The sequence below is a fragment of the Lytechinus pictus genome, chromosome 7 (genome assembly GCF_037042905.1).
Source record: "Lytechinus pictus isolate F3 Inbred chromosome 7, Lp3.0, whole genome shotgun sequence".
NCBI lineage: Eukaryota > Metazoa > Echinodermata > Echinoidea > Temnopleuroida > Toxopneustidae > Lytechinus > Lytechinus pictus.
The window spans coordinates 35,098,122-35,220,017 of NC_087251.1; the positions used below are offsets into that span (position 1 = coordinate 35,098,122).

The following is a 121,896-nucleotide window of genomic DNA, read 5'->3' on the forward strand; positions in this document are numbered from 1 at the left end:
CCTGGTGTCCGACTTCCATGAAGAAGGGAGTCAAACACAACAATGCCAACCAACCACCCATGCTTTAATATCATATACATGTCATCAGCAAATCTCACTTGTTATCAATTACCCAAACACTGCTCATATGTTTTAATCGCCGTGCCTGATGGATATACGGCTGTATTATATCAGTCAAGGTCACCATGTGATCATCCCCAACATGCTATCAAGGCGTCTCCGTGTGGGTAACAGACGTGTAAAGCGTGACAGTTGAACATGAGGTGGTAAATTTAAACCAACTAAATCATATAAGCGCTTGATTCTTTGCATTTATTTCACCACAAAGCCCTGTCACCGATTTTGGACTTCAAACATCACCACGGTGACGGTATTTGTTTATCTCGAATCAAATGCTCTTCCCATATAACTGCTATTGAATTTCACAGAAAAAATGGAATATATTTCAATCCTCATCTTTGCGATATAGTTTTTTTTTTAAGGTAGCAAGTTCGTACATTCCAACAGAAATAGTTGTTATTGCAAATGATTAGTATGATTATTCTAATGTGATATAATATTAATACCACAATATTTGAAATGTTTGATTAGAATGTGAGCGCGTCCTCCTCGAATTGCGATTCTTGGTATCAAGAGGTCTATGTCTTTTAAGATTAGTTCCAGAATATGTCCATCATATTCGTATAGCGTGGGTCTTTATATTTCTAGTTATATGAATGTTTGTATTACAAATCAGGCTGTACCGAATTACTAATGACAGTGATTAATGAAACACGATTAGTAAATGATGTGCGAGTCAGACGAGCGCCTCCCTACTCAAAAAGACCTTGACAATGTGACTTGGTATCTTCCGGCATAAGGGGAAGAGGAGGGGGCAGTATACGGCCCCATTTAATCAATCCAATGCGTGACATTCTTGTGAGTCATTCATAATATTTTCTGAATGACACGAGAATTGATCCAATTTGTTTTTCAAATGATTCGAACTGTTCTTGTAACAGTGTAACATCAAACATGTCCAAGATGGCACGCACACTGGGCACGAGTGAAAGCCTACACTGAATAGAATATACTAGGAAAACAGGGTAGTTTTAAAAACAAATATATTCTTTGTTTGTTTTGGAATGAAGAATACAAATCACACAAACGAATAAGGATTTGGTTTGGGTTGTTTTCTTTTTGCTTTTCAATATTTCTTTCGACTCTGACTTCGTATGAAATTTATATAGTGAATTGATGTCAAGTGATGATTCGGTAGACTTGTCTTTGATTACGAAACTAAATCCTTGAAATCATGTTGAAGAAGTCAGCTATGTGTGCAGGTTGTGTGTTTGTGGGTTGTGTGGCGGGTGTGTCTTTGAATCTTATGTGCGCGTGTGTTGAACAAGTCAGGTAGGAATTTGTATGTGTGCAGGGTGTGCGTTTGTGGGTTGTGTGAGCGGATGTGTCTTTGAATCTTGTGTGCGCGTATGTTGAACAAGTCAGGTAGGAATTTGTATGTGTACAGGGTGTGCGTTTGTGGGTTGTGTGAGCGGGTGTGTCTTTGAATCTTGTGTGCGCGTGTGTTGAACAAGTCAGGTAGGAATTTGTATGTGTGCAGGGTGTGCGTTTGTGGGTTGTGTGAGCGGGTGTGTCTTTGAATCTTGTGTGCGCGTGTGTTGAACAAGTCAGGTAGGAATTTGTATGTGTGCAGGGTGTGCGTTTGTGGGTTGTGTGAGCGGGTGTGTCTTTGAATCTTATGTGCGCGTGTGTTGAACAAGTCAGGTAGGAATTTGTATGTGTGCAGGGTGTGCGTTTGTGGGTTGTGTGAGCGGGTGTGTCTTTGAATCTTGTGTGCGCGTGTGTTGAACAAGTCAGGTAGGAATTTGTATGTGTACAGGGTGTGCGTTTGTGGGTTGTGTGAGCGGGTGTGTCTTTGAATCTTGTGTGCGCGTGTGTTGAACAAGTCAGGTAGGAATTTGTATGTGTGCAGGGTGTGCGTTTGTGGGTTGTGTGAGCGGGTGTGTCTTTGAATCTTATGTGCGCGTGTGTTGAACAAGTCAGGTAGGAATTTGTATGTGTACAGGGTGTGCGTTTGTGGGTTGTGTGAGCGGGTGTGTCTTTGAATCTTGTGTGCGCGTGTGTTGAACAAGTCAGGTAGGAATTTGTATGTGTGCAGGGTGTGCGTTTGTGGGTTGTGTGAGCGGGTGTGTCTTTGAATCTTGTGTGCGCGTGTGTTGAACAAGTCAGGTAGGAATTTGTATGTGTGCAGGGTGTGCGTTTGTGGGTTGTGTGAGCGGGTGTGTCTTTGAATCTTGTGTGCGCGTGTGTTGAACAAGTCAGGTAGGAATTTGTATGTGTGCAGGGTGTGCGTTTGTGGGTTGTGTGGCGGATGTGCCTTTGAATCTTGTGTGTGGGGGTGGGTGAGGGTGAGTGTGTGTGTGTATTGGTTCCAGAGATACACTTATTACTTCACATCTCAATGAAGCAAATTGGTTTTACTGCTAGATGAAGTCTTGTGATATTGCCATCATAGTCATGATGGTTCAGAGCTGAATTTACGTGACAGCTATAGATCTTTGATAAATGGCCAAATTTACTTCTCAAAGTAAAATGTGAAAATGTGTAAAAGGTGAATTTGCAATTCCTTCATTTTCATTCGACTGTTTCTCTTTAATCCCATACACAATCAAATTTGTAGGGGGAACCTCTTGCTATCCACGAATATCCCTGTGGTTATTACATCGTCACGCTGTATGGCCTTTCGTAACATTTGGCACGAAATTCAAGAAGGGCATAGCCAGAAACCTATCATTACCTCTGCCTCCTGGCTTTCAAGATGTCCATGATGATATATGAAATTATTATAAAATAATGGTTAGAATCATTCCCTGTTCGTAATAATGATGTCTACGACTCTATGTTACCCCATCGTTTCAGCTATGCAAACATAAAAATAGTTTGCAGTCAGTCAACAGTTGGGTTTACAAAGTGATATTCTCATCATTTCCCCCTTTTTTGTTATAGATAGTATTGGGGCCAGGATGATTCGCAACAAATTAACGACGAACGTGCATTGTGTGAAAGGCAAAGTGCCAATTCAAAAACATAATGCCCTATTGAAATAACTGGAGGGGTTTACGCGTCCTTTCGAGAATCTAAGCTAATTTGCATAATCTTTGGTCGTTCACGTAATAAAATTGACTGATTGATATCGGCATTCACCGTCCACTGTCTATCACAAATGTTTAAATGTCTATTTTGTCTTTTGCACAAAGTTTAACCTTTTCATTCGATAAAACATGTTCTTTGATTCAACTCAAATCGATGCTCAAGTTTGATATCCATAATGGGGAAAGATCTTATTGCGTCTTTTTATAGTTCACATGACCAGTATACAGCCATAATCATAAATCAAAGAGCATCATTGTTTAGCGTATAGGGAACATATGAAAGTAAAGATATCAACCTCATTTGAACGATGAGGGCTTGTCTTAGATTTAGGATATCGATTTAAAGAATGGGAAGGATTTTTTTTTCATTGTCAATTTTCTTTGTGACTTCGTTTTCATACTGAAGACAATACAAAATTGACCCCTTTTAAAATTACATCCTATTTCACTTCTCTTTTCAGAGGGGACATTTATCGCTCATGACATTTTTAAAAGATTTTAATGAATGTGGGGCGCCAGACAACCTATGTGAAAAAAATAGTTGCGAAAACTTTCGTTGTGTAGTCATTGTGTTTGAATTGATCAGTGTTGATGTTAAAATGACACATTTATTATGACGTATTAAGCATGAAATATACCCTCATTTCTTAGCTATAAATTATGACAGACTACATACATGTGATTTATGGCAATGTCGCTGGTGTTGTAAAAACATATACATAAACGCAGAGATTATTGCCAATAGAAATAAAGGATGCCTTGTGATGATGGAGGAGGAAGGTGAGAAGGACACGAGTCAAAGAGGAAAGGGAGTTAGAGAGGGAGAAGAGGAGGTAGAGATGTCTGGAGAGAGGGGGATGGTGAAGATAGAAGGGGCGGGGCTCCAGAATCCTCAGTATGAGGAAAAGTACTTTATATGAAATACACCCCCAAAAAAAGAGTAAGCGAGGGAAAGTTAGAGAAGGAAAACAAAAACGACACATAGACATTCACACCCACACCCAAACATACGCACACAAAAACCCACACCCATCCAACCACACTCACATCAGCCACATAATATGTCATTATGTAAATATATGGGCAGACAGTTGAATTGAAAAACGAGAGAAACAGAGACAGACAGACATAGAGAAAGAGAGAGAGAGAGAGAGAGAAATAGGAAAAAATAAGATATTTTCGAACCATAAGTTATGTTCAGTGTCATGATACTTTTGTTTTCAATGAAGACACATGATGGTATTTCTAGTGGGTCACAAAATATACCCAAATAAACAACTTTCATGGGCTGTCCATTGAGCTATCAGTAGCTCCGTGGGCTGTCGATCAAAACATATACGCGAATCCCCCCCCCCCCCCACTGAAGAATTAAGCTATATCATAAACTAATGCTGTGTGAAGTTTCATGAAAATAAGGCAAAATTAGAGGTTATGAGGTTCGTCACTACTTAATTTCAACAACGTTAAAAAAATTATTTATATTCTTAAACAAAAAATCACAGAAATTCTCACATAATTACGGTGATAGATAAATATTAAAACGAGGAATTCCAGGTATTGAAACCCATTGCATCAGGTGAATTGTAGTATACAACACCTTCCTAATAAGGATATAAATATATCGTGTTTTGAACGTTAACTACGTCCGTTTTCAAAGTTGTTATCATCCATTGACGGGTACAAGGAAACAGATGAGAATAAAAAAAATATTAGGAAATGGGAGCCAGCTGAGCTACAATAAAAACATCCTATAGGAAGCAAATTATCATAAAGGAAGCCAGCCGGGTATACACATTATATCCGATTTTTTTATGAACAGACAAGAGCCCCCTAACAAAGAGGATTGCATTCGATTGCTCATTTTATTTTGCATGCTCCTATTGTTTAGGTTACCTGCTTATAACCAATCAAAATTTGTTTGGAATTATTTTGCAATTGCAATTTTAAGTTTAGCATGTTAACGACATATGTATATATGTTTTTTTTAAGATCCTTTACCTTGATGTATTTTGTATTTAATATTGTTAATATGGATTAAAAAACAAACCACCTCCCGGAAAAAAAAGAAAGATGCTCTTGGCAAAGCTCTTGACCACGGCGAGTCTTCCTCTGCTTTGGGGCGTGAAGTCAGCATTTACCAGGCCATTGAAATCACCGCTATCTTCTCCAAGGGAATACACATTCCCATTCCCCCAATCTGATAAATTACATTTTAAACTTTTACACCGAGCCTGCATTACCTATATTCCATCGTGTCCATTGTTTAGGTAGGTGCATATGCGTTGTGGTTTCCCGAGGTAATTTGATTAGTATTTTTGTTTTGGTAAAAATAAAAAAATAAGCAAAGAAAGCTTTCCAGAGTTTTTCAATCTTGGACGATGCTATCCTTGACCATCTCTCTACTTCAAAGATGGAACCGATAGGTCTAATTCAGCCAATGGTAATGCTTTTTGAGTGTCTCGTTTGGAACTGGCCGCCTTTTTAGAGTGTAGTGTGGTTTGACTCGAGTATAACATTTCTATGACGTCATGGCTGTGTCATGTGATGGTTGGAACGAGCCAATCAGGTTGCTCGCCGAGTTTAAGGCATGGTGAATGTCACGGCAGGTCTGCTTAGTAATTCAACTCAAATCGATGTTCCAGTTTAGTATTGGTCATTTTGGCCGAAGGCTCTGACGTCGCTATGGTTGGAAAGAAGTGTTTACCTAAAATGCGGGTAAGGATATGGTCATCATATATGTTAAGGCGAGGAATAGGCCCGCAGAATGAACAAGTGGAAGAGCTGTGGTGTATTGGTTCTGACTCTTGCCTTGTAAACAGAGGGTCATGTGTTCGAATCCCACCGCAGTCTAGCGTCCTTTGGCAAGGCGTTAATCCAAGCTTTGCCACTCTCGACCCAGGTGCTAAATGGGTACCCGGTATGATGCGAAAGTTATTGTATGCTTGAATTTACCAGCGCCATTATGAGGCTGCAATGAATGCAAGGAACACTCCCCAGGGAGTGGAAATAGTGCACTTTTTTATGCGGGATTGAAATGAATCCAATGACCGGGGTAATAATATGCTGTAAAGCGCTTTGAGCCGTTATTGAAAAAACGCTATATAAAACTATTATTATTATTATTATTTATTATTATTATTATGATTATATTATATTATTATAAACTTGAATAAAAGCAGGGTAAAATACAGGTATTCGAGATTGTGATATTTTTATAGAGACCAATTAAAACTTTTTTGTTTGAATTTCCTCACTGTATTGCACAGAGGCATAGCCAAATGTTTCACTATTTTATGATTTTTATGGTTTGTGTTCTGGGGTATGAACACAAAGAGTTGAATGGGTATGACACGGTTTATCAACTCTCCAATGCAATAAGTTAAAAAAATACAATTGATGAAATTTGCCATAATCTGATCACATCAGGATTCTTTCTGAAGCACGGTGGTATCTTCAATACAGAAGACGAGAGTCTAGCACAGGCCTGGTCAAGCATGTGCGTTTTTGCGACATCACCTCGATTACGCGTAATTCGTTGTGAAACAAGACTAAGCAGTGGTCTATGTCACTGGAACCTATTAATAGATTGAGTTTAAATTCAATTTATTACCATTTCACGGGTGGGAAAATAGTGTAATTGTACCCGACTCCCCACGTGAACCTACCTGCCAGATGTCAGTAGTCTACTGACAAATATCAACCCAGATTGATAATAGGGAAGGTTGGACGATGCCATGCAGGACGGAGATGGAACTGGAACATGGCATTTTATAACATTCATGGGACTGTAGTCAAAGGAGCTATTCATGTCAAAAGTCTCCATACTGATTCAATAAAACGTTTTACACACCCACACAGGGAGGTCAGTGACATGAAGGAACAAACACGTTCCTCTTGATCAGGGTGGTAGTATGTTTGAATCCAGCCGATTGTTGCGATTGACTTGACAGCTAACTCGTCCAGGTTTAGGCATTATCTGGCGCCTTCTCCCTAAAACGCTATTTACAGTCACATCAACGATACCCATTTCAAACCGATTGATGGTACGCCATCGGAAATAATGTGGTTATAGCTTATTCAGTCTGGAGTCGTTTTCCCTGGTGGGACTGTGACAATAAGCACACAATGTTTCTACATCAGACACTGTACCTGATGCAGAGATCATCGCATCTTAGTCTTACTGAGGGAATGTATCGGAGGGGTATCATGAAAAGTCCACGGAATCTGAGTCAATTAAATTGTTTTTAAAATCCCCTAAACTGCATTTAAAAAATACGAAGAAATGTCTTATAGTTGTTGGAAACACAAATATATTTCCAACTTAATTAATAATGCCCAGAAAGCGTCCATAAATAATAATTATAGTGATAAAAACAATGAAAATATCAATATTAACAGCATTTACATAATTTTGTATAAGAGCTTCATGTATGACACCATTAAAAAACGAAGAATGAAATTGAATTTCAAGAATTATCAGTGTCCAATTTGAATCAGACCACTTTATCCTTTGCATGAATCCTAATTCATCGCCTGTATGTATGTGTTGACATTGTTTGATTATGATATTGATTATCTGCGTGATCTAGTTACAGAAAATATCAAATTCATGTTATTACAGTTGTCAAACGAGCAGGTGAGCTCACCCTTTAAGCACATTGCGTTTGACATTCAGACGTTCGGACGTTGTTGATTTAACAAGTCATGTTGATAAAGAATGATGTCATCAAAATGAGCAATTTGTTAAGGTAACAAACACAGCGATGCCTCGAGTATAAACATTGATCAGCAAGATTGACAGTATAATGTGCCAATGATTGTCAGGAGCTCATTATCACTCCCTCCAAACACGACATATCCCGTTCACATCTGATTCGACAAACCATAGTAGGTCCATGGACAAACCGACCGCTGATAGTAGGCCATTCGAAATAACGTAATAGCTTTGATCGGTCTGGAGTCGGTTTTGTTAGCCTGAGAGTAGCACAAAAATGTCGAACTTTAGTTTGATTTCACAATGGAAAACATCTGATGTTGAAAATGAAAAGTTGTTACAGGGTATTTACTCATCTCCAAACAATTGCAAAACATTGATGAAAACGTTTTCACTTTAGAGTATTTTGATGTGTCAGTTGTATGAAAGCCTTACAGTGTTACAATTTATAATAATTACATAAATTTAAACTTAACACAATACATTTGTTTCTGAATTAAAAGAAACATAAAATCAAATGACGGTGAAACTATTAGCTAAATTAGATTCCCCCTGTCTTCGTGGTCTTTGCAAAATTACATTCAAACTTATTTAACGGCGTAAGGGTATGTAGCTCATAAAATTAAGACAAATCTAAGTCGCGCGAGAAAAAAGAAATGCTTGATGATACTGTCATTTTCCCTCTACTTTGGACACTGTCAACCATGACTTATCTTTTACCAGATCTGTCAAACTTCTAGTGAACTAGAAATCGGAAACGAATCCGCATGATATAAGTATGTTACTTGTCCCATTTCATTAAATTTTCGGAACTTAACTAGGATGCAGGGGTATCGCCCCAAGAGGGGCAGTTTGTCACCAAGATACTCCCCTCCCTTCTTCCTAAAATAAATCGTTATCTCCGTGGATTTGGCGGGAAAACGTGAACATTAGCATGGCTGCTGTTCTGCAACTCCTGGCCATGATCTTCAAAAAAGGGCACCAACTGTGGCAACGGATTATCTGTTATTCTGTTGATTTGGGTTCCGAAAATGGCGTGTCGGAAATTGCTCTCTCTTCGGAAGAGAGAACTAGGTTCCGCAGGGCGATGAGTGACGGCACTTAATTGCAGACCGATGTGAACCTATTTTTCAAAGCTTTCTTGGTTTTTAAGTAACACCTAAAAGGGATCATTTTAGTTGAATACTCACTCATGTTCCAATACGAAAATTGCTGGTATCGAGGGTACACGTGAAAAGGAAGGATATTGAGAAAAGATGTTTCAACGAAGTTTGTGATAAGGGAGATGACGAAGACGTGGAATAAGGGCGAGGATGTGACGAAAGAAATACAGAAAAAGAAAGCGAGGGGGAGATCAGCCAGAGTTGAAAAAAAGTTTAGAAAGTTATTACAATGTAATATACACACACTTTTTGATATTCAAATCCCAATTTTTACAAGTTGAGTTGACGAGAGTGGATGTGATAGGGTCGATAGGAGGGAATTGAATAATGATAACGTGTGGGATATTATGGGGGACAAAAGTGAAGGGTAAAGAGGGCCGTGGTGGGGATGGAACGAGGAGGGGGATGGGGGTAAAGACGAGCAGAAGGATGAGGAGGAACAGGAGCAGGAATGGGAGCAGGAGGAGGAGGAGGGGGAGGCGGAGAGGAGGGAAAGAGGGAGAGAGCAAATGAAAGTAATTTCAAAGAGATAACAAGAATGGGATATAAAGAAGAGATCAAAATATAAAACTCGATCAATGCCGAATGGTGGTTAAAATTGAAATTAGTTGCCTAATATGTCATGATAAACTAACTGGAAAAATTAAACAAAAATATAAACAAATTTGCAGTGCATGATATAGCAAACCTCCTTTGTCAATATCACAGTAATGTCATTTTGGTAATCATTTTGTTCTTTTTTCTCCTCAGGCCCAACGTTTGCAAGTCTACATGCTGTCCAGGCTGGCAACTGAATGCATATACAGGAAGATGCACAATACGTAAGTTTGTAGTAGTTCTTATTTTTATATTCTTGTAAAAAATAAGTGGTACATTGCTTCATGCAGCAAATAATTGACTCGGTCTTTGCAAACATGGTGTCACAGGACTTTGGTTTATTTAGGAAATAAATAACATGTCATTCATTCATTCGTAGTTTGCATTAGTTCTAACTAATATGCCAACCAGATATTCCCATTTCAATTATTGCCTGTGATCATGCGCGGCGATTTCATGAGTTTTTCGCTTCGGCGGGGGGGGGGGGGGGGGGGGGTTAAAGATTAATATATGATAATTTTCCCAACTTAAAAAAAGATTTAAATTTCATATGCTTAAACTGGCTGTTGGTCAGTGGTGAACTCTTGAATTAACGGGAAAAAACCCCAAACATTATTAAGCGCGCAAAAATGCGATGGCCTCTGAACTTCACGTTGGCTAACCTTTAATCACCACGAATGTTTTGTATAAAGCACGGACTCGGTTAGCTTTAAGATAGATTTTGTTCCTCCAAATAAGTCCTCACCACACATCTATATTTTGCCTTCTTCCGATCCAACCCGTCATTGATATGCTGTTCCAAGCAACTTCCCGATCCCGTAGGTGATCCATTTCTTAAAGACTTTAAACCCATGAGGGACACTCTGTTCATTCTTAGGTAAATCTCCCTCGAGTTGACTAAGTCAGATGTCTCACCTGCATCAAGCAGAAATCCGCCTTCTTTTGGAAAGTTTTTACCACGATGATGGATGGACGGTTAGCACATAGAGTCAGTGGAATTTGTATTTGGTTGGGAAGAGAACTTGGTGTTTAAATCAACTCCTTGAAGTTGAATGTCTTCGTTAGGGAATTTGTGAAATTTAGTTGTTAACTTGTTGTTGTACAATATGCATAATCATTTAAAGTATAGTAGGTTTATATGCACGGTGCTATGAGATCTTAATATTTATAGGGCGGCTCAATAATACTTGGATTGATTTTATGTCTGAGTGAGTGTGCGCGCACATATCATGTGTGAGATTTATCTTGGGTGTGGGTGAGAATGGGTGTGTGTACTTATGTGTAAATGCCAATACGTTGGATTGTTAATAGTGCATTCATTGAACACATAGTACGCACTGAATGTATTGAACATGCCCGTCAATTGCCAATGTACAGCTGGGGGGGGGGGGGGGGCTTTGTAGAAAACGGGTGAACCGGAACAGCAGTTTCGTCCTAAGTTTCACAGCCGACGAAATATTGCACATGTGGTGTCTGTCCAGAGTTCGGGACAAAACTGCTATTCATCAATTTTCGACAAAGACTTCTTGGTAGCACTTTGTCATGAAGGGCATTTGACAATACATTTTCTATGTTGTTGAAAGCGTTCTGTATTGTGATGTGAAATCTGCCTACTTGATCAATACGAACCTTTGGATAATCTTTAGAGTCCAATGTCAGATGTTCGCCAAGATAAAGCTGATATTGCCGATGTGAATTGCTCCTGAGATGAATCGTAATCAATCCAATCCTAAGACCAGAAGTACTGAGTGTGTCTGTCAGATGGAAGAAATTTGCGTCTTTAATTTCATAGCGTTATCTCTAGGGCTCGCGTGCCAGACATAACCCCCTAATCTCTAGTGTCTATTTGAGATCAAAACGTCTTGGTCTAAAATCCTGGTCTAGCTTGACCTTTTCTGGTTTAACTCTATCGTACGGTGTCCTCATCTGGGTGTTTTATGTCTTAGATGCACATCCTTGTAGATAAGATATCGGCACTTAGTGTAGAGATACCTTTCTAAAAGATCTTACCGCTCTCTCTATTAAGAGTTTCTTCAAAGCCTTTTTTAGATGTACAGTGTATATATATATAGAGAGAGTACTTCCATTAGGGAATACAAAAGTGTTGTCACATTTATGATTAAAATTTCATGTGAAATAAGCACCACATTTTTATGTTTTCATGTGAAGAGAAAATGTTTTCATACAGTTGACGATATTCTTATGAAATGATTTGAATTATTTAGCAAGGCACAGAGAAAACAACAACACTGAATTATTAATTTGTATTAGATTGAAACAATACAGGGACGACCATAATTATTTGAATAGGATGCGGGGTTTAAAAAAACTATAATTGTTCTCTTTCCCGGGGTATTCCGGCAGTTTAGTCAGATGGCCCATTGGAAAAAAGAAACGTTTGGAGATTAAACACACCTTATATTATCAAACGCAACTTGATCAAATCCAATCACATCCTCATCCAATCAGATAGGCTTAATAATTGGGGGTTCTGTTTAATTTTTTGAGTTGCATTTGATTGCACTTGAAGAGGCTCCTGTAGGCCTACTGATTGTTTTTTTTTTAATCTTTAAGAAAGAACTGATTAAAATATTAAAGCAATATCCGAAATGATAAAACCAAAGAGGTAAAAAAGTTTCTCAAAGGAATCATCAAATCGAGATCAAAATAAAAGTTTGAATGATTGTCATGATTGTGGATGGATGATGTTTGCGAAGGAGGCGATTCGAGTATAATCGCGTAATCGCGTTTGGATCGAAGGCAATTTAAAAGAACCGGTGAAGATTAGAAGGAAGAGATGCCGGAGCAGGTGACGATGATATTGTTTTACAAAGTGAATCTCACCATATTCATCATATCCATTTATGTCTGTTCCCATGCAGTTGCAGAAAGAGTTGAATTTGATCGCATCTCATAAAATCAAGCACAAGTCCTGAATAAGTGTCTTTGATTGGCACAAATTTTAGTTGCGTCTGATTTTTTTTATTTGATCGTAACTTGGGCAATTTAGCAATCACTTCGCAGACGCTTTCTATAACGCTGATAATCATTTGTCAGAAACCCTTCATAAGAAAGCAGCCTTTGTCGAAAATCGTTGAATCAAAACAGCAGTATCGTCCTGGGCTCTGGACAAACGACATATCTGCAATATTTTGTCCGGTCCAAATCTTAAGACGATGTGCTGTCCCGGTCAACCAACTTTCGACGATGACCTCTAATCTGTCCATTGTGATTTGACGGGCATTTTCACTAGATTCTCAACGTTCAAAAAGCGTCTGCGAAGTGGATGCTAAAATACGTTACACTCTCTTCAACGGGCTCCTGGAAAAAAGGCGATGATTTCTTAAAAAAGGTCGATGGCACGGTTTCCACCATGTTTGTTAGCATCATAATTTTTTTTAAAATATATTTTTAGCAAGAAGGCATTAGGTCTTTACCTTATACAACGCCATATAACGACCTCCTTGCAGGCTATTTCTGTGATAATGCACAGTAAGTTGTTTGCTCATTATGAGATCAGTGTGGGTGAGGAGGGATGTTTTCGTTCCAAAGATATTAATTTCTGGAGAAAAGGGACAATAAATGCGTGGAACATAGCGATTAGGTATATTCATCTCCTTTTCATCAAACTTAAAGTGAAGAAAATCTGCAATAGTTTTGATATATGGTCGATTATATTATTTTGACAACTTGGATAGGGTGTACTCGGAATGGTGGTAGGCGTGGATCTATTTAGTCATCCAAAGGGGTGGAATAAATTTAAAACTTAAGTTTTGTTTGAAAGATTACTACCGTGGGATGTACTGCTTATCTAAAATGAAATGTGGAATGTTTTCATCAGGGAATTAAAATGCAGAGAGTGCAATATAATTAAAAGAAATAAAAAACATGACTTAGATTTTTGATTAATTATTTCATGAAGTTTTGAAACTTTGATAATTCATTATGTCTACTTTAACATGTCAAAGTTAAATAATGATGATAATAAGCTGTTTGAGAAGATTTAAAACAGAAGACAAGCATGGAAATTAAACCTGGTGCATTAAAATAGAGATTACAGCAAGTAGTATGAGGGGAGGTGACACGAAAGGGGAAACAAACAACTGTTGCTTTCATACAAAGGGTTAATGAAAAAGGGAATAATTTTTACTTTCTTTTCTTGTAAATTTCATTAATTAGTACAGGAAGACCAGATAATTCAAACAAATTTTCAAAATGCTACCCAACTGTGATATTTAGTAGTCAGTTGCATCGAACAAACCAGTTGAGTCTTTCATTTTTAGACCTCTCCCCGCTTCCTTTCATACTCCCTCTTGCATCCACTGGGTAGCTTGTGATGTAGTTACAGTAATTATTTACATGCATATACCTTCCAAATGGCGTAATGGAATAGAGAGTATTAGCCGGCCAATCAGTGTTTATTGTATACCAGTCACTCTAACTGTGTTCAAGTCTTATGCTACCGTCACACCGACGAAAGAGACTCCGAATCGATCAATGATATGCCATATGGTAATAACGTAATAACTTTGATCGGTCTGGAATCGGTTTCGCCGTTGTGACTGGGGCATAAGACCTCTGTCATGATGTCCAGGGTTCAATGTTCTTGACACCATCAGCAAGGGATATCAAATGTTTGTTGTAATGGTATCCATGTGCTTACCGTTCAAATAAAAACTGAGGCTTGTTATAGTGAGCAAATGTGTCCATACATCTCAGGCACGCTCTGTCAGTGGGATCAAGAGGTTAAATGCAGTATCTCTCGAATTGCAACTTTATTAGGACAGATATCCCTTCGAAAGTAAACTTATTGCTTCCCGGGTGTATTTCCAGAGATATAACGACATTGCACAAGCCCTACAATCGAGCACGGTGATTATTGACATTGTCAAGGTTTGGTTTCAGACGTTGAGACTCTATATGAACCTTCAAAATGGAATTAGGTATTAAAGTCCTCGTATTTCGTGGAATTATTTTTTTCACACGTGTGTGTATATCAGATATGATTACTTTTACATCTGGAACCGACCTTTAATGACATCAGGCGAAGACGTCACCAGAGCTCGAATCTCGAACCTCTGCACCTAGTTTAACCTTCTCCGGTAGTTTGGATTATAGGCGCACACCACAACACCTAAATCCCCCATTCTCTCTATATATATATTGCACAAAATAATGCACAGTAAACACTAGTATATAACCCATCCGCAAAACAACAGCAACAACTTAGCAACGTGAAAAGACTCGAGGTTCAAGTGCGGCAAATACAAATAAAGAAAGCAAAATGGAGCAGTTTGTAATAATTATTGATCTGTATATTTCGCAAAGTGCCGTCACTTGTTGAAAGATAAGAACATTCCCAGCGGGTCGACTCTAAACCATCTGTTTGACATACTGCACACTTGCAGTCTTTCCATTCATCAAGTTTGTTGTATAGAAACTAATACACATGGTTTTGGTTTCATGTTGCCCCTGATGTTCCAACAAAAGGAGCCGAACTTGGTTTTGGACGACAAAAACTGCATGATCTTCTTCCCAATGAATATCGTTTGTCTAAAATAGAGTGGCATTATTCATGTGCACTGTCTTGGCCATTGATTAGACGGACTGTTTAGTTTTGAAGAAGTTATGAATCATTATTCATCAGTGTGTATGGATTTCCTAAACAAAATATCATTCGCTGTGGCCCCCAAAGAAAATTAAAAACAACGGACAAAAATAGAATTATTGGCATAAGATATTGATTTGTCCCTTGGCCCGTGTTTTGACTAGAGGGTCATTATGAGGGGTATGATTTACAGAATGCACATGATGTATATGTAATCCATCACATGGTTCTTTTACATGAATGGGAAAGCCGAAAGGCCTATAGTATTTAGCCGACGGAATTAATTAAGATTGTATGTCCTCTAAGGACCAACACATTTTAGTCCCTTGTTTTGTATCCTTTTGGTTACCATGTCTACTAGCAGCTAGTCTGTTTCTCATCGTTTACCGAACCTGGTCTATCAAATTGGTCTAATCGCCATTTTTTCCAGTCATCACTTGATCTAACTGTCATTTAGTCTAATGGCCAAACGGTCTTATTTCTATTTCATTTACTTGTTATTTTGGACTTTGTCAAATGCGCGATAGCTCAGTCGGTAGAGCGGGGGTTTCGGGATCCCGGTGACCCGGGTTCAATTCCCACTCGGTGCGCTAGTGCCCTTTGATGAGGCATTAACCCTCATTGTCAGACCCCTCGGAAAGGACCTTAAGCCGTCGGTCCTCTCGTTGCTTGCTTACGAGCATTCATGCTTTCTTAGCAATGAGGTAAAAAAAATCACCACCATTTACCATTAACCAAATTCTGTTCTAAACCAAGTGGACATGAGACGAAATGGTACATGCGCTAAATGGCATTTAGAACAAATTGATAGTAGACGAACTTGCTGTAGACGAAGTTTAGACCAAATTTAATGTAGACTTAGTAGGTGTAGACCAAGTGGCAATTTACCAGTCCCCAGACTGTTTCTCGTACAGTTTTCAGGATTCAATGAGCCAAAACATAAGTAATAACAATGACAATGACCATGATTAAACAATGATAATTTATTTCAATTCTTCTCATTTTTTAGCCATATGTCAGCCACCTTGCCAAAATGGAGGTCGATGTCTCCGACCAGGCACTTGCGTTTGCCCGACCGGCTTCGCAGGAACCTACTGCCAGTATCAGGCCTATGTCCGAACAGGATCGGGTTCTTCAAGCACCCTCCATGCCAGTTCGTCGGGGTCCGTTAGACCAGGAACCGGTAGCTACAGTAGGATAACTTCGAGTACGTCGACCAGACCCGTCGCTGGAAGCAGTACTGCCACCTTCAGCATCAGACCTGGGTCCTCTTCAAGTTCAAGGACGTATATTTCAAGAGTTAGACCAGGAACAGCCACTTCTGGATCCAGGACTTACGCTGTTACGTATACGACGGGTGCTCGAGGTAAGATCTTACAAGTGAGAGTAACAGGCCTACCAAAATGTCATTGTACGTTTACGGACGTATATGGATTCATTATTTGAGAAGATGTTCTTTTATCCACAATCATGAAAAATTCACCGTTGCTTAGTAAAATTTCGCTTGCGAGGCTACAAACCTTCCATTATCTGAAAAGATAAATGTGAATTTTCAAATGATCCGTTATAGCCTAGCTATAATACGTTTTTTGGTCAAGATGATTTGTAAAATGAGGCACAGACATATTGGAAGCGATCCCAACATGTAGGAAGTATGAACACATAGATATAAATCAGCTCGTTTCTGAAATCCTAAAAGGAAAAGTGATGCATCTCATAAACGATTTTTTTTCTCTGGAGCCCATGGAGGCCCCTGATAACATCTTCATCTTTGGAGTGTGCAATCGAGATATGAATACCAGCCTCTCGTTCCCTTGGTTTTTGGCGGGTTATTCATGACGATGTCGTCTGCTTCAAATTACAGAAGTTCATATTAAGTTGATGAACCTTCTGCTTTAACTAATCCACACGTTTTCCAATTAGATTACAATGTCCGTCGTATCAAATTGTATATTTCCTTCTTGATTTGCCGAGTAATTTGGACAATACACAGATTACCATGGTCACAGAAATAGAGGTATCTGATAAAGATTATCTTAGATAGGATCAAGTCAATCCGATATCCAGTGTGCAAAAAATAAATCACGAAACATATGTAGAAACACTTTGGTTTCCACGAAGTAATATTGCAAAAATAAGTTAAGAATTCAAAGTTATTGCTGATCTTGCGAAATGCCCTTTATTAGACGATTGGGTAAAGTGTCGAATGTTATTATTTCTTTTATTATGATAAAACAGCTTTGTTTATAAAATATTTCCTCTGGTCTTGATAAACATTACAAATGTTAGACTTTGTCGTCTTTCGACGAGTATACATGTATACTGAATAAGCGACGTTATCAAATGTTTGATGAGTTATATGATGTAAGAGAAAGTCGAACTTTACATTTAATCTAGAAGACTGGTCTTTCCAGTAAACATTCGAGGTATCAAAATGGAAATTATATTATATTATACGAAAAAGAACCAGACCGTTTTACTAGGAAGTTATTTGGACGTGTTTCATTATATTATGAGGTAAAAGGTCTTGCATTTGAAATCATTGACAAATAGTTTCATTGCTTTCATCATTAGCAGTTTAAGGGCTTTTCGAAGGGCTTCAGTATCCGAACTTGAATATCGTCATTGCGATGGGTTTCATTACTTGAAATTAAATCAATTGATTAAGAATAATTTCTAATTATGAGGTTGGTAGAGGTTTCACGATGGCATGATTACAGCAAATTAAATGACTGCTTTAGGTCAAGGTTTTTGGCGCCAAACCGTGAGTACGAAAATACTCTTCTTTATTTGTTAAAGCCTAGGCCATTTTTGGGCCGAGTCAAGGATTTCAGAGGTGAAAGCATCCGATTTGGAAGATGGTAATCTTGATCGCGCTAACTAGATGAGAGAAAGTAATTGAAGACCAGTAACCAGATGTAACCTAACAATCTGTAGACTTAAATGTCATACTCCATTTTATGTAGCAAGAGTCGACGACCTTTTTATGGGAAAAAAGGTTTTACTGACAGTGATTTTAAAAAATGCTGCGCCATATTTTCAAAGCTAATCCTGAATTTGGTCTAGTACGAAAAAGAACCAGACCGTGTTCCTAGGAAGTTAATTGTACTTGTTTCATGCGTTATTTCATTTCTGATTCATGAACTATGTAGATATTCCATGCACGGAACTAAATCTTCCTAAACAGTTATGCAATTTTTCTCATTACACCGCCAGATTGTTTGCCGTCAGATATGAGTGTGTCCAATGATATTCACACTGTGTTTACAGTTTGGAAGACAATGTGAACATAATTTATATTCACCTTCGCATGAAATTATGAAATTATCTTCACCCTGTTGAATTTGAAAATGTTAGCAGTGTGAATCATATGTTCACTTTGCGAATACACTGTGAATACACTGAGAACACACTGTGAATATACGGCGAATACACTGACCACACTGTGAATACACTGTGAATACATTGTCAACACACTGTGAATGCACTGCGAATACACTGACCACATTGTGAACACACTGTGAACACACTATGAACACGATGTGAATATACTGTCAACACACTGTGAATACATTGTGAACACACTGTGAATATACTGTGAACACTCTGCGAATACCTGACCGCACTGTGAACACATGGTGAACACATTATGAGCACACTGTGAATACTCTTTAAATACACTGTCAACACACTGTGAATACTGTGCGAATACACTGTCCGCACTGTGAATACACTGGAAATACATTGGCCACACTTTGAACACACTGTGAATACACTGTAGATACACTGAAGACACTGTGAATACACTGTGAATACACTGTGAACACACTGTGAACACTCTGTGAATACACTGAAGACACTGTGAATACATTGTGAACACACTGTGAGCATACAGTGAATACATTGTGAACACACTATGAACACGCTGTGAATATGCTGTCAACACACTGTGAATACACTGTGAACACACTGTGAATACTCTGCGAATACACTGACCGCACTGTGAATACACTGGAAATACATTGGCCACACTTTGAACACACTGTGAATACACTGTAGATACACTGAAGACACTGTGAATACACTGTGAATACACTGTGAACACACTGTGAACACTCTGTGAATACACTGAAGACACTGTGAATACATTGTGAACACACTGTGAGCATACAGTGAATACATTGTGAATACAATGTGAACACACTGTGTTCTTTCCTGTAGGGATGATAATATAATTTTCTTGAAACGCAATTGAGAAATAAACAAAAAGTAAGAATGAATACCTAATTATTGATATTTTTCAGTTTGAAACGAAATATGGCAATCGTTAGACATGTTAGATGTGTTCTTCTATCAGATCACGTCCGGTTTCTTTCCATTTCATTCACTCTTATTCCAAACGACCAAAAGACGAGCAATTTCTCCCCCGAGAATGAAGATAGACCAGAAAATAGAGAGCAGGATATAAATGGAGTTGTCGTTGAGCACAAAAGTCATATATCACTGAGTGCTTTGGGACTTGCCAATTGATCTCGATTTCCTGCAAGGGTCATGTTTTAACATAACCTTTACATGTTAAATGTTAAAAACAATCCCGTTCTGATTTTGATTGGTTCTTTCCATGATGATGAATTGCTTCTTTATTTTAAATAAATGCAAATGGTATGCGATTCTATTTATTGTTTAATCTCATTTCCTTTCTTTCTTAAGTCATTCCTTTATTACGCGTTTTTAAAGAAATTTGAAAAGGAATAGAATATAATGCCTTGTTTTTACATGTCTTTTTCACGTTTTCCTTCATATAAGATAAGCCCTATATGTATTAACTTAAAAGACCGCCGATTGCGCTGTTTGACTTGCTTTGTCAGTAGCATTTGAATCACATCTCTTACTTTCGGATTATACAACTGCTTTATGCGTGTCCCATCCCCTTTAGGAAAAAAAATGAATTTGCAAATTTTGAATTTCTCCCATTTACGGAATTCGAGATGCAGGACCCTATTGCATGGAACACCTCCATGCATGGAATGAACTAAACATTTATAGTATTAGACATCTCCAACAAAATACAGTCCACCTCCTGTTAGAATTATGAAATTTTAAAGTAAGATCATGAATCATATGTAGGGATAACCATAGCAATTATATTTCCCACGCAACGTTGCAACAAATAAACCGATTGTGGAAAGATAAATGATATATGAAGTTTTCGTGCATCATTTTCTAAATTCTAGGTATGTTGATAGTTCTGTCGGTTTATGTACAGGCTATAAGACAAACTTGATACTGGGGTAAAGTTCACTTGGGAAGTCTAGCTCGGTAGTGCCTAAAAACTATCCCTTGCAAAATAAAAAAATTTTCCAATAAACACCTGAACATAAATGTTTTCAGTAAACCCGAATTGTGTATCTTCCACTGAAAGCTAGAAATCATCAATTGAATGATATCAAGAATCCCGATCTGGAATCATCTAACCTTCTTTCCAGGAAAGAGCGTCGTTCTACTACTATGATATCATTGTTATGGCACCCTTGATTCATAAACATAAGGATCAGGACACCAAGGAAGAATTGGGCCGTGTTTCATGGAAAGATATATTCAATGGTTAATTCAATTTTTTGTTTTGAACACAAACAAAGTGGTAAAATCTGACTGGCTCGGAGGCTTTCTTCTACGTGAATATCTTAGATCGCGTTTCTTATCATTGATGTATTTTATGAACCAGGCGCCTGTATTTTCCGTATATAAGGGTTGTTAACCGACTTAGCCACTCCATGTTCGGAAATGGTTGGTTTTACTTTAATTCCACCAATATTCCGGTTCTACATCGGTAATTTAAGTCACATTATTATAAGCATAGTTTCACGATTCTTCCCCTGTTACAGGCACCGAATCTGTCAATTTTCCGCCACCTGTTTGGCAGAGAGGTCGTTGTTCCGTCTGACACCAAGATCCCTTTTTTTTCTTGGTTTTGCTCTCCTTTTCTATAACCCTGATACCCCAATATCATTTTCTATTTGGAACCAAGTTCAAGATGGGTTGAAGAGGACGTTGTGAAGTTTCAACTTTTATTGAAGTGTAATTGATTGCCTCCGAGGAGGATGAAAGCCAACCATAATATTGAGTGTGGCATGTCTGTTGGTGTTGAGGTTTTCCTAGACAATATTTCCTGAAGCATGTAGAATCCTATCGAAACAGAAATATTTGAAAAAGGATGAAATTGGGCTTTAAAATCGAGAGAATTTGTTGATAAGACCCTCTAACTGTTTTCAGGATTTACCTGTCTTTGACTGAATTGAGAAAGCTCTTGATTTCTAGTAAATAAAAAAGTCACCCTTTTCACGAAACCATGCGCTTGAAAGAGTTCTGTCTGGAAGCAGGAGTTTGAAATCACGTAAAACACAAAGATATTTAATCTTGCTCATCTTGCTCATCTTGCAAATTTTAGATTTGCTAGGGCAGGTCACGTTTTTAAAGACGCCTTCCTTTTTAAAGTAGATATATCGAATTCAAGATTGGTGATGTGAACCCTTTTCACTTCCGTAACTGCACACCATCTTTGCTTCTTCCTTGACTTAACGTAGGGTAAGTCATCTCATCGTTATCTTCATCTTTTATGACATAAAGAGTTTATTGTTTGTGAAATTACACTCATTGGTGCAAAACGGATATTGACATCAAAGCGGCTTCAAGACAAATGATGGCAGATGGCGTGGTTAAAATATATAATTCTTAGGTTTCCTGTATCTCATGTTCAACATGGGATTAAAAACGTAAGACAAACCAGAATGAAACAACTTTTATCTGTTATTATCAAGCACTTGATAATAATGAAGGCCACCATTTCTTTGAACACATAAACTGATTGTTAGTACCTCACTGTTAAACTAGGGCTTTTTCATATACATAACAAGATCCCATTGAAAGGTTTATCCATCTAAATTGGTTTACGTAGATATTCATTTTCGTTCATTCATATCTCTCAATGAATTTAGGGCCTACCAAATAATAATTGTGTACATTCTATATTTTGATCAGTTTTGACGTACGTCGGTAAGACAAAATTGGTAATTTCTTTCCACCAAAGGTATTATTGTGTTGCTAAAGTAGCTATGGATAAAATATTTCACTTCATTCTTATTGTGCATACTCGTTTATTAACTTGGATATTTCAAGCCGAAGAAAAGAAAGCACTCGTATCGCTATGTACAAATTATTCAGTATAGTGATTCAGTGTAGAGAATAAAGACTTTGATGAGCCGTCATCGAGGAATCATCATATATCTTTTCAAGCTTTGTGTCCTTATTCTCACCTTTCATTGATTGAAATAGGTGTGAATTAAGAAAGAAGCACAAACCAGGCTTCTTTTGTCGTCGATTACATCTGCTTTTCTATCTATTCCTCTCGGCTTCCGCGTTGAAGGTCATAACCGTAGAAAGGAGGGGGAAAAGCTGAGTAAACGGTTTAATTGTCATAGAAGAACGGTTCCAACGTTAAAGGTCTGGTCAAAAGGCTTATTTGCAATCATTTAGGATTTCGAACGAAGGAGACTCTTAAATATTGCCTTAAGAACATGTAGATCAAAATTTACAAGTGAATCGGAAATTGTATTGTTTAAAATTGTTTTGAGAGTTCTGGGATGAGTCGAGAAGATTAGCATGAATGTTACTTTAAAAATTGCTTGGCGATGCTCCCTCGATCTGTAAGCCCTCAAAATTGTGATTGTTGGCGCTCATACTTTTTAATTACCCCCCCCCCATATCGACTTGAGCAAGTTTGCTATATATTTCGTTCTTCGTTTCACTTTAATTAGTATAAAGAGTAAACTCTCGGAATGTTTTCGTTTGTTCTGATAAATGGCCCATTCTTGCTTATGTTAAACATAGGTTTGTCCTTTATTTACTCCCTGAGGAGCTTCGATAATTAGTTAACCACTTAATACCCAGGGCTTAAAACTTTCATGGCCTCTTATTTTCACCTATTACTTTAGTCTACCAAAGATACTCTCTTGTCGACCATGAAACAAATCTGTCTATGAATGAAATTAATAGGAGATGTCCTTTAAGACTGTTTTGATCAGAATTGGAAATATGGGTGACCAGATTAGGAAGGTTTAGCCCCGATTTAACATATTTAAATGATCAGATTAGAAATTCGGGATATTCTGCGAATGAGCACAAGATCCGATGCAATTGAATAAACACAAATGGAATAAAAGCATCCGGGTATACCTGGTCATACTATTATATTGATACACGGTTGGTCCAGATGGAATTGATTTGAAGGACATTGGGATATACAATATATTTCTTATGCGACAAGAATTTCCTTTATCCATATAATAGGTAAAAGAGTTTATGGGGTTTTGCACTGAATTCAGGGTGAATTTGGAATGAAAAAGGTCTATATACGCCCTTTTTCATTTACTTTAGAGAGTTTCTGTTTAAAATTATTCTAAAATGGGCGAAAATACACATTTTCACCTAAAGTTGTAAATGTGTTTTCTAAAAAGTGAATATTTTCAGTTTTTATTTCAAATTAACAGTCCAAATCACAGAGGCAGTAAAATATTGAGCAAATGGATCGTAAGCTTCATATTTTAAGTGATTTGTATATATATTTTTTTAATATGAACGCCTAAAAGTTTATGAAACATTACGAATTAAGGTGGAAAATTAGTTGGGAAACCAACGGATGTTTTGGATCGAATATATGAAGTACGTAGACAGAATCGTAATTATTCATCAGAATTTGCAGGAAAGGAATTTACGTTAAAGAGGTTCATTCTCTTTCTAAACGTAGTGACATCCGTGAACGCTACAAATTCCCTTGATTTTTAAAGATTTTTCTCGAAATTGTTCACTGCGTCTTCTTGAGTTTGGCTTTAAAAAGGAAGTTGAAGCAGGATGTAGAGGAGAGACTTGGGGTGCTGGCAGTTCACTCACATTCGACATCTTCAGGTGAGGAAAGGGGGTTAAGCTTTGATCCATATATCAAACCTATCAGTCTATCGCAGCCCGCATCTTCCTGCTGTGATGAAAGTACAAGGGCAAGGATTTTACCCCTATCCAAAACGAATCATTACCAATCAAGATATATGCCTTATTGATGGATTAAACTACATGTATACATTGTTTTGCAGAAATTGTTTTGAAAGTTTGGATATCAAGTGTGTTGCCTTCAGTTTGGGTTTCATACATCTCAATGGAAATATTTTCGAATATCTCCAGCCTCAAAACCACCATGCTTAGAGAGCATTAAAAAGTATATTATAGAATGTTTTTGGTTGCTAAAGACATGCCATTATTGTCTCGATTTTCTTTGTGCAATTCCGGTAAATTTGCAAAAAAAAAAAGAGTCTTCAAATTTATCATTCTTTGAAATAATTGACGGGATGTTCAATTATCATTTTCTTACGAGTAACATTTTAGATGACTCAGAGTTTTTTTTTTTTGATGAGAGAATGGGCATTGCTTGCCAGATTGCCAATAATGTATTAGCTTACATCACAAAACCTGACATGGCGCCCGCCTCGTCAAGCTTCTCGTGCTGGTGCATGAGGTCAAAGAAGATGATCAAAATAGTAACCGTTTTTTAAGACTGTAATACAGGGCAGTGACAGGCTATTTGCGACACTGTCCATGTGGAACTTCTTAAAATGTTCCATATTCGAAAGTTAAATCTAATAATAAATTTCAAGGTTAGGATATTTTGCATCATTGCAGTGGATGTGTCTGTCAGATCTTCCAGGCAGGTGTCTCCATTCGGCTCAACGGCGCGGCGTCCAACTTCGACGCGAGCCGTGTCCCGCCGTTTGCTGCCCCCGCTCCATTTCAATCCCATATGCATTTAGATGTAATTTGTAGATATTTGAGGGCATCAACAAAACTTTGTGAACGTCGAGGTTAATGTCCTGTACCTTAGCTTGTACTTGCGCCCGAGAACCAGACTTTCATCCGAAGTGCATCTCTTCCAGGGAGTCTTGGGGTTTTTCCAAAATGCCACGATCCTTCTTTCATTCTCCTCTATTTCGTGTCATCCTTGAGCTGTGGCTGCAGTGATTGAGTCTATTAATATTTGCCAATGCAGACTTCTCCAATCATTTATGAAGGCTTTCCACATGTTACATCCTGTGCCAGAATGGGGTATAGGAGGATCTAACAAATTTTGTCCAACGATAATTCATATGAAGATGAAACGAAAAAAAAAAGAGAGAGACAGAATTGTAATAATCTTCATATTAGCTTGTCTCGCTGTTTGACCAATGGCAACTTTCTGTAAATTGAAAATCTCCATGGTTTCGTTACATGTTATGAGCAATATGTGTATGGGGCTGGAGTGGAATGTGTGGAGAGAGAGGGAGAGGGAGGGAGGGGGCAATATGTAGTTTTGATATGGATGCAAATAGAAGAAATTTTACCTTCTATTTGTTCTTATCTCTTTATTATCTCTCTTTTGTATTAGGCAAAGGTTTTAGTTTTCAGATAATGCAATGAATTCATATGTTCTATTTATATTCTCAAACTGCACTAGCTCAATCAAAGAGAGAATACAAATATATGTATCTTCATCGACTCGACTCTATCATTAGCGTGATAAGTCTCAAGGATACAATGGATATTGAGTGTTCCCAGGAAACCCTTTTCTGAGATTTCAGGAGAAGTGTTATTTCATATACACTCAACCCTGTAATCTTTATATCTATTCTTTAATGATTGTGCTCCATTCAGACCATCAGTTAAAGTAGGATTTCTTTAGGGATTCACCAAGGCGTTTCATTAAAGCATTCAACGCCAATAAAACAGCAAGATGCCTACTAAAAGCTTTTGTTCGTCATACCTTTCAGAATATTTCAGCGTTTACCGTTATTCTTTGTAGAAGTCGTTTTCAATACATCTTCTTTTATCGGTCTTCCTTTCGCTAATGCATGCTCACCCACGCAAACATTTCAAGGAAGCCTTTAAAAGTGACCACAGGTCAATCATATATCTTGAAATGGGTGGTCAATTAACCTAAAATTGCGAAGTCCAATTTTCGATTTTATCCTTTCTTTTGTCTCTTGGGAGGAATATGAATTAACAATTCTTTGAATACGTTTGCCTTTTGCATAATAGATGGGTTGAAAATGAAATAATCGTCCTCAAAAGATAATTAAATTACCTAGTATTGACATGTCGTCACCCTGCAGCGCAGTGAGTACAATGACATCGCATTTTTATAGATTAGTTCCTTTCAAAAACAATAACGTTCTCATTGCCTTCTCAGTGTCCTTGACAGAACATGGAATTCAGTTGTAATGTAGCCAATTGTTCTTCATGGAAACCAAGCCCGAATTAACTTTCGTAAAAGAACATTTGGCAATATATATAAATTCGAAGAAATCAATAACCGTTCAACTCGATTTAGTTTGTAATGTTATCATTAATCCGCTCAGCGCATTACCTTATGCAGTACAGGTATGTCGTCACCTATTTCAAGTAGTTATCTTATGCAGTTAGGATTGCATGGCACGGTGCTTTCGCTAATGTCGCAAATCCATGATCGTACATCCTATACGGGCTAACTGGATCCCTATAAAACCTTGGTAGATAGTAGCAAAATGTAGACTTACCTACCTAAGCAGCTTAAAAAAAGGCTCCTTGTTTATTTTTAAGACGAAAGTGCTCCAGTGGCTTCGAACCAGGGACCTGATGGTAAAGTCAGCACAAAATAATTTTCTAGGTCCTCGTATTCTAATCTTTTAATGGGTTCATTGTACTTTAAAAAAATAAAGATGCCATGATCATGATGATCTTGAATACATTTTCTTTAGCGGATTGAGCTTAGTCATAAAACAAACCAAATCAAGTTTCAGATTCTATGACGGGGATTTCCCGTTTTGACAACGTCCCTGGGCATTTGCTTCCAGAGGTCGGATAACTATCATTGAAAAAATACGATCGTCTTAGATTTTTTTTTCGGGGTGGGGGGGAGGGGGGGGGTTGAAGCGTTTTAAATCGACTCGACTATTATAGTCTGCCTAACTATTCCACATGTCTTACTATGTATATACTATATCTATGTTTCCAGGGTTAATGTCATGATTGAGCTTCTCATTTACATGATTTAACTAACCTCCCATTAACCACTTCTCTTCTTTTATCAACTCTCACTAATCACTTGTATTTCTTCCATTTTGCCAAACTCCTTTATTTCTTTCACTGGTGGGAAGAACACGGTGTTCACAGTGTGTTCACATAGTGGAATATATCAAGATGTGATTCTCACCGTTAAAATGCCTTTATTAAACAGGTTGAAGATGCTTATTTTTCACACTGTGGACACACTGTGAGACTCACCTTTCCAGCCGAGATACTTTAAATGAAAGCCCAAACTGAATGTTTAATTTCGTACAAACGGGAGCAAACGTTATGCTTGACCTCTAGTTTTGTTCATGATTGTACAAACTCTGACGTCATCACGGTCAAGAGGGGAGTCTGCTTCGACGAAATTCTAAAGATGGACCCACCTCAAACTCCCAGGACACTCAGAGTAATTTTATTTCTCACTCTTATCGAATTCGATGCCGTTCCTCGGGTCAATTACTGTGCCTTATTCTAATGAGGTCATTACAGGTGATTAGAACCATAAATGGTAAGACTTGTCTGGTCCCGATTATTGCGGATTAGTATTTTCAAGCATGCTCTCTTTGGGATGACACACCATTTCCCGCCCCTTTTCCGCCTTCTTCATCCCTCTTCAAGTTCTAGATAGGAGACCCGTGACAACATCCAGGTACAAGTCAATGCCCTTGAAGACACCACTGGGATTTCCAACCAATGAAGTGTATTAACAGAATTCACTTCTGCAGGATCCTGCAAAACGAGACAAAATATGCGCTAGGTCATCTTTGTGCGCTCCTGAACGGAAAGACTCGTCACAATTTAATCCTATGAAATACTATATCTGTACATACTTCACCGAAGCAGATTTTAATTGATTCAGGAATTCGATAAAATTTGCTGGAAATGAACGAAGGATTAATCTCAGACAAAGAACAATTTATTGTAATCAAATTGGTAAATTGGACTACTCAGTCAAGACTTTGAAAGGGTTCTTTTTGGAGATATTATTTCAAATCTCAATTTTAGGTCATTAACTTGTTAATTAGTGTTCGTATTTTTTTGAATTGCACTCAGATAATCTGTCACCACATACTAGTAATTATTCCTGATGTATTCCTCGAATTCTCTGAGCATTGAGTTGTTTTGAGATGCCACTTCTTTTTAAAATTCTTTCCAAAATACCATCCACCATTTCCTTTGCAACTGCAGTTTGTCTTTCATATCTCAGCTCTTGCAAACTCTTCATCATCTTGACCATCACCTGAGCGCTTTGCCTGTTGAACTCTTTACATCCAACAGCCAGTAGGCCACATTGACAGGGCGAGAGTTCCTTCCAAACCTTCCAGGCCAGTCTTTCTCTCGTTCACTGCTCTCCTTACCAGGCAGCTCCCGCCCTACTTCCCCTGATACCTTCATCATCCCAAATCCCTATACACCATTTTAAAATCACTTAACATTTATCTCTCTGATACCACCCTCCATCCGCTATTAATTTTAATCTTCCAATGACGTCATGGAAATGCCTTTGTAATCCATGCGTGTTACTTCTAAAGCATGAAGGATTTTTCTTGCATGTATTTTTAACTTTCATAAATCATAATGTCTTGTTGACAATTTATTAAAATATTTCGTTGGAGAGATACTCGGAAAAAGATTAGATATGCTGTCAAAAAAATTGATTGTTTGGTTTGGTTTGCAGATGAATCGCATTGGTCAGTCTCCGCGGAAATTAAAATAAAGAGTCACTTTTGACGGTTTGCACCATACATGTACATGTTTTTACCCAGATTTTGTGACTTAAAATAACAAGACCTTTGAAATAAATTCATTTCATCTTTGAAATGAGGGGAAATATATTAGTCATTTTCTCTAATACTATGGCAACTTTATTGTAGGACACGGTACGGTGGGGTGGGAGGGGGGTTAAGAAATAAGATAGAAAGCAAGAAAAGGCTATATTGGAGTGAACGTCAGATAATAAGTGATAGGATTTCGGGGGGAAAATGCGGCAGGGGGGGGGGTCACTTAATTCACCATGCCTGAATGCATAAAAACTAAAAGGTTTAGTTAATAGACAATGTTAGTTTTTCTCGTGTTTATTATGGTGCTAGTCTCAAGGTTACAATCTATCTCCCTATAAGATTGAACTTTTAAAGGTCAAGTCCACCTCAAAAAAAAAAGTTGATTTAAATCGATAGAAGAAAATCAGACAAGAATAATGCTGAAAATTCTATCAAAATCTGATGGAAAATAAGAAAGTTATGACATTTTAAAATTTTCTTATTTTTCACAAAATATATGCGAAATTTAGTCACATGCAAATGTGAGAATCGATGATGTCCCTCACTCATTATTTCTTTCGTTTTTTATTGTTTGAATTATACAATATTTCAATTTTTACAGATTTGACAATAAGGACAAACTTGACTGAACCATTACATGTTAAACAATAGTAATTCCACATGTTCAGGGATAAATAAACCTTTGTTTCACAGGACAATGGGAAGAAAATTAGGATATTTCATATAATAAAATACAAGAGAAATAGTGCGTGATGTAATCAGTTCCCTCATTTGCATACCGACAGGGATGTGCACATAACTGTTGTGATATTAAGCGAAACTTAAAACTGTCATAACTTTCTTATTTTACATCCGATTTTGATAAGATTTTCAGTGTTTTCCTCGTTGGATTTTTCTCTTTTTATTCAAATCAACTCTGTGTTGGAGTGGACTTGTCCTTTAAGTGAGGCTGACATTAGATGTTACCTTCTAGAATGCCATTCTTTCTTTTTTATTTGTTATTTCCATCACTTCTTTTTTATTTATTTTTTTGTTATATTACTAATCTTATTGGTAATGGTTGATGAAATATATTTTCAGAAATAGCTTTAAAAGCGGACATACTGATTTATTTCGAATTACACTCATCGGAGTAAAATTGAATTAATGAACAGAGCGCCAAAATGAAACAATGTGTACTACAACTGAAAGAGATCCTGGACGCTAAATTTTCCTGCAGTAGAAGTGATTTTCTACCACAGCTTTTATTCATTGAAATCCATTGGAGTCAGACGAAGTCCATTACACAAGATCCAGAAGATTATTTACCCATATCAAAAGATGATTAATTAGAACACAGAAATCAGCCATATTGGATCAAAATCAATTCAAGTCACCCAATCGTGTTTTACAAATGTGGTCGGTATAATAATTTAGATTAATTAAAATTATTTTCTTGTTTTAATCTATATTGTCCGAAAATCTCTTCTTCTTCTACCCTCACATTTGCTATCAAAGAGAATTGGTTTTTTATTCGATAGCTTACGTCATTGGTCAAAAGTTGTGACTGCTTAAATGAAGATGCGAGCATTGGCTCTGTATTAAAGCTAGAGATATTGGCGCATTTAGTCATTACTTTTTTAATCGGTAACGAATAAATATGTTTCTTTTTAAAATTTCAAATTGAAATTACAAAATTAAAATTCAGAAATGAAAATAAAATTGTAAGAAAGGGGGGGGGGGGGGATAAGGCGAGTGGGACATGCGTGTTAGACAATGAGACACTGATTTTGTTACTTGCTTTTTTCCAGAGTTCATGACGTTTTTTTTAAGCAATCAAACACTGAATATAATTTCCCAATACAGAATAATTGAAAGGAAAATCGAATTCTTTGTGGGTTGGAGTTGCATGTGACCCTTCGACCAAGCCACACATAAATATAGATGCTGCTACTGGCAAATAGTAGGATCAAATGGATTGAACTATGACAAAAGCCTACCACACAATACCCTTGAAGTCACATAAACTCAGGAAATTACACATTCTTGGTAATAGCTTTACACAATGTCAACTATGTGACTTATTTACTTTGACCTGTTAGCAATGTGAGACTTGGTGTCCCCGGCCCCTCGACGAGCGACCCTTTCCTATGTCGTACTTTTATTTGTCTATGTTTAATGATGTTAACTTGCCTTTAAAGAAATTCCTCGATTCAGCATGATTCCTCAACACCAGAATACATCTCAATTTAATCTTGCTCCTATAAATTTCACCCATGATCTTGATGTAAATATTACATATCCCACCTGTTAAGGGGAAAGACCTTGTTCAGAAGACAGCCTTTTGGGAGCTGTCATACCATTTCTAGCAACAGTAGCTTGCTCCGTCTGCAAATTGGCCATGTTTACAGTCTCGAGCAATTATGACGCATGTGTCATGATAAGTGTAAATCTCTTTAATACTTTAGGTATCTCTTTCATCTTGTTAATGTTAATCAATGAAGCTGTCATCGTTATGATTGATTGGAGCATATGAGATTTTGGATCGTTGTAATGCAAGGGATCTTTTCGTGCACTGTGAGAGGCTTAATGAGAATGAAATGATGGAATTCTCGTCCTTTGTCTTTTATTTGAGTGAATCCAAACCATGTCTCCAAAGATCGTATAGGCCTAAAAGAATCTCTGATCTATTAGAACTGCAAATTAGGTTTAATACAGGCTGCTTTTATGTAACATGACTGTATTCATTGATGCATTGTTTGTTTATTTTCTGACTATTTTATTCTTTGGAATGTTTGGAAATAGATATTTGTAATTCTTTTTTTTTCTCTTATTTTTTTGTTCATTATTCAAAATAAAGAGAAAAATGAATAGTTATCTACTCGATTATCTCACGAAAGTTCATTTAAGTATTATTTTGAACTGAATTAAACCTTTACATTTTTGAAAAAAAATTATTTAACGTTCTTTCTTTTATCCCCGAAATTTCGTCAATACATTTTTCTTTTATTAGAAAGTAACATTAAATGAATTTATTTCATTGCAGGTAACGTAGTATCAACGAACGGTCAGCGACCCTACACGTCATCGCACCTATCGCCTTCATCATCGGGGTCGTCGTCGTACTCGACAGGCGCTGTTAGTCTGCCGTCGTCCCACACCCTGGCACGTTTCACCATGAGGGGTCCGTGCTTCCGACGAGTGAGCTCCTCGCATTGTATGGCTCCATTGAGTGACGTCACTACCCTCCACGATGATTGCTGCTCTTCCGTTGGGCAGGGGTGGGGTAATGGATGTTACGCCTGTCCGCAGATGTTAGGTAAGACTTTGATCAGGGTACACTCTTTAAAAAAAATGGCCAAAGTAAGCATAATGTTGGTGAATGTGTCCGTCCGACAAAAAATTGTCAAAACCAACCATCTACCAGACAGAATATTGCTTGATATCGATCATTTTTATCGGTCGGACACACGTTCCAATAAATTAGTTACTTTGACAAATCCCTTTCAAGAGTGAAATTTAAACTAGAAAAACATATTAAACCCAATAACAAGAGAAACAAAGAGTTATGGTGATTTTAGTTGATATGTTGACTTTTTTTCTGTTTAATTCTGCTTTGGCAATAACATGACTGCGATTGTAAAGATAACGTATAAGTTCGCCAAAACTCGGCTGAGTTGAAGTAGGAGGCTGTGGCCAGGGAGGGTAAAAAAAAAATGGAGTGACACCCCTGTGTAAAAAGATAACCAATTTCGGAAAGAAATAATAGACATATGGTGTTTTGGGGTTTGCATTATTTCTTTTTATCATTGAAATTAAACATTATTACACCAAACTGGCAGAAAGGTGAATATTTTGTTGTTCACAGCTTTTGTGGTATAAATGGGATTTCGTAATCTTATCGTGATTTTATGGATACCTCCATCGTCAATTCTTCACCCTTGATAATAAGGCATTCTATATAGCTTCCATTATTGGTATGAAAACAAATCGGATTACCAAAAACAGGAAGAGGGGATAGGGCTGGGGGTAACGGTGGTCTCCTGTAATTTACCAATGACACGAATGAGTCCACTCCATCGACACTCTTAAATTTAATGTCAAAGTCTTTGCGATGTTTAAAAACAGAACTGGACGAAAAAAAACGAAACTTTGATATACTGTTGGATACGCTCATGTGAGATTATCAAGTCATGACATAAAGACCACCCGCTTAATGAGAGATTGGTTGACAAATCTTCATTGACATATTAAACCCCTTTCAACCTGTCATGAAGTGTTTGTCAAATGATAAAACAAGCGTGTCGCACGCCGAAGAAAAACCTGTCTGAAACAGATGAAAGGAAGAACATTAAAGCACATGAATAACGTTTGTTAAATTGAAGATAGTTTTATGGATGATCTATACGCTTCATCAGCTGATGATTAAGACATTTGATTTTTACTGTTTAACTGGATAATTGGAACCTACAATCAGGGGCGTTGTGAGGCAAATTTTTTGAGGGGACCAAACGTTTCTTATCGGGCAGCAAGCGAAGTGAGCGAGCAAAATATTGACCTCTTTTCTCCCTTTCTTTTCTTGGTCGCGAATTTTTTTGCGGGTCCATGGCCCCCAACTCCCGTACGCCAGTGCCTTCGGTCAAGTTAAGCTGATTTAATAATAAATACCATAATGCCGAATGCATATCAATATTTACGAAACGTTATATATAATATCATAATCTTGCAGAATATTTATTCAAACTATTAAAACAATATGAAAAAAAATATATATATATTTTTTCAAATCCACCTCGTATTATTTGCTCGAAATAAAATACAATAAAAATGCACAGGGGTTAACGAACGCATAAGTTTCATGGCCGAATTTCTACTATGTCATATCCAAAATATCAAGCGACGTCTCTTTCATTCTTTACACTTTTTTTTCACATTTTAACAAACTAGTAAGTAGTTTAGTCAGGTGACATAGCTGAAAGCTACACAAAGCCCTATAATTGTCCAGCATTTTTGTGCTTCGTACTAGCATTATAATAGCTTTTTTTCTTTTGTTGCCCGTATATCGAAATTTGGAGAGATTTTGTGTTTTGACCCTTACGGGCAACGGCATATTTATAAACACTTCCATATTATCGTTTCTCGGTGAAAGGGAAGTGGGAATTTATCATACGGCCGACAGATTGTCGTACCTTTTGTCATAATCCATATAACTCCATGTAACCAATTGTGTTTGTATTTCTTTATCAAAGAATGTGTGAACTCGGTCAAAATTGTCACATTAAATCCTTCCAAATGCCTCACAAACATTTTGAAAGCCTGTAGGGTTCAACTTATCAAAACGGTTGCCTGTACGCTGTCTCCAAACAATATTCTGCTTCCATGCTGGTGCGTTTTTAGTCTAATATTTTCTCCTATTTGACATCTCCCTTGAAGCTGCAAGGGTTATCCCAAAAATAAATGCCCCTTGTTCCAAAAATATTTTAATCGATAATTGCACACTCGAATCTGTATCGAATTTGATCTTAGCCAATCAAATCGAGGGATTCCAGTAGCTTATAACACTATCACTTGCTATAATGATGTAACAAGATATGTGAATGAGAGCCCCTGGATTCCAGTTACAGGCAATGTAATCTCGATCATGGGTGAATTTTTCACATTTGATATTTGTTTCTCTCTTTTTTTAAATCAAGATATGAAAAAATATTAATCAGCCATAATGATGTGTTTTTCTAGTGTGATTTAGGCATTTGATTAATGTTTACATTGTTGCATGTAGCCTCGGGACTTTCAGCAGTAGATGTGAAAACATTTATAAGCTATCTTATGCAATTATAATGATTGCATCAATTTATATTACGTAATTATTGCCTGCTTACGAGGGCAAAAGTAAAAAGTATCACCCAAAGTAGTCTTGATATATAGACCTACTGTTTTTCCCCAAGACTGAAGGTCGAGGGAAAAACAATCGGCTTCTTATCTCAAGATAAATGGAAGGAAACAATTATTACTATTGCCCGAATAAAAATGTTTGTTTTATACACCATTTTTTTTTAGCAGGGCGATAGTAAAAATTATTTCTCTGCTCAAATCATGCCATTCGGTAAATAAAGAAAAATATGATGTGGAATGAATTCTGTAATGTACTTCATTCAGATTTGGTTTTTTCTTTGCATATTTCTTTGAAAATGATATCACTTATTGATCTCATTCGAGCGAATGAATGAAACGGCGCTGTCTCACTGAAGGTGATAAACGATAAATTTTCCGTGTTTTTTTTTTTTTGCGAATCCGATTATTAGATGCATTCAGCAGTATTCTATCGTGTATGTTCTATGCTGATACAGATATGTATTTGGAGAATTGCTTACAAGATTTTTTATGTTATGTGTCATGCAATAAACCGATAGATTCTATGCATTTTCGGTCCGTGTAAAATTATGTTATCAAAACAACTAGAATTTAAACTGACACAAAACAGAAAAGTTAACTAAAGATAATAAAGAAAATAATACGAAGTTCCCTGGATAATTTGATTTGACTACGAATTTTTTTTAAAATCACCACTTTTATATCCCTGTTTATATCCTATTCATGGATTGACGTGGCTTGTCGCCGTTTTCCCTTGCTCGCTAGGGATACCCTGTATCTAGCAACGAAATGGGTATTTTTCAAAACATTCAGATTAAGATCATGTTGAATCGAACAATACATTATGTTTTAATGCGATTGTTATTTGTTCACATTTCATGGGGTGTTCGTTGTCGGTGAGACTATGACGTCAAATAAGTTGTTGATTTGATTTTGGTTCTCCCAACAGGGCAGGAACTGCATTGTCCCCGTGGATTCAAGAAATCACCGGATACTGGAAAGTGTATCGGTAAGTTCATCAAGACATCTCCTTAAGGTTCTGAACTCCCTCTTTAAGTAATTAATATCGGTACTACCGTAGTACTTCAAACGTATTTTTATTTTAGGTAAATAAGGATATTCATTTTCTTTCTTATAAATATCTCGTTGCCATATTCGTGCAATCCGTTACCAACGCCGCGATTGGCTATTCGTAGCTGTTCACGAGCAAACATTTTGAACCGTCCAAATTTTGTCTTCGGTCAATACGATCGCCACGACTGATGTTATACGATGTGCCACGATCACTACGATTACTCTACGATTAAGAACACGGTTTCATGACGCAAATCGTGTCCTTGGCAACTAGTTATAAACGTTAACACATTTAACGATGTAGTTTGATAACCATCGTAGACTCGCTAGTATGGGTTAGAATCGCTTAATCAATCGAATCAATATACCTCTGGAAGAATATCGATTATGCTTGATACAGTTTTAGTGCACGAAACTTTGGTTGAAGTAAGTGGAAATAAAATAAGTAGGAAACAGCTTTTCAACGAATGTAACGTAGTAGTAAAAGAGTTGTAGAGTTTGTAGGAATCCACGTCTATGTCATTTTATGATATAAAGTTATTTTCATGTTTTCAACATCTGGCATGGTGACACAGTGGTAGAGCATCTACCTCATGAACGGAGGACCCATGGGTTCGATCCCCGGCAAAGTCATGCCAAAGAAATTGAAACTGTCTTCAAGCTCAGCATAGGGCCCGCTTGAAGAGCCGTGTACTAACCAAAATGACTAACATCGGTTAATAAAATGTTTTATTATAACACCCCTTCTCATTTTTTTTATAGATGTGGATGAATGCACTGCATTTGACAACATCTGCATGCACGGTACTTGTCTGAACTCACAGGGTAGCTACAGGTGTCGTTGTGATGAGGGCTACATGTCGGATACATCAGGAACACAGTGTGTAGGTGAGTACTGCACTTTGAGCTTGTGGATATAGCATTGGTGTGGCAACTATAGCCAACGGACAGTATTTGCAATTTTTCTTACCACCATGTGGTGTATTGGTATTGTGTCAGACACGCAGGTGTGTACTGCACTTGTGGTTGTGGATACTGCAAAAACTGCAAGGCCGTAGATGCAGGGAGTTAACTCCCTGGTAGATGAAACGACTTGGGTAAAGTTTGTCGAATGCTCATTTTCCCGTTGGCTGTTAATTCACATATATTGGCTTCATACAGGGGCCATGCTGTTCCAGATAGCAGCGGCTTATAACTAGTGATGTAGGCCAATTTAGGCCTACATGATTTTTATTAGGTGCTATTAGGTGTTAAGCGACTGTGGTTACTCCCCTTTCAGTGCAATTTTCGTTGTGTAAAATACATACCACCAGTCCCTCGGTGGTCTTTTAATGGCGTATGTAATGTAGGATAATCCAGGTTTAAGATAAGAGGCGTGTCAGAACCGTCTCTTGCAAATCTTGATGATACAATTCAGACATTTCGGACCACATTAACTTACAATGCTTTATTGCAGGATTAACGGAGACCATTTAACTTTTAGTACCTATCTCACAATCTACCTATTCATCCGTATACACTTTCCAATAAACGGAAAAGTAGATGTCGGCGATGATTTACCCTCTTTTATCTATTCACCGTCTTCTATCGTTCTGTATAATTATTATTCTCGTTTTTAAATAAGCACATTCCTCTTCTTTTAAACATTATATTTTGTTAGGCCTACATGAAGTAAAAAAACCATGTCCCTCTTCAGGCTCTTGAACGCCACAATTGTCTATTATTGCTACGTGCGAAATTATATGAAATGGTAAGGGGTTTGCTAAACGTTAAAGGCCTCGCAACCTTTTCAAATCATGAGACGCAGTCCTTGAAATAAGCAGTCTTTTTTAACGCATTCACTTGATGATCAAAACAAGATTTTCCCTCTCTTAAAGAGGTGTTTATGCGGTAAGTACTTTCTATATCCACCATTTAAGGAGATGTTTTTAACAAAAATCCCTGGCAGAAAACGATAAAAACTGTTTGGCGTTCTTGGTTTGTTTCAATCGATAGCGATCGTTTTTACTGTTTTTACATATTTTAGAGTAATATTGGTGAGGTCTATACGCTAGAACTTGGAAATACACTAGTGAATTGATGAGGGACATGCGAAGTTTTGACGTGTGTCTCGTATTTATTTTTCAACAAACTGTTATTATCGCCAAGAATAATTATGTCAATTACGTATTGGTGAGGCATCGAGGCGTTTCGTGTTTCGTGTCTTTACGGACCACCTTGTTTATGAGATAACTTGTGTGTGGTCTTAATGGCGGCACGTACCTTTATTCTTGTATTTTCTTCTTTTGTTATCTAGCGTGCTTTTATATAGATGAATCATTAGTGTGTCAAAAACATAGTGGAAATAATTTTTGACGAAAGACACTTTGTGTACGTGCAAATTCTTGTTCTTGAGTGCGTTATGTGCAAAAACGATATAAAACATTTGAGGATTCTTCATTGTTAATATCTTATGTCCTGATTATCCCTCTCCTCTTCTTCTTAACTTTCTTTCTTTCTTTTTTCCTTTTTCTTTCTTATTCTTCTTCATCTTCTTCTTCTACTTCTTGTAACGTCGTCGTCATCGTCATCATCTTCTTATTCTTATTATTATTATTCGTCTTCTTCGTTTCCCTTTTCCATTTTCTTCTCCTTGTTTTTATTTTTAAATTATTCTTCAACTTCTCTACCAATACTATACCATCTTTGGAGAGGACCTTAAGCCGTCGGTCCTCTGGTTGCTTGCTTACAAGCATTCATGCTTTCTTAGCAATCAGGTAAAAAATCACCACCAATCACCAATTTTTGCTTTATCCTCGATGTTAATGACTATAAGCTTTCTTTCCATTTCATCTACATTCTTCCCTAATAGACTGATACACATGTAGGAGAAGGCGGAAATTATTACATGAGAAGAGGAAAATTGACCACCATCCGAAGCAAAATGTAACCCCCCGCAGAAAACTCTCTTTGGAACACGATTACGAAATAATTGTAATTATAGTCATTATAGTGACAACAGGAGTACTAGTAGGAAAATTAACTGTCATCCGAAGCAAATTGTAAAAGAAAAACCCGCAGAAAACCTTCTTTGGAGCACAATGATTATGAAATGAATGTAATTGTAATCATTATACACTGTTATAGTGACAGCAGAAGTATAGTAGGAAAATTAACCATCATCCGAAGCAATATGTAAAAAAAACACCGCAGAAAACCTTCGTTGGAACACAATGATTACGAAATAAATGTGTTTCATATTCATTATAGTGACAGAAGGAGTACTAATACGAAAATTTACCATCATCCGAAGCAAAATGTAGAAAAAAAAAACCCGCAGAAAACCCTCTTTGGAACACAATGATTGCGAAATAAATATGTTTTTATATTCATTACGGTGAAAGCAGGAGTATAACAGGAGTAAAACTTTCTGTTGTTATTAGTGATTTTGATTTATTTTTACTATTATGTATTGCATTTTTTCTTTCTCATTGATTATTATGTTCATTTTGTTGACTATTTTGATGTAATATTGTTTTGTTATGTTTTTAATTCTATTGATACAGGGCCCCTTGGTCGAGCAGTTTTTGTAACTGAAAGGGCTACCCTGTTAGAATAAAACGACAAATAAATAAATAAATACAAAAATAAATAGATGAATAAATAGATAAATGAATAAATAAATAAATAAATAATATGTTTGTTATTGATCTCAAACTGAAAAACGTATTGATTTCAGATTATGGTTTATGATTTTCCTTCCCTGTTTATACTTAAAAAAGCGTGAATTTAAAAAGTTATTTTCTTGTACCCATCTTCACATTTTTTTTATTCACCCAGACTTCGTTGAATATGTCATCGAGGAATATTGTGACTCTCAGTGGCATTCCTTCAAGTACGATAATGTTTATTGTTTTGCGGATATTTTTTTTTGGTGCCGTACCTCACGTAGTTTCCCTTCTGATATTGCGATAACATGAATTCACTTTCAACAGGTTTATATAGGTATAAAGGTAGGGAGTAAAAATGAGAAGAGGAAGGGAGAGAGAGGCAAACAGACAGTGAGGATAAGGAGATAAATGGGGAGATGGAGGGAGCCTGAGAGAGAAAGAGAGGGGGGAGGGGGGCATAGACGAGATCATTTCTAATCCGGCATTCGAAGCATTCTATTCAATGCGAATTAATCTTTAGTTTATTTTAGCAATCACATGATATTGCTCATTTGATATAGCTTTGAATCTAGGATGGTCTGAATATCTAAAGTAATTCCATGTTTTATGAACATGTAGGCCTACTGGAGCAGAACTCGTCTTCATTTCTTTCTGTGATATCGGACGATATCACATCTTTCAGTAAGCACTTTAGCGTTAATCTCATCCCGTGTATACCTAGCACTGATTGTGTGTTTGTTTTTCAAACACCTAGAGAAATGGGACTTCTTATCCGTCGTCGTTGCCTCACATATCAACACCCCACCCTGTAGTGCGTGCTTGACCTCTTGAAGTGACCCGAATCCGGCATCTCTCTTCAAGCGCGATATCCAATCGTGTCCAGCGAGTGTGACCGTCAGCGGTTGCATGTTTACGCTTCGATGTGTGCCACGCCCATCCATATTTTTGCCATTGGAAATGGGGAGGGGCTCATTTTGTGAACAGACATACTAGTGAATCTTGCATGGAGTGCAGTAGCGTAATGATTTATTATCTTTCAGGGGGGCAGACATGCTGTATGGGACAATATTTGTTAAAATCGGCGAGCGACCGAAGCGAAAAAATGACCATCTTGATACGAAAATATAATTTTGTGATTGATTTCAAGGCCATATTTCACCCTCTTTCCTTTCTTTTTTCTCTCTCCATTTTTTTTGTTCGTGATACTTTTTTCTTGGGGGGGGGGGGGGGTGTGTTGCACCCACAAATGTAATAACGCCCACAAATGTAATAACGCCCACAAATGTAATAACACTTTACCCACAAATGTAATAACGCCCACAAATGTAATAACACTTTACCCACAAATGTAATAATTTCACCCACAAATGTAATAATGCACTTTACCCACAAATGTAATAATTTTTGATCGCCCACAAATGTAATAATGACTTTACCCACAAATGTAATAAATTTGAAGGGATTTTTGGCGAATCCGTTCTAAACTAAAATCTTATAGTAATGCCTTCATAAAGCACAAATGTGCAAAGTCTTTTTTCCAGACCCGGTTAATAAGACATTATAGTACAAGTCCAAAGTCTTTTTCCAAACCCGGTTGTTTCAAAATTAAAATATACATCCAAAGTCTTTCTTCCAGACCCACTTGTTACAAAAATTACAATATAAGTCCAAAGTCTTTTTTTCAGACCCGGTTGTTTCAATAATTAAAATATAAGTCCAAAGTGTTTTTTCAGACCCGGTTGTTTAAAAAATTATAATATATGTCCAAAGTCTTTTTTTCCAGACCCGGTTGTTTCAAAAATAATAACATAAGTCCAAAGTCTTTTTTTTAGACCCGGTTGTTTAAAAAATTATTATAAGTCCAAAGTCTTTTTCCAGACCCGGTTGTTTCAAAAATTATAATATATGTCCAAAGTCTTTTTTTCCAGACCCGGTTGTTTCAAAAATAATAATATAAGTCCAAAGTCTTTTTCCAGACCCGGTTGTTTCAAAAATTATAATATATGTCCAAAGTCTTTTTTTCCAGACCCGGTTGTTTCAAAAATAATAATATAAGTCCAAAGTCTTTTTTCCAGACCCGGTTGTTTCCAAAATTATAATATAAGTCCAAAGTCTTTTTTTCAGACCTGGTTGTTTCAAAAATCTTAATATAAGTCCAAACTAAGATACAATAATGATATTCCAGTGGGGAAAAAAATGAGAATCGAGCTTAGTCTTTTCTCCAGACCTAGTTAATTAAAACTGGTGGAATTAATGTCTTTGTTGTTCTTTCAACTTATATGGCATATATTGTGAATATATGCGCTAAGAGTAAATTGAGAATCAAGCATAGTCTTTTCTCCAGACCCAGTTACTTAAAATTAAAACTAAACCCTATAGCACTGCGTTTATATAGCACAAAAGTGCAGTCTTTTTTCCAGACCTGGATAATTAAACAATTACAATACAAGTCCAAAGTCTTTTTTCCAGACCCGGTTGTAAAAAAAATTATAATATAAGTCCAAGTCTTTTTCCAGACCCGGTTGTTTCAAAAATAATAATATAAGTCCAAAGTCTTTTTCCAGACCCGGTTGTTTCAAAAATTATAATATATGTCCAAAGTCTTTTTTTCCAGACCCGGTTGTTTCAAAAATAATAATATAAGTCCAAAGTCTTTTTTCCAGACCCGGTTGTTTCAAAAATTATAATATAAGTCCAAAGTCTTTTTTTCAGACCTGGTTGTTTCAAAAATTATAATATAAGTCCAAAGTCTTTTTTTCAGACCTGGTTGTTTCAAAAATCTTAATATAAGTCGAAACTAAGATACAATAATGATATTCCAGTGGGAAAAAAAATTAGAATCGAGCTTAGTCTTTTCTCCAGACCTAGTTAATTAAAACTGGTGGAATTAATGTCTTTGTTGTTCTTTCAACTTATATGGCATATATTGTGAATATATGCGCTAAGAGTAAATTGAGAATCAAGCATAGTCTTTTCTCCAGACCCGGTTACTTAAAATTAAAACTAAACCCTATAGCACTGCGTTCATATAGCACAAAAGTGCAGTCTTTTTTCCAGACCTGGATAATTAAACAATTACAATACAAGTCCAAAGTCTTTTTTCCAGACCCGGTTGTTTAAAAAATGTTAATATAAGTCCAAAGTCTTTTTCCAGACCTGTTTATTTCAAAAATTTTAATATAAGTCCATACTAAGATACGATAATGATATTCCAGTGGAATAAAAAATGAGAATCGAGCTTAGTCTTTTCTCCAGACCCAGTTAATTAAAACTAGTGGAATTAATGTCTTTGTTGTTGTTTTAACTTATACGGCGTATATTGTGAATATATGCGCTAAGGGTAAATTGAGAATCAAGCGTACTCTTTCCTCCAGACCCGGCTATTCAAAAAATGAATTAAAAAACTCCAAATCTAAGACCAATTTTCCAAAGTTTCACCCAGTAAAAAAATATGTCTTTACCCCACACCCATTTTTTTTTTAATAATACTACGACCAGGGCCGAAAATTTCTCCCAAAAGGTAGGGGGACAAGGGTCTGGAAAATTTGACAAGCAAAAAAAAAAAAAGGGTTATCACCCGAAAGTAAGGTCATCTCGTCCTAAAATACATGTTTTATTTCGATTTTGAATGATGAATTTCTTACCATCATAGAAGACCAGAAATAGTAGGGGGAACATTTGATAGTGTGTCCCCCTACTATTTTGAGTAGGGGGGACACGTCCCCCTGTCCCCCTGGGATTTCCGCCCATGACTACGACCCCTACAAAACATTGTAATAATGCATGGGTTAAGCAAACCTCCTTTCTCCAGACTTGGTTATTATTTAAAAAAAATAAAATAGTTTTTACAAATATTCTAAAACGAATACCCAATAATAAAATTACTGTGGAATAACATGAAGGCCGACTGTCGAAGATCGACTTTCCTCCAGACACAATTATTTCAAGAATAAAAAATCAATAAAACCCAACCCCCAACAACGAATCTGAGAACCAACAATCCTCCAAATTAAGACCATGCATGTAGAAAAGCACATGTTTAGAGCGTTGTCTTTATTCCAGACCCAGTAATTTAAAATTGATTTTAACAATCTTAAAAACAGAAGACTTTGTCATATTCTTATTCTTGTGGAATAACACGAGTATTATGCTTAGTCTTTCGTCTAGACTCGGCTCCTCAAAGCCTGATTTAGAGATTAGAGATCGTAGAGGTTGGACGTGTTTTGCAGGTGCTCTGACATTTTGTGCGATTTTGCCGTGTTTCGAGACATTTTGTGAAAACGATTTATATGGTTGCATCAGGGACGGAATAGTGAATATCAAGGATATACTCGTTTTTCGATTGGATAACTTATTTGGATGTTATCGAACGTTTTTTGCTTGAAATTTTGATCATTTTGGAAAGGAAGGTGTCAAAAAACTTCTAAAAATAACATCATTTACGCGTCATTGCCTAGCAACGCACCTTACTTACGCACCTAGCTGACACGCGCTGTTATCTCTACGAAACCTGAAACATTACGTAACAATACAAACTGGGCCTACTGATGCCAGCGCCACCGAAGAAATCTAAGCAGCAAGCTGCTAATGAAGGAGATGATCTCCTTGATGTAATAAAGAACTTAAGAGATGAAGTTTCGATGCTTTCCAGCTCTATGAATAATAAATTCTCGGTTCTGGAATCTGCCATCAGTGATGTACGAGGAGGCCAGCAAGACATCGTTAGGTCTCTCTCTTTCTTGGAAGAAAAGTACGAAGAGATGAAAGTAACAACGGAGCGACTTGAGAGAGAGAATAAGGGACTACAGAATGAGAACCAGGCACTTAAGAAAAGGGTAGATGTCCTTGATCGTCAAGTTCAGGACCTCGACCAGTATCATAGGAGGCAAAACCTTGAGATCGCTGGGATTCCAGAAGAGAAGCAGGAGAACCCAGCAGATGTAGCATTGATCATCTCCAAAAGGATCGACCCAGATATCACCGCTGGCGACATCGATATTGCACACCGCCTCGGAGCACCGAAACCGTCTGCCAAGCACCCAAGACCAATAATTGTCAGGTTTACCAATCGAAGGGCTAGGAATGCTGTCTATGATGGTAGGAAGCATCTACGGGGCACAACTTCTGCGGATCTTGGAATCAACCTTCGCAGCACTTTGAAGATCTTCGTCAACGAGAACCTCGTCGGTGCAACAAGAGAGCTGCTAGGACTCGCCAATGGAGCTAGAAAAAATGCTGGGTACAAGTTCTTATGGACTTACAATGGAAAAATATATGTCAGGAAGGACGAGAAATCAGCTCCTGTCATCATATTCTCGAAAGAAGATATTTCGAAGCTGAAATAACTGTAAATATGTAATGTCTTTATTTTTTCTTTTACGTAATACTTATGAACGTAATGGATACTACACTTATCAACAGAATTTCGCTTAATGATAACGAAGAACTTGACCCATTTCAAATAACAACAGCATCACTTTCTCCTGAAAATTTTTCCTCGACAAAAGCTTTTTCTCAGCCATTCTCCATTTCGCACGTGAATGTGAGATCTTTGAATCGCAATTTTGAAATGTTGAAAGAAGTATATGAAGATGAATTGAAATCATTTTTTGATATAGTCGCATTATCAGAAGTTTGGAATGTTAAAGACGTAAATCATTTTTTAATGCCAGGGTATAATCTTGAATTACAATGTAGAAATACTACAAGAGGAGGAGGAGTTGGTGCTTATATTCATTCAGGACTTAATTACAAACGAATGCCTAATTTGTCCTTGCACAATGCTGAATCATTATGGCTGAAAATTCTCATTCAGGATGTGAGTATCATATTTGGGGTAATTTATAGAAAACCAGACAGTAACTTTGAAGAATTTAGTCTTGATCTCAACGAGCAATTGCATAACTTGAATCTAGACAGAAACCATTGCATTATTGTAGGAGATTTCAATATAAATCTTTTATCTCCAACTGAAAGTTGTCGTGATTTTATTCACATGACAGAATGTTATGGCTTACGTCAGTTGATAACAAGTCCAACAAGAATAACAAGTTCTAGCATATCTCTCATTGACCATTTTTATACTAATATATATGCCTATCCTATTCAAGCAGGGTGTATTGAAGTAGATATTTCTGACCATCTCCCAGTTTACTCCGTTTTTAAGAACTTCAAGTGTGTTAAACAAAGAAAAAATAGTGTAACACGGAGAAACTTTCATAATTTTTCAATAGATTCATTTTGTAATGATCTACATGTTACTACTAATTTTTGGGAAAGCGTTTTAGAATGTATGGATCCTAATGAAGCTTATAATATTTTCCAAAGACAGTTCTTATTTGTTTGTAATAAACATGCTCCTATTGAGACAAAATGTGTTAAACAGAAAAAGAAAAATAAACCCTGGATAACACGGTGTATTAAGCGTTCAATATCGACAAAGCACAGACTTTTTTCTCAAGTTATAAAATCAAATTATAATAAAGATTGTTTGAGTAAATATAAAAAATACAGAAATCAGTTAACAGCCGTCTTAAGGAAAGCAAAGCAAATGCATTATGAACATAAGTTTGAGGCAGACAAAAAAGATTCAAAGAAAACTTGGAATCATATCAATGAACTTTTGAATAAAAATAGTGGCTCGAATCTGAATTCAAAAATTAACAAATTAGTTGTTAACCAAGAAAATGAACCTTCCGAAATTACTTCATCTATTGATATAGCAAATTCACTCAACAATTATTTCTCTACTATTGGGAAAAATCTAGCTGAGAAAATTGAGCAGCCAAATGTTAATTACCGAGAGTTCATGGGTCCATACATTAGTCAAACATTTTTCTTCCTGCCAATAACAAGTTCAGAAGTTAAAGAAATGTTATACACTCTTGATCAATCTAAAGCAAGTGGCTATGATGACATATCAGTTCGACTGTTGAAATATGCTATGAATTGCATTAGCAAACCTCTTTCGCATATATTCAATCTATCATTTACCACAGGCATTTTTCCAGATAAATTAAAAGTTGCAAGAGTTATACCAGTTTTCAAAAAGGGAGATAAAGAATTACCTGGAAATTATAGACCAATATCGATTTTACCCGCGATTAGCAAAATATTTGAAAAACTAGTGAATGTACGATTGATGAAATTCATAGAAAAGAATGAAATATTGTATAAACACCAATATGGTTTTAGAAATGGATACAGTACGAAACTTTCCCTGATAAATCTGATTAATCAAATTACAAGATATACCGATGAAGGAAAGGTGACAGTAGGAATATTCATCGATTTTGCTAAAGCTTTTGATACAATTAATCATTCTATTCTCATTAAGAAACTAGAACACTATGGCATTCGTGGTAAGGCAGTAGAATGGTTTAATGATTATTTACGAAACAGAAAGCAATTTGTTAATTATGATGGTGTAAATTCCGAATACAGGTCGATTTCATGCGGTATTCCACAAGGATCCGTTTTGGGTCCTACTATGTTCTTGTTGTATATAAACGATCTGGCAAACTCATCAAATTATTTCAATTTCCGTCTTTTTGCGGATGACTCAAATTTATTTCATACTTTCAATTGTGATGAACAACATATTGATTTATCAGAAATTAGTCTCAATTTAAACAATATAATAGCATGGTGCAATGCCAACAAATTGACAATCAATGTTACGAAAACTAAATATATGTTGTTTAAAAATAGACGAAAAAATATTATGATATCAGGACAATTGTCACTGAAAGGAACTTTATTAGAGTGTGTTGAATCAACATTATTTCTTGGTATATGTATCGACAAAAACCTTACATGGAAGAAACAGGTTGACATTGTCTGCAATGTGCTAAGCAAAAAAATTGGAATACTTTATAGATTGAGGAATTATGTAACAAAGAGAATCTTAGTTATGTTATACAACTCATTTATTTTACCACATATAACGTATGGTCTGGAAGTATGGGGTGGGACGTGCAAAACAACCCTGAACCCTATATTATTACTTCAAAAACGAATAGCTAGAATAATGACGTTCAACCATCATACTTATCACTCTGCTCCTTTATTTTATGATCTAAATATTCTCGATATTTTCAAACAATACCAATATTTGATAGGAGTATTTATGCACGATTTAATTAATAATCGGTTGCCGCATAGTTTTATTGATTATTTTTCATTTATAAACCATCCTTACAATACAAGAAATAGAGAAAAGCGAAATGTTAATCTTGACAAAAATAATACCAATTTGGGAAAACAATCAATTTCATTTTCTGGTCCTACTTTATGGAATCTTCTGCCAAGTAATGTTAGAAACACCCCCAGTCGTAAGATATTTAGCAAATCGTTAAAATTAATGCTACTGGAAGATTATAATTAATTAGGTATGGTAAAATACTGCCTGAAAACAAATAATTCTATATAAAGATTTTGTGAATAATTACGATATTTTTTTCTTGTAAATAGTGTAAATATGTTCATTGAAAATGATCGAAATTTTCTGCAACAGTATAAGTAGAATTAGTATTGATTTTGATGTACAATATTGAGATTTAGTTAGAATCGGTTATAATGTTATTAGTTGATGATTTAAGCAATGAAGCCTGTGGCATTTTTAATTATAATTTTGCGTTTTATATCAATCTTCCCAAACAAACCCCCCTCCCACGCTTTAGAACATCCATGTTTAATGATTTCATATAATTGAATGATTTCGTTTTTCTCCCAAAATAATCTTCCTCGCCCGATGGAAACACACTCAGGAACATTCATGTTTGTCGATTACAAGGTTATATTCCTTGCGCATGTTCTGCTGTTTGCATACGAAAATAGTCCGATGAAAACCCCTCTTTGCCCATTCTAAAGTATAATTGCTGCTTGTTTTTAACCTTACTGGACAATACGCTTCCCGCATTGGTTAAAATACTGCCCAAAATTGGTAGGACACATAATTACCCTCGTGCTGGTTAAAATTATACCCAATCTTTTTTTGAAAGCCAAACCCCTATATCCCATTAAAAATGATCCCAGGCACGCTTACTCTTCCTATATAGGGTTGAACTTGAATACGAATATTCCACCCATGCACTTAAATACGTCATCAAGACTTAAGGGATTCATTCATTCAATTTCGTTTGGATTACAAGAAAATGGCCATCGGCCTATTATTGATTAGTTAGACAAAGCCCCACATCACAATGCTACTATATATAGCTGTCGCTGTTATCACAAGTAATCTGAGACCCTGCCTCTGCCTTTATTCGTCCTCCCCATCACTTAAGCCTTCATTAGATAAAACTGACATCATTAATGAAGCAATCGATATTGACGTAATACGTGAAAACCATGTTTGGGAAGTTCGAGTTGGTCAAGGTCAGGGATCGGTTAATGCTGCTTTTATAAACAAGTTTTATATTTTCAGCACCATTTTGTTTTATCGTGAGGACGTGCAATTAATTATACTGAAGGATAAGGATTCATGGAAAAATGCAAGTGTCCCGTTCTGTTCTTCCGGGAAAATGTCCGTTCCAAGTTCACAGTTTTCAGGTAATTCAATTAAAACTCAGTCAAAGCTACGGAGGCGGGGCATTATTTTTAAAACAAATTCATTTATTTGTTTTCGTACACATCAGTTATCTGATAGTCGCTTCTTTTAATTTTCGTGTTTGATTGGGAACGGCGAATGGCGGAAATTATCAATTTACAACTAAACCAGACTGGCCGTGAGCGAGGGAGCTTGTGTTCCCGATAACAGATATCATGCAGGGAACGAAATATATTATCAAGTATATTTGTAGGTTTCCATTATATACTCTCTCTGATCATCTCTACAGCTAGAAAATGATAACATCTCTTTCGTATGAAGTTTCGCAAATATTGTATATCGGGCGTTTCATTATATCAGGGAATTGAGAGTAGAATGTGGTCTCGGGCAATTTTTAGTTCGAATTCTTCATTATTCTTCAGTTGCCATCCATGAGCTATAGCGTGCAGGGTCGGGGAGGGGGGTGGGATGGGTGCCCCCGGCAAAATTTTGATGACTTTTTAGGGGTACTTGTCAGAAATATTTGGAGGGATGTTTCGGAAAATGACGGCGACCTTTTACTCATATATACTTTCCTTCATTATCAGAAGAAAAAAATGTGGCTCCCTTTCAGATATACCCATGCATCCATGTCTCCCCTCTTAGTTCAATACACGTCAGCTGAATCGAAATTAAAGAAATATAAAAACCTACAAATGGATGTGTCAGTGGGTGGGAGATATACAAAGTATTAGAATAAGACAAAATTGGGTACATTGTGCAGAAGAAAATGTAGATCGAGGTCGAGAGAAAATAGAAGATGGATTGAATGGATTGAATGGATTGAATATAGCGTACAGACAGGAGCTATACCATTCAAACCAGTGGCATAATGAGCAAAAATATTTTAGGTGGCAAATAATGGCATATGGGAAAAAAAGTCGCGAGCGGGTAAATTTGTTTTGGTCATTTTGAAAGGAAAATCAAGATTTTGACATAATATTCCAAAAAATGATATCATATTTCACCCGTTCTCTTCTTTTTTTTCTTCCTTTCTCCTTTTTTATTTTTATTTTATTTAATCTGTTGATTTATTTCCACTGTTATTTATTGATAGATTGATTTATCTATTTATTTGTTTATTTATTTATTTATTTGTTTATTTATTTATTTATTCAGTCATTAACTTATTTATTTATTATTGATTGATTTATTCATTCATTCATTTGTATTTTGTCATTATTATCATTTGGGGGAGGTGGTCAAGTGCCCCATGCACCCAATCTTTACGCCCGTGATAACTAAACAAAATAAAAATCAGACTTTCTCGCCGTGTTAATAATAGGTGATGGTCAAACTCGATCCGATCGGACCTCTTTTTATTTATCTCTCGCTCTCATGGCGTCCTCTTCTAATTCTATCTTTATTACCAAGTCAAAGGCCAATGCCATTTTAATAGAGGGATGGCTACCCCCAGATGTTTCTCATTATCTTCCAATTATCCGTCAATATTTAGATTGACTTATGAACACGTACATCCATAGAGTTGTCAAATATGCGGAATATTTTTAATGCGTTGTCAAGTGCTGCGGAGCACGTTCAGAGAAGTGAGATATAGGACGGTAATCTCTTTAATTTTTTAGATTAAACGATGGAATCAAAGCAGGGTAGTTATAACAAACATGTGAAACTTGTATTTAGAGGAAATTCGAGCTCTTTATGTTGTTATTTTAGTTGCTAATAGGTCCTTCTATTTTATTTTGATACCAAATTAACCATCAAGAATTTCCCGTGTTAAACTTCACCAAAAACTCAAAACTTCTAATGAGGTACCTTGGATGTTGTCTTGTTAAATCTTGCGATGACGCATGGCACCACCCTATAAATGCAAAGGACTGCCAAACTTGAAGAATTATCTCACATATACCGGCATGGATTGAAATTGGAGGGGACACCTTTGTACTGGTTCCTGTCTTTTCTAAGTTCAATAACTATTTTACATCTACCAACTCCTGTCTCCATCTCTTATCAAGGCTGTCTGCCCCTTACACTATCGAACAAGTTCCCGTCACGATACCCACGTCACCCCCTGAAACGCATTTTTCTTAAGCTCTCGACTGTGTTCTATAAAAAAATTCTTAACTTGCTTCATGTCATATCTCACAATCCTTTGAAACGCCAGAAGCAATCGATGCTCAATAAACATGACAGTAGACAATCGCTTGTGTAAAGAAGAAAAATAAAGTGAAAAAGACACTGTCCTTGTTACACGTGCGTTATGTCGCAGCTACACAAACAAAACCCACCCCAGACCGATCAAAAGCTAATATTATTTTCAGTGACATCCCATTGTCCGGTTTTTAAGTTAGTTCCATTGGTGTGACTGTGACATTATGACGTAGTAATTATTACAAGGCAAGAAGTATTTCATCACTTGGGAGGCAGGCAAACCCATTTTCTTCTTCCTTCAAACATGTTCGTAGCCGGCGGCGAACTATATGAGATGTGACCCCCGGAGAGAGAGATGCGCATCATTCAAGGTAGAGTTACGGTGTAGTTCCGTCGTTTTCCTCTGGGTGAATTGCCATGTCTGGCAATTTGGTTCTAAACAAAATAGTTTGGCTGGTTTCGAGCAGGATGCACTTCTTGTAGTCACATTTGTGTTTGGATCATCAACCCCGCATAAAACCCATTTATTTGTCCTTGAAGTACGGTACTTTTTTAGGTATCTGGTAGCCTGTTTTTTTCACAGGACATGTGAAAATAAACCATTGTTAAGACGTAGCTTGGCACTTCTTCTTTCATCCGACAATTAGCAAAGTAACAGTCCAACACCTGTGCGTCTCAGCCAATCAAAAGCAAGGAAAGTTATCTGAGCTGACAACTGATCAAAACACATCGATGAAAGGCTTCCCAGGTCCTCCATAAGACTTCGGTCCTTTTGCTGCTTACCACCAAACAGTGTACCCTAGCAGCATGGACCCTACTAAGAATGTGTAATTTGTTATCCTCAGTCCTGGCTCTATTTTTTCTTGTTGTCCGTCCTTCGACCTTTTACTTAGAGACTCCAAATACGTATAAGATCATCGGTAAATTTATATGCATACCTGCATCAAATTTTAATCAATCCATCAAACGACTCTTTAGTTATAGCGAGAACGGACGGACGCCGGGACAGAAGTCGAAGGTTACGTAGGTCATGCGGGTATTGGAGTCACAAGGGCTAAGACCAATGGTCAGGGTGGTAATAGTGGCCGTTCTTTACGTATGGGGTGTGGGTCACCTGACAAATCTCTATGAAAAACCTACTAGTTTTGAAAAATGACTTCATCATTGGTCTTCGGTTAGTCCAGAACATACAGGTGGAATACCGAAGGTATTATGTAGGTATGAAGACAGCATTGTCTGACCAAACATGACTCAAAGGGAATAGTTTTCAGTTGATCCTGTCGCTCCTCGGTCCAATTGTTTTCACGTTGGAGTGAAAGTATACAGTTACACCGACAAGACCGGCTCCAGGCCGACCAAATGCACTACATTTATTTCCAGTGACATACCGTCGGTCGATCTGGAGCCGGCCTCGTTTGTTTTTCTGTAGCATCAAGGTCTACTGCCGGATCAATCATCTGTACAGGTCGATGACGTGTACATGGATTCTTGGTTATATTTTTCGACCATGATGCGGGTTTGCAGACGTCATTAGATTTCTAAATACCACTCCATCGACTGCAGGAGAATAAAACAAGAAGACAAATTCCCGACTAATGATGATATCATCAAATGAAACTATCATCCCGACTCGCGAGGGTATTCTCATTTCCTTGCCAGACTGCGTGGAGATGCTTGTCAAGGAAGACGTTCGAACACCGTGGGGGTAACACGGTGTCTCTCCTACAGCGAGGATGTGTATAATGTTAACAACAAACTCGACTGGGACGGATTTAGGACTTAAGACTTGAGGTGGGGGAGGGGGGCATGGGCAATTTTTTGACCCAAAAAAGAAGAAAAGAAAAAAGGCCATCAGTTCAAAATCGATGACTAATCTATTTTTAAAAAATTACAAAAAAATAAAAATAAAATAAATAAAGATTGTACGTGACATACGGATAATAGCACAGTTGGCATTCCATACTCATGTGCAGTTTTTATTGCATGATTATCCTATTTAAATTTTTAAAATGGCCAAAAGTGTTTCGAAACATGAAATTCTAACTTTTCGTACATTGTCCTCCTATAGTCCCCAATAAAAAAAAATTTTTGCATGCGATTGTAGAAACCTTTGCGTTTCATTGAATACAACTATCTGCAACCCTTCGATTTTTAGAAGAGTGAATGACTGTTTAAATCATTTTCTTAGATGTGGGAATAGAAATGGCTTGCTGTTATTTTCTTTGCAAGGATTCTCCCTACTGTTGTTTCCACCATGTCCACGCCCTTCTTAATAACCTACATGCCCCACCTCTATACCGATAGCACATTTTTCTCTCATGTTCCTTTTCCCTCTTGTAAGTCCATGGTAATGACCCTTGTTTTAGGATGACGTGTAATTGGAGGGAGTAAGACAGAATGAGGTGTGAACATAGTGATTAGTAACACTGTGAATCAGCTCCCTCGTTCGCTTCCGTTCAAATCAGAATCAACTCGCCAGGTCGGTGGCTTTTAAAGGGACTTTCGCTACGATTGATATCAATATTGGGAATTGGCATGTTACTTTATTGAATACATATGGAATACTTGAGGCGAAATTCCGACTCTTTATTTTTTACTTTTTGTGGAGGTGGGGGGGGGGGGGGCGCAGCAAAACGCTGCGAGAGGGAAAGAGAGTGTAGTAGGGGATGGAGCGAGATTGGAGGATGACGGACGAAGGAGAGGTTGTGTGGAGTGTTTGTGTGTAGACAAAGAGAATATATATCGGGACCCGTTTTTTTGTAAAACTTGTTATAGTAACATTGGCAATAACAGTTAAAAGCTATACTGAAATCCTGCGATCTGATTATTACATAAATTAGAGAGAGAGAGAGAGAGAGAGAGAGAAAGAGAAGGAGTTTGGATAGAGAGAGAGTGTGGAAGATTGAAGAGAGGAAAGAGAAGCCGTAGGGAATGCATCTCCTATCACAAATCATCAACCACGCAACGATTTTGAAAGTGGGGTCGATGACCATGCAATTTTTACGTTTTTAAACATTGTTTAAAAAAAAGTGTGTGTGTGCGTGTGTGTGTGTCTGTATAGGGGGAGGGGTGTCAGTAGGTTCCGCGACCCCTGCAAGTGGTCACATCATGTTCAGATTCTGGATTTGAGTTTTAGAGAATTTCATCAACTTTTTTCGGCTGACAAATAATGTCTCGTATCTGAAAACTTTCCTTGATTTTTGATTGGTCACGTGACAGGTGTTACTCTGGTAACTGTCAAGGTGAAATATCTAATGAGTCTTTATGAAACGCCCCCAGAAATTACACACGTAATGTGTACTGCAAACTTCGTCTCTTATACATGGAAATATTATTTTGGCTATCAACGTGTGGCGTTGAGAAAACATGTTTCCATATTTTTTGCGGCATTTTTTGGAACCATCTGATCTAGAAGATACTAATAGGGCAAAACGATTATTTGAATGTGGTGAAAGACTTGTCTCTATTGTCTACAGACCACCCCTCTTGACTTCACCAAATTGATATAATTGAATTTTTAAATTATTATTATTAGTTGAGGTCTAAAAGGATAAGAGGGAAATGCACGCAGTATATTCATCTTCATGCTTGTGCGATTATCAGTTATAGAATGAAAGAACATGTGATATGATCATCATGAAAATTAAGAATATACAACAATAACGATTAGAAAAAGAAAACCCATGGGGACGGCTGTAGTCTGTCAGTAGTCACAGCCAAGCATGCGTGCAGCCATTTACTGCCATGACTTGGTCTGGTTGTTTCATGAGCAGACAACAATAACATCTGAAGATTAGAGGGACAGAGCCGACAGACTACCCCGAGCCCCTTGGGGGCCACTTCATGGTTCACCCGTAAAAGCGACATTGATACGACTGGTGGTAGTCGATTCTGTACTTGGCAATCAAGAATGCTATGAGAGCTACAAGTCATGTACCCATTGGCGGCGGAAGCCCAAAAATTTAGGGGGGCCAACTGAAATTTTGGGATGGACACAGATAAAAAAAAATTGATAAGCAAAAAAAAAAAAAAGGTAACCAACCAAAATTTTAATGGGGGGGGGGGGGGTGACAGCCAAAAATTGTTGACAAGCAAAAAAAAAAAAAGTTATCAACCAAAATTTTAGGGGGGACCGTCCCCCCACCTCAAAATTAGCGGGGACATGACCCCCCGCCCCCCCCCCCCATTTCCGCCGCCTATGCATGTACCTCTTTTGTACACAATCAATACGTTAAATTATAGATCATGTTAATCTACTGCACCTTTCATCATCATCACCACCACCACCGCCTCCATCATCATCATCATCACCACCATCATCCTCATCAACATCATCATCATCACTACAACATCATTATCGTTGCATCATCATCGTTGCTGTTGTTAATTGTATATCAAATGTATTTACTTTGAAAGTGACAATAATTTTTTGTTGCAGTTTCCGTGAAACAGATGTGCTACACCCGGGTAATCAATGGACAATGTTACGGAGGCAGTGGATCTCGGATGCCTACCACTCAGATGCAATGTTGTTGTAGTCTAGGAGCTGCATGGGGTTCTTCATGCGAACGATGTCCACAACACGGCTCTTGTGAGTTCAAAAGTTGTCGGTTATTGCCCTTATACAGCGGGGGATCGAGAAGGAGGGGGGTGGGTCATTTTGTTTTAAGATGTCTTTTTATTCGTTTCTTACAGTGGCATCAGTATTCACAAACTTCGCAATCGAATAATTATAATAAAAAACAAGAAGTAATTGATATACATGTACATAATAGATAGACTTGTATAGATCATCCATTTCAGTAAATATGTCTGGACCTGGGACAAATGCCTCCAGTAAGAACCCCCACCGGCCCAGCCCCCCTCCATATTTTTTTGCCTTATCCACCCCTGCTACAATATTTTTCTACCCCCCCCCCCGGTGACCTGCACGTATAAAAATCCAGTGCTGCCACTGCCGATATGATTATCTTGATCGTTGATAGCAAACAATCATGTGCAGTTTCCATCGTTCCGGAATAATCTTTATTGATGCTTTCTTATATTTACTTTGTAGGCCATGTTTGAAGTGAAAAAGAACTACAATAACAGCAATGTTTCATTTTGTCGCTTATTATACATGTCAAGGTTTCAAAGTATTTAATTGTACTTTCTTCATTATTTTTTCTTTATAACTTGCTGACTATACAGATGCAACATAACATCTCTTGGCCAAATTTACTTATTCATAAGCCATTGTTGCTCATACATGAACCCATATTGTGTGTAATCTATATCCCAGAATTCCGGCCAAGTGTGCCCAAAATGAATTTAAAAAAAATGAAAAAGTGTACGGAATTTTTTTTCTCGAATTACTCGAAATTAATTATTGGGTTTTTCTTGTATTCATAAAATCAAATGTATATGATTTTTTTTATTAGGCATATAATTCCTTATGTTTCTATGTTTCTTCTTTTCTTGCAGCTGAGTTCCGTGCTATGTGCCCACAAGGTACAGGGTACCATTATAAGCCGTCCAACGGATATAATCACGGTAGGACACACCCCTTCTGGTTTCCAACTCACAAATAAGCCTCCACACCATCTCCATTCCTCTCGAAATTAAACCAAACTTGACAACAACAACAACAAAATCGCACCCTAAAATCCACCTCCAATTTCACCCGCCATCCTCATTTTCTATAAGTTTTCCAAACTGAGATTAACACATCCTCTATTATTATTTCATTAACTAGATAACCAGATGTGCAAATCATCAAAGAATGACTTTCATCCATATCTCAGCAGTTGAGGTATTGGAAGTACCAAGGCGCAGTCGAAAAAAATGTATAAATAGAATAAAATAATAAAAACCCCACTAACATTCAGTCTGAGCGCTCCATGCAAAAATTAAATAAAGTTACATAATACCATTTTTTACCCAATTATTAAGATTTGACATCGATAGTGACAAATACAGTGTGCAAAATATACTTTCTCTTTTGGTCGTAGGTTAAGTAAACAAAACTGGCTACCAAATTATCCTCTCCCCTAAGAATAGGTGTATCGCACTGTTCGTGTATACAGTATGTTTTTCTTTTGTTGCACATCTCACTTAAATAATATTGCATAAGTATAGTGATTGTTGATAAACTGTAGAATACATTGAAATGAAGAGTGTTTTTTTATTTTTCATTGTTTCCCTTTCACGGCATCATCTTAAAGAAATATTTCTGCATTTTAGTTATTGATAAAAATGTGAACAATGACGTAAAGAGTGTTATCATCAATACAATGATGTCATAATAAATTGATTAATGGAGAGCCATTTCGATTAAATTTGATTGAATAACGAGGTAAACAGATTAAATAAGCTATATATCACAATACTTAATCGTTCATTCAATTATATATGGCGTCTGAAACATAGGTCCAATTAGAGACAATTAACTCCTCTGAAGGACAATATTATATTAGAAGTGTATTTTTATGATATCAGGGCTCTACGTGTATACTTGACCCTGTAAACGGAGGAAGCATTAAGGCAAATTAATGTCAAAGTTGTTTCAAATGTGAAGGGGGTGATTACCGTGATAAATCCGTTGTTTAATCATTTTATATATCTGATTTTAAACAATTTCATATCTTTTATTTTGTTAATCAGCCTTCAACCAAGGTTTTGCTTTTTGACGTCAATGTGTCAACAATAATGGCTTCTCTTTGGATTGATCGCTAATTAATCATCCTTGCTTATATTCCTGAATTTTATTGATTGAATTCGTTATTATAACCATTATAATCAAACGTGAATTTAGAAGTAGGTGAATGCTGGCTCTTTGTGATACTTATTGAAATTGAAATGACCGTGAGATTATTTGTTTTATTGCCTTGATTATCAAAATTATGCACACTGCACACTGTATATAGCACACACATCGCGTGGCAGGCGACCAGTATTGCATCGTGAGTTGTTTAAAACAAAATTGTTTGGGGTGCTGTGGCGTCATGTAATATCCAGGGTTGCCGTGAGTTCCGGTGGTTTTTTTTCCAGTTAATTGAATTATCCTTGTTTGTTTATGCATTTGATGTGTATATATTATGCTAGTATGCTATGCAATTGTTACTGCTCTCATCTGTGTTACACGAATATGCTGGGGTATACCAATGAATGTAATTTTGATGCATAATTTTGCCAAGTGCGTATTGCTAAATCGTAACTCTAAATTAAGTTCATGGACCTGGCCATGGATGATTATGTATTGTTACTGGGGGGGGGGGGGGGGGGGGTGCTGTGACAATGCTTATCACCCCAGTAACAATCCTCCGTGGTCAGGTCTCGGAATAAGTCGTAGAAAAGAATAAAAAAGCCCCCCTCTAAACAAAAAACTAAAAAAAACGTAAACTGAATAGTGTGATAAAACCAGTGAATAAATCCTAAATATATTTACCCTTTGAGATTAAACAGCCATGAAAATACCTGTGCCATTATGAACTTAAGATCTGAATTGAATTTATTACCAAATCTCAATCTCAAGATTAATCGTACAGTAAATGCATAACGTTTTGGAGGAGACTGATGAGGGGCTAGGTCTATATGGATAAAAAAAAAATCCAGATCGGCGGAGAATAATGATCAGTTGAACTCTGGATTTCATTTTAAATCCTATAGGTGTATTTTTAAATCTCAAATGATTAGATTTAATATTGAAGTCTTAAATTCAAATATCCAAGGTTTCAAAGTTATTCGGTTTTTAATTAAAAAGGCATGCAATATAGAGTATTATAAGCTCTCTCATATCCATGTAATAATGTCCCGACGTGATTCTTAAAAGAAGTTATTCACAATTATGATAACTGTACTGAATGAATTATGGTCTCTTATTTTTATCACTGTTGCAAGCAGATCACATATTGTCAAAATTTTTAAATGAAGTACAAGGAACATTAAATAAAACCTGATTCACACAATATGGAGAGAATTATGATCCCGATGTTTGCTCTATCACGATTTAAAATATATAATATATATTTCTTATATTTGAATGTCTGGTTTGCACTCCTTTTTCATACTAACGCATTCATTGTCAGCATGGCTGAATTGATTAGTATACAATAATTGTCACACTCATTTGCACGCATTTCTCTCTACATCTCTTCTCTTTTATGCTCTGTCGCTCATACTCACCAGCACCTGTCTCTTTCTTGCCATTGGCTTTTTATCATGTTTATTTATATATAAAAAACTGTCATATTCCATCGGCACTTTTATATTCATTTAGTTCAGCATGGTATATTTTACTTGTGAAGAACATTATTTTATATTTTCTGCCTTCTTTTCTATCTGAAGACGTAGCTATCCAGATGAAGTAAGGAAATGCTGAATGACTTAAATCTATTTAAGACATATTATAATACTTTATAATTATTACTATGTAGATCTCACACTCTCATAAGATAAAATGTAGTGGTTATTAATAAGAGCCGATCAGCATGTAAAAGTTAGATCAAAGTTTTCGGTCTCTGTTCCGTTCGTTTCAATCTCGATAAATAAATAAATCTCTAATAAAGACAGAAAACTTCGGTCTAATTCTAATTAGTCTGTTGAATCGGCCCATTGAATTACTATCTGTTTTGTTCGACTTTGTTTTACCACCCCTCGGCCACACCATCCCCTCCCCCTTCTTCTGTTTGGATCATGAAGTGATGATGAACCCCTGGCCGGTCGATGAACAAAAACCCTTAAACATAAAAAATGATAACAAACCAAAGGCTATGAGTATCATTTCGGTAACAAACACGCTTTTATTTTCAACGTTAAATTAAGGTGGGCGTGGTGATGGGCGTGGTTCATGCATCCGGATACCCGGATCCGATCGCGATTGCTTGATAAATTAAAAAGAAAAAAAACCCTGAAAAAAACACAGCATGACGTGACCGGTACTTGGAATTTGGCTTCGCGGAGCAGGTGGTAAAATCAAAGTTATTAATTTAAGTTTTGTAACTTGTATATTCATCCAAATTTCTGTAACTTTAGTTGTTTTGGTAAATAGATTATTGCTATGAGAGTTGGGCCATTATTAGGCTGAACATTTGTCTAGAGATGGTTGAAAGTTTCGAACCTTGTACTCTGTAGTCCCATTAATGGGTTAAGATGTGAGGAATGTAGATTATATTACCAATTTACCAGTATTATTAAAAGAGCTATGCGAGGTATATGGGGCCGTGTAACACTTTAACTAACTATAAGGGGCAACTATAAGTGTAACGTTAAAAAGTTAGTCATTCCAGTCATTCATTGTTTGAATTAAGTTTGAGTGAGGTAAACTAACATTAGTTCTGTTACTCAAATTAAGGTCTTATAGAATTTTTTTTTAGAACATATCAACTTTAAGTTTAACTTTAAAGTTTGATGTCAGCTTGATTGTCTAAGTTACTTAGACTAGATCATAGATGATCTAATTATAATCCTAGGCCTAATTTTGTTTATTTCATATTTCAAAAGACAAGCAAAATAATTTTGAATATGTTGCCGACACTAAACAGTCCTTGTCTACGTTAGTGTAAAACTATGTCTTAAAATGCATTACAGGATGGAATTTTAGTACAGTCATAGTGTGATCATTGAGTAACTGAGATGGGAAAACCAACTTTTTCCATATTCAATTTCAATATTTTCTTTAGAAATCAATCATTTTTTAAAGGATTTCTAACAAAGTCTATGAATATGATTTTGAGAGATATAGTGTAAGACAACATTTAATGGGACTATACTTGTTTTGATCACCATGCTTGCTTCTCAGCTTACTAAAGAATTTCATCCCATAATGTATCATTAAACTAGTAATGAAAATTTCATAAGATGTATTTATTTGAGATCAGAGTGCAATTCGATCTAATTATCTCATGACGTCTCTTCTCCCTGTACATCCCTAATGATTCTCATTTAGTCAGTGCTATCGTCAGTTCCGGGAATCCTCGCCCAACACAGAATGTGGACCCGTGTGCCTCAAACGCCAGACTGTGCCTCAATGGACAGTGCATTAATACTGGGAATGGGGCTTATAGGTGTGAGTGTGGCAGGGGGTTTCATCTCAGCTCAAGGGGGAGCCAGTGTATCGGTAAGAATCGCTTTAGAATATATATCATGTCTGCAAGAGATTTTGGAAGCTCCCCAGGGGGTGGGGAAAGTGCATACATTGTGTGCGGGCAAGCAAGGATCTATTGATTGTCAATGGGGTAGGCCTAATATATTTTTCAACCACGTTGTTCCAATCTAGTATGAGCTACATAAATTGGGAATAATTATTTTGAAATGGAAATTCTAAAAAAAATTCATGGATTTAAAATTTAAGGGGAAAAACATTGATTCCTCATTTCATTACCCCCCCAAAAAAAACACACAAAAATTGACTGCTTTGACAACATGTATATATTTTGATTGAGGGAGTGACATCATTTTGAGTATGATAAATACTCTAACAACACCATAAATTTACCTTTTAGCACTGCCATACAGATGGGGTGGGGGGGGGGGGGGCGGCGGCGCTTGGGAGCCATGAACCCCCAAAACGTTCCTGGACCAAGGAGAAAAATAGGAAAAAAGGAGACAATGAAATTAATGCAAAACTAAAATATAATACCATATTCTGAATGATAATATTGTAATCTATCCCCAAATTAAATTTTTGCTTTAAAAAGGTCAACAATTTGGTCATAGCTTCTTAGAAATTTTGCAAATTACAGGATGTCGTGTCTGGCCTCCTAAAAAATTCTGGGGCTATTATGCTCCTGCCTTATAGTTGGGGAGGTTTTTTTTTAGTGAATTGGATGTCTGTAGAATCTTGTTGTTTCTTACCTCATTTCCATCTCATTCGACGGGTTATTGAAATCTTATAATGGGGGATAATTTTTAAGATTTTGTTTCTTTTCCTTCATTCATAGATCAGTATACTTTAGACTAATTATGTCTTGCAGTCCAAAAGTGTACATCAAACTTTTTTTTTGGGGGGGTCCTTTGCTAATGCATGCCTCATATTGTGGAATAACCTTTCTGAAGAAAAAAAATGTATCTCTATTGAGTTTAAAACAAATCTTATTAAAACATTTTTTATTAGATTCTTAGCTCTTTGTGCACCTTGAACTCTCTACAGATTTCATTTGGAGCTTAATGGACCGTATTTTCAAAAGAGATTTCAATTGTTATGCAAATTTCTCATTATTGTGCTTCCCTCTTAGCGCCCTTTGCCAAGCATTAGCTTTGGCGAGCATTATTGAGTTTTTCTTAGTGTAAGCCATGAAATAAGCATAATTATATACGAAATCCTGCATTGTCTATGTTTTTGTATCTAGGTACAATTGAAACCTCTTTCAATAATATGGGCCTGTAAGTGCCATTATGATTCTTATTGTAAGTCACACCAAACAAGCACTTGTATTTATTACTTGTATCTTTGTGTGATTTTGTGACAGATGTGAATGAATGCAGTGACTCAAGGGGTATCTGCAATGGTGGACGATGTCTTAACACGTACGGTAGCTACCATTGTATCTGTTCCCAGGCTAGAGGACTGGTTTTGAGAGATGGAACCTGTAAAGGTAAGATGGCCGTTTATCAGGGGCCAGTTTCATGAAGTGCTATAGATAGCGATGGTGGGGGCGTCGTGGTCTAGTGGTTACAACTCTCGTCTATCAATCGGAGGGACGTGGGTTCGAATCCCAGCCATAGGTTGTTTTCCTTAAGCAAGACATTTACCCACATAGTGCAAGAGGATATTTATCATCAATAATAGGAACCTTATCAAGAGCCTTTGCAACATCTTTGAATAAAAAATCTCACTCAGAGTAAATACATCATTTACTTTTGAATGATCACAAAAGTAATAGTCCAAATTATTTTGTGCAGATGAAGTTATGACATGTATCTTATTGATTTCATCAGATTCATATTTTCCCCATATTTTTGCCCCAATGGGCAATTTTATTTTTAATAAAAAAATTTGCATGATTAAAGTAGTTATATAACATGAATTATTCCAGCAGATTCAAGGGTTAATAGAGCAGATCTTGATCACATTGCTATGGATAAAGTGTTTTCATTTCAGGGCCACTGTTACTGTAGGCCTCTGGAAATGAATATGAAAGTATCTTTATTGAAAATTCAATTGCAAACCAGATGGATGAATTGCAAAATATATACAGCATAAATCATTATAAAAATTGTTAATGAATTACAATAAATTGATTTGATTCAGCAAATCATTTTAGAGATGACACAAAGAAGAAACAAAGAATTAAGTGAATCAGTTATGTAACAAAAATTTAGAAAAAAATGGGTAGGGTTGAAATCAGATATTACTTTGTAAATGCGATGGTGAATAGTGCATGTAGAGTTGTTGAGTGTGTTGCCTGATATTGTCTGCTGGAATGCATGGGGCCGATCTATCATTCTCACGTTATTAGATTTATTCCGTCTGTCTTTAGACAATGCTTGCCCACTTTGAAGCAGGTTTTGATAATAACCACTCCTTGGTAATAACTTTATATTGATTCCATTATTTTGGGGTTATTGACGGTTAGACATGCATATGTATAACATACAAGGTTACCTTCCACCTGTTTTCACTGCACCTCTGTGTAAACTACGCCGATTCAATTAGCAAATTAAAATTTACAGCGTTTATTTTCTTGCCAAAGAAACATTGTCATGATGTAATCATGTGATGATCAGTGGAGCATTATACCTGTTGGTTTTGTCGATGAACCAATTGTCCTGGTGTTAAGTTTTTCTGGCAGGCTGTCAATTAGATTTAAAGAAGGTAGATACTGATGAATCATCTTTTTATTTTGAAATATGAAAAGATAAAGATGATATGAAGGAGTGATGGCAACAGAGAACAGAGTCAAACCAGGGATGGAAACAATTTTTACTTTTTAAAAGATATATTTTATTTCATAATGGGGTGATTGCTGAAATTTTGGGGCTGCGTTTATTTCATTCAAAGAAAGACTCCCTACTAGTATTAGCCTGACAAGCAATTATCCAGTAAATGAACATAAATATATTTCCTTTTTAAATCTTATTTCATTTTTAGATCTTGGGGCGACTTTTGAATAGATGGTCGCCCCCAAAGCACTAAATTTAGCAACTTTTGGAAACATTATTTAGGGGATGAGGGTGAAATCCCAATCGCCACCATCTACCCTTTATGCTGGAACAAACCCATGCTCGTTTTACGACTGTATACATGCAGTGCACTATCCTTCACAGACACATAAGTTGTTCGAATTACCCCAGAAGGACATCCATGAGTTATCAAGTCAGTTACCTTTACACATCCTATTAATCCCACAGAATTCTGATTAATGTGTCCTTATCTCGATAGTAGATTCCTCTGACTTCCTCTCTTTAATTTTGTTGAAACACAGGAAAAGTGAGGGTTTTCTCCTATTTTGTAAAGTAAACAGTCATTTCTTTTTTAAAAGGAAGGGTTAATGTTGTGAACTGTGATCGGAGCAGGTTGTCTGGCAGTGCTTGTCTTGATGATGAATGTTCTGTAACAGTTGTAGGATGTCACAAGTTGAATGCCCTTGATGACATGTAGTGTTGTATGTAGTAATATCAGCAGAAACTTTGAGAAACTGTCACTTGTCTTCCTCTATGAGATGTAGAAGGACAATTCTGTCCTCAAATAATGAAAAGAAAAAAAAACTCTTATTTTTTGTTTCAAAATCGTGTTTTTGCTTGATTTGGGAATTTTTCTCAGTGCTGTACAAGATGAGAATTGGAGTCAAATAAGTCCCCATTTCTGACATATGGATGTATCAAAAGCTAGTGACTCTATATATTTCCACATTAAACGATGACACGTTTTCTCATTTACTAAGAAACTCATTCCACAGAGTTGCTTGCCGTTGTCATCCTAGGGATAGCAAAATCAAAGTTTTCAGGATTGATTGATAATTTGACTTTGTATCATTTGGTGCCAAATGACATCAGCAGTATGTTAAAAACTAAAGGCCGCAAGTTATCTTAGTTTTGCAAGGAGACCTTATCTGTGACCTTGATTGTCCTGTAATGATCTATTGATTCAATGTGTTGACTTGATTTGGAGCACACTATTATTTTCTGAATTGTTACTAATTGAATTATATTGACCTCAAAGTAAGTGTTAATTGATTCATGATGCCTGGTATTTTATATTATATTCCTTTCAATGATTCTGCAACATTTTTCACAGGATAAAATCAAGAGAAATTAAATGAACTAAAAACAAAACAAATCAAATATTGTATGATCTACTTGCAATTATACTTTTGATAGTCGGGTTTTCCAAGGGTAAACTGTAGTTTGTGTACATAAAATCAAGTGCAATTGACTACAAATATTGATAAAAGAACATCTCAAGTCTATGATAGTTCATTCTAAGTAAAACAAGAAAAACAAAATGATATTTATGTATGCCTTTTTGAGAATTTTCGTCAGTTTCTCATTTCATTTTGGGTAGTTTTGGGTGGAATTCTTGGATATACATTTCATACACGATGGGCTTATGTATAAGCAACAATATCCCATGTTAAACTGAATTTGGCCAATAGATGGACTTGGGGCTGTTATTTAAATTCCTTTTTTTATAAACTATGCCTTGGGACAGTTTCCTTGCATCCAGATCCAGTGTCACATTCATGATAAATATTGACGATAAAAGACTGTCTTTGCAGGTCAATCAGCCTTTTTGTGTCTAAAAAAAGAGACGAGTGTACAGGAAAGTGATTAAAATGAAGGACATTCTAAGTAAACAGGAATAAGATAAAAGGAAGATGGAAATGGGAAAAGTTTGTTGAATAGTTTGTAGCTCAAAGGCAAGCTCAAAGATACTTAGCAGGAGGGTGCAGATGCCTCCTGATAGAATCTTAAGGCTTGTTTCAGGCTGACTCAAAGTTCAAGAATACAAGGTATTCTTTGATCATAATTAGGGAATTAACCCTGATTACCTTTGAATCAGATAATACCAGGCATTTTTGCCAGTATGAGAGCAAAATAGAACTTTGTACAGTTCTGAAAAAAACATACCTGCTTTATGGTAGGGAGTGGTCAAAATTTGCAAAATAGATCCTGAGGTTGTGGTAATTTGGCAGTGTGTGAAAGCAAATTTTGAGAACTTGTCTACCATCAATCACAGTGATGTGAAATATTGAATATGTTGGGCGCAGGCATGGTCGGGCTGCTGAGCTAGCGGTTTTGAATGTTGTGTCTGTCTGCTACTCAGACTGCGCTTGCTCATATGCTCAAGAACTACACCATCTCTGGTTCAGGCGGGTACATGAATGTGGGAAATCATTATCAATATCGGGTATTTAGAGTACTAAACAAGTTCTCGTAAATTTTACAGGTATTCTGGTGAATGAGCGGTCAGAATACATGCCTCATGTTATTTTTTCAATCCATAAGTAAATCAAGGTTGCAGTTTCAGTTTAATGAGCATTCATTGATGAGGAAGCCAAGAGCTTGTGGTTGTATCATATTTTTTCAACTCTTTTCCATCACGTACATTCTGTATCTCCATTCAGAGTGTTGTATGTTTGTCGAGAATCGTTGACATTGAGAAGAAACCACCAATCCTTTCCCAAAATAGATCCATGCGACTGTTGCCCACAGTGAGACAGTACAGTGACATGGGAAACAGAAATTACAGTGCTGAGATGACGATAAAAAAAAAATGTCTTTGGAAATGTAAATTGTTAGAATCTTGATTTTTCTTTATGAGGGGATGGGAATGGAGCCAAGTTGGACATGGGCCTAACAATGTCTCCCGGAGAATGAGGATGAGTGAATCGAGGCAGCTTGGCATGTGCTCTGATCTATCATTAATGTCACCAGGGGGCCGTTTCATAAAGCTGTTCGTAAGTTAAGAGCGACTTTAAGAAAGACTGGTGATCCTTTCTTGCGCGCTAAACCATTACAATGAACATATTGCTTAATAGGCTACCATTTTCCACAAGAAAGGACACCAGTAGTTCTTAAAGTCGCTCTTAACTTACGAACAGCTTTATGAAACACCCACGCGGTCGTATAAAGAGTTGCAATTGATCCAACTGATCCAAACAACTGGCAATCTGTCAATACTTAAGTCTATTTGTATTTTTTTATTTTCACAATCTGATAAATACCAGTATACAATAGTATAAACATTCAGAAATACATTCAAAATATTAAAGGGTACAACATGATAAATAAAACTGAAACTGGTGGGATTAGCAAGAGCCCTGAAAGATCTTTTGAAGGTCAATCCCTGCATGCATGGATTTGAGAGAATAACAGCAACTTCAAAACAAGAACAAAGGGAATGGGGAATGTGAGATGAACTGATAGGTGATTTGATGGGAATTACATGTCCATTCAAATTGGTTTTTAATATACATGCATGTATCATTAATTTTAATAACGCATCAGTGTGCTTTGCTGTACATATCATTTGATAAGAATTATGACATTACAATTTCCATAATTGAGATTGATCTAATCAATTGCAGCTATTTTGTGATAGTATGCAGCGCTTAATAACATTTGTATAAAGCGCTATATAAATGTTGTATAATATTATTAATATTATTATTATTTTGTAAGACAGGGACCTGAAGGTATGTTTCTTATTTGAAAATGATGAAGAGAAATTGAAAAGGATGAACTTTTAGATAATAAAGACATCAAAGGACATGCTGATTTTTTAAAGAGTTTTATGAAGATGAGGCGTAGAAGGATACAGGGGGAAAGTAGACAGGAATACCTAGATAAAGAAAAATTCAGTTTGAAAATCTATGTAACTGACTTCACTTTCAGAATGTTAGCAACTGTTTGTGCCAGGATGAGCGCAAAGAATGATCATTTAATTTCCTCTTGTCCGAAACTGTGCTAATCTGATTTGCAGAAATATTTTCATACATAGAAATACTCCCAGCATAGAAAACAGATTACATTATCTTGAAATGTGTTGGTTGATGTCTTTTTTTCTCTCTCTTCCAAATTCATCTTTCTCAGTGGGGTGTGTAACCTTTTATTAAAGCTATTTTGATCATAGTATTGCCCTTTTTTAAATAAAGACAACAATAAAAAGACAGTTTCATGACCTCATTTTTTTTTTCAGATTAATTTTTTACAAGTATGTTTTTCTATCAAACTTCCAAATTGACCTGTATTTGTATTTAATTTACGACTGACTTCTCCTTCCCAGAGACAGGGAGTCTTGATATAAAACTGAATATTTCATTGAGACTTTGTTTTCATTTCTACCAGGGTTACGTGCTTGCTAACCCAAATGCCTAATTAATTTTAGCATGTGCTATGAAACACCAATATTTAGAGATGCCACTCTTCCTTAAGTGTGCAGTTTGTCACGTGGCACAGAGGATAATGTCTTGAGACGGCACGGCGGGTGGGGGAGGGAAACAAATTAGTGGCCTAGATCTTGACCTGATTTTGCAGCAATTTAGTAATGTCGCTTTTTACAGAGTTCCACCAAATTTCCAGAGTGAGTGAACAGGTTTTAAGGTTAATTGGCTATCACAAGATGTCTTATGGCCTTGAACAATGAAATGATTTAAACGATGCTTGTTAAGGATTGTTGCCGATTGAAAGCATGTTTGATGATATATGCGTGTCAGTCAATTTTTTTCCATCTGCAAATGTCACCTTAGAGGATAATAATCAGAGACATTTACAGACTGAAATAGTGCTTGGGTCAACTTCTTTAACTCGCCAGTTCATGAAATTGAGGTCAGGCTGTATTTGAACTTTATTTGAGTGATGATAATGCTACATTTAGGTATATATTTCATGCATTCTCTCTTGTGAAAAATCATTTTTAATTGAATAAAAAAATCTCTAAAATATCAATATTATGAATTGATTGAATTCATTATCAAGCCTTAGATCCTAACTAGTACCGTAAGTAACGGTGTATTAACCGCACCCGTGTATAAACCGCACCCCCGACTTTTGATTCTGTCCCGCCGAGAAATAGGTGCGGTTAATACACCGTTACTTACGGTACTTCCAAATTTTTCATCTGTTTTGTTATCATTTATTTGTTACTCTTGTGTCATTTCATCACAATTCAACTATCTATCATTTTCTTCTTAATAATAGATAAACAATGGGGTGAGGGGTAATGGGGTGTGACTTTTCAAATTTGACAATGTGATAAGGAATGATTTCAAATGTTCATGGATTTATTTTTTTATTTCTAGTATCTGAAGTATGTTTATCAAATTCTAGATATGATACAGTATTGATATCGCACATTTGCTTTTACGTTTTCAATGATATTTGTAATGTATTTTAATTGCTAATTTATGACTTGAATGAATATGAATCTAATGTATTTTCTCTCTTTCTTTTTCATTATTCTATTTATGCAGATATCGATGAATGTACTGTTAGGAATGTGAACCCATGTGGAGAGTATGTATGTCAAAACACATTAGGAAGCTACCACTGCTTGAGAACTGAATGCAGTGATGGTTACAGATATGATTTGACTCATCAAAGATGTGTAGGTAAGTTAAAAACAATGAAGATATGACAATTTTTTGTTAAAATGATATTTTATTTCTTCAGAGATAATCACAAAAAGTCATACGCAACAAAGTATTGTATATAAAATAAACAAACAAATAAGAGCATGAAATGTGTAATTTTATTATCAGCATTTATTTTCTTCTAATTTATGGTGTATTGTTTATATCTGTTTTATTTCAATTTGTGCAAATGTATTCTTAAAATCACATGATGATACATGTAAAATTAACTTCCTCCTAGTTTTCATTAGATATACATATATTATGTTGGAATTGTTAATCTTGTTTGAATTAGATAGAAAGTGACTGATCGTTGAGAAATCTCAGATATCCTGAAGTCACAATAGGTGGTTTCAGACCGCCTCGAAGTTCGCCAGTTCCAGGTATTCTCTGATCGGGAAATTTACCCCGATCAGAAAATACCAGGTATTTTGGCGGTCTGAAAGCAAACTACGCGTAATATCCCCGAAAGAAAATACCCGATAAATAGTAGGTACTTGGCGAAATTACGAGAACTTTCGCGGGGATTTTTCCAAGGTCGTGGGTATTTTGGCGGTCTGAAAGCAAATTACGGGAACTTTTAGCCCAGCGTGTCGTTGGGTGCGGCGCCGTGGGTGGCTGCTGGGCTAGTGATTTTGAATCTCGCGCCTTGCTTGCTTATCAGACCATACTGCGCATGCTCGTAACTTCAGGAACTACTTCAGGAACTTATCCCGAAGGGTATGTTTCAGGGCGGTGTGAATGCAGGAATAATTAATGGGTATTTTTCAGCCTAAAAATGTTCTCGTAATTTAACGGGGATTCTTGTGATCGAGGCGGTTTGAAACCACCTATCACCACAATTTAAAGAACCATTTTCATTGTATTATCACAGGGTGCTACATAAGCACCTGCCCGATTGCCCGGGGCAAGTAAAAGTTGAAGTCGGGCAAGTGTTTTGAAGTAAAGACCAAAACTACTTGCCCGAATTGGGCAAGGAAAATTATCACAGTAGAATTACCAAAATTAGGGTCGATGTGATATATCTACCCTAAATTTGGTCATGGCGGGCACGATAAAATAACTTTGGAAAAAGAAATGCAAGAACATGGTACATCAGTTCATGTCAAAAGAGAGGAAAAAAAGGTCAATGGTTTATAAAACCGCAATATTTTTTTTTTTAAGAGGTAAAACTTTGTTTTCAAGGATTTTTTGTGAAATAGTGAAATAGATATTTGGGCAAGTATATTTCAACTATTTGAAAATTTACTTGCCCGACAGGGCAAGTGCTTCTAAAAAGTTTTTTTTTTATGTAGCACCCTGTATCATTATGTCCTTATTTGTTGAAAGACGGCAGAGTTATTCCAACTTTCAACTGTCCTGAACTAAACCACAATTATTGACGATTTGTCCTCGTTATTCCCCAGACGTGAATGAGTGCTCGGATGAGACCGCGTGTGAGCATGGACAGTGTATCAACATAGAGGGCTCTTTCCGCTGTCGATGTCCGCAAGGATTCACTACGAATCCAACACAAACAGACTGCATAGGTCAGTATTATTCTTTCACTCAGTCCTGCCCATGCTATTACGTACCAAGGAAGAGCTTCATAACAAGGTTTTTCAGCTGCATTGTTATGAGCCAAAATACCTGCATCTGATTGACTCCAACCAATTTTTTAAAGTGAATATCAGTTATTTTTTTATTTGTTTTTTTGTCATAAAAAGAATTGGACCTTTTTATTGTTTTTTATTGTTATTTTCATTTTGTATAATTTCTTGTGTGTCCTCACCTTTGTTCACCCATTGACCTTGACTCACAAAAATTTAGAAGTCATTTTGAAATTAATGCATATTATCTGACCTTCACGAAATGACTTGATCAATTAGTGAAATGCACTCTTTGAAATATATACTCATTAAATAAGGAATAAATATGACAGATTGTCTTTGTTTGAAGCAGTGATGGATGGGGGGAGGGGGGATAAAGTTTAGAGCAGCACCTCTCAACCTGTTCTTCCTCGAGGACAGATTTGACTCTAATATTTTTTTCGAGGACCACCTACCAAAATTTTACGAAAACGTCAATTTTGATGAAAGATGTTTTGTGAAATTTGAACACAGAGCTCTGAAGCACATTCAAAACAAACAGTTTGAGAACTAATCTGCATTCGCAAATGTCTGGTAAATGGGCCACAATTAACTACATACACAATATGCATGCACATAAGGTTTACATCAAAATGAGATCAAAACCATCATAGTGTGCATTTGCATGCTTTGCAGCATGCATGATACCTAAAATAAATCGTGCTTTAGTTTTGTTTGACCCACGAAGACCGATCGGACATAACATGTTCGGATAGGCCTGTGACATATACTATGGTAGTACTATAGCTTTCTCGGGAGCTTCTCGCGGCCCACCTGAGAGAGCTTCGCGGCCCAACGGTTGAGAAGCACTGGTTTAGAGGTTTAACCACCCCTTGTACTCCCTAAAGAGGGAGAGGGGAGGGATCAAACTCCAACACCCCTTTCCCTGCTGCCAAGGGTTGTCAAGTTGTGTAGCAGCTCATCACCTCTGGGTCAAACCACCTTGTCAAATCTCCATCTAAGCAAATAACTACATATGTTATGAAAAGTCTATATTTCACAGAAAAAATCTTTTATTTTTTCGTTTAAGTCATGTACATTTGTAATCATGTCCATTAAAGACTGAATGTGGTCATTTATATTTATTCCCTCGTAAAAGATAAGCAATAATTGACAGGCACTTTGGGCATTGCTCCAGTTTTGAAGCCGAAGAGAGTTAAAATACGAGATGGAAGCCATCAACCAAGTTCACACGATCTTGCGGTTTGAGAACCTCTTCATTGGATTGCCTCAAGGGCCGTAAAAAACAGAGTTTACATCCCCGTAATACTTTCTCTTTGGATTCTTTATCTCTGTTTGTGTTCCTTACTTTCTGAACCTGAACACCAGACCTGTTTCTCCTCTGGGGGGATATGATGTCTTTATTGCACTAAGAACTGCTGAGTAACACTTTCTAAAAAAAAAATAATGTAGTTTTCCTGATGAATTTTTACAATCATTTTTTCCATATCACCACTTAATCACCTACCGATATATTCTTTTCTTTTTTTCGAAGGAAAAATGTCTTTTATGTGAACATTTTCCCTCAATACACCATGTTTTGCTATGATTTTTTTAAACTTGAATACAAAATTGGCAATATGATTCATTCAGTGGTGATCCAGGGGGAAGGTTTGTTTTTCTTCTATTTTGTATAAAAGTTTTTACATGACATTTTCCATCTAGGAATATAAGAGTGACTTAAATATTGGTAAGATGGTACATTGAATTGTGTTGAATGGTGTTTCACAAAAAATGATACTGGTTTTGTAAAGTAAATACAGTGAAAACTGTATATAAAGACCACCCAAATGAGACAAGTAAAGTCTTTATGGACAGATCGCTTTAATACAAGTTTTGGAATTCTATTTAAGGGAAACCAAATTGTGGTCTTTGTACATGTAGATAGCTAGTCCTTATAGTTTTTCCCAAAGGTGTGACTGTAATATTTCTATTTGAATTTATAATAAGTATATGTGGGGAAGTCAATTTGTTTATTGAATTAAATGAAAGCATTTATGTACGCAAATTTACAACACCCATATGCTTAACTTTGTTTCTCTTTCACTGATTTCTCTAGAAGATGGTTGAATGGGTGTCTCATTCCTATTATGCTTGAAACATATCAGTTCTATTGTGGTAGTAATATTCCTGGGGGCGCCACCATTTAATTCTTGGGATTTTATGATTCACCTGCGCAATGTGGTCGAATATGTTTATAATTTTATTCCATTTCCCCCAACCACAAGCCAAGCACAAAGGGGTTGTCAACCTTTCAGAGTAATCCATTTAAACAGTACTTCCATGTACTCTGTGTGTATTCCCATGATGGAGTGGTAATGTGCTGTCATCCATCATGGTATGCAAGTCTATTTATCTATGCAACTTTACAGAATATGTCTGAAGTAAAAACAGCACTTCTCATTGCATTCTGATTTCACAATGCTTTCCCCAAGAAAAGTGGGTGATATGATATCACGTTTTATGTTGAATGTATAACTTGTTTATTGAGAAATATGATTGAACTACATGTATGAATAAAACTTGCAGGTATTTGTGTTAACTTTTTTAAAATAAATTATTGTGTTTTCTACATTCAGATAGTGCTTGATACGATTCAATCAAATGAATAATAATAATAATAATGATGGTGATGATGATGATGATGGTGATGATGATGATGGTGATGATGATGTTGATGATGTTGTTGATGATGATGATATTGATGATGATGCTGATGATAATTATGATAATAGTAATAATAATGATAATTATAATAATGATATTTTTGATGATAATGCTGATAATATTAGTGATAATAATTATTATGATAATCATGTTTTTACGAATATATCTGTTCCAATTTAGACATCGATGAGTGTGGACAGGCCCGAGACACACCCCTGTGTGGTGAAGAGGCCATCTGTGTGAATGAAGTAGGAGATTATAGGTGTGTTTGCACTGGGGATACTGTGTATGATAGTGAATCAAGAACTTGCCAGGAGCCTGCAGCACAGGGCACACCAGAAATAGGTGAGTTTATCTCTCATAAGCATTGATGCAGGGCTTAAATTAATCCAAGCCCACAGTTTTTAGTGCTCTATTGATTGAATTTGTTTTTGTTTGAATTTGTTCTGTAAAATAGAAATGTGCCCTAGATAAAAAAAATGGCCTTGCCATAAGAATATCAAAGTTTAGTATACATTTTTTTCATTCTGCATTGGATTTGGACTTGGTCGATAAAAAGTCAAAAACTTTTTGTGATGAATGTTCTTATGGTAAATTAAATTTAACCTTTAAAATGAGAAGTATAACAGTAGCTTGCAGGTCTTTAATTAACTGAATGTCATGCGGTGCATGCCCTGTTCACCGTCTTTGATGCATGGCCCTCTTATTGGCGTAGGTGATTTTTGGTGCCTTTTTGAAAAAAAATTCCAGATAATCTGTGATACCAATGTGCCCTATGGAAAAGAGCTTTGCCTAAAATATAAAAATTTAAGACCAAAGTTTGTCCTGTATCATTTCATTCAGACTGTCCTGAAAACAATTTATGTTCATTACCCACTCCCTTGAGTGTTAAAAAAATTAATTTGGCATCAAGTGGCTATTTCTTTTTTGATAACATAACTTGACTGGCTTTACGTAGGCCTACATTGAAAAAATGGGAGAGTTGGTTCATTATACTGCAGCAATGATATCATTAGTGATAACAATGATGGCAAGAACAGCAGCGAAACATTAACAAAAAAAAATAACTATGAAATATTTATCAACAATAAGCAGTCAATGCTTGCATACATGTACATTTCATATTGATATATTTATTCTTGTTTTATTACAGTTAAAGTGGAGAGGAAGGATGATTGTTATGGCAGCATTAGAAAAGTAAACTTCTGTTCAAATTTACTTGGTTCTAATATAACTCGAGAATGTTGCTGCAATGTTGGGCAGCCAATAATATTGATTCATTTTTAATGATATTTTTTTCTTCATCTTATTTCAGTCGAGGTGGAGAGGAAGGATTGCTATGGCAGTATCAGTGATATAAACTTCTGTTCCAATGTGCTTGGTTCTAATATCACTCAGCAAGAATGTTGCTGCACCGTTGGGGCTGGGTGGGGTGATGACTGTGACCTCATTGTCTGCCCCTCACAAGGCACACGTAAGCATATGTGAAGATATGTAATAAATACCTGTCAACCAGTACAATTTTCCTGTATTTGGTAGACTTTTCTATTAAGTATGGGTATACAATATTTCTTGATCTTAATACATCATTAGAAAAAAGATTGAATGATTTACATCATTCTCATTCTTCTTGGCTTTTCATGGTACAGTGCTCTTGCATCAATTTTTATTGTGATTTGCAAGTGTGTGTTTAAAGTGAAAATTCATGTTAAAAATGGAGCACCAGTTAAAAAATCATGGTAAAAAGTATTTTTTTAGCTCTCATTTCATAAACAATAAAGGAGAGAGAGACTAGAAAATAGGAAAGTCTGTTTTTTTATCATTAGTCTTCATGGTTATTTATTTTATTTTTTTAAGGAAAACTAGCTTTTCTTGATGTTCAATATTGTTGTATTTATTCATATTGGTTTATAGTGAGGCAGTTGTTGATTTTGAAGATGTACTTTTAAAATTAGTGCTCAATTAGGCTACGCGAGCTTTAATTCATCCATTGATAGAAACTGTAATGTTGCTGTGTGTTGTTATATTTTCAGTTGCATACAATGAGACGTGTCCCGTTGGTAAAGGCAAACATGTTATCACACAGAGAAGACCAATAGAAACTATCAATATACCAGACACTTACCCTGAAGCAGCTGCACATCCATCAGCAGGACAAGAAGCCAGCATCTTGGGTATAACTTATCATCTTTCATTATTTCCTATTTTATTTCATTTCATTTTTAGGATGTATCTATGATTATGAATTAGAATTGTTAGTTCTATTGTCTTGCCTGCATAGCAGAAAGGAGACATACATGTAGGCACTGCTTTTCCGATAGCTGCGACTTTGTAAACAAGGCTAGGCTTTTGAAATGTCATCATAACTTGAAAGTATATGTTTTTTTTAACGACACTTGGACTTTTAAGGGTAATCAAGTATCATAGATCATCTTGCATGAGTTCAGGTCATGTGATCAAGATCAAAGGTCATTTTGTGTCAAACTTTAGCCATTCTTGATATCAACACAAAAAACTTACACATAATTTCTATCAAGTATCTGCAAATGGATGAATGAACTTTCAGATCACTAAGCGAAGGTCAAAGGTCATTTTTTAGGTCAATGATCTTATTTCCTCAAATTAATGGGTTATTTTTCTGAATAATTATTCATCTTAGTTGTGTTCAATGTCAGCAATGCTACTATATTGAATCATGCAATGCAGGCAAAATTGCCGGCGACATTCCACTTGTTTGTCATCACATATATAAGAGCACTTAAATTATATGTTAGAATTCAATAGTGCTATCAAAATGAACATGTCATGTGGGCCCCATCTTACAAAGAGTTACGGTTCATCTGATCAACCACAACTTTGGCAAGTCAGCAACATCTAAAATGCATGTTTGTTCGAAATATTTTCTAGATATGATGTAAAGTCATACATTTATTGTTTTCTTGAAAATTCTGGGTGCTTTGCTTTGCTTACAAAGGACATTGTGCAAATTTCCTCGAGGCAAAAATTAGGACACTGTTGGATTTCCATATCGTTTAGGTTGATCGGATCAATCGTAACTCTTTGTAAGACAGGGCCCAGGTCCCATGAGTGACAGGCACTGCTTGAGCCATCACAGATATAATATATCAGTTAAAGATCATTATATTATAAACAGATTAAAAAAGAGCATGAATTTTTTTAAAAAGACAGAATATCCTTTGAAATGATCAACTAGTATGCGTAATACTCTCTTTTCACATCCGCTTACACTCTCACTGAGCTAATACATGTATGTAGTCAATAATTTTTATTCCTTTTCATCCCTTTTTTCTCCTTTTTGTCTTACAATAGGCATAAATGAATGTGAAATCTTCCCAGAGATTTGTGGGGCTGCAACTTGTGTGGACAAAGAAATCTTGTTTGATTGTAATTGTCCTGAGGGCTACAAGTTTGATGATGGTAGCAAGACCTGCACAGGTACATTCATGATATAACTTGTATTACACACAACAAGGCTTTGAGCAGACAAAAGGAGGGACAAGATTTTTTTGCCCCACCTATCTTTTGTCTGCCCTATGTTAGATAGGAGGGGAAACAAAATCTGCCGTCCCTCCTATCTCTTTTGTTTGCCTTTGGTTTATTGTGTTCATTCATGTTTTGAAGTTTAATTATGTGATTTTCTTGGTTGCAGAAAGTGTAAAGCATGTTCATGTTCAGTTTGTAATGATTATGAACCCAGTGGCAAACAGCTTTACATCCTTTTAGATGAATTATTAATGAGATTTAGACATATGGTATTGTTTGTCTAGTGATTGCTTTTAATTGATGACAGAATAATAAAACAATGCTCATCATAAATATAACCCTGTTGAGAACTAGGTATTGTGTGGGAATTACATTCGGTGTATGTTTATTTTTTTTCTGAAGAAAGCTTTGTTTGAATGGATGTGTGCTTAATTTTGTTCCTATTCAGTTTATGACTACTGCTTTGTATACCAAGGAATTTGTGGAAATGGAACTTGTGAAAACACAGAGAGCAGCTACAACTGTAAATGCCCTGGAAGTTATGAATTTGACTCTAGCCTTCGAATATGCATATGTGAGTTGAGTTTAAATCGATTTAATACATATAAGATATTGATCTATTAATATTGGTATATTAGTATATGAGGTGTCAATATATCAATATTGATACATTTATATTAATCAATTATCAATTAGATATCCTACACTGTACATGCATATGTGAACAGTATTGCTATTCACCTATTTGATGATCAATTTTAGTGATGATTTTAAAAACTCTACTTTATTTTTGTTTCATCTTTGAGTGATCATGTCTTTTGCAGGAACTAGCGCATTGTTAAAAAAAAATTTCTCTAATTCTTAGTAATTTGTGTGAGGCCTGAAGCATGGCCATGAATAGCATTTTTCTATAGGGAAAATACATTTTAAAGTTTAAAAATGTATTTGAGCGAGGGAGGGAAGTGACTGACCTTACCACAAAGGAGTTTTCTGTATGTTAAAGTGGGAAAGTTTCCAATTAAAAGATATGTTCTGAATATCTTTTTTTTGGGGGGGGGTGGGGGGGATTTCCCCCCTTGTACTGTCTACATTCATTTTCTAAGGGGTTTACTCACCTCATAACATGAAGGAGAAAGAAGAAGGGAGGAGGAAGAAGGGCAGGGGTAGTGGAGAAGGAGGAGGAAAATTGGAAAAAGAGAAGATGATAAGGAAGAAATGGAGGAATAGATTGGGAGGGGGAATGATACAGTAGAATGCAATTAATCTAGCTTGATCTAGCTATTAAACACACCCTTTTAGATGAGAACTACCTCCATTTGGCATATCATTCTTCTTCCTCTCTTTAAAAGGGTTCTAAATTGCATTAAACATTTTTGCTGAATCATCGCAAAAATCTGCTTGCAAATAAGGTTGTCATATTTGATTGAATCAGACAATTATTATCTGTCCCTTGGCGTTGTGGTTTCCTGTGACTAGTAAATCCTGAGTACAATGGTGCTCAGCAATATCAGTTTTATCCTTTGACTATCTTTCTTTCTTTCTATATATTTACTAGCTACCCATCTATCACTTTATCTATCTATCTTTCTATCTATCTGTATGTCTATCTATCTGTCTATCTATCTATATATCTATCTATCTATCTATTTATCTGTATGTCTATCTATCTATCTATCAATCTGTCTGTCTGTTTATCTATCTATCTATCTATCTATCTATCTATCTATTTATCTAATCATCCATCTATTATATCTCCCTGTATCTATCTACATGTACTTTCCCAGCTATCTATCTATCCCTGTATCTACTTAGTATTATTGAATATTTATATTATATTGGATGGCTCAGAATGGAATACCAGAAATATTCCAAGAGTTTGGGCAATATTCCACGAATCGCAGATGAGTGGAACATTGGCCCTAACGAGTGGAATATTTCTGGTATGCCATGAAATGAAGCTATCCGATATAATTATTATCATCTATCCCACCCCCCCCCCCCAAAAAAAAAAGAGGGAAAAATTTGATTGAACAAGTCATATCACTTATCACATTATGGCATCATCACTTCATTAAGATCAATTTTGTCGTTGACACCCGACTTATGTGTAGTTCATCACGACGTCATTGAGTGTCATTGTGCTCTATGTTGCGCATCACATTGCATAATTCACACATTCGCGCATGTGTACTAGACTGTTGTATACGGTCTCATTTTTCAGTGGCAAATTTTGTACAGGAGCCTATGGGATATTGGTTGGATTTTGGTCCTTTTTAGGGATACACTCTGATACTGCACGGGCAATAGATGAAGGCCAAAATACACGTTTTTAACGCATCGCCAAAACGGTCTATGTAGATGATAGAAGTAAAAGTTTAAAGGCATTTAAACACTTCAATATGAAATCATAATATCCATCATATCGTGAAGACCATTTCTAGCTCAATGATGTTCTTAACCCGTTGCCTCCGAGATTCTTTGAATCCCATATGTTTAACACAGGGAACCAACGGTTCCCGTAAGCAACGGGTTAATAAAAGGTATTTCCCGGATTGGCCGGATGTGTACTTTGTTTCAGTGGTAAACCATTGTGAATCAGCTGCTGATATTTGTGGAAATGGAACATGTGCGAGCACAGAGAGAGGTCCAGTGTGTAGCTGTCCGGAAGGTTATCAGTTCGTACCATCACGAAGGTCGTGCCAAGGTAAACACTCAATGCATGATGCATTGCTAAATTGCCACTTGGTCTACACCTCCTTTGCCTATATTCCATGTCGTCTAATAGCCATTTAGCCCATTTACCATTTTGTCTAATTTCCATTTAGGCTATACCCATTTCATCTGATTTCCACTTAGTCTAACACCACTGAATCTTTGTGGTTAGATGAACTGTTCATGAACCAATTTTTTTTTTGAACAGTGCAAAATAGTGAATAGACAGAGAGGATATTAAACCACCTGGGCATTTGATTAAATTACAATTTAGCCTAAGTTGGAATTAGACTGAGTGTATTAAAGACCAAACAGCGATTGTACCAACATGATAGTAGACTCAGTTGATGTAGTCCATGTACTACTTGTAGACCAAGTAATATAACCCAGTGTATTTGCCAACTACTCAACTTTCGATCTGACTATGATTGGATTTGGAATAACACAAGATTCACTTGATGATTAAGTTTAGATCAGCTAAAATTGTATTCTTTCAATTAAACAAAAAATGTATATCAATTGAGGTTGAAAATTCAATTTCAATTTATTTCAACTGATATTGTCAACTAAAAAAAGCTTCATTGTTGAAATTTAGTTTTCAGTTTAATACATGCAATCTTACATTATATCCAGAGTGAATGTATCTCTGGTAGTAGTGATAGTAGTAGTCGTAGTCGTAGTAGTAGTAGTTCTTAAAGGAGAATGAAACCCTTGAAACCAGCTGAATCCATATCAAAGAGAAAAATCAAAGAAACATATTGTTGAAAGTTTGAGGAAGATTGAATGAATAATAAGAAAGCTATGAGCATTTAAATATTGAGATCACTAGTGCCATGTAGATCCTCCCATCGGCAATGCGACCAAGATCTGTCTCACTTTTATAGAGTCTATCACAAGGTGAGGTGTTCTCTTTATGAGATGACAAGTACAGAGGTTTCACAACATTATACCATTGATGAATCGTTTGTCATATGATTAGAATAAGCAAAAAGAGATGTTTTGGGGTATATTTTCAGTGTCCAAATGGGAGAGTTGTACGTGTGTGACATCACAGATCTTGGTCGCATTGCCAATGGGAGGATCTCCATAGCATTAGTGATCTCGACATTCAAATGCTCATAACTCTTTTATTGCTAGTCCTATTTTACTCAAAGTTTTGTTGATCTTATTCTTTGATTTTTCTGCTTTCACAAAAGCTAACTTGCTCCAAGAGTTTCATTCTCCTTTAAATTGAAACATCAAGTATATCTCAAATATCAAACACTTCTATTCAGTTAGATCATGGTTACAAAGGTATTCAATTTTAAGGAATGCAATAGTGATGTCCTAAATCTCTGTTTATCCCAGTCCAGGATTATTGTTTTGTATACAACGGTGTTTGTGGGAACGGTACATGTGTGAACAGACCTGATGGGTATGACTGCTATTGCCCTGAAGGACAGAGGTTCAGTGAAAGCACCAGTACTTGTGAAGGTATGTCACCAATAGCCTTATCCATCATCATTTGATTGTTTAAAAAGTATTCATTTGGTATTTATTAAAAAAAATATGTAGACTTTGTGATCTTTCAAATATTTTTCATGTGTATTTAAAGTGATGTGAATAAGTGTAATTGAATTGAACTTTGTGATCACGCTGCATAACAATATAACCTCTTCTTGAGCAAGATCCTGGTGGATCAACTAATGACAGGATGTGACTATTTCAAAAGCACTACTGCCAAAATAACACTTATCTCTACCACCATTCTTCAAGTTATACTGCCATTTTTAGACATAAATGATGGTCAGATCACAACAAAAGCATCAATTATATGACACCAAGACCACTATTTTCCTTTACATGAATCCTACATCCACTACTTTTTCCACATAAATCCCTCTAATTTTATATACCAATATACCAGATGAACACTTATTTAAATAGATTAAGGAAAATGGATAAATCATGTTTTCACACTTGTATATAGACAATGTATGTCTATTGGAAATTACAAAATGTGAACAAACAGAGATGCCAAGTCTCCCTTACTGTTGGCTATTAAAAGGATCCTTGAAAATTTGATTATTGCTCAAAACTGTACCAAAATACATTGGCTCCCTCTTATTTTGTGAATTTACCTATCAGAGCTGTGAGATAACGATCTGGGGTGTACTGAATCATCAGTAATTTCAAACTTTATGACAGTTAAGTATTAAAGTTAGACAATGGTGAAATAACAAAGAACACTAAATATCCACGTTTGTGTAGATGTTTTCCCTGTAAAACTTAATCCAATACTACTCACTTTTTCCCATATTTGTTCTCCAGGGTCCACCTATAGGCCAATAGACAACAGGTTAGATTGAATACCAAGTAAAAGGAAATATATGACCAAAAAATACATTTGGCTCTTCACATTCACAAATAACATCAATTCTAACTTTGATTAAAACAAATCTTTGAATTCTTGTCTCTTTATTCAGTGACCAATTTCTGTGTTGTGCTAAGTGGTATATGTGGCAATGGAACGTGCATACCATCTTTGAATGGATACTCTTGTAGATGTCCAAGTGGGTTCCAGTTTGACAGTGATGCTGGTTACTGTGAAGGTGAGAGTTATGCTTGTGTACGCTATATACATATGTTTGGTTTTAAAGTACTGTATAAACTTATGTTGGTCATAACAGGGGGGGGGGGTGGTCCAAAGTAAAGAGGATAATAATATTCCATAAAATATTCAATATCTTTTTTTTGGCACAACTAGCGCAACAGAAAGAAATCATCAGCGCCCAAACCAAATTGGTCTATAGAGCATAGCAGTTTTTTTGATAAAGGAGTAATATACAGTTGAAAGGCTATTTACAGCTACATGTAAGTTGGTAGAGCAGTGGACTCTTAAACTGGTGACTTGTGATCAAATCCAAGTCATTCAGAGTGTTAGAAACGCACCCAAGTTTATGAACATTACAAAGAAACATTTTGAAATATTGGAGGTAGGGGTGCCAGTGTGTTTGAGCCTATAATCATATAAATGCTGTGTGCTTGCATGTTTACGTAAGGAAGTTTACTTTGAAAGTACCAAAAAAGATATAAACTAATATTTATGATTTTATTGACTATTTTGTTTGTTTATTTTCATTATACAGATATTGATCTCTGTGTAGATCACTCTGATCTATGTGGTAATGGTACATGTGTGGATCAGGGTCAGAACTTCATCTGTATTTGTCCCGAAGGATTTGAATTCTCAAATACCAAAGTCTGCATAGGTAAATATCATTGTACAATTGTCTTATTGCAAGTCTTTTTTATTTTTTTTTCTTCAAAAATAGCAAAATCAAATTGCTTCATTTAGGAGAGTCAACAGAAGATAAACAACATAATGGTTGTGATTTCTGGATTCAATTTTCATGTATTTTTAATATGATTGTTCATATTTCATATATCTGCATGATTTGGATATTCACTTTTTGTATATTTTATTAATTTATTTACAGATATCAATGAATGTTCAACATCATCTCATTCTTGTGGTTTGGAAGCATCCTGTGTAAACACACACGGCAGTCATCATTGTGCTTGTCAGGCTGGCTTTGAGTTTGATCCAATAACAAGGACGTGTGATGGTGAGAAAATAGTATAAAATTGTATGAACCACTTTGACCCTTAGAATATTGAATAATCTAATATCATAGACCTTGTAAAGGCGCCACTCGGTTCCACAAGTCAATGGGTTATTAGATCCAGGGGTGTATCCATGATTGACCAGTAGGGGGGTGGGGGCAGTGGTGTTCAATTTCAATTATCGCCATGCAACAAAAGAAAGAAAGAGGCAAGAAAAACAAAGAAACAGGGTTGGGGGACAGTCAAGGCTCGATCTCTCATCCCGGCCAACTCAACCATTCATGGATGGATCTAGGGTGGGGAGGATTGGGATGAGGGATATAAGTTTTTTTGTTTAAAGCTTGTAAGCAAAGGTGAGCTGAAATAAGACGAGATATATGACTCTATTTGAACATATTATTTATCATCAGTGACAAAATATATTTGTTCATTGCAGATATCAATGAGTGTAGGATATCGCCTGATGTATGTGGTAACGCATCCTGTACCAATACAGAGGGTAGTTATAGATGCTCATGCGACTTTGGCTACATGTATAACTCAACTCTTGGCATGTGTATAGGTAAGAAATTGTATCTGTATTTATCGTTATGGTAAACTTTTCAATTAGTAGAAAATAAATAATTTGTTGTGAGAGTACTTTTGGTATCTATCTTCAGATAACAAGTAAAAAAAGTTTCATGAATTTTCTCGAGGCGCCTTGCAAACAGTTAGAGCTGCATTAATCATGCAGGGATCCCTCAAGTATGTTTTCATCACCAAACCTCACATTCTACTAGACAACAAAACAATTGCAATGCAGGAAGAACTGTTCTGGAATATGCTTAGTGCTTTTAGAGTGGGATTCAGAGCATTGACTTAATATCAGAGTGGCTCTTCGGCAAACCCAATACCCCACTTTTCTTTTATGAATGAGAGGGTTAGCATTGTTAAGACAAATTTGCATAATTCTTTCAGGTAGATGTGGCACTGTCATTTGGTAAGGTGACATAAGAAAATTGTTATTAAGGTTTTGGTTTATTTCCGTAATTTATATTTTATTGCTTTATATTTATAATTGATTGCTGTGTTATCCAGAGTTGGATCATTTCAGAAACAGAGGTACATACTCTAGTACACTTACGGTGAATGTGTAGTAAAAAGTTGTAAAAGAAGTTTTTACATTTTCATTATACTATAGTTATGAAGAATTACACATCTTTAATAATGAAAGATTATGAAGTTGTCAAAACGCTTGTACAGCTCAGTAGGGCCGTCTGCACCATCCCGAGTTTTCAAATTAGCGCGCTATTTCGTATCCGGCAAATTATCCCGATCTGAAAAATCTCGAGATAGTTTGCAGTGGAGACGAAATTATCGAGCTAGTTCGTAGGATTAATCTCGAGATTGCAATCCCAAGTCAACTTGGGTTTATTTGCAAAATAGCGCGCTATTTTACGAATTATCCCGCTAATTCGTAGGTGCAGACGCACCCGAGATTGGACTCGGGGTAATTTATTCATGACGTCAGTCCATAATGCAATTCGCGTTCCACTTCCGCCTTGGTCAAAACATAAACATGTGCGAAAGTCAACTTTATACATGTGAATAGATATTATCGCGAATAGCGTTCATCAATTGCCTAATCAGCAACGATGGTGTCGTCTTATTCCTTCGCAAAATGTGAGCAAATAGCATTTCTTTCCTCCTTCTCTCCCTCTCTCTCTCTCTCTGTCGTTGCCTCTTACTCCGCCATCATATTTAACGAAGAATACATCACTTCTTCACTCGCTGAGCTGAGAGGATTGTTGCATAACACCGGTCGAATTCGGCGAAAGTGCTAGTGAAAGGAGTACATTGCTTGCATATCGCGGGAAGTTATTCAAAAGCGCGGGCCGTTGAAACTCCAAGATCCGAAAGTCCGCATGCTCGGAATATCGGGCTTGTTGCCTCGCTCGAGCAGGAATCGCTTTCTTGCGATGGTGGAGACGGGGTTTCTTGAATCTCGAGATTAATCGCGAAGTGGGCCGATCGGGCTAAAATCTCGAGATTGAGCAAACTCGGGATGGTGCAGCACCGCCTAGTCATTTTAAATCTTATCTTTATTAGATATTTTTCCCATGATTTATTGATAGAGAAAATAAAGTAAAGTCTGCTTACTTAAAGTTGAGTAATCATTTTAGTTGAAGATTGTGTTAGTTACAATGCCCATTTCTGAGTTGAATTTTAAGAAGCTGAATATACTTCATCAACGGAATTATTATCATTACACTTATCTTCCTTCTCTTGTTAGACACCAATGAATGTGCTGTGTATAGGAGTATCTGCAGTAATGGCACCTGTATGAACACACAAGGCAGTTATAGATGTGTATGTCCTAGAGGATATGAATATATCAGTGGAAATGGCAATGGATGCTTAGGTAAGATGGTCCTTATTTAGTGTTTATACTTCCTTTATTTGCAATCTTCAAAAATTTGCACTTTTCAGCAGTTTAAGAATGGAATTGTGCTTTGATTGTTTCAGTAATATTTTTATTTGTTATTTGTGAGGTGTTAACTCTTTGCCTGCCACGTACACAACCCCCCACCCCCATTCCACATTGATGTTAAGATACCTCCTTAGAAGCATTACGAAAATACACCGTTTGGGGTTTCACCGCTGTTGGGGTCGCAAACTGCGGTAATAGACCCCATTTTTCGTTTGAAACTCTCATTTCTCATTTGAACATTTCCAAGCCCCGATAAACCCATCTTGGCCAGGTAATCCCCGTTGTCTCAATTTCACCTCCACTGGCCAGTTAAGCCAAGGACGAAATGATAAACAACAGCTGTGCTATTACGTAAGACTTCTCTGCCTGAAGAAGGAACTTCGGAATTAAATTATTGTCTTCGATATTTAATCACGTTTTCAAAGGCATATTGTATTCAGACATCCAATATTAGTCCTTTTTCAATTTCGAACGAAGAAAATCGACCTCGAAATAAGGAAAATAAGCGAATAAAAATTAGGTTATGCTTTGCATGCAGGGACTGCCCTTAAAGCGCTGCGCACACGATGCATTCACCGCGTGTATACACGGAACTCCATAGCAGGCTCTTAGACACGTTGCAATCCATCGTGTGTGACCCCCTGCTGTGCTGGGCTGTCGCGTTATCTTCAGACCGAGGTCAAGAAACAGGTGTTTTGATACTTAAATTTCTTGCTTGGGGGCAGTTCGGGATTATAGTGGTTAGAGAAGAGAATTGGTGAAAACGATCTGGGGTATAGCCTTCTCAAACGGAGGTATTTCGTCATGAGGAGTTTTGCATTCACTAGCCTTTTTCACCTTCCAATAATTAATGGCTGGTTTATTTTAATGAAAAATTATGTATTGATTGATTGATTGATTGATTGATTGGTGGTGATTTTTTACCTGATTGCTAAGAATGCATGAATGCTTGTAAGCAAGCAACCAGAGGACCGACGGCTTAAGGTCCTCTCCAAAGGAGAGGATGTGTAGCAACATCGTAGAGAAAATATGATGAAATCATGCAAATTGTACCATTTCTTAAATGTAATGTCATAGATTTTGGCATTTTCAACTGAACATTCTGTATCTCAGTTCTTGGTCAGGAGGGTATTCCTTTATGATACTTGATATATTTTATGAAAGTGTTATTGTTCGTATTGCTTGTATATTTTTTAAATCAGTATGAATGCACCATGTCTTGTGAGTGCCTCCGATATACAGGAGTTTTGTTCAAATGAATAAATTGAAATTAAATTATATCTAATATGCTTCATATAATGAAGGTTTAATTTCAAAAGATGTATTCATGAGCTTTCAATACATCTTGAAGGTAACTTAGGATTGAAATGAGACTTTCAATAAAGAGTAAAGTAACAGTGAACTAAAAATCTCATATTGAAATTTGACCTGGGTACTTCTGAATAGATTTCCTGGGAATTCATATAGTACCCTGGGTTCTTTTGAATAGACTTCCTGTCTATTCATACTTTGATGCCCCTATTGTCATGTGCATACAGAACTGTGCAAGCTTTTAGAACTGAAAGGAATTAATAGAAGAACTTATTGATTTTCTCCACTAAATAATAGTTTAGTCATGAACATAATGATTAATTGCTTGTAGGTCTAGGCCTACTATAAATTTTAGGAAGTCTGTATAAAATGAAATAAATATATAATAGATTTGCCTATAAGATATTCAGAGGTCCCATACTATAGTAGGGGCCATCTTAGTTCATCAGAATATTTCTGAAAGCAGTTTAAATAAACTATTTTTTTTCTTTAAAAAATTTCAATTGAAGAGTGTAGGTGATAGCTAGGATTCTATAAAGTCTGTACGCCCGAACCCCTATATTTGCGACTTTCCTGATCTAACTTTGTTTTCTCTTTTCTAGTTCATATAATAGGTTGCAATGTCCTTATTTTATGTTTAATTTGGTTTCTGAGTTGAGACATGAGTTAGAGATAAATGGGGTCAGATGTACAATAAGGTTATTGAATAAGCCAGTTCATAGTTCCACTCTTAGTGTGCATGATCAGAAGATTCTGCACATAATCAGAGGAATGTCATTGGTACTAAAGTGACATTGAGGTTTAAAATTTAATGAGATAAGCACCAACTTTGATGTCTTGATTATTCATATATTCTTTTGAATTGTGTTTTTCATTTACATCCACAAAAAACAACAATGCGTGCATGAAAGACCGGTATTTCAGTTTGCCAAGTACATTGTACAACATGCTACAATATGTATTCAAAGTAGGAATGCAACAAATACCTCCATAAAGTGTTCATTGTTATGCTATTCTAATCACCTGATCTATTCAATTTCTTCATCCTGCTATGTAAGGCATGCTCATGTAATATCTTGCTTTGAAATCTGCCTATCATAATGAAAGAAATAAAAGGTTATTTGACCAAAATTGTCCATGAAGTAACTACGAACTGGCCTATTGCCCAACTGTGGCAATGGACGCTCGATGTTGTTGTTGTTTTTTGTTGTTGAAATATTGACCAATTTCCTGTCTTTATAATCTCCTGATTTAGATATCAATGAATGTACCTCTGCACCTGGGCGATGCGGAGATGCGGCCTGTTTTAACAGAGAGGGTAGCTTTTTGTGTAGATGTGACCCTGGATACGACTTTGATGAGCAGGATAGGACGTGCGTTGGTGAGAACTAATCTGTCTTAAAAACTGTTGTGTTGGGGATTTTTTTTGTATGCTTTGAAGTTTGCTGCTTTAATGTTCCGTCGCTTGATGATTTTGAGAAAATTTGTTTTAGTTATTTCTATTCAGTTTTTGTATTAATTTGATTATTCACTCATTTGCTTATTAAAATATTCATCACTTCTTTGTTGTTATATAATTAGACACATTTATTCAAATAATGATGATTAGTTTTGTTGTTGTGTTGTAGGGGGGTGGGGGTTTCATGGTTTAGGATAACAAGTTGGAATTGTATCAACTATTTATCTGTTGAAATCTGAATTCTGTATTAAGTCGTATAGGTTTTTGAAAATGACCTGGGGGCCGTTTCATAAAGCTGTTCGTAAGTTAAGAGCGACTTTAAGAATGACTGGTGAACCTTTCTTACGCGCTTAACCATTGCCAATGGTGTACACCTTTTACCACAAGAAAGGATCACCAGTCGTTTTTAAAGTCGCTCTTAACTTACAAACAGCTTTATGAAACACCCACCTGTTTCAGGAAGGCAATAAGTAACAATTCTCACTTTTCTTTTTTCCATTCTTGGCAATATCAAACAATTCATACAAAGTGCATAGGGCAATACCCAATCTTGAATAGTGAGTTAATATATTTATCTATATATATTTTCACCTACTGCAGTAAATATTTAGTCCATTCATTGTTAATGTTCAATGAATGCTGTTCAAGTTCTATTTCACATAAACTTTTTGACGAATTTCGTTCATAATTGTTTTTCTTATTCTCCAGATATTAATGAGTGTTTCCTGTTAGAAGAGATATGCGGCAATGGTCAGTGTGAGAACAGTGTAGGATCCTTCAGATGTATATGTCCCGATGGAGCGAACTTTGATGAAGCCAGAAGACAATGCATAGGTGAGTAAGACCTGTGTAGGTTTAGGTGGGCTATTCGATTCATATTTATTTCACTTTGCAAGAGTATCACACTAGTAAAGATTCACACATAAAACATTCAATATATTACAACATAAACAGCAATACAGAATATGATGACATTGCAAAGTGGGTTGCTGCCCTAATAAGAGGCCGACCTAGAAAAGTAACATAAAATATGATATTTTGAAAATCGTGAATCAGACATGGCAAAAGAAAAAACAAAAAGAACTAAGAAATATTAATTCATTATCAATTTATTATTGATTTATAATTTATTATTTATTTTATTATTATTTATCAAATTGTGGATCAATTTGTTGAAGCATCATGGTTGATGATTATAATTCACCAAGTACAGACTATTTGAACCATGTAATGAGAGTGTCAAAATGTTTATTATGGGAGGAAATGAGAACTAAGAAAAGAATAATTTACTATGATATGAATTTCAATGAATTCTTTGGTACATTATAAACCATAAATGCTGAGTTTAAACAAAATTTTGCATTCCACAGAAATTTTGCCTATAATTCTCACTTAGCCAAGACTTACATCTGATTAACTTACGAGAATACCGACCAATATCTTTTTTCGGACAGGTAAATGCTTCACATAGTCAATAATGAAATACTGTTACTGGGTACATTGTATCTATATATTTGAGTGTTGCGATAAACTTTAATACAATTAATTGAAAATCTATTTGGGGTCCCAGAACAATTATATATCTAGCTTGCAGTCAGTTGGAAATTTTCAATTGATCGCTGTTCTGCTTATTGCAACAAGGAGAGTAAACTGCAATTAATATATCATTTGTAAAAATTGGTATATCAATTATGAAATTGGAGTAGAAATTTGCAATAGATTAACAAATAACTTTTGAACAACCCCTGAATTATGAATGAATGAATGAATTATCACATTTTTACCACCAATTTTTTAAAACTTTCAGCATTAGAGAGCCACACAACATCGCGTGATCCTGAGGCGATAGAAGCTGATAGATGCTCATCTCTTTGTGGAAATGCTTCATGTGCTACGGATGCTAGTGGCCCTGTGTGTACTTGCCAACCAGGATATCAGTTTGAAGCTGCCAGCAAGTCATGCGTTGGTGAGTTCAAGATAAAACTCTTCGCTATCTTATAGGGAGTGGGGTAGAGTTAGTCAATTTGATTGAGAGATTGCTCCAAATTTAATGTGCAGGTGATTTTGGCAGGAAACTGCATCAATTATTATCGGGGCCGTCATTCTATCAATGCATCCAGAACAGATTCAGATGACATTTTCATCAAATCAACCTCAACAACATCAAGCCTTCAACTCTAGAATGCTTATATCTGTCAAAGTTTAACTTTTAGCGAATGTAGAAGAATCATCATGCATCTTTGTTTTAACTAATCAGCATCATCCTATCTTATAGGATGAGACAGAACAATCATTTATATGTAGAATTATAATATTTTCAGTGGATTTCCATCGTTGCAATTGATAGGATCACTTGTAATAGTGAAGAGTACCCAGGCATTAATATAATTGTTGTTGTTTTTTACATAGATCTTGATGAATGTGAAAGGAGCCCTGAGATTTGTGGAACTGCTACCTGCCAGAATAGAATAGGAGGTTATACATGCGATTGTCCCGAAGGATTTATCTACAAGAAAAAGAAGAAAACTTGTGGAGGTCAGTTGGAAATTCTTTTGCATTTGTTATTTTGTAGATGCCATTGTGAATGCTTCAAAGTTTATTACACCATTTTGGTTGTCTTTTATCTAGGAGATAGTTATTCACCACCAATTTCATGATGTTTTGAGAAATTCAGGTCCATTATGGTAAAGCAAAGCTGCCTATTGATTTTGGTGTGGATGGAGACATCGTTGCCATGGTATTGAGAGTTTTTGTGGAAATAGCAGAGATTTCCTTGTGATTGTTCTACTGGCTGCGTTTCTTCTCTGATCATCTTAAAATTTGTCATGAAGGTCCACTATGGTAAAGCGAAGCTGCCTAATGATTTTGGAGTGGGTGGAGATATGGTTGCCATTGAAACCATATTTTTGTGGAAAATTTGGTGAAACCTGTCACTTCTGCTTTTTTCCCAGTTTGTCATAACAGTTGGCACACAGAAGCAATATCAGAAGGTAAATGTTCATGTGAGCGCTCTACCAGCTGCATTTTTTCTCCGATCATCTTCAAATGTGGCATGAAGGTCCATTATGGTGAAGCGAAGATGCCTATAATTTTTGGTGGGGGGGGGGGTCTTTATTGCCATGGTAACAACCCAAGTGAGTGTTACCAATAACTATGACAATCCAATGTATCATGCTGACTTCATCCCAAGGTACATGTATCATAATACCATGCTGTTCCCATATAGAAAGTTTGTAATAGCAATTGGCACACAGAAGCAATATAAGAAGGTAAAGCGAAGATGCCTATCATTTTTGGTGGGGGGGGGGGGGGGGGGGGGTCTTAGGGTTAGGTTTACAAAATATACCCAGATTACTCTATAATTGTATTCCACAACATGTGCTACTGGACAATACTTTAGGTTCTGCGGAGTCACGCTGCTGCGTCATATTATTGTCATCAAATTTGGTTCCCACAGGCAAAATGTGGGCAGGGTCATTGTTGCCATGATAATTGTATTATTTGCCAAATTTCTATGTGAGCTCTATATATCGCAATGATGGATGATGCGTTGGGTTCGGGGGATGCATGTGCGCGGCCACGCGACCCGTCGAGCATCTCTAGTTTTTCATATGCTTCTGCTGAATAAATCAAAACATGATAAATACACAAAAATTATACTGCTCCCACTTCATCATTCCTCCAGTTTTGTTTGATCACTGTATGCCGTATGAAAGCCTTACTGCCCATTGTCTTACTTTTTGTGTATTTTACCAATAGTCTGTAATGCATCTTTTTAGCAGGAACACTGACTCAGTGTCTTTCATAGCCTTTTTTCTGCATTTCCTATTTTTCTGTGTATTCTTGTAATGAGAGCATTAGAAGCAGGAAGACACTGTGCGGGCTTTCTGCTAAAAGACATAACTTAGTCTTGTTAAGAAGCCTTGAGAAAATGTATTTGAATCTTAGATATTTTATCATATTTTGTGTAATCTATAATTGATTTTGATTTTTTCTCATGATATTATTCAATGTGTGTTGGAAAATGAAACAAAACCCTTTGCTGCCCATTCTTCAGTTCACCCTTCATTCATATGTTGCAACCTTCCAAATTATGAATTTATGATTTATTGCACAATTATTTTTAAATGTTTTTTTTCCAGTGGTCATATAACATATTGGTAGAATGTTGACAATTTTATTTGTAACTATAATGTATAACCTAGCCTTCTATCTGAGCTAATGAGACAAACTCTGAATTTATCGAATTCAAGATGCCCAGAAATTAAAGTACATACATGTACAGACTGCACTGGTAGGACAGCTGATCTGAAATACTTGCTTTTTCTTTCAAAGGTACCGATGATTCTTCCCATAATCTTTCCAAGTTTCCTTCAGTAATTCAAAAATGAAGGAAAACTGCATCTTTTGCTTCAATGTGCACATAGAGCAAAATATGCAGTTGTGATTATTCACATGACTTGATTATCAGCCAATTGATTGTATTGTGGACTCGGGTTTCTTTCATTTGATTGATTTGATAAAAGATAACAAACATGTTTATATTGAGTCTTTGATCTATCATCCTTTACTCGCATCATATTTCATGGCTCAATTTTATGCAATCAGGGACAGCACCCTAATATTTTGAAGGGGGCAGGGGGGGGGGGTCCTATGAATCCATGGTTAATTGATGCTCCTAATGCTTGTTACATAATATGGTTAGCAATCGAGTAACTGTGTTAAAGAATGACCTCTCTTGATGCTCTTCTTTCTTATTTTTTTCCCTCCATTTTCACCAAAGAAATTCACGGGTGATGCCACCCCGGCCCTGCCCCCACCAAACCTGTATCAATAATGTGAAAAACTGTATGTCACTGCAGCCCTGCTCAAATGTATTACTGTACGTGCTATGTATTCTTTGTGTCACAGATTTGAATGAATGCAAGAAATATCGTACGCTGTGTGCTAATGGTAGATGCGTGAACAAAAAAGGCTATTTTGTTTGCTTATGTCCACCCGGCCAGCAATTCAGCTATAATAGTCGCAGATGTGTGGGTAAGGACAACCTATGTTTGTTCATTATTGGGCAGTCGCCTCCTGGAAATTTTAGCCGGCGTGTGTGCTGACATATGTATGGCAAGCTATTTTCTCATTAAGTTCTATTCCTTGATATCAAGCATTCCATACTTTATATCAATAATTGCTGTTCGATAAAAACACCAAATATCAAGAAATCAAATTCTTTAATTACAAAAATGGTTTGTGATGTTAACAAAATGTAATTCTTGATATTAAAAAATAAAATGACATGAGAAAATGGCTTGCCATATATAGCTTGTCATACATTGGCTAAAATATCCAGGGTCCTGTTTCATAAATATGTGTTATAATAAGCAAATGCACAATTTCTGTAACAAATTTGCTGTCAACCAATCAGATTGAAGGATTTCAGTAGCTTTTAACTGTGATTGTAAATTTGTTATTATAACAAGTTTTATGAAATGGACCTGTGTGTGACAGCCTCTTAACAGGGATCTCAGCTATCATGGAAAGCCGGCATGCCAAAACCTCAGAACTTTTGTTCCTCTATAACAAAAGTCATGTCCATCTGCATCAGATACACTGTGGCCCGTATTCTGAAGTCGGGTTTAATTTACACTCAGGTTTAAAGTTGTGGTTTAAATATGGATAGCCAATTGTTACATAAATCAATAATGTTAGAGATATCATATTTCAGCTCATTTGGCTCTTTAATCATTCATAATTGTCTAGGAAGTATAAATAGATGATTGTCATCACCATCGATGAATCAGGAAAGAGCACAGTAAACATAAGAAACGTACAACTTAGTAAAAATGTTGACACTTTTGGCTTCCCATAATTTTAGCACAGATTTAGACCATGGTCTAAGTTGAACCTGACTTCAGAATACGGGCCTGTATGTAGAATTTCTTATTTTTTAAAATTTATTTTTTGATTGCTGGGATCCCTGAAATAAGAATCATCTTCATGTTGTAAAACTTGTGCAAAGCCTGATTCATGCAAGAAGCTATTTTTGTTCTCAATGCCAAAATATTTTGTTACATACTGTGGAAAAAACATAATATAGTCAATGTGCATTTTCTTTCCCATTTTCTATTCATTATTATTATTATGTCATGCCTCTATGTATTATTATGCAAATATTCCTATGTTTATCAGTGCAATCGTGCTGAATATTACATGAGTGTGCTAGTTGAATAGACTGCTTGAACTTTGTACTGAATGTAATATTTGAATGGTAAAACGAATGATAAAACATTGAATATTTGTTTTATACAACACTTGATTTGTAGACATAGACTAACGTCGACCAAATAACCAAAATAGATAGAAGGTTAGGCCCATGGCGGAATGAGGAATAGGACCAGATCTATTATAAGTTTATATCTGCTCGGGTCTTAATTTAGCCTTTTATTTTCCTAAACTTTGTATCTGTGCATTGTTATGCAACACCTTGATACGTGCATTAAAGTAGGCACAGACCATGGTATGCAGGTTGATTAGTGACTTTCCAATATATTGAACTGGTGGCTCCTTGCTTGAGCGTGCAATAGGCATAGCTAATTCAACAAAAGTTTATCTGCCATGAGCCTCTTGACCGGGGGGGGGGGGGGGGGGTACTTAGGTTTGGTTTGGACGGGGGTTTGCGGCTGAAGGTTCAAAACCCATACCCATATTTACGGGTCATTTTTGGCTAAAAAGGTACCCATTATTAGGGATTTATTAAAATTTGACAAGCAAAAAAAAGAGAGAAGGTTATCACCCAAAATTGGAGGGAACATGGACCCATGTTAAGGCCAGTATCTGAAAATTGGGGCCATGTTTAGGGATTTTTCAGCATAAAACCATACCCCATGTTTAGGGATTTCTTTAAAAAAAAGCGACCCATTCCAGCGGCACATCCCTGTATGCCTTATTTCGTGAGTACCCCCTCCCTTTGGGGCTCTTGATAACAAACAACAACAATACAACTGTAGAAAAACAATAATGAGGATAATACATAAATAGTCATCAGGCTATTAGATGGATTTGATTGATTAATTATATTAAACAAAGAAAAGGCATAGAGATGATAGCTAAAAGCACCTGAAAGGGGAATCGATATTGCATCAGAGTTGAATGGTTTAGGCAAGATTGAGAAAATGTCTGTTAACAAAAAGTTTGAAGTTATTTAAATTTTTAACATTCTTAATACTTAACCATGATAATCATTTGATTAAGTAATTAAAAAAGATTTTAGAAAATAATAAAAATGATAAAAATAGATTAAATGAACCATAATTTCCCATGCAAACTCATATAAAGCCTATCTGGCTCCGCTAACTTTTCACATCATCTCTTCTTTAATAGCTTCTGCAAGTATGAGTGTGTGCAATAGAAACCCGGGAATATGCGGGAACGCGACTTGTTCATCAGAGGGTCACAGTATTCGTTGCCTATGCCCTGCAGGATACGACTACGATGTCTCCACCAAAGCTTGCAAAGGTTTGTTTATGTGATATGGTTTCAGAGAATCAGTTTATAGAAAGCCTTTGGAGCTTTGTTGCCAAGGCCCAGCCATTGTATTATTTCCAGATGTTGTAAATGGGTAGGAATTTATTCCTTCATGACGAAAGAGCTCCGTTTGATAACACTATACCCCTCTTCTCCAAGTACGAAAACCCTACTGCCCCAGGCATGCAATGTAAGTATCAAAACACCTGTTTCTTGACCTCGGTCCGAAGATAACACAACAGCCCGAGTGCGGTCTGGGAAAACATGTCGCCATTTTTTATTCACTTACTTTCCTTATTTCGAGGTTGATTTTCTTTGTTCGAAATTGAAAATGGGCTAGCATTGAATTTCTGAATACAATATGCCTTTGAAAACGTGATTAAATATCGAATACAATAATTTAATTCCGAAGGTCCTTCTACAGGCAGAGAAGACTTACGTAATAGCACAGCTGTTGTTATCATTTCGTCCTTGGCTCAACGCTCATAATCTGGCCTGTGGGGATTACCTGGCCAAGCGGGGTTGATCAGGCGGGTGTTTCATAAAGCTGTTCGTAAGTTAAGAGCGACTGGTGATCATGTCTTGCGGTAAATGGTACAATTGGCGATGATCACCAGTCGTTGTTAAAGTCACTCTTAACTTACGAACAGCTTTATGAAACGACCCCCAGGGCTTGGAAATGATGTTTTAGATTTTCAAACGCAAAATGGGGTGAAATACCGCAGTTTGTGATCCGAACGGCGGTCCGTTCCCAAACGGGGGTAAGACGTAATGTGAAATTCCTTGGCACTGTAAAATTCTACGGGTCTGAAGCCGGGGTAATAATAACCAATTCCTTTGGAAGTGAATAGAGTATATCATAATGTGATATGCGCTACACAATATCTGTGTAGTATTATGATTATTATTAATATATTCTAAGGAGTTTGATGTTGATTATTTATCAGGCCCTAGTTCATTCAACCTTTTTTATGCAAATAACAAATGCTATGATGGATGACACTTTTGATCTTAATCAATCACATCGCATTATTTCAGTAGCTTGAAACTTGTGATGAATTTGATTTGTGAAATACAGATCAGATTTTATAACCAAAGAATACTCACACAAAATCCTGATTTATAATTTCTTTCTGTAAAATACAATAGAAAATTCCATGAACAATAATTTTTTTGTTTCAGATCGGCTTAATTTTACCTTTACCAGTTAATGTTTTGGCTATTTACAGAGAATATTCCCTGGCAACTTCTTGTTGGTGGCTGCTTACATTTAATTTTTTTCTCTGAATTTAGCAAGCAAATGTAAATGAACCTTTTTTGTTCACTTTTGCAGTTATCAGTGAGTGTGACCTGCCCGATAGATGTGGTGAAGGTGCTCTATGTGAGGACACATTGGCAGGCTATAGATGTGTGTGTACAGAGGGATATATTTATAACTACCAAGACAAGAGCTGCAGAGGTAAACTTAAACTTACAAGGTGCCACTATCTGTTGCAAGTCTATTTGGGGGTCTATAAGTCTTGCAATTTGGTGCAAATTTGCCTTCAAATTGATTGGTGGATATTTGAAACAAAAAGTTCAAATTCATTTGCTGTTGCTAGAATTGATTTATCAATTGTAAATTTGCATTGTAAATTGCAGTATATTGCAAATATTTCCTTTCAATGCCCCAGTAATCAATTTTTTTTAATGGAAGATAATATTCTTTCGTTAATTTGTACACATATTATGTTCACCTTTGATTATATTTTTAGCTATCCTTATGCTCAGGCTTAGTTTTGTAAGATTTCACTATAATAATTACTTTCATTTCTTTGTTCATTAATGTATCTCAGACCAAGAGGATCTCTGTTTTGCAAGTCACTAATTGGCTTTTTTCATGATTCCCCACCACATTTTATTTTTTTGTCATTGATTTGCATCTATTGAACTGAAAAAAAAAAACATGTTTAAGGCTTCATTGTATTACCATTAAAAGTTTTAAACTCAACAACATGTTTTGCAATATTTGTATTTTTACTTTTTATCACCATGCAGGGTGATCTATTTAAATGTGAGGGTATATTATATAAATAGGATTTTTGTATGAATTTCATCATTCAGTTATCTCCTGTTTAATACCTGTCACAATTAAATGACATTTGATGACATATTAATTTGTTATAATACTGTAAGTCATATTATTTTCCTAAGCATTTGGTTATTGATTTAAATATTCAAATATGTCTACTGCAATTTTTAATTGTATGAAAATCTGTATCTTTATGAAAGTTTTTCTATTGTAAAATTGATTTTCATTATCTTTTGTTAGATTAGTTATTTTATTATGTTTTCAACCATCCAAATCACAATTGAGGTTATGAGTACACATGCTGATTTGCATCGGTTACTTATTTTTGCTTCTCAGACGACAAATATTTTCCTTAACCCCAGGGAAAGATGGGTGGGGGGCAGTCTTAGCCACCAATTCCAGAGGGTTGAGTTCATTAAACCTTCTTTGATTTCTGACTACATTTTACCAAAGTTAGCTATCACTGTAAATAGTATGATACTATCTGGCCCTGCTAAAAAGCAGGGTTAGCTGGCTTATTACTGTGCTGGCCGGGCAACTGCAGTGATCAGGGCTGAAGTCTGAAACTAAATCGGGCTGGAAAAAAGTGGGGCTATTAAGTCATAGCCTATCGTATACGTTGCGGAAAAGTTAAAAGTTCATGTTAAATGCGCTGTGTCTTGCAAAGCCGTCAATGTTAATGACCTGTGAGGTGGTTAGAGGTTAAGCTTTATTTGACCATGGCTTAGGTAATAATATATAAATAAAAAAAGAAACCAGTCTAACACTTAAACAAGATTTAAGGATAATCGGGTTTGACAAACTTTGTCTGAAAAGCATTAAGGATATCAACTTCATTATGTCATCCTCTGTCTGGGAATTTACTTTTCTGTTTATTTAACAGATATTCCACAGCCGCCCCCAGAGGCATCGGGTGGTCGGCCAGCCGTCACCCAGACAGCTCCCCCTAATACGGGTCCAAACGAGTGCAATTCTAGCCCCTGTGTTAATGGGGTATGCGTCGATAGACCTGATGGTTTTATCTGTCAGTGTGTGGACGGCTATCACCTTGTTGATTCAGTTACATGTGAAGGTAAAAATATATGGGTTTTAAGATTATTTCCTGAAGCATAATGAGCAGATTTATAGTCCTTTTTTGTTACAAAAATGTTTACAGTCTACAAATTTCCTAATTGCTGGGAATTATCAGTCATCTATTATAGAGATTTTTTTCATTCATATAAACATTTATGTTATTCCATTTCATACATGTCTTAATGGTTTTATCATAAACTCATACAAAATAAGTTTGTAGTACAGAATATAAATATGTAACAGTTACCATTACATAAGAAGACTGAAGTCTCCAATAATAAAAGGTTGTGGTGGGATACGACTGAAGTCACATTTACATTAAAGTAGTGTGTCGATGTGCTTCTCTAGCGGATGAATTTAGTTTTAGAATTTATTTATAATGACAACAATTTCCATCTCTTCCACCATTTTCCCTCATAGATATAAATGAGTGTGCAGCAGATGTAAACCCATGCATGTATGGAGATTGTGTGAATGACCCACCAGGTTCTTTCAGGTGTGAATGCACCCTGGAAGGATTGACACTAGACAGCACAGGCAGAAGGTGTATTGGTAAGTCAAGAAATTGGATTGAAAAAAAAATCACAAACATGCTACAATTTCATTCTTTCTGAAGGAGATTATATACATGAAGATGAAGGATCAGAGCACTGTAACTTATCAAGGCAGCCATACGGGGGGGGGGGGGGGGGGGGGGGCTGGGGTGTTGGACTTCCAAAGATGAATAAAAGCCATTTTCACGAGTTATGCAATGAGTCAGGTTCATTGCTATGTCAGTTCATGAACTTATTTCAGGACAGTCTAATAATAACACTGATATTCCATACATATTTGGAATTTTTTTACAAGTAGACTAACAGTCCTTTTACTGGGTGATGCAATGAGCCAGGAACATTGCTATGTCAGAACATAGATCATCTTTTGTGTGCGTACATAAAGCCCCAAGTTGAAAGCAATCATTTATAAAAAACAGGTCCCAGACCAAATTGGTGTATACTAGATATTGCCTTTTAAAAAAAGAAAATTTGCAAATCTTAAGATTTTTCATGGAGATTGCAGAAGTTTTAAAGTCTCCAAGAAAAAGTAAGGAAAATGAATCCATATTTGTTCATCTCATCCTGTATTAGTTTGATGTTGTCTACTCAAAAAATGTGTAGCAAGTTTTGATGTTGTATCTCATTTTAAATCATATAAGCAATAAGCATTAATCATCTGAAGGACTGAATAGCTTCAAGACACGAGACAAGGCCTCTCTCCCACCAAGGGGAGCGTCTCATAAAACATCTGGCAAGTGATTTTCACTGACTGATTTGTTCCAAGCAAATCAGATGCAAGGATTTTAGTTGCTTCTAACAGTAGTCGGTGAAAATTTCTTTTTTGACTATTGTTTCATGAAATGCTCCCCTGAATGCCTTTTGAGTTTTTCTTGTTCTTACTTCTTCACAGAAATAATTGGGCCTGTATCAGGAGGTGGCGGAGGAGGAGGAGGTAGTGCCAGACCAGAAGACCCCCTAGGTCCATGTTGGGGACGGTCTGAGCCAAACCAAGATATCTGTAGTAATGTAGTCTCACAAGAGAGCACTTATCAGCAATGTTGCTGCAACACCGGCTTCAGCTGGGGCAAGGAGTGCTACTCATGTCCGCTTAGAAATAGTGGTAAGTGTGTTTGGACTTTGTGGTGGAGTTGACTGCAGCAACATTTTTTTTGGAAAAAATGTTTTACATTTAACAGAGAAAAGATAAGATATTATCAATTTAGATATTGTATATACTACCATAGGAATTATGTGTGATTAGGACCTTGGTTTTTAGATTCTTTTTATTAGTGTTGCGATTTCTTTTACCGTTAGTCAACACTGAATTGATTTTTAGCAAGCAGTAACTAGCAGCCAGACAGCAAATTTCAAGATCAGTGTTAATCTTTTGATGTTTCTCAATAAAATCTCTCGCTATGGAAACCTTATAATAAGGTTTAACTAAAGTAGAAATAGGTTCCTATGCAGACAAACTTAAAAATTAATAGAAAAAAGTATGTTATTTTTTTAGAGGCTATAGTCTGCATAAAGCTATATGTGTAGTAATTCAGGTCTGAAATGAGCTTTACATACATAATTAATTATGCTAAAAATTACCACTTGGTCTTCACCTGCTTTACATGTATCTACTTTCCATTTGGTCTCATCACATATGATCTAATCTTAGTTTGTCTACAGCCAGTTCATCTACTAACCATTTGGTCTATTTGTCATTTGGCCCATTTCCCATTTTGCCCAATTCTCTAGTTAGGCTACACATATTTTCTCCAATATCCATCTTAATCTATGTGATGAGATGATTGTCAAACCATTTGGTTTATTTGTCATTTGGCCCATTTACCATTTTGCCCAATTCTCTAGTAAGGCTATACATATTTTCTCTACTATCCACCTTAATATATATGATGAGATGATTGTCAAACCATTTGGTTTACTTGTCATTTGCCCCATTTATCATTTTGCCCAATTCTCTGGTTAGGCTATACATATTTTCTCTACTATCCACCTTAATCTATGTGATGAGATGATTGTCAAAAGAAAATTTGATTCAGAACAAAGTGCAAAATATAATATCAGATGATAATTGGAACATAGGGGCATTAGACTATAAATGAGAATGACATTAAGTGGGCATTAGACTAAGTGGATATTAGACCAATGCAGTGTAGACCAAACAGCAATTGGGACCAAATGGGTTTAGCCCATGGTAGTAGACTCTCTGAGAAGTAGATAAGCTGATTATAGTTCAAGTGAACGTAGACCTGATAAATAGACCTCTTTATATTATTGATCTTTGTTATTTTCATTTGTGCAGAGGAATACAGAATGCTGTGTTTAGCTCTTTCATTATACAATAATCAAGATGGAAGTTTTAGCCAACAAGCCGACCAACCAGGTTAGAATATTATTCATATATTTTTTTTTGTAATTTTCTAGACGGCAATTTGATTTGTTGATATCTTGTTATTAGAGCAAAAAAGACCTCGCAAAGCCTTGATAAAAATGTATTTTATTGTACTATTCCAGACAACAATATACTTGTTTATATCCTGTTATTGAATGAAAAGACCTTGCAAAGGCTTTCAAAAATATCTATGTGAAACAGAATCCCACAGTACATGAATCTTGTCATGTATGGGAAAAAAATATATATTTTGAATTTATTATGATACAGATATCTAATTGATTAAAGGTCAAGTCCATCCCAGGAAAATGTTGATTTGAAAAGATAGAGAAAAATCATACCAGCATAAGCTGAAAATTTCATCAAAATTGGATGTAAAATAAGAAAGTTATGGCATTTTAAAGTTACGCTTATTTTTCACAAAATAGTGATATGCACAACTCATTGACATGCAAATGAGTCAGTCGATGATGTCCATCACTCACTATTTCTTTTTTTTTTATTGTTTGAATTATACAATATTTAATTTTTTACAGATTTGACAATAAGGACCAAGGTTGACCAAACCATATAGTATTAAACAATGCTAATTGCACATGTTCAGGGAGGAATTAATCGCTGTTTCCCTTGACAATGAGGAGAAAATTAGAATATTTCATATAAAAAAATACAAAAGAAATAGTGAGTGGATGATGTCATCAGTCTCCTCATTTGCATACCGACCAGGATGTGCGTATAACTGTTTTGTGAAATTAAGCAAAATCTTAAAATGTCATAACTTTCTTATTTTACATCCGATTTTGATGAAATTTTCAGTGTTATGCTTGTTGGATTTTTCTCTTTTTATTCAAATCAACTTTTTGTTGGGGTGGACTTGTCCTTTAAAGATGATTAAATGGGAAGTGCAAAATCTACTTAAATTTCGGATATACAAATCTGTAATTTATAAAACTTATTTTGTTTGTTTATTTATAAATACAAAATTTATTTGTAAGTTCAGTTACACAACTATAGTAGCCTGATATATTGTTCAAATTATGATTCTAACATAAGTGCATTGGTGGTTGAATGGTACGAAGGATGTCATAACTATCAATATGCATTTATGGGGATTATATGTTTGTCCAATGTATTCTAGTGAACTGATATGTTGATAAATTTATCTCCTTTTTTATCTCCCTTTCTCACCCGTTTTCCTTGCGTCTCTATCTATCTATTCATTTTTGGATTCTTATGATCCGACTACAGTACCAGGCATTCCTCGTTCATAGTGCCTAGCCTTGGATCCATCCTATTCTAATTATCATTCAAAAACAGAGGACAGATTTGCTGGAGTGCATCTCACTGCCGACATATGGATTGGTGTTTGAAAGATTAGATTAACCCAAAAATGGCCACATATTCAACATTTTTGTCAACTTTATATTTTCTTCTCTATTTATGAACTTTGCCTTTTTCTTGTGTGAGAGTAGATGTATGTCATGTCTTGCACTACACATTGGCAGTAAACACAAATCATTGCTATCACTGCAAAATTCTTTACACCGACACAAAGGCTTCTGCACTATTATCAGCATGTTCACTACTCGAATTCATCTACATGTATTTAATTAGTCATGTGCGAAAAAAGCACTCAACGTTCTGTGAATGTTTGTGATATCACGTGCTGTACAAGAAGTATTTCACTGCTTCAGCAAGTGTTTAGTATGTCAGAGCAATTTTTCCAGAGCACCGTTCTATGTGTCCTATTTTTGGTTGCATGGTGTCAATGCTTGAAACACAATTCCTTTTGATCTGTGAGTTTGTGCGTTTCTGAAGGACCATCCAACTTGGTATATGCATAATATATCTCTGGAAATAACAAAAACCTAGGAACATGGAATGATTAAAAAAAAAACTTTAGAAATATTGGATGAAAGGGGAAAGTTTGGGATGAATATGGAAGTTGGCATCATATGATTGCATAATGTTGATTATACAAAGTGAAGTCTTCATCCATATGTGAATCATCCATTTTTAATCTGTACTTGTTATTCCATTTGACATAACTTAATACATATGAAGATATCTGCTTTTGTGAAACTAATATCTCGACAATACAAGGAGAACATCATTATTTTTCTTCTGTTGTCTGATGCTCTTTCTCTCATGATAAAATGGATTTAAAAAAGAAAACACCAAGCTTATTGCTTGTCACTAGCATAACTGATATTGTTAGATTTATAGGGGGAGGATATGATGAAGGGACATCCTTTATTAAAACATTTGTACACATTCAAACATGCAAATACAGTGACAACTGAGTCTTGTTTCCTGGTAAGGCAAGGAAATAATGTTGATCTGTTGTTGTTACGACCATGTCATATTAATTTATAGGAAGAGGAATTTTAGCATATTTATTTTTCTTGTAAGATATTGTTAAATAGTCATTTTAATGTCAAGTGTAATGTATTTGTTATTTTTAAGAAACTGAATGTTATATTCTTTGTACATGATTCATGATATTATTTTGTAACAACTATCTATTTTAGACTGTGTTGGTAAAGAATAAGTGAAAGGATTCTATTTATTGTACCAGTTCAGACAAAGAAAGAAACTTCACGTGTTGTAGCATTTTATTTTTATCAAAATGAACATAAATTGGACTATGTAATACAAGATAATGGACTAGGATATAAGGAATATCCAGACTTAAGTTTATCGTGACAATGTCTGTGAATGAACTTATTTCAAATTCTGTACTCTATTGTGTATGTGATTTAAAAAGTTATTTTAACATGATTGTAAGAAATGTATATTATATTCATTTTTTGAAAACATATTTTCATGTGATCAAAAGGCTTGTCCAGAAACATATTGAAATTCAATTACAAAGAAGCTTTAAAAATGTTCATTGTTCTATTCACTTCATTATTTTTTGATATGTTTCAAAATGGTCATCATATATACCGATGAATTTGTGTTAATTTTTCATAAGCCCCGTCCTAGACGGGACGTATTATGGTATCACGCTCTGTGTCTGTCCGTCTGTTAACTTTTCCTTGTAAACACGATAACTTCCGTTTGACTTAACCTGGGGTCATATAATTTGGTGTGTATGATACTAGCATAGATCCTAGCAATTCTATTGATTTTGAGGTCAGAAGGTCAAAGTTGAAGTCGCCACCTTCCACTTTTCTTGCTTGACCAATAACTCCATTTTCCGCATTACAGGCGGGCGTATTATGTGCTTGCCTCAGCGACACTCTTGTTCCCTATATTAGAGCTTTTTTCTTCAGGATCCCTTATTTTTCTTAATTTGTCTAAATATATCACTAGAATCTTTTTCCTTTCAGATATTTGAAAAAAGAAAAAAACATTATCCCCATCATGACCCATCTTACTAAGAGTTGTGATTGATCCAATTTATTCTGAATTATGGGTTAGCCAGAGACACATCATCTGGAATGCACACATTTCCTTAAAGTGTTCTATGAATATGGCAAGCGCAGTTGTGCAAGAGTCATATTTGTTTAACCAATCACTGTGACAGTGTACACACATCTTTGATGAAGAATTAAGATATAGATAGCCTTCCATATTTAAAATTGATTGGATCAATCACAAATCTTTATGAGATGCGGTCCAGGAATATGTACAAAGTCTGTGTGAGTAGCCTTTCAACGTGACCTTGTCGTAAATGGATTAAAGCAGGGCTTTTATTAACCTGCTTTGCAATCTAATGTATTCTTTTTTAAACCTGTTTTGCTAAATCTATTTCTTTCTTGCCAAAGCATTAAACAGTTATGAAGTAGAGTCTTTGAATATTGTGAATACTCTGTACATGTACTTGTTTTGTGAGGTATAAATAAATGGCTGTGCAAGAGACTTGGATTGTTGTGTTGTATGTTTTCATCGAGAAGTAGTTGATTAGGGTGCATGTTTAGACCTGAGATGTTGTTAAATCTTTGTAAAATGATAAAATTTATATTTCCTCTGCCCTTCTATCATTACATGGTGGTGTGGTGATGATTGATGATGATTACCATGAATGGCAATGATGATGCCATGCCATGAATACTACAGAGTGGGATTGGTAATCGACAACATAACATCTATAAATGTAATAATAGTACATTGACCAAATTCAACATTACTGAAGAGACTCCAACCCCAAGCACCTCTTTAATAGGCAGATTTTTCTGCTGAGACCCCTTAGCAAATGGAAGAAAGCTGCAACAAGTGCATACAGACCACATCACCAGCAAAAATACTCAAATTTCTTGTGGCCAGAGGCCACTTAGGACATTTTTAGGTCTACATGTATATCAGCCCTCTATCTTTGAACATGAACAACAACAAAATCAGACAAAATTTTTTGTTGGGGGTTATAAAAAAAGTCAAACAGATTTCTGTGGTCCTAAGATAGGGGAGATTGGGGTTAGTTGGAACGCGGGTTAAAGTTGAAACATTGTAATTTTCTTTAACACCTATAAATAAAGTTATGCAATAGTGCCCTCAATTTATTGCTATTAGCAACAACCATCCACCATATTACAGACAACGCATGTGCAACAAGCCTGGTGAAGTTAGGAAGGAATGTTTTTTTTTCCACCTTCTGAGTAATTTTTTTTTTCTTTCAGAAATGTTATATCTCAGAAAAGTTTATAGATCAAGTTGGCCAGTTCGGGGGTATAATAGACACATGTACCAAGCTACAAAATAAGGTTATTAATATGCCCTGGCGAAGTCCCTTTTTTTGCTGTAAGCTTGTAAATGTCAGAAAACATAAAGTTTTACAAATCAGAATACACACCATTAATATTTTGAACTTGAAAAAATAAGCAAAAAAAGCTAAAACAATGTAGTAGTACCATGCAGTGTTCCAACTTACCCCGTATATGGGGTAAGTTGGAACACTTGATATATGGTCTTGTTCAAGGTGGATTTTTTTCAGTAACCATCATAGAGTTAAATAATTTTATGGGTACATTTGTAGCCCTTAGATATTTGCTTTAAGCTGATATTTTGATTGTTTCTTGAATAAAATCTATTTGGACTTTACAGCCATTTTTGTCAAAAATGTTCCAACTAACCCCAATCTCCCCTATTTAACTTTAAGCAGAGCCACCCGCTAAATGTTCTTGAACACATACAGTACATATAAAACCACACACATTACAACATATTTAATTCTTTCACCAATCATTTGATATAAAAAATAATTTAATTTGGCAAGGTGTTACAGATCAAATGATTTGTGGCAACAATCATTGATTAATCAACACCTTCTTGACAAAAATAAACATGAACAGCAAACAAAAACGATATTTAATGGCAGTTACAAATACACACTAAACACATTAAAAAAAATCTGCATCTTCTCTTTCTGATTGACACAATCCTTAAACGGTATCGGTATGTTCAAACTAAAGTAAAAGGATTAATTTCTACAGAAACTTTCACAAAATGGAACAAAATCCACCTTAGAATTACTGTATAACAACACAATAACAAAATAACAATGAATTGAAATTCTACGAATGATGAACTGTAACACATTACCTGTATGTTTTGTTTTGTTCAATGCCACATGTAGTCCATTCCAATCTTCAAACAAAGTAATATTTTCACTTTTGTGCTGAAGTTTAAATGTGTGTTGTTTAGTATTAGCAAAAGTTTGTGCTCATTAAATAGTCGAGCTCAGCTGTGCAACCATTAACAACAAATGACAAGATGAAATTGATTACTACTGCAAAAACATGAAAATAAATTCTCAGAAGAAACATATAAAATGGTAAATTGAAAATATTTGAATAACCTTTATTGAAATGGCAGAAAATGTTATTTTACTTAGAAGGAAACATCATGAATTCTAAGCAAATAGTGGTAATTCAAAACATACAGGAGTTGAGATTGTGATGTTCAAGTTTGTACATAAATAAACAGGTATCCATATGGAATGCATAGACAACAATCAATGCAGATTATATTATGAATTGATCATATTTCTATTAAAAAGTGCACACTAATAGCTTGCTACTACTAAAAACAGGTTTAGTTATTCATTTATAATGTATTTTCTTTCCCTAAAAATCTGGATTTTGTCAAAAAACTGTAATAATGCAAACTACACTTAACATATTTGTATATCAACAATTTACAAATGGATTGATAGAATACATGGATCTTTTTTATTTTGTATGTTTCTACAGCAGATATTTTGCCAAAACTATTCATAACTTTCTAGCTGAAACTTGCAACTAGTGATAGTCATAAGGCAAATATCTATATTATTTCTAATTTTCATGTAAAAATGAAATTTTCGAAAACTGTCTCTTCATATCAGAATAGCTCTTCCTCTATACATGCTTGTAAATCAAGGCCTACCGTCAAAATTGGGGTGTGGGAGATGCAAAAAAAAATGAATAAATAAAAGAATTTAATAAAGTGAGGATTGCATACAGTTTCAACAGCTTTTTCATTGTACATGCACTTGATGCTCTTCATCTTATTCTTTGAATCTGTGAGGGTTTAAAAACACAGTTCATTCATTTTGACTATCTAAATAGAAAAAAAAAACACTAAAATTCAGTTGAATTTTACAAAACAAATTCCAGTAGAATACATGTAGGCCTATTGTACATGTAAATATGAAATAAGTGAGAAAAAAAAATCAAAAAATTGAATTAAACAAAATGCAGTTTAAATAAATCCAACCCAATCAAATCAGAACTCCTACTCACTGGCATTTCTGAACATTCTATGATGAAAAATACAATGTACATGGTTTTGAATACCAATTATTGGTTCTCAATACAACCTACAATGGCAGGGTCATTGTACATACATGCACATGAAAATGAACTCTCCTGCCACTATATGTAAATTTATAAGGGTGAAATACAGTACTATCATAAATTTAATAGCATGTACATTAGAATAAGCAATCAAGTTACCTTTTAAAAAAACAAGGTCATGCCTGAATCATTCAGTAATTTTCCTCCATGCCCAAGTTAAATTTCACTGCATCCCAGTGAGAAGCTTATAATAAACAGTCTGAAAGAACATACAATATCAACAAGGAATGTCATCAATGTGAAATGCATAGAACTACATGTACTAAGTGAACATGAAGCTAATCTAACATGTAGTTTGAGTTTTAAATTGCAGTTCAAGAAAATATCCTCTCATCATCTACTCAAATTGACATGCATTGACAATGTTCACCATCACTTTAAACAAAAATGGATGACCATCATTTTGTACAAGGAATCCAGTCCTTCAATAAAAATTATACTTTTACCAAAATCAATGTACATGTAGCAGATATATGATTTAATCTGGATGGGTGATATTTGTTAAAGGCACTTGTTTACATATCAATACCTTGATCAATTGACCCATGATAATAACAGGTTACCATACATGTAAATTGTATTAAACATAACATCATGTATAAAATCATTACAACTTAATATTTTGATAATTCCAGTAACTACATACTTATTTCATTTATTACATGTACATACATACTTATTTCGTATGTAATGATACCCCTTTAAAAAGTTTCTGAAAAATAAAATTAAAAATATCTTTTGTAAAAAAACCCCACCAAAAACACCCTGGACCCGGAAAACAAAGGAGTGAAAAATATTAACTTTTTATATCATTATAGTATCTTGCTTTAATACATGTTACTCATTAGTGATTTTTTCAAAGTAATTTAGAGCAAAAATGTGTTTTCCCATTGCTAAAGTGCTATATCTAGTACAAACTCCAGAATTTTGAGGAGAAAGAGCCATCCCGGATGTTCATCCTCTTCAGGAGTATCAAATCGATGAGGCTCTGGAAAATTAGCATCATTCTGTGCAGCATCCCGGGTATCCAAATAGACAGAACATCTGAACCTGGTTTCCGGGTACCTCGGGTGTCCATAAATCGCTATGGCAGTGGGCCGTTTGAAGCTCTCAGGAATATCCACATAGTCTTCACCGCAGGTAACAGATTTAAAATCATAATCTTCAAAACTGGGCTTGGAGTTGGCCTGTGACACATAAATATCTGCATCTCCTGACAGGGTTTCCACAAATATTCTCACATTGCCCTGTCTAGAAAGCTTGAAGTAGCTGTAGTTCCCGGGACCGATGTCATCAACAAAGGACTGAAGAAGGTAAAAGTAGCTTTCCGGTTCCATTGAGAAGCATCCGCGGATCTCCAGAGATACAGCATACATAAGCAGCAATGCATACTTGAAGAAATTCATTTTGATCAAGGCTACACAAAGTGCATCTCCCTATTGGGGTAATGGGATGCAGCATTCAAGTTGCAGATCTAGAATTAAAATGAAGAAAAATAGGTATTCAAAAAATATATAAAAATGAATTCAAACCAAAAAACTGTAGCTTATGATGGGGGCCCTACATGTCTGCACACCTGAAATTCAATTTAAGATTAAATCTGAATTTCTTTTTCTTCCACAAAATATTTCAGTTGATAATGTTCCTTGTATTCTTATGAGTGAATGTGCCCAAAATTTTGGGAGAAATGTATGATTTTCTTGGAAAAAACCTTGGTTGGTAATTTTCAGATTGAACACAAAAGTAGTGCCACTTGTCTGTGCATCCATTCACTTTACACAAGATTCAGGGATTTTGACGAGAAAGGCTGCATTTTGAGGCTGTTACATCGATTGCCTGAAATTCAATAATTTCCCATCATTTTGAGTCAGATTTTTAAAATAATATCTCGGGTGTAAGGTTTGCAGTCGTTGCATATCTTCTTTCAATAGAATCGTGCAGATACATGTGTGCGCAGACTTGGGGGACCTTACCATACAATAAATATGGAATGTAAGATTATCCGTCTCTCTCTCTCTCTTGTATCAGAGATCGCTGATATCAGTTCAACATAACTGGAGACACTTTCTACATGCATGAGTTTTTATAACTAGAAATGTTGCTGAGCTGAGAAGGTAAAATTTAATGAGAAACATATCATGATTTAACATCAGAACCTTGTTTGTGCGTATCCCCGGGGGGGGGGGGGAGGCACTCAAATTATTTTTTGATGGGGATATGCCTCACGAAACCCTGAAATGGGGGTCTAAGGAACTGACCACAAGGGAACTTGGGAACTTAATATATACTGGGCGGTGTGAAAAACAGGGTCTACAGAACGGGATCGCGGTACAGTGGGTACGGAGGAGGGGGGGGTAGTCTATCCGGACCCTTTTCTGCTTTTTTTTTTTTGGGGGGGGATGAATCGCTCTGCTCCATCTCAACTTGAAGTGTTCATTCAGGAAACTTTTTCTTAATTTTCATACGAGATCAAGGTTCACAATCACTAGAGGTATTGGTCAGAAAATTGGGATCATCCAAGTTTACTTACAGGGACTATCTCGGTTTTGAAAGATTTCTCCACACAAGAAATCTAGGAAAGTTCAATCTCCTGTCAAGTGCCGAAACCATATGTAACATATCAGGTTTCATAACAAGATTTTTGGAAGATGGCAAGTCGTGAAAAATAGACGGTGAACTGGGGGGAATTGAGGTCACTGAATCTATTTTTAGCACTCTCAATCGTAATTGCCATCTTTTATAACCTCGTACATAGGATGAGTGGTCCCGCAGGCGCAGGGCCCCCATGGGTGCATCTCTGCCGCCGTGTACAGGAAAATTGAAGGCACGGCGCATTCAACAATACTAAACATTTCCCGCAAATTTAATAAGACGATTTACAGAATGAAGTCCTCCTACGAAACTTACCAAACGATGTGAAGTCAATTCCTCCTAATATGATGAATATCCCTCAAATAGCGTAATTTAAGCGTTGATTTTTCTTCTCGTTGACAAAATACGGCCCAACCTTGCGAGTTCTCAAATTTTTTCGTCTAATGAGCGAAAGAGGGCGCGCGATTTATCTTAATATCAAAGACACTACAAGGGAAAGACTAGACACAAAAACTATCTTACACGTAAATCGATGCAAAGCGTTACACGAAGTCGGCAAAGTGTCCAATCTGTTTACTGTAAAGACTTTGGTGGAACGTTAATTGACATGAAACAATTTTCTTTATTTTTTTTTAAATTTGTCATTGCTTTGAATATTTTCCAAAAAGTATTATCGTCAGCAAAAATAATAAAAAAGTACGTTTTTTAAGTTATTGCATTTATTGGTGTCTCTTTTTTATCAAACAATCATTGGAATTGCGCATACAATGAATCAAGAATCTAGTTTTAAAAATACCGACAAGCTCAATTAAGGTTGTGAACTGTATTAGCGCCAACAACAACCTTCCTTTTATTTCCGTGGAAGAAACATGCGAAGTCACTTTCCAGGCCGAGGTAAGCAATTTTGCTCTTTTTTGTTGTCCTTTTTAAATAAAAAAATATGTTAAAAATTGAAAATGGAACGCTTTTCACCAGAAAAAGCCCTGGTGAGTAGCGGAATGGGTTTTCGGCTAACATCACTCTCTCTCTTAGGTGATCCCTCCACTGTTTTGGAGATTCTAAAATCTCATTCACGTTATGAAGTGATGTTAACGACAACTCTAAAATCCATCGCATAAACGTGTTGGTTGTGCGAGGTTAGTATACTAACCTCGCAATACGTGTGAGTGGGCCCAGGGTACATGTAACTGTAAGTGAAAAAAAATATTGTCCTCATAACTAATAAGGCATAAACAGTAGATATACATGATTTCCTTGTTTTCTGGGACAATCCCAATTTTCTGACCAGTGCTTCTACTGACAACAATCAAAGTAAAAAAGTCTGAAAGACAAAGTAAGATTAGAATCTCATTTAGTAATTATCACAATGAATCATCATCATCATGCCAGGCCCAAGCCAAGGGCAAGGCACTGTCTGTCAATTGTCTTGACTCAATGACAATGTGCTTCTCTCTCAGTCTCAGTCAGAGTCTCGATTGTCTCTCTCTCTGAATAGTAGGTCTAAGCCATACCATTTTTATTTTATTTTGGCAGGAGTACATGCCAGGCACTCGTAGTACCAATGGCAATGAGGTCCTAACATTATTAAGGCAGAAGCATTTCTGCAGTGGCCAGTGCAGTGCAGCGCAGGCGGGCACAGAAATATACGCGCCGTGTTCCCCAAGGGCAGCAAGGCCCACATTAAAATAAAGGTATGGGACTTGATTGTAAAATTGCGTAAAAATAAACTCGCTGTAAAAGGTTAAAAATATCATTCTCACGCTGTGACATCAAACGATCAAAATAACTCTTAAACTATCAATTATTTTAAACACTCTTCGCAGGTAAGTTTACCTTCAGACCGTTAGTTTAATGATGAAAATCCAAGAAGATTTTTCAGGGCTCGATATGTACCGTTCAAACTTCAATCGTGACTAAAATAATCGGCAATTTTTAAAAATTTACCCGATATACTAGTACAAGTTCCTCATGATTGCTTCAACATTTCTAAAATGATCGACAACTTCTACGCATCGTAACTTACCTCAGTTCTACGAGACATTTTCGTGCATGCACATGATCTAGATCATCTAGTAGGTGTGAGTGCTTAATGCTTCGAGTTTTGGAGTTGGAAGCACACCTCGTAGTGGTGGTTGGAAGTAGATCTACAATACATGTAGATCTAGAATCTAGATCTTAATTGGAAGAAGCTCTGCGCCTGTCCATTTGATCAGGAGTGCAGTGGGCTGAGAGTGAGAGTGAAATTGATACACTGCCACTGGTCACTGCGTTGGTACGTCATGTACGTGTACCTCAATTTTCTAATTTTCTATTCTTTTCTAACTTAGACAAAGTTATGGCGTAGTTATTATTAGTAGTTCCAGGGGCAGGGCTGGGAGTTAAACTTAAAAAATGTTAAAACTAAAACTAGTAAAGAGTTAAGAGTATTGATGTTTAAAAAGGCCATGACCCAGTGTGAGTTTCAGAACTTTCAATCTATCTGCCTGTGTATCCTAGCCTAGGCCTAGCCAACTGAATCATGGACACATTTGCATCAAACCCAGGGTCAGGGCAGGTTAGTATACTAATACTAACCTCGCAATATACGTGTGAGTGGGGTCAGGGAGCTCCGGCCCGCAAAGCGGGCCGGAGCTCTCCGAGTTACTTTGCATCTTGATTGAACATAGTTTTTCATCTTGAGCATCAGTCATGAAAATATCGCCAAACCTGCATGCTTATCACGATCAGTAATGCATTTCATTTTATGTCTTAAACTTTTTATCTTCTTTTTAGAGATTTAAATTAAGGAAAGCTATATGTACAAAGAATGACGGAAGGTGGCAGTGTTGGAGAGAATGACCCAGCTCAAGGTGATGCAGGTCAACCCGAAAGTTGGTGGAAAAAACAGAGGAGAGAAGCTGCCTCATTTTCTGTGGAAGACTGTCCAGAATGCAGATATGTAGGAGGTTTTGGCATGTATGGAGCTGCATTGTACGTGGGATATACAAGTATCAGAAGGCAGAAACTGGCAGGAAGAACATTATGGGGTGCTGTACCGGCTCTTACTGTATCTGCTGGTAAGTATTTGGACATACAGCACAGCAAAAAAGTCTTAATAGTTTGTTTACAATGTTGAATATCATCCATTGAAAATTAATGACTGCTGGTATCAAAGGAGGAATAACACTTTTTGTTAACTTATTACAGGATTTCTTTTCAAGGCAGTGTGTTCAAAACGTAAATAATTTTTTTGAGAGGTCTCTTGACTGATATAACTTTGCACCCTTCCCAAAATAAAATAATGAATTATAAAGCAATACAATTGAAAACAAATATTAGAAGAAAAATCCCAGAAGCGAACAACAAAAAAGCTGTTGTCTTTTTACCAAGAAAATTGCTTAAATAAGAATCCATCATTAAGTGTGGATACATATTGTATTCAAACATTGGCCCAAATTTTCACTCGTTAGAAAAATAATTTAAGATATTGCAATTGGTTTTTACAACTTACATATTTGTAATAAATGACAAAATATTTGTTCTTTGTTCAAATCTGTCAAGGAAAGGGAACAGCCATTAGAAGTTTTTGAACAGTATGACGTTTTCTGTTATTCACCAGTTAAAAATACTTTGAATGGTTATTCAATACTGGTCTTGGTAAACTACGCCTCAATATACAAAATGCGGTTTTCTTAATTTTTCACAAATATTTTTTATTATTTTTTTTATCTGATATGATCTTTTGATAATTACAAGTTTCTGACTCATAAAAAAAATAATATTTTGGGAAAAAATTGACAGAGTATTAGTATATAAAAACAAGTATAAATTGGATGATTATTTCCTTTTTTCTTCTCTTACAGTAATGGTTGGTCTTGGAACTGCCCGTCTTCTTCGCATCAACCCCTTCAGTAGCAGTGGCAATGAGTTGGGGATAGACCTGGTTGACCAAGCTCTTCGGAACCTTGCACAACCAGCAGACAATGAACACAAAAATGACAATGTGGAGAGATGATGAAAACTTAGTTTTCCAGAGACAATAGTTTTGTTTTGTAAATGGATCATAAAAATGTATTTGCTAAAATGATAGCTCAAGGCTCAAGTCATCATGAGAAGGACATTATTGGCTGTACAGAATAGGCAAGTATTTCTTCATGCCAGGAGCAGCCGATAATGTTAATGTCTCGTCAGATTATTCTTTTAAATGTCATCTTGAGTCACATTATGCGGGGGGGGGGGGGGTACAGGGATACTGACATTCATTTGGTGTACAAGGATGTTCTCACTGTTTTTTTTTAAAGAATGATCCTTGAACAATTTTTACAGAAAAGCACAAGATCCTTGAAGTTATTTTGTTATAATCATGTACACTGGACCTTCTTTGTGTTATAAGGAAATATTCAAGCCAAAGACCGGACTTATTCCTTTGATTAATCTGTGCCCCTGTTTATGATGGTACTTACATTGTAATTGAATACGTCCATGAAAATTTGCCTGTTGATGACACCTCTGTTAATTGCTGATATTGAGGTGTACAGACAGGGAGCAGTACATGTACCTGTAGGCAAATGGTCATTATTAACATTCAATCATATCACCCTCTTAAAGGTCAAGTCCACCTCAGAAAAATGTTGATTTGAATCAATAGAGAAAAATCAGACAAGCACAATGCTGAAAATTTCATCAAAATCGGATGTAAAACAAGAAAGTTATGACATTTCAAAGTTTGGCTTATTTTTAACAAAATAGTTATATGAAAGAGCCAGTTACATTCAAATGAGAGAGTTGATGACGTCACTCACTCACTATTTCTTTTGTTTTTTATTGTTTGAATTATTCAATATATCAATTTTTACGAATTTGACGACTAGGACCTCCTTGCCTGAAGCACAAAATATTAAAATAATGGAATTCCAAGTGTTCAGGGAGGAATGAAACTTCATTTTACATGACAATAAAATACAAAAGAAATAGTGAGTGAGTGATGTCATCGACTCTCTCATTTGGATGTAACTGGCTCGTTCATATAACTATTTTGTTAAAAATAAGCGGAAATTTGAAATGACATAACTTTCTTATTTTACATCCGATTTTGATGAAATTTTCAGCATTGTGCTTGTCTGATTTTTCTCTTTTTATTCAAATCAAGTTTTTGTTTGGGTGGACTTGTCCTTTAAAGATCATCACCTGTACCTTGGCAAAAAGTAAATTACATGTATGTACAAGTGAATATGTAGACAATATCATAAATAATATTTGTCTGCTAGTTGAAATTGATGACAGACATTACATTGATTACATGTGCAATGAAACTTGTCAGTGACCACCCAAGGATAATACCAAAAGTGGCCCATATAGACAGGTGGCTGCTATAGGCATGTTCTCTTACACACAAGCTGCCTCCATAGAAATTGGTTTTAGTGTAGGCTGATGGCCACTAACACATGTAGGTTAAAATGTATTTGTTTTATCTAGATGTGAGATGTCTGTGCTATTTTGTAGAATTTGCACCAATGCAGGAGACTGTAGTTACAAACTACTTTCCTCTGTATTTCTGACAGGGATATGTATGTTTCTCAGTACAATGATGATGACAAGGAGATGACAATGTGATGGCCTCATTATCAGTCCATAATCCATATTGTTGGTGTACAGTCCTTCATGTAAGTTTTACATCAATCATATGGAAGTGTTGATATTTAGAGACTGATTAATGGATTGGAAATAGATAATGTACCCTTCTGTCAATTACACACATACATGTACAGCAAACAACATCATTTTATTTTTATTTCTTTTGTTCTCATTGGGTTTTTATATCTTCAGAGTGATGGAAATAGAAACCATACATAAGTTTTGTATTTTGGATTTAGAAAATGAGGGTTATTCTTTATCGACATTTTGCAAATTTGAATTTTGGATGATGCACTTTTTGTAAGCAAACATTTCATATGTGTGCTATGCTCCAGCATGGAACTCTACATGTAGAGATATTCTTAAGTTGATATGAAGTATATGAGGAATGGGAGATGGATCCTCCCTCCCCCCCTTAACAAAAAAATATGAGAGAAACTGAGAAAATATATAAAATGAAGATACCTGTTATGGTCAAAACAGGGAAAATGGAGGAAGGACATATCAAGGTGAGAAATGATGTAATCATTTGTATCAGGGGAAAATACTGACTTCTCGATGAGGATAATGATTGTGATGATGATGTTGATGATGATGATGATTATGATTCTGTTGTTACTTTTTCTGAAGGTAATTTATCACTATGAGGAGGTGCCTCATTCTTCAGGCTGAAAATAATTAAAGGGGAAGTTCACCCTGAAGAAAATTTTGTTGTAAAAATGCAGAAAAATAATAAAAAATATTGGTTAAAGTTGGGGAAAATCCATTAAAGATTAAGAAAGTTATTATAATTTTATAAGTTTTGAATTTGTGACGTCACAAACAAGCAACTGCCCCATATATATTTAATTCAAAAATGCATAAATATCAATTTTTGTCTCGCCTGCATAGCAGAGCGAGACTATAGGCGCCGCTTTTCCGACGGCGGCGGCGGCGTCAACATCAAATCTTAACCTAAGGTTAAGTTTTTGAAATGACATCATAACTTAGAAAGTATATGGACCTAGTTCATGAAACTTGGACATAAGGTTAATCAAGTATTACTGAACATCCTGCCTGAGTTTCAGGTCACATGACCAAGGTCAAAGGTCATTTAGGGTCAATGAACTTAGACCATGTTGGGAAAATTATTTTCAAAATCTTAACCGAAGGTTAAGTTTTTGAAATGACATCATAACTTAAAAAGTATATGGACCTAGTTCATGAAACTTGGGCATAAGGTTAATCAAGTATTAGTAAACATCCTGCTCGAGTTTCAGGTCACATGACCAAGGTCAAAGGTAATTTAGGGTCAATGAACTTAGACCATGTTGGGAAAATTATTTTCAAAATCTTAACCGAAGGTTAAGTTTTTGAAATGACATCATAACTTAAAAAGTATATGGACCTAGTTCATGAAACTTGGGCATAAGGTTAATCAAGTATTAGTAAACATCCTGCTCGAGTTTCAGGTCACATGACCAAGGTCAAAGGTCATTTAGGGTCAATGAACTTTGGTCAAGTTGGGGGTATTTGTTGAATTACTATCATAACTTTGAAAGTTTATGGATAGAGTGAATGAAATGTGGACATGGGTGTAGTTGACAGTCTTAAGTCTCCGTTCAAATGTCATTTATGGTCAATGAACGTGGTATTATGTCATTATATGAATGATTATTTTATAGTAGTTTTCAAAATTAGCGCTGCTGCTATATTAAATTGCGTAATGCAGGCGAGACTGCCAGAGGCGTTCCACTTGTTAATGGTTTGTGATGACTTATTTTTGTTTCCTTTTTAGGAACGGGTGTGAAATGATTTTTCTATTGATATACTGAAGGTACAGTAAAAACCATTTTCAATTTTCTGGGAAAATGACATTTTATTGATTTTATATGATATGATATGGAAGAAAGCTTCTTGCATATGACGTCACACATCAAATAATTAAAATTGTAATAACTTTTCTATTCTTCGATGGATTTTCTTAAACCTTTTGCAATATAATATTTTTACTTTTCTGCTATTTTTACAAGAAACTTTTTGTCAGGGTGAACTTTCCCTTTAAAGACAATTTAAAAAAAAAGATTGATCATCATGCCCGCCAAATCCCTCTTATCGTTGGAAAGTACACCAATCGCAGCACTGCGCCCCAAACAACTGAAACAACAACAAAACCGGGGAGTGTGCTGTCATTTTTTAATATACAGGGGGAAACTGCATCAGAAACATGTGGGGGAATTGAATAAAATGATATGGCAAGGGGGTGGGGCATTTTATGAAATCTTATGAAATGAATGTTAATTCCATAAAACAGTGAGGGTAAAATTGTGCAATTTTTGACATTGCCTCAACTGCTGTACCATGCCCCCAACAAGGGCGTAATGAGCCCAAAAAAATTGAGAGGGCCGGGGGGTGGATGAAGCAAAAGTTCTAAAAAGATGCAAGCGAGCAAAAATTTGACACTTTAAATTTAAAAAATATCTAATTTTTGAATAGATTTTGACATAATATTTAATTCATCTCCCTTTATCTTTCTTATTCTCCTTTTTTTTTTTGGGGGGGGGGAGTGTTAAACTTTTGGGGGGCTGTGGGGCCCCAAAGCCCCCCCCCCCCTGTACGCTAGTGCACTTCAAGTAAACTGAAACAAAGCAAAAATGCGAAAGTGTGCTGTCATTTTTTAATCTACAGCAGGCTACAGGGAGAAAAACATGCTTCAAAGTTCTAAGGAGAAATAAAATAAAAGATGATAATATCTCAGCGGTGGCAAAGAAGTGTCATTTCATGTAATCTTATGAAATGAATTTTAATGGTATCATAAAACGGGATTTGGGTGAAATTGCGCCATTTCAAATTACTAAATTGGAGGTAACGTGCATTTGGGTTATGTAGGTTATGCGATACTGTATACTGAACAAACACAAAGTAAATGTGTATCACATTTAGCTCTATAAAGGGTAGAATCACGTTAGAAATAAAGTCCTCCGACTTTTACAAGTGACTAAAATGTATTTGCCGATCGAGGGCGGCAATTCTCTATGGCAGAGATGTATTTTGCCATCTTCGATCATTCATTTAATCCACTTCAAATCAATTACAGACCGATAACATTTTCAACTTATCAATATTCATAGCAGATGATTATATACAAAGAACAAGTTAATGGCTTACCGAAAGGGAAATACGTCAAAAAGCAATTAAATGTAAAAATTCAGAACAAGCATCTCCTTTGTCTCCCCCATTTCCTTTTTTTTCATTTCCTGTTTTCTCTCGCTTTATATCCATCGTTAAAAAATAACTTGTCTTCCTCCCCCTGTCCGTGCGCCCACCCTATCTTTCCTACCCTGATTTCACATTAACAGAGACTCTCACGATTGTGAATCTAACAATTTTTTTTCCTGCTTGTGCTTGAAAAATTATTCGTAAAGTAAACTCATTATGCAGTGCACACTTTCAAGGATTTGTCTCTATAAACGTCGAACATAAAAGTATAATGTAAAGTGTATCGAATGTAAGGCAGGGGCGGCGACCCTGGGGGCACAGTGCCCCCCCCCCCCATTTTTTGAAGCACTGAAAAGTGCTCTTTTTTACGCAAGAAAAATGCCTCCTCACGAACGTGCATGGAAGAGGACCCGTTTTAGATGTTTCAAAGTGCCCTTTCTCGTATAAAGGCCAATTTTTCCCCAAAAAATAACCCCTCATGGACTTGTTCTTTGCCCTTTTCACCTGAAAGGACCCGTTGTATGCGTTAGCATATGCCATATCTCGTGCAGTGCCAAATTTTACCCCAAAATTCCCCCTCACAATGGTCGTGTTCTGTGTTCCTTTCACCTGCGAAGGACCCGTTTTATGTCTGAGCAAGTGCCCCTTTGCCTTCTTATAGGTGCCCTTTCTCGTATCAGTAACCCTTTTTTCCTAAGAAAAGTGCCCCCACGAACGTGTTCTGTCATGC

The 121,896-nt window shown here is 36.0% G+C and overlaps 3 protein-coding genes and 1 long non-coding RNA gene across 7 annotated transcripts; 3 read left to right on the top strand and 1 right to left on the bottom strand.

The window, feature by feature from the left end:
- Positions 1-31,105: 31,105 nt before the first annotated feature.
- Positions 31,106-39,358, top strand: LOC135154654 (latent-transforming growth factor beta-binding protein 4-like). The gene is made up of 4 exons (XM_064101485.1): positions 31,106-31,169; positions 32,167-32,439; positions 35,941-36,000; positions 36,828-39,358. The coding sequence occupies exons 1-4, from the start codon at positions 31,106-31,108 to the stop codon at positions 36,983-36,985; spliced, it is 555 nt and encodes a 184-aa protein (XP_063957555.1). The 3' UTR covers positions 36,986-39,358.
- Positions 39,359-45,508: 6,150 nt separating this feature from the next.
- On the top strand, positions 45,509-106,791 carry LOC129265219 (fibrillin-1-like). The gene is made up of 32 exons (XM_064101486.1): positions 45,509-45,533; positions 55,852-56,004; positions 56,877-56,945; positions 58,319-58,354; positions 61,339-61,509; positions 62,861-62,986; positions 69,806-69,943; positions 71,371-71,493; positions 74,440-74,604; positions 75,575-75,733; positions 76,293-76,433; positions 77,590-77,715; positions 78,212-78,337; positions 80,342-80,467; positions 81,823-81,948; positions 82,941-83,066; positions 83,604-83,726; positions 83,955-84,083; positions 84,518-84,643; positions 86,354-86,482; positions 89,118-89,243; positions 90,030-90,155; positions 91,129-91,287; positions 91,731-91,856; positions 94,233-94,358; positions 96,696-96,830; positions 98,173-98,298; positions 99,794-99,982; positions 100,405-100,536; positions 101,431-101,640; positions 102,835-102,915; positions 104,173-106,791. The coding sequence occupies exons 1-32, from the start codon at positions 45,509-45,511 to the stop codon at positions 104,193-104,195; spliced, it is 4,002 nt and encodes a 1,333-aa protein (XP_063957556.1). The 3' UTR covers positions 104,196-106,791.
- Positions 106,792-108,091: 1,300 nt separating this feature from the next.
- On the bottom strand, positions 108,092-114,352 carry LOC129265785 (uncharacterized). Its single transcript, XR_010294201.1, has 2 exons — positions 114,189-114,352; positions 108,092-111,237 (listed from the first exon to the last, which is right to left on the bottom strand). It is a non-coding gene; the product is annotated as an uncharacterized LOC129265785 (long non-coding RNA).
- A 10-nt stretch (positions 114,353-114,362) lies between these two features.
- Positions 114,363-118,120, top strand: LOC129265787 (uncharacterized). 4 transcript variants are annotated; one of them, XR_010294200.1, is made up of 4 exons: positions 114,545-114,627; positions 115,128-115,411; positions 116,198-116,942; positions 117,514-118,120. XR_010294200.1 is itself a non-coding variant. In XM_064102573.1 (3 exons), exons 2-3 carry the CDS (start codon positions 115,162-115,164, stop codon positions 116,347-116,349), a joined length of 402 nt encoding a protein of 133 aa, XP_063958643.1. In that variant the 5' UTR covers positions 114,363-114,636; positions 115,128-115,161; the 3' UTR covers positions 116,350-118,120. The 4 variants fall into 4 exon arrangements, 2 of the variants coding, with proteins under 2 accessions (XP_063958643.1, XP_063958644.1); XR_010294199.1 differs by having other exon boundaries at positions 114,547-114,636; XM_064102573.1 differs by having other exon boundaries at positions 114,363-114,636; positions 116,198-118,120.
- Positions 118,121-121,896: the final 3,776 nt, after the last annotated feature.

Bases quoted from the DNA above. Each gene is read 5' to 3' on its own strand.
- LOC135154654 (XM_064101485.1), top strand. From the start codon at position 31,106: ATGACAAAAGCCTACCACACAATACCCTTGAAGTCACATAAACTCAGG. The intron at 31,170-32,166 runs GTAATAGCTTTA...ATTTCATTGCAG, and splicing joins CAGGAAATTACACATTCTTG to GTAACGTAGTATCAACGAAC. The intron at 32,440-35,940 runs GTAAGACTTTGA...TTCTCCCAACAG, and splicing joins CGCCTGTCCGCAGATGTTAG to GGCAGGAACTGCATTGTCCC.
- LOC129265219 (XM_064101486.1), top strand. From the start codon at position 45,509: ATGGCTGAAAATTCTCATTCAGGAT. The intron at 81,949-82,940 runs GTATGTCACCAA...CTCTTTATTCAG, and splicing joins AAGCACCAGTACTTGTGAAG to TGACCAATTTCTGTGTTGTG. The intron at 83,067-83,603 runs GTGAGAGTTATG...TTCATTATACAG, and splicing joins TGATGCTGGTTACTGTGAAG to ATATTGATCTCTGTGTAGAT.
- LOC129265787 (XM_064102573.1), top strand. From the start codon at position 115,162: ATGACGGAAGGTGGCAGTGTTGGAGAGAATGACCCAGCTCAAGGTGAT. The intron at 115,412-116,197 runs GTAAGTATTTGG...CTTCTCTTACAG, and splicing joins GGCTCTTACTGTATCTGCTG to TAATGGTTGGTCTTGGAACT.